Source organism: Hypanus sabinus, chromosome 10, assembly GCF_030144855.1.
Source record: "Hypanus sabinus isolate sHypSab1 chromosome 10, sHypSab1.hap1, whole genome shotgun sequence".
NCBI classification, from domain to species: Eukaryota; Metazoa; Chordata; class Chondrichthyes; order Myliobatiformes; family Dasyatidae; genus Hypanus; species Hypanus sabinus.
Window position 1 is genome coordinate 49,368,512 of NC_082715.1, and position 113,648 is coordinate 49,482,159.

The 113,648-nt window shown below is 41.6% G+C and overlaps 1 protein-coding gene across 1 annotated transcript; it reads left to right on the plus strand.

The window, feature by feature from the left end:
- Positions 1–212: 212 nt before the first annotated feature.
- On the plus strand, positions 213–111,293 carry mfsd2b (MFSD2 lysolipid transporter B, sphingolipid). The gene is made up of 14 exons (XM_059981824.1): positions 213–343; positions 12,949–13,074; positions 17,437–17,561; positions 32,696–32,819; positions 42,177–42,255; positions 50,607–50,800; positions 80,568–80,658; positions 90,947–91,068; positions 92,914–92,997; positions 94,871–94,954; positions 97,941–98,053; positions 101,724–101,867; positions 102,576–102,752; positions 110,916–111,293. Exons 1-14 carry the CDS (start codon positions 242–244, stop codon positions 110,968–110,970), a joined length of 1,620 nt encoding a protein of 539 aa, XP_059837807.1. The 5' UTR covers positions 213–241; the 3' UTR covers positions 110,971–111,293.
- Positions 111,294–113,648: the final 2,355 nt, after the last annotated feature.

The window sequence follows — 113,648 nt, forward strand, 5'->3', positions numbered from 1 at the left end:
ACGATGTGTGTTATAGGAATCGTGCAGCGGCCGACATTGATTATCGCAAATGATCATTGTGTACCACAGACGAACAGTGTATGTAATAGGCAGCGTTTATAAAAGGTGGCAAGTGTGTGTTTACCTGTCATGTTGCCGGATGCCTGCGGGCCGGAGTTGACCGGACCGGCTGAAGTGTAGCCGCGAGTACGGTGCAGAGGGGGGCAGGGCGCTGTCCCGCTGGTCGACAGCCTCCGAATTGATGGCTAGCGGAATGATTCACGGAGAGGGAGACGCATCCGACAGTTCCAAACAATCATTTGTAAAATATATCAACTGCGAGGGCAGCCCGCAATCGGATAAGGTAAATATTTTATTTTATTCTTCCGAAGGATTAGCCCCGGAGAGTTTACTCAGTAAGACTGTCAGCCGGGGCTGACATCAAGCACTTCAGTAATTGATTAGGATATGTCTGTTCTGTTCTCCGTAAGAAACTATTCTATAACTTTTCTGAATTCGGACTTTGTTGTGGTGGCTTGACTTTGATGACATAAAGCTCCATATAGTCAAACCTGAGAAAACAACCATCCACGGACAAAACAAAATGTTGATTTTCCTGGATGTCAAACACTGGGGAAAACTCCAAGAAAGCATAATTAGATCAACTCCTTTCTTAAAAGCAGAAGCGGCCTCTAATGCAGAAGGGAGGGGTGAACTATTTCCTTTGAGAGCAGTTGGTGGAGAAGGAGCGGCAGGAAATGTTCCGTGATTGTCCAGACTTAACTCTGGCAACACTCAGTGAGTCATACCGCGTCTGTGGAGGGAGAATTGAATGTTTCAGTGATATTCCAGCGAAGCCTGGCCCAGACTTTCGGAGATTGTGATTGTAAATTGGAACCAGGGCGAGGTGCAGTAATTGTACAAGGGGAACGGAGTCAGGCTGAGACGCAGCGGTACACGACGAGGATGTTCAATGAGTCGCAGCTGGGGCGGGGGAGAGAAAAAAAACAAATGGAAATCTGTTGTGAATAATACCTTAGTCATTGCCTACATTTTCATCCCAGCCAACATTTCTGATGCTGCAGCTCAGAGATCTAATTCAGCTCACGCTAAGTCGCCTCATCTGGCACCATCATGTCAGCTTCCCGGTTGTAAAATTCCTAGTCTTGTTTTCAAATCTCTCCATGTTCCCATTTCTGTACTCCTGTGGAAATTCCTCCTGTCAGTGATGCCCGCCCTCCTTCAGCCCTGGACACTCATCTACCACAGGTGGCCAGGCTCCAGAGCCCCTCTTGCAGCTCATATTTTTCCCCTGGAGAAACTGACAGTATGCTTAAGGGGCACTAGGCAGTAAGTCACAGTCGGAGTTAGCAAAAATAGCTGAAACTAGCCTTGCATTTGCCCCAGTTTGCAACAATATGGTGAGTCCTACTTCCTGGGATCCGCCTTTGAAACTTCAGCGAGTTTCAGACTTCAAGGTAGGAGAGGAGAACATAAAGTCTGAGGCCTGCTTTGTGACGGATGGCACTGAATTAGTCACTGCACTTGGTCACTGGACTGCAGAAAATGTGGAACCCTTTCGATGGGGATTCCATAGCATTGCTTTGAGAAATTGTGACAGGGATCCTGCATCTGCACAGATCACATAGGGCCAGAGCTCCATTGACTTCAATGGGAATTTCAAGGACGTAGGTTAGGAGACAAAATGGAGTATCATATTTGGATTGACAGTCAATAATGAATGGGATGCGACTGGAATCGTGCTGGGGCCCCAATTATCTATATAAAAACAGGTTTAGATAAAGTGACCAAGTGTACTGCATAAATATGTTGATGATAAAAGGAAACACGAGGAAATCTGCAGATGCTGCAAATTCAAGCAACACACACAAAATACTGGTGGAACGCAGCAGGCCAGGCAGCATCTATAGGGAGAAGCACTGTTGATGTTTTGGACCAAGACCCTTCATCAGGTCTAACTGAAAGGAATGATAGTAAGAGATTTGAAAGTAGGAGGGGGAGGGGAAAGTGTGAAATGATCAGAGAAGACTGGAGAGGGTGGGGTAAAGCTGAGAGCTGGAAGGTGATTGGCAAAAGTGATACAGAGCTGGAGAAGGGAAAGGATCATGGGATGGGAGGCCTCAGGAGAAAGAAAGGGGGAGGGGAGCACCAGAGTGAGATGGAGAACAGGCAGAGTGATGGGCAAAGAGAGAGAAAAATAAGTAAGGGGGGGGGGAAAAAACCTAAATATATCAGGGATGGGGTAAGAAGGGGAGGAGGGGCATTAACGGAAGTTAGAGAAGTCAATGTTCATGCCATCAGGTTGGAGGCTACCCAGCCAGTATATAAAGTGTTGTTCCTCCAACCTGAGTTTGGATTCATTTTGACAATAGAAGAGGCCATGGATAGACATATCAGAATGGGAATGGGATGTGGAATTAAAATGTGTGGCCACTGGGAGATCCTGTTTTTTCTGGCGGACCGAGTGTAGGTATTCAGCGAAACGGTCTCCCAGTCTGCGTCGGGTCTCACCAATATATAAAAGGCCACTCCAGGAGCACCAGACGCAGTATACCACACCAGCCGACTCACAGGTGAAGTGTCGCCTCACCTGGAAGGACTGTCTGGGGCCCTGAATGGTGGTGAGGGAGGAAGTGTAAGGGCAGGTGTAGCACTTGTCCTGAATGGTGGTCAGGATGATGGGTTAGCACACAGTGAGGACTATACAACATCTGTAAGCCAGAGGTTCCCATCCTGGGGTCCATGGATCCCTCAGTTAATGGTAGGGGTCCATGGCATAAAAAAGGTTGGGAACCTCAGCTGTAAAGGGATGTACATAGATTAAAAGAGTGGCTAAGAAAGTAAAATACGAGCAAGTGAGAGGTTATTTACTTTGCTAAGAAAGAATTAGAAGGAAATTGGAGTATTCTGATTTACAGGGACTATAGCGGACTATTAATGAATTGGGTGGCAGTTTGGAGATACATCTCTACCAAATGCACTCCTTCCCTCCGTTAGCCTGCAGGTCACCCCTGGGAAAGGCGTAGCACCTGCTTAGCACCCTTCCCATGACCCCCCCCCCCCCACCGCGATCAAGGTCATGTGAAGCAATGGGAGCAGGTGGCGGATGGTGATATGAGCAGCTGTTGTATATCTCATCCTAGTTTCCTAGTTATGTGATCACCGAGGCCACACAGTCAACCCCTAAAGCTTAGTGATAATGGCTAGAGTCACCCATTTCGCAATGGCACTGCCCAGAAGAAAGCAATGGCAAACTACTTCTGTGGAAAAGTTTGCCAAGAGCAATCATGGCCGTGGAAACACCATGATCGTCTACATCATATGACTCAGCACATAATGATGATTAATGAATATATTCATGTTCAAAATAGTGCAGAGAAGGTTCACAAGTTTGATTCCTGGAAAGAAGGTGTCAGATATGAAGAGAGGATAAACAAATTGGGCATTTACCCACTGGAGTCTAGAGGAATGAGAAGTAATCTTATTGAAATACATACAGGAGATTGTGAGGGTATTGACAGGGTAAATGTGGCAAGCTCTCCATCCCCCAGCACCCATCTCCCCCCCAGTGGGGCTACCTTTGAACTAGAGAGCATAATTTCAGAATAAGCTGTCATCCATTTAAAATAGAGATAGGGAAGAACTCTTTGGTACTCATTACAGAAAGAGCTTTGGAGTCAGAATCATGAAATACATTCAAGGCAGAAATTTGTAACCAAGCATAACTAAATAGATAAAACATAACATAACATTTGAATGTACAAAAAGTAGTGCAGATATTGGTGATTGGAAAGAATAGAACAACAAAAGTATTACCAAGACAATTAATAAGAGGCATGAATAAAAATTTTGGAAACAAACTCAAATTCAATAGAAAACACTTAATGATTTTATTGGAGAAAATGATTATGGTTATATTAAATAATGATTTTATGGCAGTACTTATAATAGAGGAAACGGATGACATGCTGGATAGCCTAAGGCATGCAATTATAAACAGGGGACATGGAGATCAAATTAAATGTAAAGAACAAAATAATGGTAATGAAAAAAAAATAATGACAATAAAGAGCTACAAAACCCCTGGACTAGATGGCTTCAATTCATGGATCTTTAAGAAAGCAATAGGGAACACTACAGACGTCCAATATTTAACTTTACATTACGGTCTCTGTCAAAAGCCTTTCCTTTGTTTTCGTAAATGCTTGCCATTCTTTGAAGAAGATGAGAGAGAAAAACAGAATATAGACATTAGCCAAGGATACCTGTAGGAGTCCCATGGAGTCCAATAAATGGATGCAGATCTCCCTGATTTCCAAAGCTTTTTCACCAAAATTCGTTGGATTTCCACTTAATCATGTGCAAGCCTTGCAGCCTTAGTGAATAAAAAGAAATAGTTATAGACAAAAGGAATGTTTAGTTTAAGTTCCTTTTAAATTTACTTTTATATAATTGTTGTTGTGTTTTCAATCATTTTATTTAAAAATGTATTTTTCATTTTTAATAGGCTTGAGTCTTTGTCACAAGCAAATTCTCAGTGACAGCTTTGACAGCCAGTAAGCCTAGAATCAGGGCCTTATTGATTGGCAAGGCAGTCGTAGAGGCAGAACCTGTCAGAAATCTATTGGAAAAAAGTCGATGGAAAATACAGCCTATTAAAAGATTACATGATTGGGCAAATTGGGTAAACAGATCTCAGTATAGGCAAATATGAGTTCATCCATTTTGGAAATAAGTATGTTAGAACAGAGTACTTTCAAAATGGCTTCAAAAATAAAAACAACAGAATTGCATAGGTCTTTAGAGTGTCATGGTCAAGTAGACAAGGTATTCAAAAAATAATAAAAGGAAAGTTGACTCTTAAGCTAGGTGGAAGTTAAGTTCCAACTATTCAACGCCTTGATTAAATGACAGTTATGGAAGGATACATTGGGCTTAGGGGGTACAGCATATGTAGATTTACCAGATTTATAGTAGGACTCCAAGTGTTAAATTAATGGAAGAAATTAAACATTTTTGGGTTATATTTGCTCAAATATTCTGAAAATGTTAAGGGCACAGTTTAGATAAACAAAGGAGAAATTAATTCTGCCATAATAAATAGGTGTTCAAAATGCTCAGTGGGTTAAGCAGTATTTGTAAAGTCAAATATAGAATTAGCTTTCAGGATGATTCTGCTTGTGCTCAGGTTCATTTCTGACTTCTAGTGTTGAATGTGTGGAATTTTCACAATTTCACTGTGACAGTGTGGGGATTGTTTCAGCACACACAATTCCTCCTATATTCCTAAAACATGCAGGATAATAGGTTAATTAGTCACTATAACTTAACCCCAGTATGTGGATAAGTAGAAACTGGGTTGGGAAGGTGTGTGATTAAGGGAGAAAGTTGCAGGAATGCAGGGAGAAAAAAACTGACTTGTATATAGATGGTTGTAGTTGGAAGGTTAATTGGTATAAACTTGGTGGTCTGAGTTGTTGTATTTCTCTAAGTCTCCAGCTCCAGGTAGAAGGAGGTGAATGAGAATGGATGGGAGAGCAAAGTAGTGTTGGAATAGGGGGATATTATACACATCAGTCATTCAAAATCTGAAATACAAGAGAATATTAGAATTACTCAGCAGATCAGGTAGCATCTGAGGTGTCAGAATAACCTAGTTGCAATTCAGGTCAATTTTATCAGAAATGGTCAGTTCTGATGCAAGTAGATAACCTGATTATCTGAAACTGTTGTAGCCTCTGTTAAGTGTTGGGTTGTAACTTGCCTGGTCAGGAGATCTCTTCCTTGAGTTCATATTTGAATTCAAGTTTAACTATTATTCAATTATACATGAATATAACCAAAAGAAACAGTGTACTTCCAGGACCAAGATGCAAAACACATTACTTACAGCACACAGCACATAACACAAATAGCACATATGGTTACAATTTCAGAAAAACATACAGTCACAAACAAAACTAAAATAATATAGCCCAAGTCCTGAGTGGTATGACTGTCGATTGATGGTAGGTTGTCCTGGTCCAACTTGTTTTCCACCAAGAGAACACCAAAGGGCAAGTAGCAAGTGAATACTGGAGTTCATTATTGGAGTAATGTAAAAAACTAAGCTTGTCAATTTTGGAGTGAGATGGAGAGTTAAAGTGACAGGCAGCTGGAAACTCAGAATCATCTTTGACGGCTGCTGTTTCAGAATCAGAATCAGATTTATTATCACTGACTTGTATGATGTGGTTTGTTACTTATGAACTCTTCTCAGGCTTCCAGCCAGGTACAGGTGTCGATTTTAACTGACTTTTCGATGACAAACTCCTCCATCTTTATAAGGGATGATGCCAAGGCATGACTAGTCCGGTGCTATATATACTCAACTTCCATCATCCGCCCCTCCTGATTGGTTAGTCCTCAACCAATCAAGTTTCCGCTGTCCCACCACGTTTAAAAATGTATTCCACTTCTTACTGGGAGCAAGACCTTCATCCTTTGTTAAACTTCTTATTCCCTATTGTCTTATTCAATGGCTTCCTTCACCAGGCGGTCCCAAAAGCCATTGGCGCGGCACAGTAGTTTTGTGTGTCAAAGTCAATCCTGTGGTCATCGCATATGCCGTGTTCTGCTACCGCTGATTTCTTCGGGTAAGCTAAATGGATACATCTCCTATGCTCCTTGTTGCGATTTCTGGCCACACGAGGCCAGTACTACTGTTTCGTGCCAATGGCTTTTGAGACTACTTGGTGAAATAAGACTAGAGAATAAGAATATTAACAAAGTCAAAGGCCTCAGACCACATAAAAACTGGAATACGATTTTAAACAAGGTGGGACAGCAGAAATCTGATTGATTGAAAACTAATCAATCAGAGGAATGGACAACAGGAGATGTGTGTATATATGCCACTGAACTAGATGTGCCTAGGCATCATTCTTGATGAAGGTGGCAGAGATGATCTTTGAAACATCGGTTAAAATCACACCTGTACCCAGCAGGAAGCCCGAGAAGAGTTTATGCGTCATATAAGCTGGGAAAGCACCAGAACCTTTTTCATGAAATTAGCTATTATACGACAACCACTATGATGAGTTGTGATGAAAGTCATCGAACTGAAATGTTAACTGATTTTTCTCTCCACTGATATTACCTGGCCTGTTAGTACTTACAGAATTTCCTTTTATCAGTCCAGATTTCCAGCACATCAGTTTTGTCTTTCATTAACTAGTTCTGTTGTTTGGAGAGTCTAGATCTGGGAAGATGTGGGATAGTAGGGTTAGGTTAGACTCAGGTTTTTCAGTGATGAATTTGGAAACACTCCCTCATATTGCAGATGGCAGAACTTTTGCACTCACACACAAATGGAAGTTGATGCTGGGCCAGTTGTTAATTTTGAAGAAGGGCATACATTCAAGCAGGAGTTGCCCATTTAGTCCCTTTCATTTATTCCACTGTTCAATCTCAAGACCATGAGATACAAGAGCAGAATTAGGCCATTTTGCTCTGCCATTTCATCATGGCTGATACAATTTTCCTTTCAGCCGCATTCTCCTGCCCTCTCCTCATATCCCTTCATGCCCTGACCAATCAAGAATCTGCCTTAAATACACATAAAGACAGCCTCCACAGCTGCCTGTGGCAAAGAATTGCACAGATACACCACCCTTTGGCTAATGAAATTCCTCATCATCTCTGTAGTAAAAGGATGCCCCTCTATTCTGAGGCCTCTGATCTTGGACTCTCCCAGCACAGGAAACATCCTCTTCACATCCACTCTATCAAGGCCTTTCACCATTCGGTAGGTCATCAGTTCATCAAATCATCATTGGCCTTTTACCTTAGCACCACTTATCCATATTCCATGTTTGCCTTAATATCCAGAACTCTGTTGAGCCTTGGAGATGCTGGAGGTCTGGAGCAACATACGTAAAATGTTGGATCCTGATGAAGGGTCTTGGCCAAAATGTAGCCTGTTCATTTCCTTCCATTAATGATCCCTTCCTTGCTGATTTCCTCCAGCATTTTGTGGTGTGTTATGTCTGTTGAGCTCTGCCCTTCTGGGTGTAGAGAATTCTTAAGACCATAAGATATAGGAGCAGAAGTCTGCTCCACTATTCAATTATAGTTGATCCTTTTTTCTCCTCCTCAGCCCCATTTCCCGACCTACTCCCTGTGACTTTTGATGCCATGCCCAATCAAGAACCTGTCAAGCTCTGCTGTAAATACACCCAATGACCTGGTCTCCACCACTACCTGTGGTAATACCTTCCACAAATTCACCACCCTCTGGCTAAAGAATTTTCTCTGCATCACTGTTTCAAATGGACACCCCTCTATCCTGAGGCTGTGCTCTCTTGTCTTAGACTCCCCTAGCATGGGAAACATCCTTTCCACGTCTACTCTGTATAGACCTTTCAACTATCCACCTGGATGATAAAGTCTCTTCTTATCTGAGTCCTGATTGGTGTACTTATTTTAAGGTTTTGACCGATGATTCTAGATATCCAAGTCAACACATATATTGTCCTTCTACTTACCCTGTCAATCGCTGTATGTTTCAGTGTGAGCACCTCTTATTCTTCTAAATTCTAGAGAGTCTTGGTGCTGTCTGCTTAATCTCTCAACTTTGGACAATTTCCCGAAACTGCTCTGGTGAATCTGATGGGTGTGTGGAGTACACTGCCAGCAACAGTGGTAGAGCTGGATACAATAGGGTCTTTTAAGAGACTCTTAGATAGGTACATGGAGCTTAGAAAAATAGAGGCTATACGGTAGTGAAATTCTAGGCAATTCTAGAGTAGGTTACATGGTCGGCACCACATTGTGGGCCGAAGAACCTGTAAAGTGCTGTAGATTTTCTATGTTTCTTAATCTTTGCTGCACTCATTCTAAGATAAGAAAATTCTTGAGGAAGACACTACCAATACACAATATTCTTGGAAGACACGTTTATTCTTCTTTTCTTCAAATGCCCTTGGAAAGAAGGCCACCATACTCTTTGTTTCCCTCTCCTCCTGTTATACCTCCATTTTAACTTTAAGTAATTCATGATGCTTTTAAAATTTCTTCCATGAAGGTACATGATTGCACATTTTTCCCCATATGTTTCATCCACCAAGTCCTGGTCTGAAATTGAAAAATTACTGTTAATCAAAATAATTGGAAGAAACAGGAAGCATGGTATATGGAGTTTTGACAGGGATTAGCTCATTGACTAGTGGAGTAGGATTGAGGGCCCACTCTCATTCCTATCATTTTCATCCACATTCAGACTTGGGCATAAATTCTACATCCATAAAGGCCAAGGGCCAATAAATTTTTTAAGTCATTCAATTTTCTTTCCTGTGTCTGAAACTCGTGTATGATTTCTAAAGGTACTAATATGTTCTAATGTTGAAAAGGATCTTGATCGGGATGAGGTCGAAGTAGAGCGGGCCTGTGTGCTGGACAATGTGGAGATTAAGGAAGAAGTACTGGATCTTCTTAAAAACTTTAAGATTGATAAATCCCCAGGGCCGGATATGATACACCCCAGGTTGTTGTGGGAATTGAGAGAAGAGATCGCAGGAGCATTAGCCATGATCTTTGAATCCTCTTTGGCTGCAGGGGAAGTGCAGGAGGACTGAAGAATGGCAAATGTAGTTCCCTTGTTTAAAAAAGGTAATAGGGAGAAACCTGGGGACTATAGACCGGTGAGTCTTACGTCAGTGGTCCGCAAACTACTGGAAAGGATTCTTAAGGATAGGATCTACGAGCATTTGGAGAAGTACAGACTATTCATGGATAGTCAACATGGCTTTGTGAAGGGAAGATCATGCCTCATGAGCCTGATTGAGTTTTTTGAAAAGGTAACAAAAGAAATTGATGAGGGTAGGGCAGTGGATGTGGTCTACATGGACTTTAGCAAGGCATTTGACAAGGTCCCTCACGGGAGACTCATCCAGAAAGTCATGAGGCATGGGATAAGTGGAACCTTGGCTGTTTGGATAAAAAATTGGCTTAAAGGAAGAAAGCAGAGGGTAGTTGTGGAAGGAAAGTATTCTGCCTGGAGGTCGGTAACTAGTGGAGTGCCGCAGGGATCTGTTCTGCTATTTATGATTTTTATAAATGACCTGGATGTAGAGGCAGAAGGATAGGTGTGTAAGTTTGCGGATGACACGAAGATTGGAGGAGTGTGGATGGAGTTGTAGGTTGTCGAAGGTTACAAGAGGATATAGACAGGCTGCAGAGTTGGGCAGAAAAATGGCAGATGGAGTTCAATCCGGACAAGTGTGAGGTGATACATTTTGGAAGGACAAACCAGAATGAGTACAGGATTAATGGTCAGCTACTTACGAGTGTGGGTGAACAAAGAGATCTTGGGGTTCAAATCCATATATCCCTCAAGGTCACTGCGCAGGTTGATTGGGTAGTTAAGAAGGCCTATGGGATGCTAGGCTTCATTAACGGGGGATTGAGTTCAAGAGTAGAGAGGTCATGTTGCAACTCTACAAATCTCTGGTGAGACCTCACTTAGAGTATTGTGTTCAGTTCTGGTCACCTCATTATAGGAAGGATGTGGAAGCTATAGAGAGGGTGCAGAGGAGATTTACCAGGATGTTGCCTGGTTTGGAGAACAAGTCATATGAAGCAAGATTAGCAGAGCTGGGATTTTTCTCTTTGTAGCGTAGAAGAATGAGAGGGGACTTGATAGAGGTCTACAAGATTATGAGAGGCATAGATAGGGTGGATAGTCAGTACCTGTTTCCCAGGGCACCAATAGCAAACACCAGAGGGCATATGTACAAAATTAAGGGAGGAAGGTTTAGGGGAGACATCAGGGGTAAGTTTTTTTACACAGAGGGTTGTGAGTGCCTGGAATGACTTGCCAGGGATGGTGGTGGAGGCTAAAACATTAGGGGTATTTAAGAGGCTCTTGGACGCACATGGATGAAAGAAAAATGGAGGGTTATGGGGTAGTGAGGGTTTAGTACTTTTTTTAAAGGATTATATGGGTCAGCACAACATGGAGGGCTGAAGGGCCTGTACTGTGCTGTAGTGTTCTATGGTTGTACGGAAACTTCATCTTTAATAAAGACCATAATAGAGTAAGGATTCCCAAACTGGGGTCCATGACATAAACAAGGTTGGGATCCCTTGTCATGGAGTCAAGTTATACAATAGAGACTTTATCCATTGCCAAGTTTTTGTTTATCCACCCTAATCCCATTTCCCCTCATGAGGATGCTACTCTTCTATGTCTTGCCTATTAGAGTGTCTGTCAAAATTCCTCTTAAACATAGTAATTTTACATGATTTCCTATCTCTTCTGCTGGTGCGTTCCAGATATCAAATATTCTGTGTAATAAAGAAACTCCTTACTGCTCAGATCCTCTTTAAAACCCCTTTCACTCACCTGAAACCTACACCACTTGTTTTTGTTATCCTTACATGGGAAAGAAGATTTAGGATGTTTACCCTTTCAGGTCACCTCCCAACCTCCTTCTCTCAGAGAGATGAAGCCCAGCTTAGCAAAACTCTGCACATTAACTAAGGTCTTTCAGATCAGACAACATCCTGGTGAATTTCCTCTGCTTTCACTCTAACACAAGCACACACTTGAATTAGAATCATAATCTAATTCAGATAGATTTATATGGTGAGATATGATTTTAATTCCTAATGACAATTTTTAGAAAAATTGTGTTGTTTCCAGTATTTGCTCCTCAAGGATGTGACAGCTCAAAAACGCTTTTTGCCGACTGAATGACTGAGCTCAGCTGCAGTGCTACAGGAATTGTTTATAACAGACTAACTAAGGGAAGACCATATATATTGACTGTATTTTTCTAGCCTACAGTCACGGAATGGAACCATATCTTATCGAATAACTTTTCTTTTCTCTTGTCATTCCTTTCATTCTATTACCCTTTAACCGCAACTGAAGAAAAAAAGCTCATGTGATCATTTTTATTCCTGTAGTTGACAATGTATACATTCAGAATGTCTCCAAATGCTTTAGACCCAATAAATTATTTTTGATCGTAAGTCACTTTTGAAATAGCAGTGACTAAATGTGGCATACCTACAAACAGAAATGGAGAAATGACTCTGTTTATATAATGATAATTGCTAATTTTTATATAAAAATAAATATTATTCATAACAAATACTCATTTTCAGGAACGAACTATGCAATGCCTTTTTATTCTTCATAGACATTGTGTTCTTTTACCTTTCTTAAAACTCTTGCCACTCAAGTGGCCTACTGAAGTGGTATATTGCTACAATAATTGAGGGCTTCTATACCCAAGCCTGCCTCTCCCTGTCAAGCAGAAGAAGAAGCCTATACCATGGTCCTTCCCCACCTTGCCCTTGTGGTGGCGGCACCAGGCTTCAGTGTGTCCCTCAGCATGTGCTCCATTGCCTGCTCCATGCCAGTCAGCAGCATTAATCTACAGGCATCTCTCTGTGCTGACAAACCAACAAGTTCTTGGTGGACCAGGATTATGAACCAAATATTGGTGAGCACATAATGTATACATCCTTGGTAGTCTTTGAAGAATAGCTGTAGGTCCTTTTGATTCTACCTTACGGTGCAAGCAGGTACTGACTCAATGATACAGCACTAGTCTAGATTTTTATTTTCAAGATTTTACAACCCGCGCACATATATACAGAATGGTGCAGTCAATGAAAACTGAAATTAATTAGAATTGTATGAACCTGGCTGAGGTGAACTTTAGTTAGCCTAAGTCGGGTGATGAATTCTGACAATGCAACAGTGAGAAAAAAAGAAAATGACACATTCTTTGTCCTTTTTAGGATGGTTTTATAGTATTTTGATGGTTTCAGAGTATGTTGAAATAAACGATGCATTTTAAGCAATGCATTTACTTTGAATTGTTTATCATTTACGTAAAGGTGTTTGATCAGTTTCCAAATTGTGGATATCATAATAATGATATGTGTCTGCTTTAGGCCAAAACTTCGAGAAGATTGTCTATATGCAGCAAGATATGTTTTGCAATTGGAGGCACTCCGTATGAGGTGGCTGGAACCACAATAGGCTTCTTCCTGCAAATCTATCTACTTGATGTAGCTCAGGTGAGTATATTTAGAGAAGGATAGACGCATAAAATAATTATTGAAAATAACTGCATTTTATCCTTTTAGGAACAAGTAACTGATATTACTAATGGAAGTTGCCAGCAGTCACAGTGGGGTTATATTTAGTTCAAAAGTTGAACCAGAGAGTTCATTCACTGTCTCTAAATCAGTGTGACATAAATTGACAAAGGTTCACATTGTGACTGAAACCATGGCCACAAAACCCTAGTTCTAATGTACAAATTGATTGAAAATGCATTCTTTACAGAGTCAGCAGTATACTATTCAATCCAATGAACTGTTTGTCATCCTTTTGGAAAGAATATATTTATTGAGCCAAACAAGTAGCAATACAATTGGATGATTCTAATTCAGTTGAAACAAATGCAGCTGCTGTAGTGGAAACAAATGAAACAACACAGATCCTTCCATTAAAACAAAGACCTAACAGTTGGGCACTTCAGCCAATTGAGAAGTACAGTTCTATATTTATTTTATAATCAAATTGACAGTGAGTGATTTAAAATATATTAAAGACCTTGAAGTCCATGAACTCACTGGAGGTGCAGAAGTTGTAATCAATAGTAAATCAATGGGACTGCATTCTATTCAGACTTGGTATGTGTTATATTAACAACAGTCTTGGATTGAGAACCCGTCTGATCAGCAATTTGCTAAAAGGATTTATAATATTCTTTGCTCCACAGTAGAAAAGCAGCTCTTATATTTGTATGCCTCATGTCTCTTCAAACAACTCCATCATATTTGCTCATTCCGACCATTTATGTAACCATAAAGATGGTCATAGCAACGTTGCAAGGCAAAATAAAAAGCTGATTTCCCCCTTCCCTCTCTCAAGTCCACCACTTGGAGGAGTTCTTTATTTACTGAGCATGCATCAGAATGCCCTATATTCTCTCCGTGTATTGCAAGCTGTGCTTTAGGTGACAAATATCATTGAATTTAGCTTTTAGCCTTCTCACAAGATGTTGCTATTTTACAAAATGCAAGTCTAAAACCAGATTTTATCATTAAGGACAGAGGAACATGTGAGTAAGGATGTAAGAATTAGGAGAAGTCGGCTCAGCCCCTTATGCTAGCTCCGTCAGCCAAAAAATCAGGGCTGATTAAATTTTGGTCTTAGCACCAGTTGCCCATGCTCTCCCCGTACCTACTGGTTCCATTCTTGCTTCAGTGATGTTATCTTGATATCTCCCTGGCGCAGAGAATTCCAGAGATTCACAACCCTCAAAGGGAACTTATTCCTCTTCACTTCCATCTGAAATGTTTGATAGACTAATTTTGAAATGACACTTCATAATGTTTGATACCTCACTGGCGGAAATATTCTCTCCGCACTCTCCTTCAGAATCTTACACATCTCATTGAGGTCACCGCTTATCTTCTAAGCACAAGTGTGCATGGATTCAATCTGTTCACCCTCTCTTCTACATCAATGATGTCATTCCAGGACTCAGACTAGCGAGTATTCTCTGCACTGGCTCCAGACAGGTATGTGCTTCCATAGAGTTAGGAACTAGGTTTCTATTCCAGATTTCCAGCATGTGCAGGTTTTGCTTTGCAACAGGGAGCAATGCGATCGCAGCAGGACTTAAATTCGAAGAATGGGCAAAAAAGTGGCAGATGGAATACAGCATTGAGAAATGTATGATAATACATTTTGGTAAAAGGAACAATTGTGTGGACTATTATGTAAATAGGGAGAAGGTTCAAACATCAGAGGTGCAAAGGGACTTAGGAGTCCTCATGCAAGACTCCCAGAAGGTTAATTTACAGGTTGAGTCTGTGGTAAAGAAGGCAAATGCAACGTTAGCATTTTTTTCAAAGGGAATAGAATATAACAGCAAGGAGATAATGCTGAGCCTTTATAAGACACTAGTCAGGCCACACGGAGTATTGTCAACAGTTTTAGGCCACATATCTCAAAAACGATGTGTTGTCAATGGAGAGAGTCGAGAAGAGGTTCATGAAGATGAAGAGGTTAACATATGAGGAGTGTTTAGCAGCTATAGGCCTGTACTCACTGGAATTTAGAGGAATGCAGGGCATCTCTGAAATCTACTGAATTTTGAAAGGACTAGATAGGGTGGATGTGGAGAGGATGTTTCCTCTTGTGGGGGTATCCAGAAGTACAGAACACAGCCTCAAAACTGAGGGGTGACCTTTTAGAACAGAGGTACGGAGGAAATTTTGTACCCAGAGAGTGGTGAATCTGTGGAATGCTCTGCTACAGACTGTGGTGGAGGCAGAGTCCGTGGGTATGTTTAAGGCTGTTCCCTGATCAGTCAGGGCCTCAAAGGATATGGCAAGATGGCAAGTGTATGGGGTTGATTGGGAACCACAATCAGCCATGATGGAATGGTGGAGCAGACTTGATGGGCTGAATGGCTTAATTCTGCTCCTATGACTTATGGTCTTAAAATGAAATGTGCCAGACAAAAGCAAAATACTGCACATGCTTGAAATCTGAAATAGAAACAAAAAATGCTACAGGAACTGTGGATGGAAAAAAAGCGTTCTTAGTCTTCTAGAGCTCTATCCACACAGGTTGAATGTTTCCAACATTTCTTACTTCTCTTCTAATATTTATATTTTTGTGTATCTGTGCACTTGTAATGCTGCTGTGGCATTGAAATTTCCTTTGGGAATATAGATAGACAGATACTTCATTGATCCCAAAGGAAGATACAGTGTCAATGTACAAGTGTGCAGACGTTCAAATATTAGAAGAGAAGAAAGAAAGAATAAAAAAAGTAGCCTCAAACAGTCTAACGGGGGGGGGGGGGGGGGATAATCTCTTCCCCGGCTATAGTTTGACTCATTAGGTTGACAATAAGAATGACCTCATATCGTGCTCTAGTCTTAGTCTATTACAGAAAGTGCTCCTCTATTCAACCAAGGTGGCACACAGAGGATGAGAGACATTGCCTATAATTGTCAGGATTTTCCCATTGGGTCCTTTGTTCTGCCACAACCTCCAGTGTGACCAGTTCGATTCTTGCAACAGAGCCAGCTTTTCTAATCAGTTTTATTGGTCCTGTTGGCATCACCCATGATGACGCCATTGCCCCAGCACATCACCTCATAGGAGATTATACTGGCGACAACAGACTGGTAGAGCATGTGTAGGAGAGGCCTGCATACTCCAAAGACCATCACTCTCCTCAGGAAGACTTTTGCACAGTGTTGTAATAATTTTATGTGTTGCACTGTACTGCTGTTGCAAAAAAAAAACAAATTTCATAACAGATACATGTGTGTGATGAAAACCCTGATCTCGATATGAGCCGAGAGTGGGAAGGGGGCAGGGGGAAGGGAATCATGTTTGGAAAAAAGAAAAGGGAGACGGCAGGGAATGGAAGCACCAGAGAGACATTGTGTAAAGATCAATAAACCAATTGTTTGGAATCAAATGTGCATGCCAGGTGTTGGTCTGGCTGTGTTTACAGCTGCGCCAACCCCAACCCTGGCACTTCTCTGTCACCTGTCCCACACCCTTCCTGTGGCGTTCCACCCTCGTCATTTCCAACGTCCTTTGCTCCCGCCAGATTTACAAACTCGCTCTGCCCTCCACCTTGACAAATACAGTACTGTGCAAAGTCTTGGACACTTCCAAACTTTGAGTCACTGCAAGCATGAAGGACAATCACATGAACACCTTCGCCTTCAGTTCTTCACCTTAGTTACTTTCACTGCACCATTTATGCAAACTCTGCAAAACCTTTGTTGATCTAAATGTGTTCTTTCATGTAAAAATTGTGTAAAACTCATGATTAGTTGATGTTTTTTCTCATATGATTCTCATCTGATGTCACGTGCTTGTGATGGTGCTGCAGTTAACACTTTCATTACACCTGTGCATGTACGTACTTGTGCATATAAAAATGAACTTGACTTTGACTTTGTTAATAAAGAGTCAAAAACATCAACAGATAGGAACCTCAGATAGAAAATTAACAGGAGAAAGCTGAAGTCACCCACGTTAGCAAGAATAAATTTTGTCTGAGAGGGGATATATTACGTCAAAAACATTACTGGACCCAAAAACTTTGAGTCCATTTAAGCCTTATCTAAAAAAAGTGTTATTTTTCCAATTTCCCTTGTGGCCTGAGTGAGTGCTGAGCTTCTGTGATGTACCAGTGCTCACTGTAATAACATTGAAGTCACTACCATTTAGGATCCCTGGGGACATCAGAAAAGGAAGTTATTAGTCTTCTCACTCTAATTTGAAAGCACAGAAGTGAATAGGAAGACACTTGCTCAGTCAGACTCCTTTCTTATGTTACATTAGTTGTAAGAATGCTTTCTTCTCATTCCTTTTCTCATTTTTGATTTCAGATAGCTCCATTTCAGGCTTCCTTAGTACTGTTCGTTGGAAGAGCCTGCGATGCCATTACAGACCCAGCCATTGGATATTTAATCAGTAAAAGCAAGTGGACAAAGATCGGAAGATTAATGCCTTGGTCAGTAAGCTTTATAGATATTTTAAAAGGCGTGTATGCAAGGGATTTGCGATGTTTTGGGATCAAACCCCAGGCGTCACTACCATTGTGATGATCACTGAATCAAAGATGCAACTAACAGGCCAATTTTACCTCACACCTGGTGGGAACTCGATGGATGAGAATACCCAAAGTTAGTAAATGTTATTAAAAAAGGCTATATTGATCTTTCAACAAGTTCTAAGCAGACTTGCTATCATTATCTAGAGTATCAAAAGTTAAGAATGATTAATCTTAACTTTTGAAAGGAATTTATAGATTAGACTGAAAAGTACTTTAGTCTTCTGATGAGAGTGTCTGGAACATCAAATCATAACCTTGAAATCAGAGCCAGTTTCAGAAATGAAATTAGGGAATAATTATTGTCCCAAAAGTGTATATAGAACTCTCGCCAATAAAACACAACAAATCTGAGGTAGGAAGATTTTTCCCAGACATGAGAAATGCAGCACATAGGTCAAGTTATGGTACAGACCATGGTGGCAGAATAGGTTAAGGAGCAGAAAGGACTGATCAAGTATCTACGCTCCCATGTTCAGAGAAGCTGAATCTGAAAAATGTTCCCCAAACCATTTGTGAGATTTGAAAAATGAAGCACCTGTTCAAGTAGGTAAAAGGTCTAAAATAAGTGAAAACTAGATTATAGATAAGACTATAATTCAGGCCTCACTGCAGACTTACTTTTATACTTCATGATCACTGCATTTCAGTGTAACTGTGAAGTTTCTTTAAGATTAATCCAGAGTATCTAATTTCTCCTAGTAGAATTTAAAATTGAAGTGTAAAAAAAGAATGATTTCTATGGAACACTATATTATGCATGTTTGCAGCCTGCCATGGGCAGGAGTTGCACATCGTGAAGAAGAAAACAACATTGTGCAAATCTGGTCTGTTGAACTGGGAGCTTCATTTTCTCGAGGTGATACAGTTTGCAAACCCTTGCACAGCTATTACAATTAGAACAGGGGTTTCTTTTGGTGTTTTATATAAACAACAATTTTAATGAGGTTTTGATAGCAACATAACTCTTCTCCATTATTATGAAACAAAACAGAAATTGCCCATAGAATGCATAGCATGGTAATGCAATGAATTTATTTTCTGGCTTGGAATGCCCCAAACCACATTCATTGATAACAATCTTTTGCACTGGAATGCAACAAACATCCACCAATTGTATAAACTTCAGCACAAGTTCACCATTGGACCTGAAACCTCATTTGAATTATTTCAATGTGCCACGGTGCTTTTTGTTTTGGGTGGGAGGCGTAGAGTTATTGAGACAACATCTCTGCATTTGTTTAGCCCATGTGGTAGCATGGGGAAGTCCTGAGAGGCTGGAGAAGTAAATGGTGACTATGGGATGCAGTGGCGCAGCATGAAAGAGGAATCACACAGAAGTAAATTAAAGAGAAACCCTTGCGACTCATCCTTGGTGAATAATAGAGCAGCTGAGTTTGTCCAGAACACAGGCAAGTTACTGCATGAGCATGCTCAGCATAGTGAACAGGTCAACAAGTCAGAGCTTACCCACTCACATTGTACCAATTGTACAGCTGATTTGTTAAGCCATTTGTACCACAGTGTGTTGTCTTCTTTTTCACATTATGCTTAATGTGGCATATTCAAATGAACTTTCCCAGTGAATTTTAAAGTGTAAACATACAGTTTAGAAAAAGGTTTAATTTGTGGCATAAGTTCCAACATGAGGAAATATAGAGCCAGTTGATCAAATATAATGACGAGTACATGTTTCTCCTATGAGAATGTTATCTCATCAACTCCCCCATCAACCTTCCTCACTACAAGATGAGGACGACACACAATAAAAATAACACTGAAATTGTATAAGTAGCTAAATGCTAAATCAAGCTATGAAGTGTTAGGTTAGGAATAGATCATTCCTCCATACCATCAGCTTTACATTAGGGTAAAGTAAACAAGCTTAAATAATGGCAGGGCAGAAGACAAACATAGCATAGTCATTAGATATCATTTTTTCCACAACATCATATCTGCTCTGTAGGATTTGCTATAGCTGAGGGATTGCTTCAGTTAGAAAAAAAAACAATATAAAATATTCAAGAACCTGGAGGAACTCAGCAAGTCAGGCAGCACCTATAGAGGAAAATGGATAGTCGATGTTTTGAGTTAAGACTTTTCACTAAATATTCATTTCCCATCCTGATTTCAGATTCCAGCATCTGTAATAAAAAATATTGTTCATTTACTTTTTTCTCAAAAGGAGTCACACATATATGATTGACTTCTTCTAAAAGGAGTTTTTTTAGAGATGGTTTGTCAGTAACACTTGAATTACCGTCAAAGTGCTTTGTAGCGACATTCTTAAATAGTGAGATAACTTAATAGTGGGATAATTTGAGACTAGCATGACAGAAGAAAGGACTCTGGCCTAGCATATTCTGGCTGAGTGAGCTACCTGCTGTTGCTGCTTGACTGCAAAATTCATGATTTCCTGGCGCAGGTCTTCCAGCATCAGCTTTTCAAAGGTAGTCTGTTCAAACCTAGCAGCTGAACAATGCCATTCCCATTGAACTGATATCATGTGGTTGGTCCTGAATAAGCACTGTCCATAGAAATGCTTTAATAGTTTGCCAGGATAACCCATACCCCAAGTTAGAACTGGCTATTAAATAGATTGAACATTTGTGAATCTGTGATATTGAAAATAATTCAAAATTAAATACATTAACAATTTTACAAAATAAATACTGAAAACAATTAAATACATGGCATTTAAGACAATAAAAATGCAAATTACATGAAAATTGTCTCCTTCCCTCATTGCCTTCCCAATCCATTGAAAGGAAGAGAGTCATTGATTTCTCATTAGATTGAACCTCACAAGAAGCTTGGAGTTTCCACAATTACGGATAGACCCAATCTCTCTGACAGTTAAAGACAGAAAAGTTGGTACTGCTCAGGAAAAAATAAAATGAATGGAATAAAAGTAAGTATTTAACATTTGCAAGAAATATTACGTTTGGAAATAATAAGATGAAAGGGTAATGAAATGTGCACAAATGGAAGTAGAAGTGGATATCAATGTCATTTTTTCATCCACTAGTAGTTTAATTGGTCAGTTTCAAATGCAGAGGAATTGCCAGCTGGGGCCCAAGGGAGGCTGATTAATCTACATGATGATAGCTTTACATAGCAATCACAAAGGATTAATGGAAACCGCATGACATGCAATCGCTTCTTCATCAACTTTCAATGCATCTGTTCACTCCACTGCATTTTAATTATGAATGATTGACAGATTGGACGACAGAGCTCTTGGCTGAAATGATTTTTGATTGGAGGTTGATGGGTAGATGTTGACTGTAACATTTTTAATAAACAGCGGCACAATAACAGTGCACACTCCTACTTTGCAGACACAATCCTGACTCAAAATTACTATTTGCTTTCCAAGGTATAAATTGGCTCTGCTTCTCCCTGTGCTACAGCAATGATCCCTGAAATTAAAATAAACCGCATCTAGAAATTTAATTGCTTGGAGCAAACATTTAATTCTAGAAGTCCCAAATGTGTCTATCTATTGAGCATTTATGTTGATCATTCCTGGATACTGTCTGGGTTTCTTCGTGCTTTATGATGTGTATGTAGGAGATTCTCCAGCAAAATAGCCAACCATTTTCAACTTTTTCCTCAAGTACCTTACTTCCATCAAAATATCAAATATAAGAAAGTTCATGATTATTTTGGTGTTCAGCTCCAGCGTCAATTTCTCGGACCTTGACAAATTCCTACTTTTGCTGTTTGACTGCAGAATTCATGATCTCTTGGCAAAATGCTGGAGGAGCTCAGCAGGCCAGGCAGCATCTGTGGAAAAGAGTAACCTGTTGACGTTTTGTGCCGAGACCCTTCATCAGGACTGGGGAACAATACGAGAAGTCAGAGCAAGAAGGTGGGGGAGGAGTGGAAGTATGAGGTGGTAGGTGATAGGTGAAACAAGGAGGGGGACGGGTGAATTAAAGAGCTGGGAAAGCGATAAAGGGCTGGAGAAGTAGGTATCTGCTGGAGACTCCATGGAAGAATGGAAAGAGGAAGGAGCACCAAAGGGCGCTGATGGGCAAGTAAGAAGATAAGGTGATAGAGGGAAATGGGAATGGGGAATGAAGGGGGGGGGGGGCAATTACTAGAAGTTCAGGAATTTCAATGTACATGCCATCAGGTTGGAGGGTAGCCAGATTTTGAAATGGCCTGTGACTGCAAGCAACAAGAACCCTGTAACATTCAAGGAAAGGATATTCACTTCATAGGACTGTTAGACAACAACTGTCTGGAACTAGAGGCAGCTGTTGCCTAATCCTGCATTCAGTGGAATCACCACCCCTACCACATTAACATCCGCCTGTCACCATTGAGCAAAAACAATTGGGCCAGCCTTTTTAATAGTGTGGCTACAAGAATAGTCAGAGGCTGAGTATTCAGCAGCGAGTGACATATCTCCCTCCCTAATGCCTCCTCACTGTCTATAGATCACTCCTCAGGAGACTGATGGAATACGCTCCAACAACATTCCAGAAGCTTGACACTTTCCCTCAACAAGCTCTGACCTGAAGGCAAGCCTCCAAAGATTCATTTGTTTCACCACTGGTACAAGGTGGTGGCAGTGTGTCCCTTCAATAAAATTCACTGTATGGATTTGCCCGAGCATCTTTGGCAATAACATGTAAACCCTCAGCCTCTGCCACGAAAACAATAAAGGCAACAGGTGCATGGGAACACCAATATTGGCAAGCTCTCTCCAACATCCTTATACCATCTTTGCTGTTTATTAATGGTTGCCAGCTCTAGGCCCTGGTCCTCCCTACTTAACAGCAAATGGAAGTGCCTTTACCAGAAGGACTATAGATAGCTCATAGTCCTTTTCTCAATGGTAACCAGGGATGGGCAATAAATACCAGTCTTGACAGCAACATTCGCATTTAGTAAATGAAAACAGCAAGAATGAAACTATGACATTGTGATAGCCTAACCACATTAGTTCATCAAATTTATTGCGGAGATATCAGGCTTGATGTATGGTGAGAAGTCGTGGACACGAGGCCTATATTTATTATTTTGATTGAGATACAATGCAGAAGAGCCCCGTCCAGCCCTTTGAGCCACGCCACTCAGCAATCCCCTGATTTAATTGGGGCCTAACCACAGGACTGTTGACGACGACCAATTAACCTACCAACTGCGACATCTTTGGGCTGTGGGAGGAAACCAGAGCATTTGGAGGAAACCCACACAGTCACAGGGAGAACTTATAAACTCCTCACAGGCAGCAGTGGGAAATGAACTTGTGTCACCTGTACTGTAAAGCATTGTGCTAACCACTACGCAACCACACTACCCAGTCCTCTGAAGGTTGGAAGAATCAGAGATGATCTTAATGAAATATGGAAAACTCTTACTGGGATTAAGAAAGGAGATGCAGAGTTGATGTTTCCCTTGGCTGGGATGTCAAAATCAAAGGTCAGTCAGCATCTCAGACCATTTCACCATTCATGCCAGAGTGAGAAGATATTTCTTACCCAGAGTGCCGTGAATCCTTTGAAGTCTCTAGCTAAGATAGCTGTGGAGATTCAGTTGCTGAATACATTAAGTATAAAGGGAAGCAAGGTATATTCTGCAGATTACAGTAGTCAAGTGGTGCTGAAATAAAAAAGAGCATAATCATTGACTGGTTGAGTAGGCGCAAGCTTCTGTTCTCATGGTCACCATTATTCGTAAGCACGTTATTTTGATAAACTGAATTTAAATTTCCCAACTGATTAGTTGGGATGTGAATTCACATCACAGTTATGAGGCAAAGTTTTTGATTACCTGTCCATTTAAAACAGCAGGGCAAAGCTTTTCCATATTTCTTGATTCAGCACTCTTTTCTGCTCAGACAGATCTTGCTTTATGTATGAAAAGACCTCAAGTGAACAAAGCAAGTTGAGGTACTTAGGGAAAAAACCAGGAATTTAGAATTCTTCCTCCGTTGAACATGGATTACAAAAGCAAGGAACTAATGTTAAACTTCAATAAAGCACTAAATTGGCCCCACCTGGGTAATTATATTCAAAATGATGCAGAGATATATCCTAGGATATGCTGGGCCACATCACCAGTAATGTCACCTGGGGTCATCAAGTGTTTTCGGTTTCTCAACATCAGACATACTTGTCCAGGTGATACAGCCAGGGTTGGTCAGGCCCTGGCTTGTGTCCGAGCAGCACTGGTCCATGGGTCACACCTCTTGCTCCATAGCCATCTGGAGGCTCGTTCTGCAGCTAACATGACAGTCCTTATGGCTCTTTTCTTTGCAACTCCCATAATGCCAAGGAGAGAATAGGTTCTGCACAGCAAGCAGCTAGCTAAACCTCTGCATACCACCTCCATAGGCTGGCATTATGCCCTTTGCCCATTTCTGGTACTGCTGTACCAGCTCCAGGTACTTGGCTCTCTTACACTCAAAAGCCTCCTCAATCTCGTCTTCTCCAAGGAACTGTCAGTTCTACCATGACCACCTGTTTCGATGTTTCTGACAGAATGACCATGTCAGGCCTCAGGGATGATGTAATGATCTTTAATTGCTTGCCAAGATTAGCACTGTCTTCTGTTGTTTATTGCAAAAATATACAGACCTTCCTTGCATCATTACCAGTTTATAAGGAAGATTCTTGTTCACCCAGCCTCCTCTCAATCTCCATACAAAATCAGGGCATCAAATATCAAACATCCTGAGGTGAATTGTATTAAAAAGAGCTACAGATACAATGCCAATCCTATTTCATAAAAATTCCAGAGCACTGATGCCAAAGTTTCAGGAGAAGGAAATGCTCCACACAAATCAGCCCACAAGTACCTACCTTATGTTATATTTTAGCTGTGATATTTTTGCAAGGCACAGACAAAATGTTCAGTTTGTTTTTCCAGTGATTTTTCCCAATTCATCATTCACACATCTGTGTACTAGCGCATTCATTCACACTTGTGTTTTATGTCTCGCTCTTTTAAAAAGATGTAAACGGATTCAACTGACATATACAATAAAAGTAGGAATTATAGCAACAGGAGTTGGCACCTACTTTGAGCCTGCCCCTCCATTAACATCATCGTGGATGATCTGCCCTCATTTCAACTCCTCTTCTGTATCTGTTTCTAGTAACTCTCATTCTCTGAGCTTTCAAAAATGTTTCCTCCTCAAACATCTGTATTTATCTAGCCTTCATAACTCTAAAACTCTAGAATATTGCAGAAGTTCAGCAATTCATGATCCCTTGTGCAAGAATTTACCTCCAATTGAAACATCTCAAAATCTAACCTATCCTCTCTTGGGATCTTGTGCGGTTCAATAGGTCATCCCTCATTCTTCTAAATTCCAAAAGAATACAAGTGTTGTGGGGGATGTCAAGTGGGTTAAAGCAATTCATTGCCAATAAAGTTGCACACGAATTGTCTCACGGAAGATTGACTATCGGACCTATCACTGTGGACCAAATGCCAACATCATTTTTCCATCAAAATATTTTCTCATTGTGAGATCATGTTGCCTTTCATTCCATCATAAAATGTATCAGATTTAAGTGAGGATTTGCCAAAGTGGAAGGTTAGAGAGGATTTTTAACTTAAGAACAAAATTAGTTCAGTGAGTTTGAGTTCTGTGTCGTGACTACAAACTCCTGTCCAATGATGGTGTTGAAAAGGATGGACATTTTCAAAAAAAAAGAGAAAAAGAATGAATTTATCTTTCTTCCCCACTTGGCTTGAGGCAACCTGACTGGAAGCATTGGCTGTGATGCAGAGAATCATCCTGACGATCAACCAACAAGCTGGTCAGCTAGCTGCAAGCCACGGGGTTCTGTAATGGTGAATTATTGCCCAACAAAAGAATGATTGCAGTGTCTTGAGCATCAGGCATTGATTTGCAAGACATGGGAATAAGCATTGCACATTAGTGGGATATTACTAGGACGAAAATCTGCTTTTCTCGTAAATTTACTGTCACAAGGATTTCATCTATTGCTCGTCTTGGGAATAGCATAGTTTTTTCTCTTTTTGCTTGTAAGGTAAGACGAGAAGTTGTTCAACCCTTCTGAAAGGAGTGTTGGGAATAGGAGTGTTTGATACAAAACACCTAACACTGCCAGAAAGCTCCATAGCACAAAGAAACTGAAGGCAGTTCTCTTCTCAATGCCAGCATCACAGAGAAGGTACAGAAGTGTGAAAACACACACACACAGCATTTTAACAACAGCTTCTTCCCCTCTACCATCAAATTTCTGAATGGACAATGAACCCATGTACACTATCTCAGTATTTTTGCACTACTTATTTAATTTAATTCTTATATATATTTCCTATTGCAAGTTATCACTTTTTTAATGTATTGCACTGTCCTGCTGCAGCAAAAGAAATTTCATGACATGCTGTATGCCAATGATATTAAGCCCGATTCTGATTCTGATGGATGATATAAGAGTAGGTCTCCATGAAGCCTCTCTCCAGGGATGCCAATATAACTCCTTTCATGTCCTCATAGTCTTTCTCTACAAAGTATAAAAATGGAAATATTCCCTTTGGGAAATACATATTCTCTTACATTGCAGCACTTTGAGGAGAGATGAATTAAAAAATGTAAACAGAAATTTTGACAAACCAGGAGAGGTAAGGGAATTATGTAGTCATTGCAGGGTCCCCTGTGGCCATTCCCCTCAGCAACAAGTATACCCCTTTGGATACTGCTCGGGGGGAGGGGGGCATCAAATTATGAGTGACTGCCAGGTTGGCTGCACTGTGGCTAACACTGAACCTCGACAGGGAGGAGTTAAGTCAGGTAGTGCAGTAGTTATAGGGGACTGGGTAAGGAGATTCTGTGGCCCCAAAGAGACACCAGGATGGTTTACTGCGTCCTGGGTGCTAGGGTTCATGCTGTATCGGAGTGGTTGTAGGATATTCTCAATGGGGGGGGTGGTCGAAGTGGGACAGCCAAAGGTCCAAAGACAGAGAAAGGGAAAAGGTCTTACGCCGTGTATATAGAGTTAGGAAAGAGGCTGAAGAGAAGGACCTCCAAGGTTGCAATCTCTGGATTACTCCCTGTGCCGCAGGCTAGTGCAGGTAGGAAAGGGGTGATAGTATGGATGAATGAGTGGGTGCAGAGGTGGGACAGGGTATCAATTCCCTAGATCATTGAACCTTTTGTGGGGAAGGGAGTGACCTGTTCAACAGGAACGGGTTGCACCTGAACTGGAGGGGGACCTATATCCTGACAGGGAGCTTTGCTGATGCTGCCTGGCAGAATTTAAACTAGTTGTGCAGGGGTCTGGGAAGCAGAACTCCAGGTCAGTAAGGGAAGGATCAGGCTGGAAGATAGATGTCAGGAAACATTGAAAGGCAAAATTACAATAACAGTATGATGGGTCAGATAGCTTGAAGTGCTAGGAGTCTTTTGGATAAGGGTGATGAAACTAGGGCAGGGATTAGTACATGGAACTATGGTGTTGTGGCCATTACCGAAACTTGGTTGAGAGAGGGGCAGGAATGGGTGATTAATGTACCACGTTTTTAAAGTTTTAGAAAAGATAGAGAAGGATGTAAAAAAAGAGGGAGAAGTTGCACAACTAACTCCCAGGAGACCATTTGGGTAAAACTCAGGAATAAGGGTGCAATCACAGTGATGGGATTGTACCACATGTCCCCAATAGCCACCAGGACACGGAGGAACAAATATGTAATCAGATTAAGAAAATATGTTAAAATATTAGGTTTGTTGTCATAGGTGATTTCAACTTCCCTAATGTAGACTGGAACCTTCTGAGGGTTAGGGCTCAGATGGGGATGAATTTGTTAAGTGTATCCAGTTTTCTTAAATCAGTATGTGGATGATCCAGCAAGAGGAGTGGCCATACTGGACCTGGTGTCGGGTAATGAGTTTGACCAGGTAGCTGACCGTTCAGTGCATGAGCAGTTCGGGAAGTGACCACAACCGGCCCCTCTATAGGAAGGACGTTGAGGCTTTGGAGAGGATGGAGAAGAGGTTTACCAGGATGCTGCCTGGTTTAGAGGGCATGTGCTGTCACAAGAGGCTGGATAAACTTGTCTTGTTGCGTCAGAGACTGAGGTAAGATCTGATAGAGGTTTATAAGATTATGAGAGGCACAGATAGAGTTTCCAGAGAGTATCTGTTTGCCAAGGCTGAAATATCCAAAACCAGAGTCCTTGCATTGAGGGTGAGAGGGGGCAGGTTCAAGGTGGATGTGAGGGGTAAGATTTTTTTTGGATGCCTGGTATGGTGATAGAGGCAAAAACATTGGAGGCTTTATGAGATGTTTCGATAGGCATATGGATGCAAGGAGGATGGAGGGATATGGATTTGGCATAGGTAGGAGCGATTACTTTTTGGGTGTTTTTGATTTGCTTTTTAGCAGCATTGTGGGCTGAATGGCCTGTGTCTGTGCTGAACCCTTCCATGTTCTAAAATGAAGAGAAGTAACAAAGTAATTCTTTTATTCCTCTGCCGTTTTCTGTTCCTCTTATAACTTCTGTTTGTCTGCCAGAGAGAGATATTTCCCCCCTTTAGTCCTTTCCTTTTGAAATATCTATGAAACCTCTAAGTCGGGTTTATCTTTCTGGTTATATTCTATACTACGTTTCTTTACCAATTTCTTGGTGCTTATTTGCTGAGATTCTAATGTGGTCTCAGCTTCTCTTCCTATGGTACAGTATGTTTCCAATCATCAAGCTTACCTCCATTTCTAGGAACATTATGATATTAAACTAAGGCTACATCCACACTAAACGGGATAATTTTGAAAACACTGGTTTTGCGTAAAAACGATAGGCGTCCACACTATTCGTTTTAAAATATATCTCTATCCACTTTGAAACGGATATTTTGGCAAATCTCCTCCTCCTGCGCATGCGCAGGACACATCAACCGAAAACAAGCAACATGTTTGGTGTCGAATCTTGCTGTAAAAGTGTGTGTTTGTGTAGTTACAGACTAGAAAAAAAACTTAAAACAGACAACTGTTGGCTTTTGCACAGGAGAACTTAAAAAATAAAAAAACAAATACTGGAGCATACGGAGGCAACCGACAGGGAGTTCACGGACAGATTGACCCGGCTGACGATGAACATTGAAAAACTGACTAACTCTGTTGCATTAATAAAGCACCTTGTTAAATGTATAAAACATGTCTGCATCAGTGTTGTCTTGTGTTTCCATACAATGTTACATTAGGCTGTTACACATCTATTGTCAGAGAAGTACTTGCATAAATAGGTAAACCACCTTCATACGAGCAAGGACAGAAAACAGGGCAAAGTGAGTATACTTATTTATTCAGTAAGTTATGGGTCAAAGTATTTGGTGAGTACATTTCCAACTCTTCTGGCGTCAGTTTCGTTGCCGTCTGTTCTGAAATAGGTTGCGTTCAAGAAAACAATGCAATAGCGCACTGCCGTCTGACAGTATTTTCAGAAGTCTCCGGTTACCCAATCCACACTTATCCAGTGTTTTCAAAAATACACACTTTGGAGAGTGTTTCTGAAAAGCTCCGGTTTCGGGGGACAAAAATGCCATTTTAGTGTGGACGGAGGGTAAAAACGAATAGAAAAAGCTTTGGTTATAGATTTATCCGGTGTAGTGTGGATGTAGCCTAAATGAAGAATGTATTTTCTTTAGCAAACCTCAAACTAAGTGGATCCTCAGATGTCTAATGTCTTGTGAAGGAGGTGATAATGTATTGCAGATTTCAATACAATCTTTACCTGGCAGATGATTTTCAACCACCAGATCAGGGTTTAGGTTATAAATCAACAGACCACTTTATGTGACACTAAACAGGATGAAAGATGAAATTAACAAGCTATTTATGACTTTAACCAATGGTGTCAAAAATGGTACAGATGCTTTCCTACCTTTCAATTTTAAACTAAAAAAATGCAACTATCTGTTTTATCTCACATTATCTGTTTCTTTCAGAGTGGCTACTTTTAAATGGTCTAAACACCCAACTGGAAACTCCTCACCAGGGAAGTATTTAGTTAGGGGGTTAGAAATAATCACCAACTTCATTCGTCTAGGACAGGGGTGGGCAAACTTTTTGACTCGAGGGCCACAAAGGGTTCTAAAATTTGACAGGGGGGCCGGACCAGGAGCAGATAGACGGAGTGTTTTGGTAATACACCTCATAAGAAAAAATAAAATATGGGATATGTAGAAAACATGTGCTTTAATTTCAATTGAAAATGAACAAATGCATTACAACAAAATATCTGTCTTTGAAGTCCCATGGTATTTAGCTATTTATTGAAATGACTTTTAAAACACTGAAAATTAAATGAATAAAATACAGCTTTTTTAATAGTAACAGTTATTATTTTAAAGCACTGAAAATTCTGTTATCCTTCAAGATATTATCATCATCACTCTCCTCCTGACTGTCTTTATTTCAAAAACGGTAGGATATGCAGGTCTACTTGTCCTGCCCCTTCTTATTCAATTGTCCCCTGTGCCAAAACTGTGAGAGCGCGCCAGTATGCGGAGCTCTGTGCTCGCAAATCCCCGCAGGCTATCTCCCTTAGTCGGAACGCTGGCTAATTGTGAGCCGGTTCGGATGTGCCAGGAAATGGGTTGCCACAAGGTCACAAAGTAAAGCACAAATGTGGAGTAATACGTTGCACCTCAACAAAGGTCAATGTATATAGAGTGCGTCATCTACTGGGAAAACGCCAGAATTGCGGGGAAAAAACGTTAACAAGGTTTATTAATATAATTTCATCAAGTTCTGTGGGCCGGATTAAAAAGCTTAACGGGTCGCATATGGCCCGCGGGCCGCAGTTTGCCCATGTCTGGTCTAGGATCTAGCTTCACCTAATCTCCAGATCCAATCACTAAATTGATAGTGTTATGTATTTGAGTAGGATACCTTAATCAATCCATTAAAAACATTTTAAAAGACTAGTTTTATTAAAAAAATCCAGAAATTGAAAAATATATGTACAACTAGATAACAGAAGCTGTCATTTAAAATTACTGTCATGAAAGAAATGATCTTACAATATGGTGATCTCTTCATTTGAATCAGATTGGATTAACTAATGTTCAAAGTGCTTGTAATTATAAATATTTAAGATTTAAATAGACTCAGTAAAGATTAACCAACTACAGATTAGATCAGATGATAATATTCTCTTTAATAAAAAAAACTTCGAAACATGCCATCAGTAGAATATCATAATTATATTTGGCATCACTAACCTTACAATGAGACATGCACAGACATGCATTGAATAGAAATACTGGCCAGTATTCTTGTGTAATAAATAGGCGATTCTGTGCTGACTTTCTCAAAATTAGTGCATCAAGTCATAACTTCAAAGATAAGCTGCAACACAAAAGGCTATTTAGCCCATCTTGTTGCTTCCTGCGTCATCCCACTTTCCTAGCACTTAGGTCCGTACCCTAGCAGCCCATGCACAATTCTCCAGATACACATCCACAGATTTTTCAAGGGTAATCAGATTTTGCCTTTGTTGTTCGTCACTTCAGGCAGCAAGTTTCAGACCCTTCAATATGTCAAAGTGATAAACAATCTTTCCTCATCCTGTCTCTAATCCTTCTGATTTCATCTATTCCACCCAGTTTTTTTTAAAATCCCTTAGCTAGACAAAATTACCCTTCCTGTTTACTCTATTAAGATCCTCTTAATTTTGCACATCCCATTAAAACTTCTCAGCATCCTCTGTTTCAAAGAAAACAACCAAGTAAATGATATGTAACTATCTGCCAAGTCTTGATACACTTAATCTGCTATCGGAGAATAAAAACAAGCAGGGATTTTTTTTTAAATTTGAATCACAAGATTAGAACTTTTTTTATTTAGGAAAGCTGTTCTTTAACAGTTGTTAGCAAGAGTGCTGTCACTGTGTCTCTAAATGGAACACTTAATTAATATTACCAACAAATGAAATTTCAGATACGTCAGATGTGCAAATATAAATGTTACCATTTACAGTATTTCACCAGATGAATTTATTTAAGAATTTGTACTGAAAGTGTCACTGCAGTAACTGCTGTGGCTGTCGTTTGTTGTTGTTTTTTTTGGGGGAGGGGGGATGCGAGCATCAGGAACAAGCCTGGCCAGTTCTTTGCAAAGGTTCTGCGCAGGTACTTATTTGAATTACTACATTCCATCAGTGAAAACACTCAGACAGGGAGAGAGTTTCAGGAATTAGGCCCAGGGTCAATTTCTGAGCCGGGGTGGTGTGTTTGACTTTTTTATTTGATAATTTTTAAGAGATAAAGTATAGTTTCAGACCCTCCTGCCCCAACAGGCCTGTGCCACAGACTTACAGCCATGTGACCATTTAACCTACTTACACATACATCTTTGGCTTGTGGGAGGAAAGTGGAGCACCTGGAAAAAACCTACACAGTCATGGGGGAGATCAGTGGCAGAATTGAACCAGGGTTGTTGGCGCTATAATCGCACTATGCTAACTGCTACGTTGTCTTGCCGCCTTCCAGAGGACATTGTAGGTAGTGATCTATGCTTGTTGGCCGTTGTTCTTGATGACAGAGTTGTGGGTCTGCAAGGTGCTGCCACAGTAGTCTCAGCAACTAACTGCAGTGGTTTTTGTACATGCCTTGATGACGGAGAGATTGAATGTCATTTGGTGAACAGAGTTAAAGTTAAATAAATTGCCACCATCCATGACAGAGCCATCTTCTTGAAGTGGTGCAGATTATTTGGCATGTACAGTTACACCAAACGGCATGCAACAATAGAGTCTTACTGTGCAATTGAGGCCTGTAAAACAAGGTGGGCACTGAGTAAAGGTGGGTATTGTGCCATGACGCATTCCCACTTGATCAAAGCTGAACACCTCCCCACTTCTAGATCCCTCCCCACATTCCAACCATCGGAGATATATCACAAACAAGAAAAACCCTGCGGATGCTGAAAATTTATTGTGCCTTTACAAGTGAGCTATGCAGAAGAAAAAGTTTGATGGTAGCTCGAGTTTCTTTCCTTAGAACATTTCTTTAATGAAATGCTATTCATTCTTCACTTTTCCAGGATTATTGGCTCCACACCTTTTGCAGTAATTTCCTACATTTTCCTGTGGTATGTACCACCACTGAAAACAGGGAGGTTCCTCTGGTATGTAGTCTTCTATTGTCTGTTCCAGACTCTACTCACAGTAAGTACCTAAAATAGTGACTCAACAGAGTCTGATTTATTAAAGTGTCATGCAAACGATTATTATAATGTGCAGAATTGGATCATACAACATTTAAAGTAGACACGAGAAAATTGTACTTCATCTAAACATACAAGAAATGTGTTTGGAGTATTTCTGGGGCAGATATTTTGAAATAATTTGCTAATAAGGCCAAAATTTAGAGCAGGTTGAATAAATGGGGCATGCAGATATTATTCAAAAGGAACCTGGATGTATCAAGTGGCTCACCAAAATGTATTTCAACATCGATAAATGGACTAAATAACAGAAAATGTAACAACATGCTTGATAAATTGCTAACTTCAAATATTCTATACATGGCTGTACTTGACGTGCATGAACATTTTTTTAGCTGCACCACAGTTCCAAACTGTCAGGAAATAATTGACAATCACTTCTGGGAGATTGCATTTACCTCAGAGGGGATTGACGGAAAGGCCATGCAGGCCCCTTTCCAGGTGATGGAGCGAGATAGTGAGAGCAGAGTAAATACTGTGAACAGATCTGACCTGGAAAAGGTACAAAAATACCTTACTTGAGTGAACCAGATCTGATTAAGACAAAAGGAAAGAATGAATTGGCAGAACAGGGGAAGATCAAGGAGCAACTTGATAGAGATAAAACAAACATCCTTGGCGTAGAGGTGTTTGCAGTTACAAGGGACATCAGTTCTGGGGGCCATGAACATGAGCTAGCTAGTAATAAATCCCACAGGAGATTCAGGGGAATATTTCCTATTGGAAAGTTCTTTGGAATGTAGATCTCATTAACACAAGATATAATTGATATAGGCCTCATAAATGTTGCAAATAAGAAAACCAGATTATCACATGAGAGAGAAAAGGTTATATGAATATGAGGAGGCTGTGCCAAACACAAATACTAATACAAACTGAAAAAAAGATCTAGTGCTTTCCTGTTGTCTATGACAAATAGACTCATCTTGGGCTTCCAGCCGGGTACAGGTATCGATTTTAACCAACATTTCGATGACCAACTGCCATCTCCATTAGGGATGATGCCTGGGTATGTTTAGTCTAGTGGTATTTATACCCCCATCGTCTGTCCGTTCTGAATGGTTAGTTCTCATCCAATCAGGTTTCCGGTGACCCACCTTGTTTACAGTTGAATTCCAATTCTGATTAGAGCAAGACCTTCATCTTTGTTAAAATTCCTTTCCTCTGGTTTTATTTCAATGGCTTATTTCACCAGGCAGTTCCAAAAGCCATTGGCACAGCACAGTAGTTTTGTGCCATTGAAGTCAATCCTCTGGCCATTGCAAATGCAATGTTCTGTTAATGACCTAGGACTCAGGACAGCTGGTGTTTACAGGATTCCCTATGAATGTAGAGCAGCATAGCAGCCAGAGGGGACATACAGTAGAAAGCTGCATCAAGGAGCACAGAGATGTATCCATTTGGGTTACCCGGAGAAATCAGCGTTTGCAGAACATTGCATTCATAATGCTCAATGTAGCCAATTATTTCATTGAGGGAGATTTTTAAAAAAACTTAAAACAAACCACTGAATGATTCTCTTAGGTCTGCTGAGAACATTCCTCGGAGATCTAATGTTCAGGTTAGAGACATTGCCAAATAAGTTTTTAAATGCTGATCCAATGTGTCCCAGGAGAAATTAATATAGCTATTAAATGATTTGATATTGGACATAAGCTTATATCCACTTGTAAATCTTACTTCAGAGAGAAGTCTATTTGATTTTTTTCTTCTGTGTTCTTCCTGGAATATCGTCCTTTCCACAGTACATCAGGTTGTACCGTGTTTACAGTATGTGTTTACATTTACAGTAGCGTAACATCCAGTGCAAACTCATAGGCTTCTATAGTTCCTACTTCTTCACCAAAAGAGATAGGGAAGAATTGGGCCATTTGGCCCATTATGTCTGTTCAGCCATTTCATCATGGCTGATCTATTTTCCTTCTCAAACCCATTCTCCTGCCTTCTCCATGTAACCTTTCACGTTCTGACTAATTGAGAACTTATCAACCTTCACCTTAAATACACCCAGTGACCTGACCTCCGTCGCTGCCTGTGGCAATGAATTCCACAGGTTCGCCACCCTCTGGCTAAAGAAACACCACCCTCTTCTCCATTCCACATGGACGTCCCTCTATTGTGAGGCTGTGCCCTCTTGTTTGAGACTCCCCACTATAGGAAACATCCTCTCCATCAAGGCCTTTCAACATTCAATGGTCTCAATGAGATTCCCCCCACCCCTTCTTCTAAAGTCCAGCAAGTTTAGGCCCATTGTTAAATGTTCCCCATATGATAACCCTTTCATTCACTGAAGCATTCTCGTAAATCTCCTCTGAACCTTTTCCAATGTCAGCACATCCCTTCTTAAGTAAGGGGCCCCAAAACTGCTCACAATACTCTGAGTGAGTCCTCAAACTTGGCCACAAAGCCATCAATTCCATCATATAAATCATTGATATGTAATGTAAAATAAGCAGTCCCAACACCGATCCCTACAGAACACCACTAATCACCAGCAGCCAACCAGAAAAGGCTCCCTTTATTCCCACTCTTTGCCTCCTGCCAATCAGCCAATGCTCTATCCAAGCTAGTATCTTTTCAGTAATACCTCATGTATGGCACCTTGTCAGAGGCCTTCTAAAAAATCCACATATACAACATCCTTCAATTATCCTTCATCTATCCTGCCTCAAAGAATTTCAATAGATCTGTTAGGCAAGATTTTCCCTTAAGGAAACCAGGCTGACTTTGGCCGATTTTATCATGTGCCTGCAACTACCCCGAGACCTCATCATTAACTATTGACTCTAACACCTTTGTAACTACTGAGGTCAGACCAACTGGCCAAAATTTTCTTTCCTCTTCCTCCCTCCCTTCTTGAAAGGTGGAGTGACACTTGTAATTTTCCAGTCCTCCGGAACCATGTGGAATCTAGCGATTTTTGAAAGATCATTACCAACGTCTCCACAATTTCGCCAGCCACTTCTGAAAGAGGTGACGGGAAAATTGTGGAGACATTGATAATGATGTATACAATCTGGTCCAGGTGACTTATCCACCTTCAGATGTTTCAGCTTCCTGAGCACTTTTTCCTTATTAATAGTAATTGCACTCACTTCTGCCTCCTAACACACTCGAACTTCCATCTGGTGTTTTCCATATTGAAGATGGATGCAAAATACTTATTTAGCTCATTCACCATTCCTCTGCCCTCCATTACTACCTCTGCAGCATCATTTTCTAGCAGTCTGATATCTATTCTTGCCTTTCTTTTACTCTTTATACATCTGAAAAAACATTTGGTTCCATTTATATCATTGGCTAGCTTACCTTCATATTTCATCTTTTCCCTCCTTAATACTTTTTAAGTAGCCTTCTCTTAGTTTTTAAAAAGCTTCCCAATCCTTTAACCTTCCACTAAGTTTTGCTCTATTATATGCCTTCTCTTGCTTTTTTGTTTTTGACTTCCTTTGTCAGCCAAGGTTGCACTATCCTGCCTGTATAAAAATTCTTTTGGATGTGTCTATGCTGTGCCTTCTGAAGTGTTCACAGAAACTCCAGCCATTGCTGTTTAGCCATCATCCCTGCGAATAACCCCTTCCAATCAACTCATCTCTCATGCCTCTAGTTCCCTTTACTACACTGTAATACCGATACAGCTGACTTCAGCTTCTTCCTCTTAAATTGCCGATTGAAGTTCATCACCTTATGATCATTGTCTCCTTTACCTTAAGCTCCCTAATCAAATCCAGTTCATTACACAACACAGGATGGCCTTTCTCCTAATGGGTTCAACCATAAGCTGCTCCAAAAGCCATCTCAGAGGTATTACGCTCTGAAACTTAAAAGCATCAAACAAATTCAAAGGAATACACTGGATTCCGAAATGCAGGTATAATGTTGATTGTTTCCTGATTGTTCAGGGCATCAAATGTTATGGCGAGCAGGCAGGTGTATGGGGTTGAGTGGGATCTGGGATCAGCCACGATGGAATGGCAGAACAGACTCGATGGGATGAATTGCCTAATTCTTCTCCCCTTACTTCAGTGAGGCGTGCATGTATCATGATGTGTGCAATTCAAGTATTTATATATATATATATAAAACCCACAATGAATTATTGAATTGAACAAGAATGCTGAATCAAACAATATACACAAGACATTCAATTATTGAAATATTAAATACACAACACTCCTCCCTGCTTAACTACAAATTCCATCTCAATATAGACTGCACCTCAACCATCTACATATTATCTTGTATAATAACTACAATGTACAGGCATCCACACCATAGTAATTTTAAATTGTTTGAATCAGACTGCAAGATTACATTGCTGTGGAGGATTTCTTACTCTTGTGGGATAATGTCTTTCCTGACAAAGGGGGAGGGGATCATTATGCTTGGAAGGTGAGACTTGAGGCTGTGAAACAATCTCAGCTTCTGGGCTTCCTCCGTGGTGGCTGTTGGAGATAACTCTGAAACTGCAGGAAGTGGGTCTGACAATGGTGGCCACCTTTCTACTTCCTTTTCTCTCTCTGGATCTACTTTGAGCCCTCTCTTTCTTTCTCAAGTTCCTTCTTTTTCTCTTTAACATTTTCTTTCTCCATCTCTTTCATCCTTCTTCTACTTTGTGCACGATCCTGGGAATGCCCATTTGGTTCATTGGCGCAATCTCTTATTAATCCTTTACAATCTGATTGCTCCTTGTGGCTGCCTCATCCACAGCATTATCTGATGAATCCTCTGTTTTCATATCTCCATTGACTCCTTTCTTTTTGACCTTCCATTCATCCAGCTGGGCTTTGGACTTTGCATTTACTTTTACAAGTACTTTTACTTTTTACTTTTCTTGTCTCCCACTCGAAGTTCATGCAATAACCTTAATGCATGCAGGGTAGATTCTGGTTCTTTATGCTCACAAAAGCTGAATGCTTGCAACTTTCCTGAAGCTCCTTGAACTCTCTGCTAGCTTAAAACATAGCCATATTGTACAGGTAACTGCCTGATTAACATATCAACAGCTTTCTTATATACTGTACATTACCTACAAAAACTATTATATTTAGACCACTGCTTTCGACACTTTCATGCTTCCTCTGAGTAGCATGGTCCTTCCTTGGTCCAATACACTTTATAACCAGAGACACAGAGGCTGGCATTAATGCCTGCATGTCTCCTGCTGGCCAACGCTTCATGATTGTTTGCATGACAACTATTGTGACATTATCCAGTATCTTTCTTAATTCACTTGTTGGCTTCATTGCAGGGAATGTGGCATGCAAATGGTGGATGGACCTTCAATCAAGTTGTAGTTGTCACAGCCACTCACGTCCTGACAAAGCTGGTCCTTCTGTTCTTACCACATACAAGTTGAATGTGGGGTGTAGGTTGTTGTATTTCGCTGTTACTAATGTCATTCTCACAGGAGTCATCTGTTCTCCAGTACAACTTAGTTGGATATCTGCAGGCTTTGGTTTAGCATCTTTGAAATGCTATTCAAAGTGATTTTGAGGAATGACTGCAACAGTTGAAGCAGTGTACAATTCCATTTTAATTAATTTGCCATTCACTTCTGCTGTAAGCCATATTGCTTGTCTATTGTTAAATTTCACACTGTAGATCTCAAGGCTACACAATCCTTTCCACTGTCATTGTCAAATTTTTCATCAACGGCATACAGATTTCAGTGCTGTTTCTGAAACTGCGACTCGACTTGTTAGCATTTTCTCTTCCCTGTGCAATCTGTTTACTTTTGTCTGCCCGACATGCTCTTTGTATGTGTCCTGCTTGTTGTATTTTCTGCAAGTTTCACTTTTAAGCCTGCATTAGTACGTGAGCTCCTGCCACAACAGCATCACAACTGGCCAGTTTCTGTTAGACGATTCAATTTTGTTTCCACTTGCTTTCATTCCTGACCAGCTGAATTGTGTGTTTGTTTGCTGTTCCATTGATATAGTGATTTCAATCACTCTTTTAAATGCATGTTGTATTTTTGAATGTTTTCTTTTAAGATCCCACAAACTATACAATCTCAGTGCATCACTAAGCCAACTACTGAGCTGACAACGCTCAGGCAATCTCTCCAATTCAGCCACATACTCCGAAATGAACAAGTGTTCTGCAATCAACAATGGCTTTGGTTCTGAGTGTTCCTGCATTACTCTGACAATATTACCAAAGCTCACTTCTGCTGCTTTAGTTGGGGCAGTCAAGGCAAAGTATGCTTTTAGACCTATGGCACTTAGCAAAAATTGGCTATTTTATTTGCTTCAAATTACTGTTCCAATAGAGTATACATGAGCCAATTGTGTAATCAAACACGCTAATCTTTCAAATGTAGCCAGCCATTTCGAAATGGCTTCTATCATCCGGTACTCACTCTATAAACCAGTGAATTCTTCTGTTTTCTTATTCATTTTTAATAAAAACCTTCATGATGTCCTCCCTTCTGAAGAAGACAATTTCATAACTCTACCATCCCAGCTGTGGTTTTGTTTAGTTCAAAGTCTTGCTTTACTTTAGCAGGTTGGTGGCAGTCTCAGATTTGAGTTAAAAATACCTCCTCACTAATGTTATGTTTTGTAACTTCAAAACAGTAAGCTAATTAAAGGGAAGAGATGGAAACCTGGGAATGCAGGTCCAGTTCGAGTTTACTTTAAGCAAGATTTACATGTATCATGTGGTAGCAAGATGTCATGTCTTGTATGTATTGTTTATACATACAACTCATAATTAAAAAACACAAATGCTTAATCAACAAGCTCACTCAAATATTGTTGAAATATTAAATACACAACAGTAAGCATTCTATAAATTCTCTCTTTTAATATGATGCACATCTTTGAAAGATCCAGCACTGCTTTTCTTCCAGCCTCAGTTCCGTGATGACAATATCATAACTGCCAATTTTAACTGCACTATCAGCTCATGTACTTTGTTTTGTATATTGTGTGCATTCAAAATAACACCTTCAGTTCTGTGTTTAGCATACCTCTTCTCAAATTTGTATCCATGCTGCCTGAAGTCAAGTACTTAACACTTTCTAAACTAAGTTTTATATTTAGAATTCAGTAATATTTCCCGTACTCTTCTTCCCTTATACTTTATACATACTTTTCTGATCATTTGAACCCATCTCTCCTATTACTTAGTTCAAAGCTATCTATAAACTAGTTACGTAATTTACCAGGACCCGAGTCCCAGCATAGCTCAAGAGGATCCCATCCGATTGGAACAGCTCCCTCCTCTGATACTGTTGCACAAGTCCCATAAATTTAAACCCACTTCACCTCACCAATCGTTGATCCATGCATTTAACTCTAATCTTATTGACCCTGTGCCAATTTGCATATGGTTCAGGTAGTAAGCCAGAAATTATTACGTTTTTTGGTTCTGCATTTTAATTTAGACCCTAGCTTCTCAAATTTCATGAGAAGAAGCTTTTTTCTTGTTTTTCCTCTGTCGTTAGTACCCACATGGAATACAACAACAGGATTTTTTCCCTTCCACTGCAAATTCCACTGCAGGTCAGATGAAATGGCATGAACCTGGGAATGAGTTGGGTAATATAGACTTCATTCTTGTGACAGAATTGTGTCTATTCTCCCAATTATACTATTCCCAATAACAGCCATATTTCTCTTTTCTCCTGCCTCTCGAATGGCTCTCTGAACCACAGTTAGGTTGCTGATCCTTCCTAGAGCACACCACCACCACCCCCACCCACACAGAATCTCAGACCACTTGGGCAGACTCAAGGGCTGAGGCTCTTCCAGCACTATCTCTTGGATCCCACAACCCGCCTCACTCACAGTCACACCCTCTTATCCATGAGCACAGAGCAGGTTTGAAGTAGTTAATCTACACTCTGAAACACAGCGTCCAGGTAACTCTCCACTGATGCACCGGGGGCTTGAAACTCAGGTTCCACGTCATCAATTCTGAGTTTCATTCTTAAAGCCGCAGTCACCAGGACTCACAGTGGGATCCATCTCCCACATCACCTGATCCGAGAGATAGAGTGCTGAACAGGCCCTTTCAGTCCAATAGGCCACACCACCTAGCAACCCACTATTTAATCTCGGCCTAATCACAGGACAATTTACAATGCCAAATTAATGTACTAACCTGTACATCCTTGGAGCATGGGAGGAAACCAGAGCACCCAGAGGAAACCCACACATTCACAGGGAGGAGGTATAATCTCCTTATGCACAACATCAGAATTGAACTCTGAACTCCAATGTCCCAAGTTGTAATAGCATTATGCTAACTGCTAAATTTCTTTATTTAATTACTATGCTGTTAGTAACCTCATTTAAGTTGCAACCACAAGCAATGAGTCTGTTCAAGTAGTGTTAAGGCAAAAGGTCTTAATTGATCTTACCTGGCCTACTCCAAAATTTTTCTCTCTCTCCCCCCCCCCACAATGGCTGCTGTACTTGAACTTCTTTCGTTTTATTGGCAGCTGTTGCCCAATTAGCCATCAAGCCAGCTGATGTGACTTGCTGTTTTAACCATTTCCTCTCTTGTTCTTGCTTCTGTAGAGTGAAACTAAACTCACCAGCAATGAGCCTTGCTATTGCAACCACTTCCCATTTTCACTTCTGTTGAGTGTATCTTACTGGCAATGGGACTTGCTGTTTTAAATCCATCCACCTGCCTTTAAAGGATGTCAAGGTTTGGACGACTAAATTATTCATTGGTCCAATCCCATCATCAGCCCCAACATTATTACAAAATATGTATTTGATACATTCCATCCTTCAATTAAATTCTTCATTCCCAAATCCCATTCAAAAATCCCAGTATTTTGAATTTAAATTATATGTTTAATGTTTTTGTTTCTTCTCTATTCATTCTAAAACTGCATACCCCATCGCTATTAAATTAAGCTTTTTAGAACTAAATGCCTCATTCTTGATTCTTGCGTATGTGTGATTTCTTGAGCAATATTTAGTAATAAGTTCAAATATTACACTCCACTAAAGAACAACCATCTTCTTTCCTTTCCTGAATATGATTTGACAAGGAATGAAGTTCAAATACATGAATGAAAATATGTAAACTATCAGCAGATTAGAGTCAAAAATGGTCAGAATAATGATAATCAGTACAAATATTTGAATAATAGTAATTTGTGGAAACATTTGATTCCAAGTCGGTATTTGTAATTTGAAACTACATACTGATCAAACCATGATCTAGAACATATCTGCCAAGTGATATTCTGTTGAGAGTCACTCTTGATTAACCAATGGGGACATTCCAAAGCAGCCCTGCTTTACATCAGCACCTGTACCATCTTTTCCAGTGTTTCCACGTGCCGTACTCAGCCCTCATCATGTTTCTGAGCAGCGACCAGAAGGAGAGAGACACAGCAACTGCTTACCGTGAGTAGAATTTCTTCCAAAAAAAGTTTCAGTAAAATCAACGACTTGTTTTACGGATATTCACTTTGAACTTGTCTGAGGCCATCTGCTGATAATAGTAAGAGTAGACGTGTTCTGTCATTTAATGGATATGTTATAAATTGGAACATTACAACATAAATAGAAGCAGGCATTAGCCACTCAAACCCTCATGGTTGCACTGCCATTTTGTGAAATTAAGGTTGATCTTTTAATTCGATGTCACTTTCCTCCACTGACAATATATATCATTTATTAATATATAATTATGTATTGATCTATGTTTCGATATTCTGATCAATCGGCCCTCCAAAGCCCTAGTGTAGAGAGAATTCCAAAGACTTAGAAATATCTGAGTGAAGAAAAGTTCTCATCCCTGGCATAATTTTAAAATTCTGACCACCAGTGCCTGAGAAGAATGTGGTAACCCGCCTCAATGAGTATTGTCTGATAAAACTTACATCCACTGTGATGAAGTGTTTTGAGATATTGGTGATGAAACATATCAACCCCTGCCTGAGAAGTGACTCAGATCCATTTCAATTTGCCAACCATCACAATGGATCCACAGCAGAAGATACTTCAATGGCTCTTCACTCAACCCTGGAATATCTGGACAGTATAGGTGCATACATCAGGATGCTCTTAATTGACTAGAGTGTGGCATTCAGTACTATAATCCCCTCAAAACTACTCAATAAGCTTCAAGACCTTGGCCTTACTATCTCCTTGTGCAATTGGATTCTCAATTTCCTCACTTGCAGATGCAAATTAGTTTGGATTGGTAACAGCATCTCCTCCACTATCTCCATCAGCACAGGTGCATCACAAGGCCCTTGTTCTACTGGCTTTACACTTATGACTATGAGGCAAAGCACAATGCCAATGCCATATTTAAGCTTGTGATGACACCACTGACATTGGCTGAATCAAAGGTGGTGATGAATCAGCATATAGGAGGGAGACTGAAAATCTGGCTGAGTTGTGCCATGAAAAAAATCGTTTTCTCAATAATCGCAGGACCAATGAGCTGATTATTGACCTCAGGAGGAGGAAACCAGAGGTCCATTAGCCATTCCTCATCAGGGGATCAGAGGTTGACTGGGTCAGCAACTTCAAAGTGTTATAATTTCAGAAGACCTGTTCTGGCTCCAGTACGTAAGTGAAATTGTGAAGAAAGCACAGCAGTGCCTCTACTTCCTTAGAAACTTGCGAAGATTCACTATGATATCTAAAAATTTGATGAACTTCTATAGATGTGTGGTGGAGAGTATATTGACCAGTTTCATCACAGCTTGGTATGAAAACACCAATGCTCTGGTATGGAAAATCTTACAAAAATTTGAATATAGCTTGATCCATCAAGAGTAAAGGCCTCTCCACCATTGAGCATACCTACACTAAGCATTGACACAGGAACCATCATCAGGGACCCTGACAACCCAGGTCATGCTCACTTCCCAATGCTGCCATCAGGAAGTAGGTCAGGAGCCTCAGGGCTCACTCCCCCAGGTTCAGGAGCAGCTATTGCCCTCAACCATCAGGCTCTTGAACCAGTGGGGATAACTTTACTCAACTTCATTTGCTCTGTTACTGAACTGTTCCCACAATTATGGACTCACTTTCAAGAATTCTTCATCTCATGTTTATTGCTTGCTTATTTATTTATTGATTGATTGATTATTTCCTGTTTCTTTTGTATTTGCACAGTTTGTTGTCTTTTGCACGTTGTATGTTTGTCTGTCCCATTGGGTGCAGTCTTTCATTGATTCTATTATGGTTCTTGGACTTATGGAGTACCCTCACAAGAAAACAAATCCCATGGTTGTATACTTTGACATATATGTACTTTGGCAATAAATTTTCTTTGAACCTTGAACTTTAGAAGCCTGAGCCAGGGAAGGTATCGTCCCTGCAACTATCCTGTCCAGCATCATAGAGTCATTTCAATGATGTAATCTCTCAATCTTATTAACTGAGGGGAGCCCGCCATGCCTATATTTCTCTGCGTATGAAAAATCACCCCCATCCCAAGAATCATTTGTTTAAACTTTGTGGCTCTCCATCTATTGCTATTATATCCTTTCTGAGCACCAGTATATTTGCACAATATTCCAGAATAAATCTCACCAAAGCCCTGCATTGTTGGAGTAACAGGTCTCTTCTATTCAATCCTCTTGAAATAAATCTGACTTATCACTTGCCTTCCTAATTGATTTCTGGACCTGCGTGTTAACTTTCTGTAATTCCTGGACGAGGATACCCAGGTCCCAATGAACAACCAATAGCTTTTGATTTCTCATCATGTAAAACCATGGAGATTTTCTATCAAATAAATGAGCTCTCATTTCTAATGTTTCTGATGTTCTTATGTCCCAGAAATAAGAGCTGGACATTTGTCCTCTGCCCTGCTCTGCCATTAAATAAGAATGAGACATGTTGTGTCCTCGTCCATTCACCAAGCCTGTCCTTATATCCCTCAGACCTTCATTCTCACACTGCCACCCGGCTTAGTATCACCAACAAACTTGCCATTTCACTCAATGGCTAGATGTTGAGGTGGATTGAGGGTTTTGAATGGTGGTAATGGCCCACTTGTCACAGCTTCCCAAAATGAAAATGACAGGTTTATTCCAACTTGGCATTCTGTCTGTTAATCAATTCTCATTCCATGTCAGTATATTACCTCCAATACAGTGTGTTGGATTTTATTAAACATATTCTTGCTTGGCACCTTATTGAAGTCCTTCTGGATATCCCAAATACATCATATCAACTGGTGCATCCTATTTATACAAATCGATAGAAATTCAAAATGTTCTAACAGATTTTACTTCCATAAATTCATATTGATTCCATTGTTCCTGCTATTATTTTCCAAGTGCTCTGTTTCCACTTCCTTAATAACAGATTCCAGCATTTCCCCGATTCATGTCAGCATATCTGATCTATAGTTCCTTGTTCTCTCTGTCTCTACTTTGATAAATCGACTCTAAAGAATTCTAGAAGGTGCCAGACATTCTCTACAAACTTTTTCACCAGTGAAATATTTGCCACTTCCTATTTCTCCAATTTAAACTGTAAACTTAGCTATTTTTTCCTTTTTTCACATATCTGTACAAAACTTAGTCTGAAAAAGGATCTAGTGCTTTCCCAGTGTATATGACGAATAAACACTTCTCAGGCTTCCAGTAGTGAGAGTAAGCATTCGGCACAGACTAGAAAGGCCGAGATGGCCTGTTTCCATGCTGTAATTGTTATATGGTTATATCGAGTACAGGTATCGATTATAACCAATGTTTTGATGACAAACTCTGCCATCTTCATCAGGGATGATGCCTGAACGTGACTAGTTCGGTGGTATTTATACTCCCGTCATCCATCCCTCCTGATTGGTTAGATGGGTGGCATACACAGGATTCTCTGTGAATGTGAGGTTGCTTATATATCAACCAGACGGGATGCATGGTGGAAACCTGCATCAAGGAGCACGGGAGATGTATCTGTTTTTTGGTAGCGGAACATTATATTCACAATGGCTATAGGACTGACTTTGATGGCACAAACTACTGTGCTATGCCAGTGGCTTTTGGGATCACCTGGTGAAGGAAGCCATTGAAATAAGACTGGAGGAAAAGAATGTTAACAAAGATGAATTTCTTTCTCTAAGTAAGACCTGGAATTTGATTGTAAACAAGGTGGGACATTGGAAACCTGATTGGGTGAGGGCTAACCAGTCAAGAGGGATGGACGAAGTGTATTTAAATACCACCAGACTAGACATGCCCAGGCATCATCCCTAATGAAGTTGGCAGAGTTTATCATCGAAACAGTTAAAGTCAATACCTGCATCCAGCTGGAAACTTTTAGTCTGTTTTCATGTTCCTTACTAAACTCCTTACTAGTACTCCCAAGAATATTATCTCCTTCCACATCAAAACATTTATCCTTTATTGGGGTATTATGCAATTTTCCCAATCCTCAAGCATTGCTTTTATGCGATAAGTTGTCAACCTATCTTTTGATCTGATATTGTCTTCTCTAGATAGCCACATATAGCTTAATCTTTCTGTTGTTTGACCTTATAATATGTATTTTTAAAATTAGACCTTGCTCATATACTGTCATAATTTTAATGTACTTTCCTTATACTATAACCAACTTTTGCTTCATGCCTTTGCAGACACTATATGAGTGATCCTTGATTAGTGTGTTTGTATGAACCATCAGCACTTTGTTGCCAACCCCCGTGGAAGATACCTCAAGCTAAATTAATAATTTACAATATAAAATCAATAGTGATGGACAAAAACTGTAAATTAACTTTGGAGCTTTACATTATATTTGCCAGAGGTTACATCCATTAAATTCTTTTGCAATTTTATTGCATTATAGATACATGATGTTAGTTGTCTCTACATTGTCTTTGGGTTCCTTGATTCATATTTGGAGTACTGTTTCGAAGCATATAATTGCAGAAGAAAAATAAACAGTTCAAGAGAGAACTGCTTGCATCATTAAAATATTAGGATGACCAATTTTCTATCCCACAGTAGGATGAGTAATCCATCCCTTATATAAGGATATGGTTGATAGTCTATTTTAGACTTTTAACTTGTTCAAACTCCCATCTAAACCACACCCACTAATTTTTAGGAATTATCTTTCCTTGTGTGGACTCTTCTCACTTCAAACAGACACTGCCTAATATCCTGAGCCGTTCCCAGCATTTTCTGTTTTTAGTTCAGTATTTCATCATCTGCAGGATTTTTAATTTTGTCACAGAGATCTAACTTTATTTTAATGTACTGATGTCTTGCTGAAAGGTTACTTAAATTAATCATGATGAAATGTCATCAGTATTGAGATATTCTAAAGAACTATATGACATTCAAATTTTAGCCAAATTGAACGAGAAACCAAGGTTCTGATGGTTTCAGATATCAACAGGTAATATTGTAAAAGCAAAAAAATCATAATGGTTTCTCAGAGTAGGCTCATACAGAAAGTTAGGAGCACTTTCTTCGTGGTTTCAAAATTGGGTGTCCACAGAAGGCAAAGGGTAGTGGAAGAAGGAATGTATTCTGGCTAGAAGTTGGTGGCTAGTGGTGTTCTGCAGGGATGTGTTCTGGTACACCAGCCCTTTGTGGTTTTTATAAATAACCTGGATGAGGAAATGAGGAGGTGAGTTAGTAACTTTGCAGTTGACTTGAAGGTTGGAGGTGTTGTGGATAGTGTAGAATGTTGTTGTAGGTTACAATAGGATATAGACAGGATGCAAAGTTGGATGGAGAAGTGGGAGATGGAGTTAAATCTGAAAAAGTGTGAAATTATACATAATTTGACAGATCGTACTTGAAATTAGAGTACAAACTTAATGGCAAGATTCTTACCTGTGTGGAGGAACAGAGGGACCTTGAAGTGCAAGACCATATGTCCTCAAAGTTGCTGCCACGTCATTAGTCAGGGGATTGAGTTTAAGAGCCATGAGATAATATTGTAGCTCTATAAAACTCTGGTTAGATCATACCTGAAGTATGTGTTAAGTTCTGGTTGTTTCCTTATAGGAAGGATATGGAAGCTTTAGAGAGGATGCAGCAGAGATTTAGCGGGATGCTGCCTAGACTAGAGAATGTGCGTATGGTCGAGCAAGCTTTCTCTTTGGAGTGACATAATGAGTTGTACCTTGATAGAAGTGTATAAGTTGATAAGAGGTATGGATAGAGTGGATAGCCAATGTCTGTTTTTCCAGTGTGACAAGGGCAGAGGACATTCACTTAAGGTGAGTGGAGGAAAGCTTAGATGAGTTGACAGAAATAGTTTTTTTAAAAAAAATGCATGGAGTGGTGGGTGCCAGGACCATACTGCCGGGGATGGTAGTAAAGGTTGATACAATAGGAAAATTTAAAATAATCTTAGATTGGTACATGGATGTAACAAAACTGAGGGTTTTGGGCTGTGTAGGAGGGAAGGGTTAGGTGGATCAGATGGAAGGGTTAGATTGGTCAGCCCAACATCATGGGCCGAAGGGCCTATACTGAGCTCTTCTACGCTTCTATCTTTCTTTAACAGCTTTCAAAAATAAAGCTGATCAGTGGGATAAAGTTTGCAGAATAGAATTCTTTAAAAATCTGGCACTGCAAATTCCTAAATGGATGCTAACCTTTGCATCAGTTTGACAATATACCTGCACATCAAGTTGTCTGTGTGCTTTTGCTCTCAACAGAGCCATATGGTGATTTCCAGAATCATTCCTAGGCATATAGAAGTACCAATTACCCTCAGTGCATAAAGACTTTGTGCCATGCAATGAAACCTATTCCAGGTTTGAAGAATAGTTAAACATGCTCTGCCAGTTTTTCTTGGAGAGAACTACTCATTGTTCAGAGGGAAGAAAGACCAAAGTTTATTACTGCAATAGGTTAAGATATCAAGGGGTACACATTAAATTTAGAAAGTCTTGAACAATCAGGTTTGTCTGGTAAGCATCATTCACTCAGAAGGTAACAGAATTGTTAAATAAATTAGCAGAGAAGCAGAGAAGATAAAAGGGTTCAAGGAAAAAAATTAAAGCAAAATGTTTTTAAAGAATATGGAGAGAATGTGAAACGCAAGAGATTCTGTAGATGCTGGAAATCCAGAACAACACACACAAAATGGAGGAAATGTGGTTTTTGCAAATTGGATAGGCTCATTTCAACTGGAAAGCAACACATGGGTAGCATGCAAAGTTTTGCCCCATTGAGCTCTTTAGCACTTGGATCATTACTTTAAAACAGTTTACTTAAATGTTTATTTTCAGTGTTTCTAGTGTCCTGATTTCGAGCTACATCACTCATGCCAAGAATTTTCAATACTGCTTCATCCCTATATGATTTGCATATTTCCTGTTAAAAGCAAAACAAAAATGAAGTGGTACATCATATCTTTCCACATTAAAGATGTTGATTTTAAAAGCAAGATGAGAAAAAAGAAATGAGGCTTACTTTTGTCACAATAATATTATGGGTACATGATGATGAGAAATGTCTTGTTTCCTAGCACTAACATCCCACGCCTTGGTAAAGCACAAAATGTACAAGCAGGTGATGAGAAAAGCATTAGTGAGCGTTGCAATGTTTCTTCAGCAAGGAAAATAAAGTGTGACTTCTCTAGTTCCTGTGGAAATGCAAAACCTAAAGGGACAAAGGTGATAAAGAAATAGAGAAATTTTTCAATAATTACTTGTGTTAAAAGTGGAATGTGGTAATAGATGCAGATTGAGTCCATTTGGTTTCATTGAAACATTTAATGCTAATGACTATAGATGAATGTATGCCTCTTTGTAACACACTTTTTATTTTTCTATAACTAAGCAGTATGAAAATCACTAGATATGGTGATCGAAAGGAAACCAGCATTTTTTTTACCCTGTACACCTCAGACTTTAGATACAACACTGAGTCATGTCTTTTGCAGAAACTCTCTGGTGACTCAGCAATAACTGGGTGTATAAAGGGAGGAAGGGACAATGAATACAGGGAGGACTTTGTCAAAGGATGCAAGCAAAATCATCTGCAGCTCAACATCAGTAAGACAAAGAAGATGGTGAGGGAGTTTAGGAAAACTAAGCTTGCATTTCCCCCTGTTACTATTGATGATGAAGATGTGGATGTGGTGAGGATCTACAGGTACCTGGGGTTGCACCTGGATGACAGTCTGGATGACAGATGCACAGAGGCTGTGCACAAGAAGAGCCAGAGTCACCTCTACTTCCTGAGGAGACTGAGGTCCACTGGACTATGCAAACCTTTCCTTCACATGTTCTACCAGTCTGTTGTCACCAGTACAATCTTCAATGTGGTGGTATCTGGGGCAATGGCATCAACACAGATGATGCCAGCAGGCTCAATGAACTGATTAGAGAGGCTGGCCCTGTTATAGGAGTCAAACCGGACACACTGTGGAGGCTGTGGTAGAACAAAGAGGCCCTACGGAAAATTCCGGCAATTCGGGACAATGTTTCTCACCCTCTGCATGCCACCTGGGCTGAACAGAGGAGCACTTTCAGAGATAGACTAAGACAACTGTGCTGCTTCAAAGAGCAGTAAATGAGGTCATTCTTACCCTCGGCCATTAGACTCTATAATGAGTCAACCTATAGCTGGGGAAGTGATGACCCCCCCCCCCTCCTTTTAGACTGTTTGAGGTAACTGATTTTTTATTCATTCTTACTCCTCTTTTAATCATTTATATATATGTATATCTGTGCACGTGTAATGTTCCTGTGGCACTGTGATTTCCTTTGGGATCAATAAAGTATCTATCGATCTATTTTTCTCATTTTTCTACAGGTATGACAATGGAAGCATTTGGAACAGTGATTGGAGCTGCTGTCCAGGGGCAAATTGTTGCACAGGGCCATACCTTCAATCACTGCCTTCTACAGAATATGTCAGAGGATACCAGTACCAACTCCACTATGATAATTAGTCAGCTTGATGGCAACATCAGCGTTTTGCAGCCAAAAGACTTGCTCTCTCAGTCGGTAAGTGATTTAGCTAGATACCCCAAAATTGGATAGGTAAAGGAATTTGAACAAACTCTTTTCAGATCTTTCAGATTTTCCTCAGATCCTGATCCCTACTGAAATTCTGGATGAAGAGCACAAAGTTCCTTAGTGTGAACATAACAGATGATCTAACGTGGACCCACAACACCTGCTCACTAGTCAAGCAGCATGTACCTTTTTGAGTAGATTGAAACATGCAAGGGTCCCCATCCCCATTCTAGCAACTGCCTATAAAAGTACCATCGAGAGTGCCCTGTCCGGTTGCAGAAACTGCAAGGTGCTACAGAGGATAGTAAAAACTGATGAGAGGATCACTGGGGTCTCCCTCCCCACTATTGTGACATTTACCAGGAGCATTGCTGACGAAGGTCCCGAAGCACTGTTACTGATCCCTACCAGCCATCTCACAATCTCTTTGATCCATTACCATCATGGAGGTACAGAGGCATCAGGACTAGGACTTCCAGACTGTGTAAAAGCTTCTTCTCTCACACTGTAAGTCCAATGAACTCCCTGTCACCACTGAAGACTTGTCACTAGGACCATGAGCTATTTTCTGTTTACCTGTACTGTGCACTATGTGCATCTTTGAATGGTATTTTACAACTTATATTTTGGTTTATGTGCTATGTGTGAAATATGTTTTGTGAGTGCACAATGGTCCAGAGGAACATTGTTTCAATTGGTTCTATATATGTGCAGCCAGATGACAAAGAGCTTGAACTTGAAGAGGTGGGCTTGGAGGAGAGGTATTAGATCATAAGACCATTAGGCAGAAGAGCAGAATTAGACCATTGAGTCTGGTCTGCTATTTCATCATGGCGGATCCATTTCCCTCTCAATCCCATTCTCCTGACTTCTCCCCATAACCTTTCATGCCCTAATTAATCAAGAACTTATCAACCTCCATCTTAAATACACCCAATGACCTGGCCTTCATTGCTGCCTCAGGCATTTAAATGGACCCACACCTACATCTCCTCATCTACGTATAAATGGATGTCCTGCTATTCTGAGGCTGTGTCCTCTGGTCCTAGACTTTCCCCTCCACAGAAAACAACTTCTCTACATCCACTCTAACTAGGCCTTTCAACATTTGATAGGTTTCAGTGAGATCCCTTCTCATTCTTCTAAACTCCAGCAAGTAAAGACCCAGAGCCAACAATCAATCGCTCCTCATTCGATAGGCCTTTCATTCCCTGAATCATTGCCGTGAACCTCCTCTGAACCCTCCCCAATGACAGCACACCCTTTCTTAAATAAAAGGCCCAGAACTGCTCACAATACTCTGTCAGGCTTCACCAGTGCCTTATAAAGCCTCGGCATTGCTTTTGTACTCTAGTCCTCTTGAAATGAATGATAACATCGCATTTGCCTTCATACCATTCCCTTTGCACCTTGAATGTTTGAATTTTCTCCCCGTTTAGAAAATAGTCTATCACTTTATTCCTTCTACCAAAGTCATGACCATACACTTCCTGACACTGTATTCTATTGGCCACTTCTTTGCCCAATCTCCTAATCTGTCCAAGTCTTTCCACAGCCTCCTTGCTTCCTCAACAACACCTGCCCCTCCATCTATCTTCATATCATCCGCAAGCTTGACCACAAAGCCACCATTCCACCACTGACGCAGAATGTAAAAAGCAGCGGTTCCAACACCGCCCCCTGCTGAACACCACTAGTCAATGGCAGCCAATCAGAAAAGGGTCCTTTTATTCCCACTCATTGCCTCTTGTCAATCAGCCACTGCTCTATCCATGCTAGTGTGGATATTGGTGTGGAATTAGTGGTGATTCTTCTGCTACATCCACTGTAATTACATATGACCTCTTGACTACATTTAGTGACAGTGATTTCAGCAAATCTGGCTAATTCCGCCCAAGTACTGTGAATATTAAATGCTGTTACAAGAGGAGGGCACTCTTGTCTTGCAGTGGTGTTAACTTCTGTTCACAATCCTGTGCCCCAGTGGTAACTCCTGTCAGAAGAATCTCTTGGTAAAGTGGCGTATCTTTAATGGAGCAGATAACACTGAAACTCTCCATTCAGTCAAGTCAGCCTGCAGACCCGTTATTCTAAGTAGAATATTAATATGCAGCTGTGGAACACTGTCACCTGTAGAATGTCCTCTCTGTTAAATGGACTATCATGCATACTTGTCTCTCAGGCTTTCTCCCACTCCATCTTCTCACTCAAAGTGCTCAATGAATCATCAGTTTGCAAGTTTCTTACTTTTTTACACTTGCTTCTTCAGAGGCAATTTCTTCAACATCAGAGAGCAGTCTTGCAGAATCCTTTCACGGTCATAATAAACTTGACCAGCGCCTATTCTTTACATTTATCCATGGAAAAGGTCCTGATTTATGCTTTGCACAGCAATCACTGATGTGAATGAGTCAGTGAAATCATTCATCTTTTAAAAATTTCTCTTCAGTAACTTGTAGTGCACTGATCTTTACCTGTTCTTTACCTATCTAAACAGCTATAACGTACTTCCTTATTTACTTCTAACACTAAATTTCTTTACAATTTGAAGTGGTCTGCCTGAGGTTGTTTATTTAGTCAATAGTGAACGTGCACCAATCATATGGGATTGCCTAGTGAGTTTTGTTTTCAATAACTTCAGTGAATGAAGAGGGCATGCTAAGTTTCTGCAGCCTTCTGATGAAGTTTTCCAAATCTGCTCTGCATCCATTCTTAAGAATTCATGATCCTAGATCAGAAACATCAGTTCTGTTTGTCTCCTTCAGGGACTGATTGATTACGTGAACATATTTTATTTTATTTTATTTACCTTTTTGATTTTGTTTATATAGATAGCATCTCAATTTTCCTTTGCCATACCAACTGCTGGATATTAGGGGTTACTAATTTTGCATATGTTGCTTTTGGGACATTGTGATTGTAATTCCATGGTTTATGGCAAAACACATAACTGTCAGTCACTTCATTTGAAATAAAGCTTAACATTAGGCTGTTGATGATGGAAGCTGGCTTTTGTAACTGTGCACAATAATTCTCTGAAGAAAGCACTTTTTAAAATTTATTTTCTGCTCTATGAGACACGTGACATTAGTGAAATGTAGGGGAATACTTTCTCATTTCACTTGTCTAGTGTAACATCAAATACCCTCAGGTTAAAACATCCCAGGAAATCTTCAAAGGAATATGAACAACACTCACACACTATGTCGATGCTGTCTCATAACACAAAGCTAATTATATAAATGCTTTTGTAACGTGTAGCACTATTCTCACTGTAGCTCATTGCTGATAGTTCTCTCAGTGATGCAGATTTGTATAATTTGCTGTGCCTATTTTCCCTTAATGGAAACTCACTTCTGTTCAAGGCCAGATTGGTGAGCTACATTTAAAGGAAGTGTGTGTTGAGGAAATGGAAAACAAAGTTCTGTGCCTTTCAATTACTTGTATTCCTGCAAAACAGGGGCACAAAATATACCCAATTTTTTTTTTAAATAGGTAGGACTATGAGAAGTCCATTTAGCCCCCAAATCACTAGAGACTGAGCATGTAAGGGTCCTAAATATCAGTTCTAAGGGTGTAGTGATATCTCCAATCTTGGGACCACAGAGGGGCTGGCCTAAAACAATTGACCAATCAGAACAAGGTCAATTCAAACTAACCAATCAGGAATAGGCAATTCAGATCCAGCTATTCAGGATCGAGCTTTAAGCCCTGTTCATGCCGTTCTCACTTGAGAGTGTATGTAAGGAGGTGTCTTGGAGTGGGTTTGTCATTTGACTAACTTGTGCCTGAGGAAGATGCTCGGGTTTATTGTTGAAATGTCGCAATCAGTATCTGTAATTATGTGACTGTTAAAGCCAAAGGATAATATGGATACATTTGCTAACCGGTCCCAAAGCTTCCATAGTTAGATATTTAGTATCCTACCTCACTTAATTGCCTTGATTCCACATGCAATAACATCTTTGGTTAGAAAAGGACCCGCTGATTGAACATTAGAAAATTATCAATTGTACATGTAGTTTTGGTTACAAAAAGGTGAAATTCCGAACACTATTTGGATGAACAACTGTTTCTTAGTTTCTCTCTTAAATACTTTGACTATGAATTTAAAATATAATTCACTGAGGATTCTCCCACAAGTTAAAAGGAGAATCGCTCCATCTACTCAGTCAATCCCTTCCCAGAACAGAGAGACCTAAACTTTCTAAAAATGCTTTTAAGCTTCTCAGGTTACCATAAAATGTTTTATATTCCAGGGAATAATAGCCTACTTTATGCAACTTCACATAATCTAATCTTTCGAACATTGTTGATGAGCTTACATCATTTTCCAGAATTTTATTTTGCTTCCAAGATGCAATATCCAAAGGAAAAACTGGTCCCCCAGACGTAGACTAAAAATGCTTTTGTATAGTTGCAGTAAATTATTTTCCCATTTTCAGCTCTTTACTGAAAAAGATTAACATTCCATTAACCATTCTAATTATCTTTTCATCTGATTACCAGTTTTCAGTGATTGCAGTATTTCAAATTCTATGTCATCAGATCTCCACTTTCTGGCTCTTTGTTAAAAAGGTACTTGTACCTAACTTCCATCAGTCCAAAATCATTATCAAAAGTCCCAGAAATGAAATCAATCAGAAACACTCAACTGATCAGGCAGTATCTGTGGAAGTAGAAGCAGTTAAAGTTTTCAGTCAACTGCCCTTCATCAGAACTCTCTGACCGGCTGAGTATTTCCAGTATTTTACTATTTCAGATTTCTAGCATCTGCAGCTCTTCTTATGATTTTTATTTACCAAAAATTAAATCCAACTGCCAGAGTTTTCCCCTGTGTAATTTTATGCTCCTTCCTTCTTTACAATACCTTCCATTATTGGAAGATTGGGATGTACTGAGCTATCAATGTCACCGATAAACATGGTGAGTAATTGAGGCCTAACACAAGTCCCTGTGTCGCTTCTTCCCAATTCATGGACAAACTCATTAACCCTGCTTCCTGATTTATTTAATCTCCAAACCAATTTAATAATTTGACTTCAATTCCATTGACAGTTTCCATGTGGAACTTGAAATGCTGAAATAATGTAGATGATCCCCTGTGTATTACTTTAGTTTTCCCTCAAAGGAAGTCAATTAGGTTCATCAAACATGACCTACCACTTTTAAATCAATATTGAGACTCATTAATCAGTTTCAATTTCTTCAAGTGCTTCCATCATAAGTGCCTTATTTATATATTCCAATGTTTACAACAATATATGTTAAACGAATGGGTAAATTCTTTATTGACTTCCCTTGCCTTTAATTAAATGATTATGTTTTTAATTTCCCAGCCAAAATGAAAGTTTGCTTTGAAGCATCATTGCTTAAGCTTTTGTAATTTATGCCACTACCTTACTGGAAACCGAGGGGGTGGAAGCTTTCCAGAAGCAGAGTCACTCTTTAGCACTAATTTATGCCTGTGCTGATCTTATGAGGACCCAAGAGAGTGCAGATGCGGGAAATCTGGAGCAACACACAAAAGAGGTGGAGAAACTCTGTAGGTCAGGCAGCATTTGTGAAGGAAAATGACAGTTAATGTTTCAACTTGGGACCACCCTTCAGCAGAATTTCCCCAGTCACAGCCTGTAATGTTGACTAATCTTATGAATAAGAATCAGCGTTAATATCACCGGCATATGCCATGAAATTTGTCTTTGCGGCAGCAGAACAATGCAATACATAATAAAGGAAAACAGACTAAGTATCTATATTAAATGGTTAAATTAAATAAGTAGTGCAAAAATAAAAATGTAGTGAGGTAGCGGTCATGGGTTCAACGTTTATTCAGAAATCAGATGGTAAAGGGGAAGAAGCTGTTCCTGAATTGTTGACTGAGTGCCTTCAGGCTCCTGTACCTCCTACCTGATGAGGAGAGGTCATGTCTTGGTGATGAGGGTCCTTAATGATGGACGGCACCTTTCTGAGGCATCGCTCCTTGAAGTTGACCTGGGTACTATGGAAGTCAATGGTCATGATCGCGCTGACTATGTTTACAACTCTCTCCAGCTTATTTTGATCCTGTGCAGTAATCCTCCCACCCCCCCCCCCCCCACTATATCAGATGGTGAAGCAGCCAGTTAGAATGCACTCTATGGTACATCTGTAGAAATTTGTGAGTGCCTTTGGTGACATACCAAATCTCCTAAAGCTCCTAATGAAATAGAGCTGGTTGTGACTTCTTTGCAGTTGCATTGATATGTTGGGCCCAGAATAGATCCTCAGAGATGTTGACAGCCAGGAGCTTGAAAGTGCTCACTCTCTCCTCTTCTGAAGACTGCTGTGTGTTTCCTCATCTTACCTTTTCTGAAATCCACAATCAGTTCTCTGGACTTGAAATGTCAATGTTGAGTTCAAGGCTGTTGCTGCATCACCACTCAACTAGCAGATATATCTTGCTCCTGCACACCCTCTCACCACCATCTGAAATTCTGACAGTAGTTATATTGTCAGCAAATTTATGAGCAATGTGCATTCAGTCATCTTGTGCTTCCTGATCCCATGCAAACACAATCAAATGTCGGGTGCCTGGCCTGGCCTAGTATTCAAGGTCATATTATAGGTGGGTCCGTAGTTTGAGACCTGGTGTTCTGCAGGCCCTGTGGTAGACTGAGACCCAAAGGTCGAGTCAGAAGTCTGGAAGTCAAAGTCGGATAACTAGAGCCCCAGGTATGCTAATCTCTGAGGAATTCTAAGGCATAATGTGCACAGCGTTGATTGTGTTTATTGTATATACAAATGACACATTTTCACTCTTTGTTTTGATATACAATGAATCTTGAATCTTAGCATACTGGTGAAGCCCTGACCCTAAAGCACTCTGATAGCCTTTGACCACAGGCAAAGGCTGCCTGGCGGGGGATCTGCCCTCTCCACCTATTGCTCCCTAAGGGTGGTGCCCGGCACCTGCCCAGATGTCCACGACTGGCCCAGGCCTCCGTGTTTTCCGTCTGGGAGGCGGCTCCCTCACACTGACACTCTCTCTCTCACACTGACTCTCTCTCTCACTGACACTCCCTCACACTGACTCTCTCTCTCTCACACTGACACTCTCTCTCACTGACACTCTCTCCACTGACACTCTCCCTCTCACACTGACACTCTCTCTCACACACTGACACTCTCTCTCACACACTGACACTCTCTCTCACACACTGACACTCTCTCTCTCACACTGACTCTCTCTCACTGACTCTCTCTCTCACACTGACACTCTCTACCTCACACTGACTCTCTCTCTCACACTGACACTCTCTCTCACACTGACACTCTCTCTCTCACACTGACACTCTCTCCCTCACACTGACACTCTCTCCCTCACACTGACTCTCTCTCTCACACTGACACTCTCTCTCACACTGACACTCTCTCTCACACTGACACTCTCTCTCTCCCTCACACTGACACTCTCTCTCTCTCACACTGACACTCTCTCTCACACTGACACTCTCTCTCTCACACTGACTCTCTCTCACACTGACACACTCTCTCTCACACTGACACTCTCTCACTCACACTGACACTCTCTCCCTCACACTGACTCTCTCTCTTTCACACTGACACTCTCTCTCTCACACTGACTCTCTCTCTCACTGACTCATCTCTCACACTGACACTCTCTCACTCACACTGATACTCTCTCTCTCACACTGACACTCTGTCTCACACTGACACTCTCTCTCTCTCACACTGACACTCTCTCTCTCACACTGACTCTCTCACACTGACACTCTCTCTCTCTCTCACACTGACTCTCTCTCACACTGACACTCTCTCTCTCACACTGACACTCTCTCTGTCTCACACACTGACTCTCTCTCACACTGACACTCTCTCACTCACACTGACACTCCCTCTTTCACACTGACACTCTCTCTCACACTGACACTCTCTCTCACACTGACACTCTCTCTCTCTCACACACTGACTCTCTCTCACACTGACACTCTCTCACTCACACTGACACTCTCTCACACTGACACTCTCTCACTCTCACACACTGACTCTCTCTCACACTGACACTCTCTCACTCACACTGACACTCTCTCCCTCTCACACTGACTCTCTCTCTCACACTGACACTCTCTCACTCACACTGACTCTCTCTCACACTGACACTCTCTCACTCACACTGACACTCTCTCTCACACTGACACTCTCTCTCTCTCACACACTGACTCTCTCTCTCACTGACTCATCTCTCACACTGACACTCTCTCACACTGACACTCTCTCACTCACACTGACACTCCCTCTTTCACACTGACTCTCTCTCTCACACTGACACTCTCTCTCTCTCACACTGACTCTCTCTCACACTGACAATCTCTCTCACACTGACACTCTCTCACTCACACTGACTCTCCCTCTTTCACACTGACTCTCTCTCTCACACTGACACTCTCTCTCTCTCACACTGACTCTCTCTCACACTGACAATCTCTCACTCACACTGACACTCTCTCTCACACTGACACTCTCTCTCACACTGACACTCTCTCACTCACACTGACACTCTCTCTCACACTGACACTCTCTCTCTCTCACACACTGACTCTCTCTCACACTGACAATCTCTCACTCACACTGACACTCTCTCTCACACTGACACTCTCTCACTCACACTGACACTCTCTCTCTCTCTCTCTCACACTGACACTCTCTCTCTCTCTCACTGTCTCTCACACTGACTCTCTCTCTCTCACACTGACACTCCCTCTCACACTGACACTCTCTCTCTCTCACACTGACACTCTCTCACTCACACTGACTCTCTCTCTTTCACACTGACACTCTCTCTCTCTCACACTGACTCTCTCTCACACTGACACTCTCTCTCTCTCACACACTGACTCTCTCTCACACTGACACTCTCTCACTCACACTGACACTCTCTCTCTCACATAGACACTCTCTCTCTCTCACACACTGACTCTCTCTCACACTGACACTCTCTCACTCACACTGACACTCCCTCTTTCACACTGACACTCTCTCTCACACTGACACTCTCTCTCACACTGACACTCTCTCTCACACTGACACTCTCTCTCTCTCACACACTGACTCTCACACTGACACTCTCTCACACTGACACTCTCTCACTCTCACACACTGACTCTCTCTCACACTGACACTCTCTCACTCACACTGACACTCTCTCCCTCTCACACTGACTCTCTCTCTCACACTGACACTCTCTCACTCACACTGACTCTCTCTCACACTGACACTCTCTCACTCACACTGACACTCTCTCTCTCTCACACACTGACTCTCTCTCTCACTGACTCATCTCTCACACTGACACTCTCTCTCACACACTGACTCTCTCTCACACTGACACTCTCTCACTCACACTGACACTCCCTCTTTCACACTGACTCTCTCTCTCACACTGACACTCTCTCTCTCTCACACTGACTCTCTCTCACACTGACAATCTCTCTCACACTGACACTCTCTCACTCACACTGACTCTCCCTCTTTCACACTGACTCTCTCTCTCAAACTGACACTCTCTCTCTCTCACACTGACTCTCTCTCACACTGACAATCTCTCACTCACACTGACACTCTCTCTCACACTGACACTCTCTCTCACACTGACACTCTCTCACTCACACTGACACTCTCTCTCACACTGACACTCTCTCTCTCTCACACACTGACTCTCTCTCACACTGACAATCTCTCTCTCACACTGACAATCTCTCACTCACACTGACACTCTCTCTCACACTGACACTCTCTCACTCACACTGACACTCTCTCTCTCTCTCTCTCACACTGACACTCTCTCTCTCTCTCACACTGTCTCTCACACTGACTCTCTCTCTCTCTCACACTGACACTCTCTCACTCACACTGACACTCTCTCTCTCACACTGACACTCCCTCTCACACTGACACTCTCTCTCTCTCACACTGACACTCTCTCACTCACACTGACTCTCTCTCTTTCACACTGACACTCTCTCTCTCTCACACTGACTCTCTCTCACACTGACACTCTCTCTCTCTCACACACTGACTCTCTCTCACACTGACACTCTCTCACTCACACTGACACTCTCTCACTCTCACACACTGACTCTCTCTCACACTGACACTCTCTCACTCACACTGACGCTCTCTCTCACACTGACACTCTCTCACTCACACTGACACTCTCTCCCTCTCACACTGACTCTCTCTCTCACACTGACACTCTCTCACTCTCACACACTGACTCTCTCTCACACTGACACTCTCTCACTCACACTGACAATCTCTCCCTCTCACACTGACTCTCTCTCACACTGACACTCTCTCACTCACACTGACACTCTCTCACTCTCTCACACTGACACTCTCTCACTCACACTGACACTCTCTCTCTCTCACACACTGACTCTCTCTCACACTGACACTCTCTCACTCACACTGACACTCTCTCTCACACTGACTCTCTCTCTCACACACACTGACTCTCTCACTCACACTAACACTCTCTCTCTCACACTGACACTCTCTCTCTCACACTGACACTCTCTCTCTCTCTCACACTGACTCTCTCTCACACTGACAATCTCTCTCACACTGACACTCTCTCTCTCACACTGACTCTCTCTCTCTCACACTGACACTCTCTCTCACACTGACACTCTCTCACTCACATTGACACTCTCTCTCACACTGACACTCTCTCTCTCTCTCACTGACTCTCTCTCTCACACTGACACTCTCTCTCTCACACTGACAATCTCTCTCACACTGACACTCTCTCTCTCACACTGACAATCTCTCTCTCACACTGACACTCTCTCTCTCACACTGACAATCTCTCTCACACTGACACTCTCTCTCTCACACTGACAATCTCTCTCTCACACTGACACTCTCTCTCTCACACTGACAATCTCTCTCTCACACTGACACTCTCTCACTCACACACTGACTCTCTCTCACTCACACTGACACTCTCTCTCTCACACTGACACTCTCTCTCACACTGACACTCTCTCACTCACACTGACACTCTCTCTCTCACACTGACACTCTGTCTCACACTGACACTCTCTCTCACACTGACACTCTCTCTCTCACACTGACAATCTCTCTCTCACACTGACACTCTCTCTCTCACACTGACAATCTCTCTCACACTGACTCTCCTTCTCACACTGACACTCTCTCTCACACTGACACTCTCTCACTCACACACTGACTCTCTCTCTCTCACACTGACACTCCCTCTCTCACACTGACACTCTCTCTCTCACACTGACTCTCTCTCTCACACTGACACTCTCTCACTCACATTGACACTCTCTCACTCACACTGACACTCTCTCACTCACACTGACACTCTCTCTCTCACACTGACTCTCTCTCTCACACTGACACTCTCTCACTCACACACTGACTCTCTCTCACTCACACACTGACTCTCTCTCTCTCACACTGACACTCCCTCTCTCACACTGACACTCTCTCTCACACTGACACTCTGTCTCACACTGACTCTCTCTCTCACACTGACACTCTGTCTCACACTGACACTCTCTCTCACACTGACTCTCTCTCTCTCACACTGACACTCTCTCTCTCTCTCTCTCTCACACTGACTCTCTCTCACACTGACAATCTCTCTCACACTGACACTCTCTCTCTCACACTGACTCTCCTTCTCACACTGACACTCTCTCTCACACTGACACTCTCTCACTCACACTGACACTCTCTCTCTCACACTGACTCTCTCTCTCTCACACTGACTCTCTCTCTCTCACACTGACACTCTCTCTCTCTCACACACTGACACTCTCTCACTCACACTGACACTCTCTCTCTCACACTGACTCTCTCTCTCTCACACTGACACTCTCTCTCTCACACTGACACTCTCTCTCACACTGACACTCTCTCTCACACTGACACTCTCTCTCTCTCACACTGACTCTCTCTCACACTGACACTTTCTCTCTCACACTGACTCTCCCTCTCACACTGACACTCTCTCTCTCACTGACACTCTCTCACTCACACTGACACTCTCTCTCTCACACTGACTCTCTCTCACACACTGACTCTCTCTCTCTCACACTGACACTCTCTCTCACACACTGACTCTCTCTCACACTGACACACTCTCTCTCTCACACTGACACTCTCTCACACTGACACTCTCTCTCACACTGACTCTCTCTCTCACACTGACACTCTCTCACTCACACTGACTCTCTCTCACACTGACACTCTCTCTCACTCACACTGACACTCTCTCACACTGACACTCTCTCTCACTCACACTGACACTCTCTCTCACACACTGACTCTCTCTCACACTGACACACTCTCTCTCACACACTGACTCTCTCTCACACTGACACTCTCTCACTCACACTGACTCTCTCTCACACTGACACTCTCTCTCACACTGACACTCTCTCTCACACTGACACTCTCTCTCTCCCTCACACTGACACTCTCTCTCTCTCACACTGACACTCTCTCTCACACTGACACTCTCTCACTCACACTGACACTCTCTCCCTCACACTGACTCTCTCTCTCACACTGACACTCTCTCTCTCTCACTGACTCATCTCTCACACTGACACTCTCTCTCACACTGACACTCTCTCACTCACACTGATACTCTCTCTCTCACACTGACACTCTGTCTCACACTGACACTCTCTCTCTCTCACACTGACACTCTCTCTCTCACACTGACTCTCTCACACTGACACTCTCTCTCTCTCTCACACTGACTCTCTCTCACACTGACACTCTCTCTCTCACACTGACACTCTCTCTGTCTCACACACTGACTCTCTCTCACACTGACACTCTCTCACTCACACTGACACTCCCTCTTTCACACTGACACTCTCTCTCACACTGACACTCTCTCTCACACTGACACTCTCTCTCTCTCACACACTGACTCTCTCTCACACTGACACTCTCTCACTCACACTGACACTCTCTCACACTGACACTCTCTCACTCTCACACACTGACTCTCTCTCACACTGACACTCTCTCACTCACACTGACACTGACTCTCTCTCACACTGACACTCTCTCACTCACACTGACACTCTCTCCCTCTCACACTGACTCTCTCTCTCACACTGACACTCTCTCACTCACACTGACTCTCTCTCACACTGACACTCTCTCACTCACACTGACACTCTCTCTCACACTGACACTCTCTCTCTCTCACACACTGACTCTCTCTCTCACTGACTCATCTCTCACACTGACACTCTCTCACACTGACACTCTCTCACTCACACTGACTCTCTCTCACACTGACAATCTCTCTCACACTGACACTCTCTCACTCACACTGACTCTCCCTCTTTCACACTGACTCTCTCTCTCACACTGACTCTCTCTCACACTGACAATCTCTCACTCACACTGACACTCTCTCTCACACTGACACTCTCTCTCACACTGACACTCTCTCACTCACACTGACACTCTCTCTCACACTGACACTCTCTCTCTCTCACACACTGACTCTCTCTCACACTGACAATCTCTCACTCACACTGACACTCTCTCTCACACTGACACTCTCTCACTCACACTGACACTCTCTCTCTCTCTCTCTCACACTGACACTCTCTCTCTCTCTCACTGTCTCTCACACTGACTCTCTCTCTCTCACACTGACACTCCCTCTCACACTGACACTCTCTCTCTCTCACACTGACACTCTCTCACTCACACTGACTCTCTCTCTCTCACACACTGACTCTCTCTCACTCACACACTGACTCTCTCTCTCTCACACTGACACTCCCTCTCTCACACTGACACTCTCTCTCACACTGACACTCTCTCACTCACACTGACACTCTCTCTCACACTGACACTCTCTCTCTCTCACACACTGACTCTCTCTCACACTGACAATCTCTCACTCACACTGACACTCTCTCTCACACTGACACTCTCTCACTCACACTGACACTCTCTCTCTCTCTCTCTCACACTGACACTCTCTCTCTCTCTCACACTGTCTCTCACACTGACTCTCTCTCTCTCACACTGACACCCTCTCACACTGACACTCTCTCTCTCTCACACTGACACTCTCTCACTCACACTGACTCTCTCTCTCTCACACTGACACTCCCTCTCACACTGACACTCTCTCTCTCTCACACTGACACTCTCTCACTCACACTGACTCTCTCTCTTTCACACTGACACTCTCTCTCTCTCACACTGACTCTCTCTCACACTGACACTCTCTCTCTCTCACACACTGACTCTCTCTCACACTGACACTCTCTCACTCACACTGACACTCTCTCACTCTCACACACTGACTCTCTCTCACACTGACACTCTCTCACTCACACTGACGCTCTCTCTCACACTGACACTCTCTCACTCTCTCACACTGACACTCTCTCACTCACACTGACACTCTCTCCCTCTCACACTGACTCTCTCTCACACTGACACTCTCTCACTCACACTGACACTCTCTCACACTGACACTCTCTCACTCACACTGACACTCTCTCACACTGACACTCTCTCACTCACACTGACTCTCTCTCACACTGACACTCTCTCACTCACACTGACACTCTCTCACACTGACACTCTCTCACTCTCACACACTGACTCTCTCTCACACTGACACTCTCTCACTCACACTGACACTCTCTCACACTGACACTCTCTCACTCACACTGACAATCTCTCCCTCTCACACTGACTCTCTCTCACACTGACACTCTCTCACTCACACTGACACTCTCTCTCACATAGACACTCTCTCTCTCTCACACACTGACTCTCTCTCACACTGACACTCTCTCACTCACACTGACACTCTCTCTCACACTGACTCTCTCTCTCACACACACTGACTCTCTCACTCACACTAACACTCTCTCTCTCACACTGACACTCTCTCTCTCACACTGACACTCTCTCTCTCTCTCACACTGACTCTCTCTCACACTGACAATCTCTCTCACACTGACAATCTCTCTCACACTGACACTCTCTCTCTCACACTGACTCTCTCTCTCTCACACTGACACTCTCTCTCACACTGACACTCTCTCACTCACATTGACACTCTCTCTCACACTGACACTCTCTCTCTCTCTCACTGACTCTCTCTCTCACACTGACAATCTCTCTCACACTGACACTCTCTCTCTCACACTGACAATCTCTCTCACACTGACTCTCCTTCTCACACTGACACTCTCTCTCACACTGACACTCTCTCACTCACACTGACTCTCTCTCACTCACACACTGACTCTCTCTCACTCACACACTGACTCTCTCTCTCTCACACTGACACTCCCTCTCTCACACTGACACTCTCTCACTCACACTGACACTCTCTCTCTCACACTGACTCTCTCTCTCACACTGACACTCTGTCTCACACTGACACTCTCTCTCACACTGACTCTCTCTCTCTCACACTGACACTCTCTCTCTCTCTCTCTCTCACACTGACTCTCTCTCACACTGACAATCTCTCTCACACTGACACTCCCTCTCTCACACTGACACTCTCTCTCTCACACTGACACTCCCTCTCTCACACTGACTCTCTCTCACACTGACAATCTCTCTCACACTGACACTCTCTCTCTCACACTGACTCTCCTTCTCACACTGACACTCTCTCTCACACTGACACTCTCTCACTCACACTGACACTCTCTCTCTCACACTGACTCTCTCTCTCTCACACTGACACTCTCTCTCTCACACTGACACTCTCTCTCACACTGACACTCTCTCTCACACTGACACTCTCTCTCTCTCACACTGACTCTCTCTCACACTGACACTTTCTCTCTCACACTGACTCTCCCTCTCACACTGACACTCTCTCTCTCACTGACACTCTCTCACTCACACTGACACTCTCTCTCTCACACTGACTCTCCCTCTCACACTGACTCTCTCTCACACACTGACACTCTCTCTCTCACACTGACACTTTCTCTCTCACACTGACTCTCTCTCTCTCACACTGACACTCTCTCTCTCACACTGACTCTCTCTCTCTCACACTGACACTCTCTCTCACACACTGACTCTCTCTCACACTGACACACTCTCTCTCTCACACTGACACTCTCTCACACTGACACTCTCTCTCACACTGACTCTCTCTCTCACACTGACACTCTCTCACTCACACTGACTCTCTCTCACACTGACACTCTCTCTCACTCACACTGACACTCTCTCACACTGACACTCTCTCTCACTCACACTGACACTCTCTCTCACACACTGACTCTCTCTCACACTGACACACTCTCTCTCACACACTGACTCTCTCTCACACTGACACTCTCTCACTCACACTGACTCTCTCTCACACTGACACTCTCTCACTCACACTGACTCTCTCTCACACTGACACTCTCTCTCACACTGACACTCTCTCTCACACTGACACTCTCTCTCTCCCTCACACTGACACTCTCTCTCTCTCACACTGACACTCTCTCTCACACTGACACTCTCTCACTCACACTGACACTCTCTCCCTCACACTGACTCTCTCTCTCACACTGACACTCTCTCTCTCACACTGACTCTCTCTCTCACTGACTCATCTCTCACACTGACACTCTCTCTCACACTGACACTCTCTCACTCACACTGATACTCTCTCTCTCACACTGACACTCTGTCTCACACTGACACTCTCTCTCTCTCACACTGACACTCTCTCTCTCACACTGACTCTCTCACACTGACACTCTCTCTCTCTCTCACACTGACTCTCTCTCACACTGACACTCTCTCTCTCACACTGACACTCTCTCTGTCTCACACACTGACTCTCTCTCACACTGACACTCTCTCACTCACACTGACACTCCCTCTTTCACACTGACACTCTCTCTCACACTGACACTCTCTCTCACACTGACACTCTCTCTCTCTCACACACTGACTCTCTCTCACACTGACACTCTCTCACTCACACTGACACTCTCTCACACTGACACTCTCTCACTCTCACACACTGACTCTCTCTCACACTGACACTCTCTCACTCACACTGACACTCTCTCCCTCTCACACTGACTCTGTCTCTCACACTGACACTCTCTCACTCACACTGACTCTCTCTCACACTGACACTCTCTCACTCACACTGACACTCTCTCTCACACTGACACTCTCTCTCTCTCACACACTGACTCTCTCTCTCACTGACTCATCTCTCACACTGACACTCTCTCTCACACACTGACTCTCTCTCACACTGACACTCTCTCACTCACACTGACACTCCCTCTTTCACACTGACTCTCTCTCTCACACTGACACTCTCTCTCTCTCACACTGACTCTCTCTCACACTGACAATCTCTCTCACACTGACACTCTCTCACTCACACTGACTCTCCCTCTTTCACACTGACTCTCTCTCTCACACTGACACTCTCTCTCTCTCACACTGACTCTCTCTCACACTGACAATCTCTCACTCACACTGACACTCTCTCTCACACTGACACTCTCTCTCACACTGACACTCTCTCACTCACACTGACACTCTCTCTCACACTGACACTCTCTCTCTCTCACACACTGACTCTCTCTCACACTGACAATCTCTCACTCACACTGACACTCTCTCTCACACTGACACTCTCTCACTCACACTGACACTCTCTCTCTCTCTCTCTCACACTGACACTCTCTCTCTCTCACACTGACACTCTCTCTCTCTCTCACTGTCTCTCACACTGACTCTCTCTCTCTCACACTGACACTCCCTCTCACACTGACACTCTCTCTCTCTCACACTGACACTCTCTCACTCACACTGACTCTCTCTCTCTCACACTGACACTCCCTCTCACACTGACACTCTCTCTCTCTCACACTGACACTCTCTCACTCACACTGACTCTCTCTCTTTCACACTGACACTCTCTCTCTCTCACACTGACTCTCTCTCACACTGACACTCTCTCTCTCTCACACACTGACTCTCTCTCACACTGACACTCTCTCACTCACACTGACACTCTCTCACTCTCACACACTGACTCTCTCTCACACTGACACTCTCTCACTCACACTGACACTCTCTCTCTCACATAGACACTCTCTCTCTCTCACACACTGACTCTCTCTCACACTGACACTCTCTCACTCACACTGACACTCCCTCTTTCACACTGACACTCTCTCTCACACTGACACTCTCTCTCACACTGACACTCTCTCTCACACTGACACTCTCTCACTCTCACACACTGACTCTCTCTCACACTGACACTCTCTCACTCTCACACACTGACTCTCACTCACACTGACACTCTCTCCCTCTCACACTGACTCTCTCACACTGACACTCTCTCACTCACACTGACTCTCTCTCACACTGACACTCTCTCACTCACACTGACACTCTCTCTCACACTGACACTCTCTCTCTCTCACACACTGACTCTCTCTCACACTGACACTCTCTCACTCACACTGACACTCCCTCTTTCACACTGACTCTCTCTCTCACACACTGACTCTCTCTCACACTGACACTCTCTCACTCACACTGACACTCCCTCTTTCACACTGACTCTCTCTCTCACACTGACACTCTCTCTCTCTCACACTGACTCTCTCTCACACTGACAATCTCTCTCACACTGACTCTCCCTCTTTCACACTGACTCTCTCTCTCACACTGACTCTCTCTCACACTGACAATCTCTCACTCACACTGACACTCTCTCTCACACTGACACTCTCTCTCACACTGACACTCTCTCACTCACACTGACACTCTCTCTCACACTGACACTCTCTCTCTCTCACACACTGACTCTCTCTCACACTGACAATCTCTCACTCACACTGACACTCTCTCTCTCTCTCTCACACACTGACTCTCTCTCTCTCACACTGACACCCTCTCACACTGACACTCTCTCTCTCTCACACTGACACTCTCTCACTCACACTGACTCTCTCTCTCTCACACTGACACTCCCTCTCACACTGACACTCTCTCTCTCTCACACTGACACTCTCTCACTCACACTGACTCTCTCTCTTTCACACTGACACTCTCTCTCTCTCACACTGACTCTCTCTCACACTGACACTCTCTCTCACTCACACTGACACTCTCTCACTCTCACACACTGACTCTCTCTCACACTGACACTCTCTCACTCACACTGACGCTCTCTCTCACACTGACACTCTCTCACTCTCTCACACTGACACTCTCTCTCACACTGACACTCTCTCACTCACACTGACGCTCTCTCTCACACTGACACTCTCTCACTCACACTGACACTCTCTCCCTCTCACACTGACTCTCTCTCACACTGACACTCTCTCTCACACTGACACTCTCTCACACTGACACTCTCTCTCACACTGACACTCTCTCTCTCTCACACACTGACTCTCTCTCACACTGACTCTCTCACACACACTGACTCTCTCACTCACACTAACACTCTCTCTCTCACACTGACACTCTCTCTCTCACACTGACACTCTCTCTCTCACACTGACTCTCTCTCTCTCACACTGACACTCTCTCACTCACACTAACACTCTCTCTCTCACACTGACTCTCTCTCACACTGACAATCTCTCTCACACTGACACTCTCTCACTCACACTGACACTCTCTCACTCACACTGACACTTTCTCTCTCACACTGACTCTCTCTCTCTCACACTGACTCTCTCTCTCTCACACTGACACTCTCTCACTCACACTGACACTTTCTCTCTCACACTGACTCTCTCTCTCTCACACTGACTCTCTCTCTCTCACACTGACTCTCTCTCTCTCACACTGACACTCTCTCTCACACTGACACTCTCTCACTCACATTGACACTCTCTCTCACACTGACACTCTCTCTCTCTCTCACTGACTCTCTCTCTCACACTGACAATCTCTCTCACACTGACACTCTCTCTCTCACACTGACACTCTCTCACTCACACACTGACTCTCTCTCTCTCACACTGACACTCCCTCTCTCACACTGACTCTCTCTCACTCACACACTGACTCTCTCTCTCTCACACTGACACTCCCTCTCTCACACTGACACTCTCTCTCTCTCACACTGACACTCTCTCTCTCACACTGACTCTCTCTCTCACACTGACACTCTCTCTCTCACACTGACTCTCTCTCTCACACTGACACTCTCTCTCTCACACTGACTCTCTCTCTCACACTGACACTCTGTCTCACACTGACACTCTCTCTCACACTGACTCTCTCTCTCTCACACTGACAATCTCTCTCACACTGACACTCCCTCTCTCACACTGACTCTCTCTCACACTGACACTCTCTCTCTCACACTGACTCTCCTTCTCACACTGACACTCTCTCTCACACTGACACTCTCTCACTCACACTGACACTCTCTCACTCACACTGACACTTTCTCTCTCACACTGACTCTCTCTCTCTCACACTGACTCTCTCTCTCTCACACTGACACTCTCTCACTCACACTGACACTTTCTCTCTCACACTGACTCTCTCTCTCTCACACTGACACTCTCTCTCTCTCACACACTGACACTCTCTCACTCACACTGACACTCTCTCTCTCACACTGACTCTCTCTCTCTCACACTGACACTCTCTCTCTCACACTGACACTCTCTCTCACACTGACACTCTCTCTCACACTGACACTCTCTCTCTCTCACACTGACTCTCTCTCACACTGACACTTTCTCTCTCACACTGACTCTCCCTCTCACACTGACACTCTCTCTCTCACTGACACTCTCTCACTCACACTGACACTCTCTCTCTCACACTGACTCTCCCTCTCACACTGACTCTCTCTCTCACACACTGACACTCTCTCACTCACACTGACACTTTCTCTCTCACACTGACTCTCTCTCTCTCACACTGACTCTCTCTCTCACTGACTCATCTCTCACACTGACACTCTCTCTCTCTCTCACACTGACACTCTCTCTCTCACACTGACTCTCTCTCTCTCACACTGACACTCTCTCTCTCACACTGACTCTCCCTCTCACACTGACTCTCTCTCACACACTGACACTCTCTCACTCACACTGACACTTTCTCTCTCACACTGACACTCTCTCACTCACACTGACTCTCTCTCACACTGACTCTCTCTCTCTCACACTGACACTCTCTCTCACACACTGACTCTCTCTCACACTGACACACTCTCTCTCTCACACTGACACTCTCTCACACTGACACTCTCTCTCACACTGACTCTCTCTCTCACACTGACACTCTCTCTCACACTGACTCTCTCTCACACTGACACTCTCTCTCACTCACACTGACACTCTCTCACACTGACACTCTCTCTCACTCACACTGACACTCTCTCTCACACACTGACTCTCTCTCACACTGACACACTCTCTCTCACACACTGACTCTCTCTCACACTGACACTCTCTCACTCACACTGACTCTCTCTCACACTGACACTCTCCCTCTCGCACTGACACTCTCTCTCTTGCACTGATACTCTCTCTCTCGCACTGACACACTCTTTCACACTGACTTTCTCTCACACTGACACTCCCTCTCACACTGAGTCCCTCTCTCACACTGACACTCTGTCTCACACTGACACTCTCTCTCACACTGACTCTCTCTCTCTCACACTGACACTCTCTCTCTCTCTCTCTCTCACACTGACTCTCTCTCACACTGACAATCTCTCTCACACTGACACTCCCTCTCTCACACTGACTCTCTCTCACACTGACAATCTCTCTCACACTGACACTCTCTCTCTCACACTGACTCTCCTTCTCACACTGACACTCTCTCTCACACTGACACTCTCTCTCACACTGACACTCTCTCACTCACACTGACACTCTCTCTCTCACACTGACTCTCTCTCTCTCTCACTGACTCTCTCTCTCTCACACTGACACTCTCTCTCTCTCACACACTGACACTCTCTCACTCACACTGACACTCTCTCTCTCACACTGACTCTCTCTCTCTCACACTGACACTCTCTCTCACACTGACACTCTCTCTCACACTGACACTCTCTCTCTCTCACACTGACTCTCTCTCACACTGACACTTTCTCTCTCACACTGACTCTCCCTCTCACACTGACACTCTCTCTCTCACTGACACTCTCTCACTCACACTGACACTCTCTCTCTCACACTGACTCTCCCTCTCACACTGACTCTCTCTCACACACTGACACTCTCTCACTCACACTGACACTTTCTCTCTCACACTGACTCTCTCTCTCTCACACTGACACTCTCTCTCTCACACTGACTCTCTCTCTCTCACACTGACACTCTCTCTCACACACTGACTCTCTCTCACACTGACACACTCTCTCTCTCACACTGACACTCTCTCACACTGACACTCTCTCTCACACTGACTCTCTCTCTCACACTGACACTCTCTCACTCACACTGACTCTCTCTCACACTGACACTCTCTCTCACTCACACTGACACTCTCTCACACTGACACTCTCTCTCACTCACACTGACACTCTCTCTCACACACTGACTCTCTCTCACACTGACACACTCTCTCTCACACACTGACTCTCTCTCACACTGACACTCTCTCACTCACACTGACTCTCTCTCACACTGACACTCTCCCTCTCGCACTGACACTCTCTCTCTTGCACTGATACTCTCTCTCTCGCACTGACACACTCTTTCACACTGACTTTCTCTCACACTGACACTCCCTCTCACACTGACACTCTCTCACTCACACTGACACTCCCTCTCGCACTGAGTCCCTCTCTCACACTGACACTCTCTCACTCACTCTGACACTCTCTCTCTCACTCTGACACTCTCTCTCTCTCACACTGACTCTCTCTCTCTCTCACACTGACACTCTCTCTCTCACACTGATACTCACTCACCCACACTGACACTCTCTCTCTTGCACTGACACTCTCTCACTCACTCTGACTCTCTCTCTCTCACACTGACACTCTCTCTCTCTCACACTGACTCTCCCTCTCACACTGACACTCTCTCTCACACTGACACTCTCTCACTCACACTGACACTCTCCCTCTCACACTGACACTCTCTCACTCACACTGACACTCTCCCTCTCACACTGACAGTCTCTCTCTCTCACACTGACACTCTCTCTGTCGCACTGACTCCCTCTCACACTGACACTCTCTCTCTCGCACTGACACTCTCTCTCGCACTGACACACTCTTTCACACTGACTCTCTCTCTCACACTGACTTTCTCTCACACTGACAATCTCTCACTCACACTGACACTCTCTCTCTCTCACACACTGACTCTCTCTCACACTGACACTCTCTCACTCACACTGACACTCTCTCTCTCACATAGACACTCTCTCTCTCTCACACACTGACTCTCTCTCACACTGACACTCTCTCACTCACACTGACACTCCCTCTTTCACACTGACTCTCTCTCTCACACTGACACTCTCTCTCTCTCACACTGACTCTCTCTCACACTGACAATCTCTCTCACACTGACACTCTGTCTCACACTGACACTCTCTCTCTCACACTGACACTCTCTCTCTCACACTGACACTCTCTCTCTCACACTGACTCTCTCTCACTGACTCATCTCTCACACTGACACTCTCTCACTCACATTGACACTCTCTCTCACACTGACACTCTCTCTCACTCACACTGACACTCTCTCTCTCACACTGACACTCTCTCTCTCACACTGACACTCTCTCTCTCTCACACTGACTCTCTCTCACACTGACAATCTCTCTCACACTGACACTCTCTCACTCACATTGACACTCTCTCTCACACTGACACTCTCTCTCTCTCTCACACTGACTCTCTCTCTCACACTGACACTCCTTCTCTCACACTGACTCTCTCTCACTCACACTGACACTCTCTCTCTCTCACACTGACTCTCTCTCACACTGACACTTTCTCTCTCACACTGACTCTCTCTCTCTCACACACTGACACTCTCTCACTCACACTGACACTCTCTCACACTGACTCTCTCTCTCTCACACTGACACTCTCTCTCACTGACACTCTCTCTCACACTGACACTCTCTCTCTCACTCACACTGACACTCTCTCACACTGACTCTCTCTCTCTCACACTGACACTCTCTCTCTCTCACACACTGACTCTCTCTCACACTGACACTCTCTCACTCACACTGACACTCCCTCTTTCACACTGACACTCTCTCTCACACTGACACTCTCTCTCTCTCACACACTGACTCTCTCTCACACTGACACTCTCTCACTCACACTGACACTCTCTCTCTCTCACACTGACACTCTCTCTCACACTGACACTCTCTCTCTCACACACACTGACTCTCTCTCACACTGACACTCTCTCACTCACACTGACACTCTCTCTCACACTGACACTCTCTCTCTCTCTCACACTGACTCTCTCTCACACTGACAATCTCTCTCACACTGACACTCTCTCACTCACATTGACACTCTCTCTCACACTGACACACTCTCTCTCTCTCACTGACTCTCTCTCACACTGACAATCTCTCTCACACTGACACTCTCTCTCTCACACTGACAATCTCTCTCACACTGACACTCTCTCTCAGACTGACTCTCCTTCTCACACTGACACTCTCTCTCACACTGACACTCTCTCACTCACACTGACACTCTCTCTCACACTGACACTCTCTCTCTCTCACTGACTCTCTCTCACACTGACAATCTCTCTCACACTGACACTCTCTCTCTCACACTGACAATCTCTCTCACACTGACACTCTCTCTCACACTGACTCTCCTTCTCACACTGACTCTCTCTCTCTCACACTGACACTCCCTCTCTCACACTGACTCTCTCTCACTCACACTGACACTCTCTCTCTCTCACTGACTCTCTCTCTCTCACACACTGACACTCTCTCACTCACACTGACACTCTCTCTCTCACACTGACTCTCTCTCTCACACTGACACTCTGTCTCACACTGACACTCTCTCACTCACACTGACACTCTCTCTCACACTGACTCTCTCTCTCTCACACTGACACTCTCTCTCTCTCTCACACACACTGACTCTCTCTCACACTGACAATCTCTCTCACACTGACACTCCCTCTCTCACACTGACACTCTCTCACACTGACACTCTCTCTCACACTGACACTCTCTCTCTCTCACACACTGACTTTCTCTCTCACACTGACTCTCTCTCTCTCTCACACTGACACTCTCTCTCTCACACTGACTCTCTCTCTCTCACACTGACACTCTCTCTCACACACTGACTCTCTCTCACACTGACACACTCTCTCTCTCACACTGACACTCTCTCACACTGACACTCTCTCTCTCACACTGACTCTCTCTCTCACACTGACACTCTCTCACTCACACTGACTCTCTCTCACACTGACACTCTCTCTCACTCACACTGACACTCTCTCTCTCTCACACTGACACTCTCCCTCTCGCACTGACACTCTCTCTCTTGCACTGACACTCTCTCTCTCGCACTGACACACTCTTTCACACTGACTTTCTCTCACACTGACACTCTCTCACTCACACTGACACTCCCTCTCGCACTGAGTCTCTCTCTCACACTGACACTCTCTCTCTCACTCTGACACTCTCTCTCTCTCACACTGACTCTCTGTCTCTCTCACACTGACACTCTCTCTCTCACACTGATACTCTCTCTCTCGCACTGACACTCACTCACCCACACTGACACTCTCTCTCTTGCACTGACACTCTCTCACTCACACTGACACTCTCTCACTCACTCTGACTCTCTCTCTCTCACACTGACACTCTCTCTCTCTCACACTGACTCTCCCTCTCACACTGACACTCTCTCTCACACTGACAGTCTCTCTCTCTCACACACTGACACTCTCTCACTCTTGCACTGACACTCTCTCTCTCGCACTGACTCCCTCTCACACTGACACTCTCTCTCTCGCACTGACACTCTCTCTCGCACTGACACACTCTTTCACACTGACTCTCTCTCTCACACTGACACTCTCTCTCTCACACTGACACTCTCTCTCACACTGACACTCTCTCCCTCTCACACTGACACTCCCTCTCACACTGACACTCTCTCACTCACACTGACTCTCTCTCCATCTCGCACTGTCAGTTTCTCTCTCACACTCAGACTTTGTCTCTTGCACTGACATTCTCCCTCCCTAACTGACAATCTTTCTCTCGCACTGAAACCCTCTCTCACACCGACACTCTCTCTCTTGCACTGACATTCTCATTCTCACATTGTCACTCTTTCACTCACACTGAATCTCTCTCTCACAAGTACTTTGTCCTTTGTTCAGGACAAAGTCTTATCTGTTCTTGAACATTGTGGGGTTTTGGAGGAGATTGGTGGGTCCTGACGGAAATTTTTGAATCTTTGCTAGTCATTGGTGAGGTGCCAGATGATTTGAGGACAGCAAATTTGAAACCTTTATTCAAGAAGATAAGCAGGTAATTAGAGGCCAGTGGGCCTAATGTCAGTGCTAAGAAAGTTGTTGGAAAACTTCTGAGGAACATGATTAATCTATACTGGGTACTCGGAAAGGCGGTGTTCGACCAGGAACAGTCAACATAACTTTGTTGGTGACAGGTCTTGTTTGCCAAACTTGAGTTTTTTTGAAGAAGCGACAAAATGTATTGATGAAGACAGTGTGGTTGATATACTAAAGAACTTCAGAAACACCTTTGATAAAGGTCTGAAGGTAGATAAGTCACCTGGACCAGATGGTTTACACCTCAGCGTTCTGAAAGAGGTGGCTGCAGAGACTGTGGAGCCATTAGTAATGATCCTTCAGGAATCACTAGATTCTGGAATGGTTCCAGAAGACTGGAAAATTGTAAATGTCATTCCACTCTTCAAGAAGGGAGAGAGGCAGAAGAAAAGGAAATTATTGGCCTGTTTGTCTGACCTCAGTAGTTGGGAAGATGTTGGAGTCAATTGTTAAGGATGTGGTTAAGGATGTACTTGGAGGCACATGATAAAATAGGCCATACTCAGTGCCACACATGTGCCCGCTTAACAAGCTACAAGCCCATGGTATTACAGAGAAGATACTAACATGGATAAAATAGTGGCTGAATGACAGGAGGCAAAGAGTGGAAATAAAGGGAGCCTTTTCTGATTGGCTGCCGGAGACTAGTGATATTTCACAGGGGTCTGTATTGGGACCAATTCTTTTTAAGCTATATATTAATGATCAGGATGATGGAATTGATGGCCATGTTGCAAGGTTTGCAGAAGATAGGTGAAGGGGCTGGTAGTTTTGAGGAAGTAGAGGGGCTACAGAACGAACTTGACAGATTTGGAGAATGAACAAAGAGTGCAGTGTGGGGATGTCTACGGTCATGCACTTTTGTAGAAGAAATGAAAGGAGTGTCTATTTTCTAAATAGAAACTAGAAAAACTGAGGCACAAAGGGACTTGGGGGTCCTTGTGCATCATTCTTGAAAGGTTAATTTGCAGGTTGAGTCTGTGGTGAGGAAGGCAAATGCAATGTTAGCATTCATTTCAAGAGGACTGGAATATAAAAGCAAGGATGTAACTTTGAGACTTTATAAAGCACTGGTGAGGCTTCACTTGGAGTATTGTGAATAGGTTTGGACTCTTTATTTTAGAAATCATGAGCTAAAACTGGAGAGGATTCAAAGGAGGTTCACAAAAATGATTCCAGGATTCAATGGCTTGTCATATGAAGCATTTTTGATGACTCTGGGGCTATATTCACTAGAATTCAGAAGAATGAGGAATGAACTCCTTGAAACCTATCAAATGGTGAAAAGCCTTGTGGAGAAGATATTTCCTATGGTGGGAGAGTCTAAGACCAGAGGACACAGCCTCAGAATAGAGAGGCATCCTTTTAGAATGGAGATGAAATGGAATTTCTTTAGCCAGAGGGTGTGAATCTGGGGAATTCTCTGCCACAGGCAGCTATGGAGGCCAGGTCTTTATGTACAATATAATTAAGGCAGAGATTATTGATCGGTCAGGCAGGAAGGGGTGCGGGGAGAAGGCAGAAGACTGAGGCTGAGAGGAAAAATGGATCTACGTTGATGAACTGGCAGAGCAAATTCGATGGGCCGAATGGCCTAAATCTGCTCCTATGTCTTATGGTCTTGTATCAAAATGGATAGAAATCATGGGATTCAAGAAACGGTGGAAAACTGGGTCCAAAGTTGGTAATAGGAGAAGGGGGTGGTGGTGAAGGATTGCTTTTGTGATTGCAGCCAGTGTTCAGTGGTGTATCAATGGGATAGTTACTGGGACCTCTGTAGTTTGTCTCATGCATTAATATTTTGGATATGTGGGAGTAGTAGCTAGTAAGTGTGTAGATGGCATTCACATTGGTGGCATTATTGATAGTGAAGAGGAGGATCTCAGAATAAAATAGATAACCCAGTCAATTGACCAGTGCAATGGCACATAGAATTTAATTGACATTAAATTCACAATAAGTGCAAGTAATGCATTTTTGTAGGCCTAATTAGGGTAGGATATATACCATAGAATTCTAAGGAGTACTAAGGAACGTAGAGACATTGATATATGAGTACACAGGTAGAAGATATACAGGATGCTGGATTTTATTAGCTGGGGCAAAGGTTATCAGGATAAGGCAACATAGAGCAACTTCATAAAACTTTGGTTAAACCTCAGATAGAGTATTGATTGCATTTCTGCTGATCCCAACATGTAACTGCACTGGAGATGTGCAAAAGAGATTTACTGGGACATTGACTGGGATGAAGTGTTCAGTCATGAGGAGTGAATGAATAAGCTGGGTTTGTTTTTCTTAGTATAGAGGAGACTAAGGAGTATCTTGAGAGAGATGTATAAACTTTTAAGAGACATAGGTGTGGTGGACAGCGAAGAACTTTTCACCATAATGGAGACATCTAAATCCAGAGGGCACAGGTTATTGGTGAGGATTGCAGGAGATCTGAGGATTTTGTTTTTCATCCAGAGGGTTATTGCCTTCTGGGATGCATTACTTGAGAAGACAGTGGAGGTAAGAACTCTCACAAGATTTAAAAAGTATCTGGACAAGCACTTGAATTCCCAAGACACAGAAGGCTATGGGCCAAATGCTGGTAAACGCAATTAGTATAGGCGGGGTACATGATGACCAGTGTGCACAAGGTGGACTAAATGACCTATTGTGTATAAATAATTGTTGAATAGGTATTTCAGTTCCTTAACTTCTTTTGTTGTGTCATTCATGTCTATTTTTAAAAGACACATCAATGGTGAGAAGATGTCTCCCTTTGTGGGAAAATCTAAAATTAGGGGGCATGGTTTCAGAGCAAGTGATTCATCATTTAATGTAGAGATGAGAAGTTCTTTTGTCAGGGGGTTATGATCCTTTGGTATTGGTATCCTTAACCCAAAAGAACTCTGGAAGTAGAGAATGAATATATTCAATGTTGAGAAAGACAGTTTTATGAAGGTAATTTTACATGATAACAATTGTGAGAGATGGGTGTCTGATCTGCTGCTCCCCTAAGGATTACACAGGTGAAATATTCTCCATTTCTTTTGGAATGCTTAAATAAGACTTCCTTATCTGTGCACCCTTAATTGAACAGTTTTAACTTTATTGTCTCTGCTCTTTTATAGAAAGATTCGTACATGATTGCTGCTGGTGTTGTTGGAGGCATTTACATTTTTTGTTCAATTGTTCTGTTCTTTGGTGTGAAAGAGACAAATGGTAAGTATCTCCATGGAGATGTAAATCTGTTCTTGCACCAAGTTGTTTCTGAAACACACAAGTAATTTGTTGTTTTTTTAAACTAAGATTACTATTGTATATGCATTCCCCCATATGTATTTTATTCACAAAATAGTAACTATACAATCTGAGTTATTCCTTTGTCAGCATTGACAGTATTTTCTCTATTATGTTCACTTTATATACAGTATTTAAATAATAGTTCAGCATGGCATTTCTATTTCTATTTCTAACATGCCATTAGTGTTATGCTTGAGGGACTATTACAAAAGGCCTATTCCAAGCAGCAAGTGTATCTCTGCAAATGAGCTGCTCAGAGAAAAGCTCCTGCATTCCTTCGCAGGTATCTTGGCAAGCACTCAGTCCAGAAGCAGATGGATGAAGGTGTCATCTCCACTGCAGATGCCGCAAGGAGAGGGCATGGCTTGAGGGATCTGACATGTAGGGCCCTTTTCATCACCAGCCAAACAAGGTCTTGGTGCTTATTTCAATGTATTGGTGATGGGGAATTCTGATAAATTATGAGAACAGTCCTCCCTGGGAACCATCCAACAGATCCCATTGTGTCCTTTTCCTATCGACCCTCAAGAATATGCTGTGCAAACTATTGACTGATCGATTTGCAATCACTAACATCTCGCTGAGGTACAGGTGGTTTGGCGCGTTCAGACTGAAGGGAGTGTTCTACAGAAGCATGCAGTGGGGCAGGCAGGACCTCAGCACACGGTGGAACTTGGTGTTGGTGCTTGGCGCAGCCACGTGCAAGTGCACAGGTCAGGGTGAGGACCATGTGAGGCCAGCTATGATCAACAATTATATACATTCTGCAGTGCTACAATATTAAAAAAAAACATGGAATGGTCTTGTTTAAGAAGGTAGAGTACAAATAAATTCCAAAATGTAGGGCTTCAGTAATTTGCATAATTTCTTAAATTAGAAATATGAGCTTTGCTGAAGTTGTTTCTTCCCACTGAGATTGAATAATGGAAGTAAACAATGGATACAAACAGAAAATGCTGGAATTACGCAAGTGCAAAGACTAAGGACCTATATCTGAAATCCTGATTTGTTGTTTCAACCTACACAGGCTTATTTATTAGTCATTTCACTTCACATTTGCTGCCACGTTTTTCCTCTTAACTTGACAAGCAAGTGCGTGCTTGGAGAAACATTAACTGACAGGGAGTGAGCAGGATACTTTCATGTCTTGCTTCTGCCTCAGGATTCAGAAGAGCTCACAAGCTGTGCAAGATTTACTTGTTTTCTTGTTTTATCAGGACTTTTGCGGTGTATTATACTGAACTGCCAACCAGGGGTATAGAAACTGTGGTGGAGTGATTATTGGTGTGTTAGAAAGGTTGAGAAACATACAGGCTATATGTGATTAGAGTCATAATAATAAACAATTTGTACTGCAAATTTATAAAATTAGGGATACTCAGAGCTTAAATAATTTATGGGCCATCCAATAAAGTAATATTACTGAAATAATTTGATTATTTTTGGCTACTAAAGAGACTATTATATTTATGAGTGAAATAATCTATGAGGTTATTGTAACTGCAGAAAGCTGTTACAAAAAGAACACCCACAGGGATCAATATAAAGGAAGAAAATAAATATTCAGTGGGTTGTGGGAAAAAGCAGAACGAAGTTAACTGGATCCGTATTATCCTAGAATAAGAATTAAGTACAGCAAAGAAAAGATACCCCTGTAATTTGAAAAGATTACCTATTAAGGACCATAAGGGCAGGGTAGTGAAATGCTCTTGACTACAACTGTGAGAAGTGCTTCCAGTTGCAGCTTCTAATAAACCATGTTAAGGAGTTGGTGCTGGATCTGGATGAAGTCCAGATCATTCTGGAGGCTGAAAGAGTGATTGATAGGACATATAGAGAGGTAGTTACACTAAAGGTGTAGGACACAGGAAACTGGGTGACAGTCAGGAAAGGGAAAGTGGTTAAGGAGCCAGTGCAGATCCCCCTCACCGACAGGTATATTGCCTTGGATACTGCTGGGGAGAGGGGAATTGACCTAACAGAGGAAAGTCACAGTAATCGGGTCTCTGGCACTGAGTCTGCCTCTGTGACTCAGAAGGGAAGAGGGGAGAGAAGGCGTGCTGTGATGATAGGGGATTCGTTCATTAGGGGAATGGACAGGAGGTTCTGTGGGCAAGAACGAGATTGCTGGATGGTATGTAGCCTCCTGGGTTCCGGGGTCCAGGATATCTCAGATCGAGTCCTCAGCATTCTTAGGTGGGAGGGTGAACAGCCAAAAGTTGTGGTCCATGTAGGTACCAATGGCATGGGCAGGATGAGTAACAAGGTTCTGCACAAGGAGTTCAGGGAGTTAGGTGCTAAGTTAAAGGGCAGGACCTCCAGAGGTGTGATCTCAGGATTGCTACCCATGTCACGAGCTAGTGAGGCCAGAAGCAGGAAGATTATACAGTTTAATATGTGGTTAAGGAGTTGTTGTAGAGGGAGGGTATAAGATATTGGGATAATTGGGCTTTCTTCCAGGGAAGATGGGACCTGTACCGAAGGGGCATTTGCAGCTTAACTGGAGAAGGTTTGTTAATGCTGCACGTTAGGGTTGAAACTAGAATTGCAGGGGGATGGGAACCAGAGTGCCAGAAGCGTTCGTGGAGAGGTTGTGGAGGCAGATGTTGGTGAGACCTCAGATAAAGTTGGGAAGCAAAAGGTTGAGCATGATGCGACTAGTGTCCTGAGCTGCATATATTTAAATACAAGTTGTAGGAAAGGTGGATAATACTGCTGAAGAAGAGATAACTGGTGTAAAAGCAGAGGTATTGTGCAGTGAGGACAGGCTGTTGATAAGGGGAAATTGTAGTCAGCAAGATAAGGTGCTATGTAAAAGGTGGACAAAATTGAAAAGTGTGAATATAGGACTGAAGGAGTCATATCTGAATACGCACAGCATACAGAATAAGTTAGATGAACTTGCAGCAGAATTGCAGATTAGCATGTGTGATGTTGTAGGTGTCACTGAATCATGACAGAAAGATTGTAGCTGGGAGCTTAATGCCCAAGGATACACATTGTATTGAAAGGATAGTCAGGAAGGCAGAGGAAGTGGCGATGCCCTATTGGTAAAAAAATGAAATCAAATCATTGGAAAGAGGTGACATAAGGTTGGAAGCTGTTGAATCATTGTGGATAGAGCTAAGGAACTGCAAGGGTAAAAGGACCCTAATGGGAGTTGTATACAAACCCCCAAACAGTATTAAGGATGTGACCTACAAATAACAACGGGAGGTAGAAAATGCGTGCCAAAAGGGCAATAGTCATGGGGGATTTAATATGTAGGCAGATAGGGAAAAATCAGGTTGGTGCTGAATTTCAGGAGACGTAATTTCTAGAGTGCCTATGAGATGGCTTTTTCGAGCAGCTTATGGTTTAGCCCACTAGTGGATCAGCTATTCTGGATTGGGTGTTGTGCAATGAACCGGACTTGATTAGAGAGTTTAAGGTAAAAGAACCCTTAGGGGTAAGTGCTCATAATACGATCAAATTCACCCTGAAACTTGAGTAAGAGAAGCTAAAGTCAGGTGTATCAGTATTACAGTGGAGTTAAGGGCTTTACAGAAGCATGAGAGAGGAGTTGGCCCAGAATTGATTAGAAAGCAATACTTGCAGGGATGACAGTAGATCAGCAATGGCTGGAATTTCGGGAAGCAATTCAGAAGCTACACGATTTATACATCCCAAAGAGGAAGAAGTATTCTAAAGGAAAGAAGACACAACTGTGACTAACAAGAGAAGTCAAAGCCAACATAAAAGCCAAAGCGGGCATATAGAAACATAGAAACATAGAAAATAGGTGCAAGAGTAGGCCATTTGGCCCTTCGAGCCTGCACCGCCATTCAGTATGATCATGGCTGATCATCCAACTCAGAACCCTGTACCTGCTTTCTCTCCATACCCCCTGATCCCTTTAGCCACAAGGGCCATATCTAACTCCCTCTTAAATATAGCCAATGAACCGGCCTCAACTGTTTCCTGTGGCAGAGAATTCCACAGGTTCACCATTCTCTGTGTGAAAAAGTTTTTCCTCATCTCGGTCCTAAAAGGCTTCCCCATTGTCCAAAAACTGTGACCCCTCATTCTGGACAGAGCAAAAATATAACAGAGCAAAAATGAATGGGAATATATAGGATTGGGAAGCTTTTAAAAACAAACAAAAAAACTAAAAACTAAAAAAAGTCATTATGAAGATAAAGATGGAATATGAAAGTAAACTAATCAATAATATTAAAGATAATACCAACAGTTTCTTCAGGTACATAAAGTGTTTCATCTTTATCTTCTTAATGACTTTGTTAGTTGCCTACTGTTGTTTTTTTTAAAAGCTTCCCAATCCTCTAACTTCCCACTAATTTTTGCTGTGTTATATGCCCTCTCTTTGGCTTTTATTTTGGCTTTGACTTGTCTTGTTAACTATAGTTGTGTCTTCTTTCCTTTAAAATACTCTTCCTCTTTGGGATGAGTATATCCCAGAGGAATGACGAATAAATTGTTTACCTCCCACTTTCGAATTATGGTTTCTGACTCAGAAGATGATAGGTTCAGACCTCACGACTATAGTGTTTAACTGTGGCTGATAACCAAAATATAAGCAATCAGTAAATCCTTATATAAGACATTAAGCTAATTCCTATGTATCCAGGTGTCCCAACTCACTATTTGAAGATTGACTTGTTTTATTGTTGTGCTTCTTTCCAGCAAATCCACAGGACCAGCTAAACTATTGTCCATTCCACTGTTTTTTTATGCAATCCTGCTCGCTTTATTCATGCAGTGTGTTCCACAAAACAGTAGTGCCCATGCACTATGCACTGTGAGATACCAAAGATGCTATGTCACTGCAAGTTCCTTCTTTAAAAGATGTACTGAAGGATATTGGAAATACTTATGGCTTGATAATAGAACTGGGACAGATTACTGGGGGCATGATTCTCAAGCCCTAGGGCAGTCAACTCCGGTCACCAAAGTCAAATAATTCTTTTAAATTAGTTGGCTCATGAAATGCAAACATAGCTGGCAGTGGCAGCATTCATTACCATGACTAATTGTCCTGACTAGGAGTCAATCTCATTGGCGCCTCTGGGTTCACAGTTCAGTTAAGACTGAATAAGAATGTCCTTGAAAGGCATTAGTGAACCAGACAGGTTTTTAACTGGAAAAAGGTGGTAAACTCAGCAACTTTTACTGGTTAAGTTTTAATCTCAGTTCTGCCAGTTTGCACCAGTGTTTCCAGATTTAGATAAATAGGACTCGTCCTGACATAAATGCATTAAGTAAATGGCCCGATATGGATTTCTCAATAGCCTAACCTGGCAATGACGCAGCAGTTCCAGACAATGAGCTGACCAGGACAAGTGTATGCAAGATTATGTAAATGTAGGATTTAACACAGCAAACCCTTAAATTAAGTGCTTTTTGAGCTTTTGGCTGTGGGTAGTGGGATCAATGCTATAGTCCTGGCTGTTCCAAATCTATTTTAATAATTTCAAGTTCAAGTTTCTAGTTTAATTATCATTCAACCATACATGAATATAGACAAACATAACACCATTCCTCTGAGGCCAAGGTGAAAAATGCATTACCAACAGTACACAGTAAACTGCACACAGCACAAATTGTTATGATTTCAGAAAAACATAGTCACAAAGAGAGAAAAAATATCGAGCCCCGGTCCCTGATTTGTCCTGATCCAGCTTGTTCTTCCACTGAGTGACGCCGGAGGGCAGCACTGAGCAAATACTGGAGACCAGCACTGAGCAAACACTGGAGAGCAGCATTGAGTGAGCAGCCAGTGAGCTCCCAGTGTAATAAATCCAAGTTTGTTGAAGATACTAAGCTGGGTGGTAGTGTATGTTGTGATGAGCTCACAAGTTTCAAAGAGTTATAAGCAGGCTAATATGAACAGTATACTGTTAATAGCAAGATCATTAAGTGCTGATATACAGAGGAATCTTGGGGTCCAAGTCCATAGCTCTCTGAGAGTGGCTATATCGGTTGATGGGGTGGTAAAGATGGTGCAACTTCAACAGAGATAACTGGGGCAAGTTTCTAACACAGTGGTGGGTGCCTAAAATCGCTGTCAGAATTGAGGTGTAGGCAAAAATGATAGATGTGTTCCAGAGGCTCTTAAATAGGCATGTAAATATACAGAGAACAGAGGAAAATAGGCATAGTGTAGGCAGAAGAGTTTAGTATAGTTAGGCATTTAATTACTAGTTTAATTAGTTCAGTACAACACCATGAGCTGAAGGGCCATTTCCTGTTCTATGTTCTATTATGTGCAGATCTATTCTCTGTGTATATGAATGGATACCATTGGGTTAGAGGGACAGCAGTTTTAGCTTAATTCCTGAGATGGAGGGAGGGGTGGAAGTGTAGAAGGGTTTATCCCAGGGGAGGGATTAAGCAGAGTGGACATATATTCCTTTGAATTTAAAATAATAACAGCTAATTTTGCACACACAACACAAACACAGACATGTATTTCCTATAGGGCTTGACCAGACAGGCATAGGAATGACGGGTGTCTAGACTGACAGGCACAGAATAAGTGTTATGTTATTCAGGTCTGAGATGAGATAACATTCCTTCACTGATATGGGTACTGATTCCATGGAATTCATTAAACATGAGGGATGTGGAGGTATGCATATTTAAGACAGAGATACATAGATTTTTGGATTTTAAGGGAATCATGAGAAATGGGATGATATAGGAAAATAGTTTTGTTGAGCTGAAAGATCAGCCATCATGTTGTTGAATGGCAGAGTAGAATTAGGGGCCGCAAGAGGTCCACTGCTGCTCTTTTGTTTAGACTTGTGGAGAGGAAATATCAGATAGGGTGTGTAATAAACTGCTGAAACATCAATGTCCGTTTTTTACTTCCACCAAAGCTGAATTTCATCTCCACTTTGAACAGGAGTTCCGGAAAAAAAATGAATGGACTCTTAATTAATATTTGGTCAAAAAATTATGACACTTAATGAACAATTAATCCATCACAACTATAATGCTCAGAATAAGCTTAGAATGTCCCAATCTTACACAACATTTGATTATTTAAAACCACATTTCTTCTAGATCATTTTTATAGAACTTAACTCCTCTTGGAATTGATGTAACTCTGGCTCTTTCTTATTATCTTAATGGGAAAAAATCTCTGAATTTTTAATGCATTTACTGACATTAAATACCAAACTTCGTTGTCCATCCATTATTCCCCTGAGGAAGCATTGAAGAATCAATTACATCAGTGCTGGGCTGTCTTGATGAGAATAGCAAATTTCCTTCCTGAAGTGTACCGGTGAACCTTTTCAGGTGTGTTTTTAACACCAGTTCTCTAGTTTCATTACTACCATGACTGATTAGTTTCTTTTTCATTCCCCAGCTACCATTCTGAGAGTTTTTAATAATTAGGTCTTTTTCAGGCCGAAACAAGATTCTTGGCCCTCAGTACTTACATTTTATAATATCAGTGATCTGGTGGAGGAGGTAGAGCAGAGCATAGGGTATCCAAGTTGGCTGATGACACAAAAATATGTGGGAGGGCATATTGCAATGAGGGTATTAGAGTTGCTACAGGATAGAGCTAGGTTGCGTGAGTGGGGAGAACCTTGGGAAATGGAGTTTAATTTGGGAATGTGTGATGTTATGTATTTCAACAAAAAGGGAGAAAGAAAGCAGATGAGTGAAATACAGAGGGATGGATCACAGAAACCTTAGCAGGCAGCTACAGCAAGTATTCACAGGTGTGTAATTTGATGGCCTTTATTGTGAGGGGGTTACAGTTTAGCAAAAGGCAAGTATTGTGGCATTTGTATAGGACCCTGGTGAAGCCACACCTGGAATTCCACGCAGTTTGTTCTCTTAGCCAAGAAAGGATAGATTGGTAATTCAAAGGAGATTAAACAGGTGCATTCCTCGTTGAGAGAGTTGTCAATGTTCAAATTAAGTTTATTATCAAAGTACATATCTGTCTCCATATACAACCCTGCGGTTCATTTTTTGCAGGCATACAGAGTAAATCCAAGAAATACAATAGTCAATGGAAGACCGCACCCAACACAAAAGACAAACAACCAATGTGCAAAAAGCAACAAACTGTGCAAAGAGGAAAGAGAAAAATCAAATAAACAATAAATATCGAGAACATGACAAATGGAAAATAAATAAACAAACAAACAAACAAATAAATAAACAAACAAACAAATAAATAAATAAATAAATAGACAGTAAGCATGAGATGAAGAGTCTTTGAAAGGGAGAACAGTTCAGGTTGTGGGAATCCATTGAGAAAATAGGTTGTGGAAACAGTTCATGGGGCAAATGAAGCTGAGTGAAGTTAACCCTCTGGTTTAACAGCCTGCTGGTTGAGGGGTAATAACTGCTCCTAAACCTGGTAGTGTGGATCTTGGTGCTCTGATATCTTCTTTCTAATGACAGCAGCGAGAGGAGAGCATGGGCTGGACGGTAGGGGTCCTTGATGTTGGGTGCTGGTTTACTGTGACATCATTCTGTGTCAGACATGGGAGCAGAATGTGGCCATTCAGCCCATTGAGTCTGCTTTGAAGCTGCCAAATGCTCCTCATGTGTTAACCCCTTCATTCCTGCAATCATCTTTGTGAACCTCCTCTAGACTCTTCCCAATCACAACACATCCTTTCTGGGATATTGGGCCCAAACGATGTGCTCAGTGGTGGACTGAGTAATATCCAGTACTTTTTGTAGGATTTTCCATTCAAGGGCATTGGTGTTTCCATACCAAGCCATGATGCAACCAGTCCAATCACCATCATCTGAAGAAATTAGGTTTATACTCTTTGGCATTTAAAAGAATAAGGGGTGGTCTTATTGAAACAGCTGAAGATCTTTATCAGTATGACAGGGTAAATGTTGAGATATTTCAACTCATGGGAGAATCTAAAATCAATAAGTGTAGTAACATTTAAAACAGAAGTGTGTAGGAAATTCTTTTTGCAGAGGGTGGTGCATTTCTGGAATTTTCTACTCAGAATTGTGTGGAAACTAAATTAATGGAGTTATTTAATGAGGAAGCAGATCATTATTTGAATTGATAAATAGTGTTGAAGGTTATAGAGTACTGGCAGAGAAAAGGAGTTGAGGCCTGGATCAAATTAGTCCTGATCTTATTGAGTGGTGGAGTAGGCTTGGTGAGCTGATAGGCCTATTCCTACTGCTGTCTTCTTTGGTTCGCTTTCCCCTAGATTAGTGATCCAGTACATTAGTCACTAATGCAAATATTTAACCAAACTGGTGCTGTATTTTTAATCAAGACAAAGATCAAGAACATACTTAAAATTTCAGCATGAAAGAACGTTGAAAAAATGAAGAGGGCCATTTCAACCTAACATATCCAGTGGGAAACTGTCAGATCAGACAGAATGGCAATTTCGGTGTGGATGACTCAGGTTTAAATAATCCTGTGGATTTGCATTTATATAGTTTTATTTTCACAATTTTTAAAAGGGTTTTAAAATACATTCCTTGTATGAATCACTTTGAACTCCAAGCAAACCTCACATGTACAGACACATTTAGAGGGCATGAGAATATTTACAATACTTTTAAAAGCGTGTTTGCTTAATTAATTTCAACTGCGTACAACCTCTGTTCTTGCAATTCATTCCAAAAGTCCTCCAATCTGACATCCAGTCAGCCAGTTCAGTCCAGGTTTTTTTAAAATTAGATTCATTTATATTTATATTTATATTCCACTCACTGGAATTTAGAAGATTGAGGGGGGATCTTATTGAAACGTATAAAATTCTAAAGGAATTGGACAGGCTAGATGCAGGAAGATTGTTTCCGATGTTGGGGAAGTCCAGAACAAGGGGGTCACAGTTTAAGGATAAAGGGGAAGCCTTTTAGCATCGAGATGAGGAAAAACTTCTTCACACAGAGAGTGGTGAATCTGTGGAATTCTCTGCCACAGGAAACAGTTGAGGCCGGTTCATTGGCTATATTTAAGAGGAAGTTAGATATGGCCCTTGTGACTAAAGGGATCAGGGGGTATGGAGAGAAAGCAGGTACAGGGTTCCGAGTTGGATGATCAGCCATGATCATACTGAATGGCGGGGCAGGCTTGTAGGGCCAAATGACCTACTGCTGCACCTATTTTCTATGTTTCTATTTATTAATATTGCATGACTTGTTTAATAAAATGTGAAGGGCAATTAGTTTGATGTTCCATTTTCTTGGTTAGATCCCTACACTGTGAAGTCAGGCAAACCAATTCCTTTCCTAAAAGGAATGAAACTTGTGATGAGGCATGGTCCCTACGTGAAGCTGACTACATCTTTTCTCTTCATATCTTTGGCCCTTCAGGTAATCCTCCTGAATGTTTAAATCTGGACCATAATATTCCACTACATTGAAAATGTAAGGAGTACATGAACGTTACAGATGTATTTTTTCCAGTTTGTAATCATTCTAAGCAGCATGCTAATCTTGCATTATTCTGGGTGATTTTTCCAAGTTAAAGATTCCATAAAATGTAAATTGTTTTCATCCTGTCATATATTTGCCAAGAAAAAAATTAATATTGCATCGTTGCACAAATATTCTATTTGTTTAGGTAAAATTATTTATTAATGTAAAACTTATGGGCATTCTCCTTAGTTTGGGTTTGAAGGAGAATCGCATAATATAATTTGACTATGATAAAATGAGTGAAGTTTATATTGAACCACTGTTCATAAATTGTGACAGTTACAATGTAGAAATAGCTAGTTCTCAGTGATGAATTTGAGAAAGACTGCTGCAATTTCTGAAGTCCACACAGGCACAGGTCCTCCCCAGGTTACAACATAGTTCCAATCCCAAGAACTGATGATTACCCAAACAGTCTGCAAGTCAAAAACGTGGCCATCTGGCAATGTATTTAAATAAAAACATAAACCAACCAAGGGCAGTGGGTTGTTGAACCAAGGTGCTTAACTCAACCATACAGAGTTTTCTGCAAGTTCCAGCGGTATTGCTCCCAATGGCGAAGGTCCTGCAGCCTCATTGTAAAAGGAAAATCCATCTTTCCAAACTCCCAAATGTTTCTTTGTTTATACAGAGTATCCACAAGCTGGGTGTTCATAACCTGGGGAAAACCTGAATGCTTGAGCTTGGACATCACAAAATTGCCAACCTACACTTTCACAGGGTGTGATATTGAAGTTTTCACTAATGCAATCAACATGGAAATCACTGTCAAGCCCCGAACTCAAACTATTACACATTTATGAATGATCAAAGCTTAAGCTTTTACAGATTTAGTCTCATCATTCCTGCCTAACATTCTTGGTTCGCTATTATAAGGAACAAATCAGACATAGTAATTTTATATATGCAGCTAAATGCAGAAATTGCCAAGTTGCTACCTGAACAAAAACAGAAATTGCCTGAAAAACTGAGTAGGTCAGAGAACATTTATAGAGGGGAGAAAAAGTACTGTCTGAGTTTCAAGTTCATGATCATTTGTATTTACTGTTTTTGTTGCAGGTTCCAGCATCAGCAATGGTTTTGCATCAAGTTTCTACTATAGTTGCTCTGAACTTCCAGAACTTACACTAAAACCAAATTTTGAATAACTTGCAATACATAAATTTCTTATTTATGTAATAGGCATTTAATAGTCATTCCTGAAAGTTGTCATGACAGATCGTAAACATTCGGATGATTCATAGTTATTATATGGAAAGCTTCATTCACAATCCAAATTATAGGATAAAATCTTATTCCTTTAGATAAGTATTGCTAGTTTAAGAAAGCATAAAATGTCTTTCCCTCTTTATTTTGCTTTCTGTACAATGATTTGTACTTACTCTTCCTATTTCCGAATGCACGAGTCATAAACCATTCTCCAACTGGATTAGTTAAAGTCACTAAAGGAATTTGGAATTTTAAAGTCACTGAAGTCCCAGATCCTAGAGAATGCTATAATATATTTATTTCTAAACGTAAACCAACAGGAAAGTTGTGGGCTAGTCTACCCATAATGCTCACGTGATGCTTTGTTATTCAGCCCTGGTATTAAAATTCAGCTAATTTTTCATCAGTTTATGATTTTCCCTTTAAGTATTGTTCTGAAGTTTCATTGCCAAAATGGTAGCTTGAGAAGCACATGAACCACATTGAGCACATATTGTGTATATTATAATTAATTTACCTTCTCATTCACAGCTCGTAGAGGGGAATTTTGCTCTCTTTTGCACCTATGCTGTAGATCTTCGACATCATTTTCAAAATATCGTCCTTACAATTCTGGTATGTTTAATTTTAGCTTTTGTCTTGGCGTATACACTTACACTTAGAGTTTATGTGAAGATGGTTCTGCTTCATGAAGCAAAGACAAAAGAAAATATTAATTCAAATCCAAAAGTACTTTAGAAACTAAATGCTGGTGTTTAACAGGTACTAAAGCTAGAACTAAAAATCCTGTTTACTCTTCTCTTCATAATCCTGCTGCAAATGATTATTGTTCTTAACACAAGCAGACACTGATGTCAGTGCTGCTTATATCAAAACATTCTATATAACACAATGGATGTTTATGTGATATAGGAAATAATCTTAAAGATATGCACACAATATGATTAAACTGGAAACTACTTTTAAACCTCAGTGAGTTGGAGACAATGCATCCACTAGCCTATGAAATAGGTGATGAAATTCTAATTTGCAACATGTTTAAAAACAAGAACGCTTACTGATAAAGTTATACAGGTCGTGTTTGCGTGAGTTAGAGGTAAAGGGATCTTGTAGCAGAGAGAAAATATTGATCATCCTGAAATTTGACAGGACTGGAAGAAGGATCCTCGGTTTTGACAGGAATGTTTGTCAGTACTATAGTGAAGGCATGGAGATAAAAAGAACTGCAGCAGGAATTTTGGAAAGAATGCAAAGGGATTCAGGAGTTTGAGGGATCATCACAAATGTGCTGGTGGTTGATGGCGCTTTAATGAGCATTGCAGAGTATAATGGGATTCCAGAGAGGATCCAGCCCTGTGTTTGACATTAAATAAGGATTCAAGCTTTTCAGGGAACTGCAGTGAGGATCTCGGAACTCAATGGGACGGTAATGCTGAGCCTGAATTTTCGGCGAACTGCTGATAGAATTTTGGTGTTGAAAAGTACAAAAAGGCTCTTGAATTTTTAGAGGAATATCATGATGACCTAGAGTTTGTTAGGCTGGTAGAAAGATTCGAAAGCTTCACAGGAATTTAGATAGAATCCTGGATTTGTTAAGACTCTGGCAAAGATCCTGGTGATTGAGAGAATTTTAGCGAGGATTGAGAGGCTTGGCAGGACTATTGTGAGAATCCGAGGATTAACAAGAATGTAGAAGATCTTGAATATTCCAAAGAGAGGAGCATGGATCATTCAGTTTGCCTGCAAAATCTTAAGAGGATCCAAAGAATGATTGGATAATCCTGGATTATCAGAAAACTGTAGTGAGGATTATAATGTTTGCCGAGCGTCAATCACCAAGCTGTTGAACCAGTGGGAATAGCTTCATTCAACTTCACTGAACTGTTCTCGCAACTGAAGGACTCCCTTTCAAGGACTCGTCTCATGTTCTCGATATTTATTTCTTTTCTTTAATATTTGCACAGTTCATTCTTTTGTACTTTGGTTGTTTGCCCATCCTGTTGGGTGCAGTTCTTCATTGATTCTGTTGTGTTTCTTGGATTACTATATGTGCCCACAAGAAAATGAATTGAAGGGTTGTATATGGTGACATATATGCACTTTGATAATAAATTTCCTTTGAACTTTGAAGACTACAATTAGGATGCAGGATTCAGCCAGTGCTGCAGTGGTAATCCTTGAGCTTCATGGAGTTTTAGGTAGAATCCTGAATTTTTACAGAAATTGGATAGGACAGTGAAATTCAACAAGACTGTAGTGAGGATCCTAGAGTTTGATGAGAATTACTTTAATCCCCAATATTTAAAATAAGTTGAATATTTACATCTACGTTAGGGAAAATGCAGAAAATTCCTGATTGGGTGGTGAATTGCCAGCTTAACTTAGTTTCTGGAAACAGTATTTTTGTTTCAATAGTGCTTTACTCATTGTTATCAATTGTACACCATCATTACTGCCCATGTAGACTGATTGAATTATCAATTTACAGGTATCTACTGCTGTAACCATCCCATTCTGGCAGTGGTTCCTACAGAGATTTGGGAAGAAAACTGCAGTCTACTGTGGCATTACTGTATGTATTGAAATACTTTTATTTTTAGTTTTTGTTTTATAGATCTCTTTTATTTTGCTGCCATGACTCCTTACAAAAGGCAGTTATATATCCGGGGGATTAAATTTGTCCTTTTTCCATTCTGCAATGTCAGATTAGAAAGAGAAAAGTTGTTACATTTGACTGAGAAGTGCTGCATCTATATTGGTTCCATTGTACAAAAAGGAAGTTCAGTAGTTATGTCATCCTTTTGCAAGTGAAGAGGAAGGGACAGGCATATCATTCTTTCCCTGCGGTATGCTCCTGTCCTGCCATGAAAGTTATAGATTTGGGCTGCTTGATCGACTGCCATGTCATTTAGAAGAGAGTCTAGCAATGTTTCCTCTAACTTGTAAATACTAGTATGTGCAAAAATCTTGCGCTGTGGAATGTTTTGCCCAATGACAACAACGTCTGTGCACTGAACTTTTAAGTGGAGGTAAACTTGAAGCTCTTCTAAGGATAAAAAGCTACGAAGTCCAGTGTGTTGCTCATTGGTTAAAAGAAATAAAATTAACTGCAAATAAGAACTTTCATCTCCTCAGAGTGATTGTTTTCACTTTCATTCATCTGCACTCTCTCAAAACATATGCAGCAGGCCTGTAGCGGGAAATGAAGGATTTTTCACAGGAGCTTTTGCACACCGTCCATATGTGATTTACTTGCTAAATGACTTTTTCAAAAGTTAAGTTTCCAGACATTACAAACAAGAGAAAAGCTGCAGATGCTGGAACTCTGAGCAACACACATAAAATGCTGGAGGAGCAAACACGAGGAAATCTGCAGATGCTGGAAATTCAAACAATACACACAAAATGCTGGTGGAACACAGCAGGACAGGCAGCATCTATGGAAAAGTGTACAGTTGACGTTACGGGCCAAAACTGTTCGGCAGGATGCTTCCAAATATTACTCCACTTCTTCCCAGTTGCAAATTCTCCAGCAACTTTAGCATCATGATGATACTCACAGTAATGCCAGCTTCTGTATTGTACATAAATATTTCTCATAGCTGCATGTTCCTGACCTCATGAGCTTTCAGTGTAGTAATTTCTTCTGTTTCATTAAGCCGTTCTGCATTAAATGAACTGGCAGTTCTTTTGTGCTTCACACTCTTTGTTTCTTTGGAATTCGACATAGTGAATCAATAATTTATTTGATGAAAACAGTACAAATAATCCAGTTCTAAAATCTGCAGACAAATCATCACAAGCACCACATTGTCAACACCGTCTGTATCAGAAACCAGAAAAGGAAATGTGATAGTGTGCGATTGTGATATATAATTAACATGCCAAGTTTAAAGTTTGTGTGCAGTTTAAATTCCTGTGAGCACTCAGTTCTGGTCACCTCACCACCACAGGAAACATGTGGATACTATAGAAAGAATGCAGAGGAGATTTACAAGGATGTTGTCCAGATTGGAGGGGGTACCTTATGAGAATAGGTTGAGTGAACTTGGCCTTTTCTCCTTGGAGCAATGGAGGATGAGAGGTGACCTGATAAAGGTTTATAAGATGATGAGGGGCATTGATTTCTGAGCTTGTTATTTGAAGTTCTGCAAACTATTTTATCTCTAACCGGTGAGTCTCTAAGATCTCCAAACTTTCAGGACTTACTGGGTGTGTGAAGCCCAACTAACACCTTGTTTTTGGTCACAAGAAAATAACTTGTATCTTTCAAACATGATGTTTTTACTTGGGGCAAAATACTCTTCAGATGTTTTCATCGGAGTGTCCAATGTAAAGTCTGTGTCATCAATTTGAAAGCTGTTGTAGATGTCCAAAGCATTTTCTCCAATTACTTGGAGAAAGATATTTTCAAGTTTTCATCCGCGCTTCATGGCTAAATATATACTGAATAGCTGTTTGAAGAGTTTCCAGATACGTTAGATTTCTGGTAAACTGCATAGGTGCGGGAAGATTTGGGTTACCCATTATGGGGATTTTCAGTGTTCTCACCTTAATCTCTTGATGAACTTCTGGACACAATGTGCTCTGTTGCATCACTGGCTGCCGACCTCACTTGCTTCAGTGCAGTATTTTTTTTCTGACTGAACTAGCATCTCTCTCTTCGGTGCTGGTGGAATTCATTTACACTCCATTTTCAGACCTCTCACCAACTTCTGCCACTGTGTTATGTTTGTTCTTAATAAAGACAAACAACGTGGGTAAAGATGTTAACACATATTTATTTGAGACACTCCAGGAATGGCTTTTCCTCGGCCTGAACACAACCCAGCCAACATCCAACATCACTTCCTGTTGCAGGTAAACCACCCACATTGCACAGTGGGAACTAAAATTCTTTATGATTATATATACACATAATAACACGAGAAGGAAGGGGGAAGGTATCAGAATGAAAAACTGGGAGGTGATAAGCTAAGTAGGCAAGTACATTTCCCTGCACTCACACAACCCTCCAGCAGAGGTCAGCAGCAGCAATATCCCTGCCAGACGCATTTTCCATCTTGGCCCATCCATTATATTCAGCTCAACCCCAATGAGGTTTGAATAATTCAGCAGAAACAAGAACTAAATCTGGCTTTGTTATAATCTAATTGTTGAAGGGTTGGTTAAACCTTTAAGGGCTGAGACAAATGTGGGTGACTTTAACTACAGGGCTGGAATTTGGACCTGCTGGATTTCTGTTCTGAGTAAGATCTGGCTCAAAGTCTCACTGGGAAAGGCAATAAATGTGTGTCACTGAAGGGACGTGGATGCAGAAAATTCAGATGTTCAGTACCAGAGAAATTCTCTATTCATTTAAGTAACACTGAATAACGATGTCCTATGCAAACTTTCTATTTGCCTACCTTCATGTGCTTAGCAAAGAAAATCAATGATGGATAGAAAATAGTTCAGCACTTTGCAGTAAATGTCACAGGGGAACATCAATGTAAGCCTATTGTCCTGAGATCACATAGCAGACTTGCTCATTTTGTTGTATTCTCTCCTGTTTACAGTGGATTATTCCATTTTTAATCATGATGGTTTCCATTACAAACAATCTGATTGTTTCCTATATGGTAGCAGTCTCCTCAGGTCTGAGTGTGGCTTCATATTTCCTTTTGCTTTGGTAAGTACCTGGGATTTATTTACCTGACATGGGACTTGTGCATCCAGTGGTCAACCTGATAACTGTTCCTCACATGTAAACACGCTCATTGACCTAATACACTTTTTCTTACCGATAATTTCACACTGCAAAACTTGCTTTTCCACAAAATAGTCTCTCTTAACCTTATTTTTACAATCTCGCTTAAAATCAGAATATCCAATAGAGAATAATCAATCCGTTTTCTAACTTGTATCTGAAAAGTTTCTTTTCATGAGTTTGCAATAGAAGTTCTAATTCATCATATCACATATTCCCAAATTTACGTTGGAGACAGAGGTGAAGTCCAAGCTGGCTCTGCCTCAGACTTTGCATTTCATCATTTTTCCAGGATTCAATGACAGAACTCACTCTTTACCACATCAAACTGCTATATTTGGGGACGTTCACAGGATATGGCTAAATTAAATCATTTAAAACCTTTGTAGGGCTTGATGGTAATCAATGAATGATGCAAATGCCTTCGGTGACCACAAAAATAATTAGGTAACTTGTTTCATAAAAATGACATAGTTTCATAAGCGATCTTCAACTTCCTCTCTCAAAACTCTGTTAAGCTACCTTTTCTGTCACAAGGGGAACATTCCCAGTTTCCACTCTGTCATGTGACCTTCACTCCTCATCTCCCCAGTATCCTTCCTAAGGCCTTAGTGAAGTTTAGTACTCAGAATTATGCACATTAATCTAACAGATCTAATCAGTAGATTGTAAAGGTTTATCATTAGTTACTTGTTTTCGTTCCAAAGGACCCTTTTTGTAAAGCTTGGTATTCCTTACACTTTCTTAAGCCTCATCAACTTGCCCTGTCATCTTTGTGAATCAGTGAATATCAGGGCCCTCTGCTTTTCCTGCTGTCCCTCCTCCAGCCTCAAAAGCAAAGTTCAAAGTAGATTGTTGAATCAGTTCAGAGTGGAGGTGATTAAAGTTATCCATGCCGGTTGAGGAATCTGATGGGTTTTAGGGCAATATATGTTCCTGATCCTGGTGGTGTGTGATGCACCATCAATAACTGTCCGAGACGTGAGGCAAGATATTGGCTTTTATTGACTGGAAGAAAGAACAAGCAGTAATTGACCACCATACTACATCCTGGAGACCTCAGGCCTCAATCGCCTTTATACAGGGGTCTGTGGGAGGAGCCACAGGAGCAGTCAGCAGGGGGTCGTGTCCAGACAGGTATATGTAGTTCACCACAGTGTGGAACTTAAGGCTTCTGTACCTCCTGCCCAAAGGTAATAGTAAGAAGAGGGCCTGTCCTGGATGGTGAGGGTTTTAGATGATGATGTTGTTTTCTTGTGGCAACAATCCTTGTAAATGTATTCAATGGTGGGGACCAATGGACCAATTTTATCTGTATATACAAAGTACCTGGGATACTTTCATACTTCTCATAATATTTGTATATCTGTGCACTTGTGATGCTACATTGACACTACACTTTCCTTTGGGATCAATAAAGTATTTATCTATTTATAATATTGTCCCAGGTAAGATAATCCATTAATCTATAAGAAAACTGTGTAACAGAAACCTTTCATATTTCTTATATTACCTTATGACACAAAAGGCAAACATTTGGCTTCTCACGTTTTCAGGAATCAAGACTATAGGAAACTATTAATTCAAATCCAAACTGGTTTAAGATCTAGATGTGGCTATTTGATGGCGCTGAACCTGGAACTGAAAATCCTGCTTATTTGTTTCTTCTATGTTGCTGCAAATACTCATTGTTCTTATGAACAGTGTTACTTATCATGTTAAAACATTCTGCATGTCAGTATGAGTGCTCATATGATACAAGAAATAATCTCAGGGCTACCCGTGCATAATGATTCAACAGAGAACCACAGCTGGACCTGAGTATCTTAGAGGCTAAATTACAGAATTGGTACTACCCTCTTAAAAGCCTGTATATAGGTTGGCACTTTACCAATAAGTAAAGTTTTTGATCTTGCAACATTTTAAAAACCAACATATTTCACAAGAGGCAAAGATTGGAAGTTTGACTCATCAAGTCTACCTCAGCTCTTAGAATATTTCCATCAATCCCATACTGCCACCTATTCGTGTTAGGAGAGTTCCAGGAATTTGGCCGAGCAATGAATGATGAAGTAAAGACAAACTATTTCTAAGTCAGAATGCTGTATGGCCAGGAGAGCACCTTCAAGGTAATTGAGCCAAACAGCATTGTGGGTATATCCACACCTCAAGGGCTAAAGTGGGTTCAAGAAGGCAGCTTACCGTCACCTTTGATGTGGCTTAGATGGCAAAACCCACATTTTATGAATAAATAAAAAGAATGGATTAAAAATCATGCAGCATCTAGGGGTGGTGTAGGTCAGTGAGGCGGTTCAGAAACTTATGGACTGTTAACCCTTCGTTTCAATTGACCTTCTAGCTGGAGGTGGTAGTGGGTTTGGAAAGTCTTGCCTATGGAGTCTTGAGTTGCTGCAGTGCAGTGCATGGACAGGAGAAATTGCTGCCACTATGCATTGGTGGTGGAGTGAGTGAATGTCTATGGATGGGATGCCTATCAAGTAGGTGACCACATCTTGCATGCCGTTGAGTTTTTTGAGGGTTGTTGAAGCTGCACTCATCCAGGCTGGTGCATGTGGTACCGATGCATTTAGAAGTCATGAAAAGGCCTCCAACAGCACGTGCTGTCAGACAGCTATGTGGGTGATCCAGGGTATGGCACTTTAATTCTGCTGTCTGCAGTCTACACATCACTTGTCGCCCACTGACAGATCCTGTGGAACAAGATGGGGTGATAGTTTAGTGCAACTGTAGGGCTAAGGTGGGGGCAGAACATTACCTTTTCAAAAAAGGTAACGTAAAACAGAAGTAAGAATAAATCAGCAAATTTAAAATTCCTGTCATCAATTCAAAATGTTACATAAAATCTATTTTTTCTTGAATTAAAATACTACAAAATTTTAAGATGGTTTTGCATAAAAGACAAGACGTACCACTTATCACTCAAGTAGTCTCAAAGCTCTTTCCAACTTATTGATATCAATCAAAAAGATAAATACTCATTTGAAGAATGCTTGGCTATTTTATAAATGGTATATTTATACATGTTTTATTGGAAAAATATTCAATTTTGAATATTTAAGTAATGGAAAAGCATTAGAATTTCTACTCACAGCAGTAACCTTGCACGCATCATAATCTTGACAGGTCTAACAAACCAGTTTGGTGCGATGATGGATGATGGTTGCTGATAAAAATGTTTAAAAAGTGCGGAAGAATGACAGATTATCTCCTCACCTCAGTGTCAATCTCAGATGATTTGTGTGTACAGACCTTCACAAAGAATGTTCCTTGTCAGAAAGAAACCACAAAAGCTGTTTTTAACTTGTTATGTTGGTGGGCACTGTGGGATAGTCTCATGAGCTATAACAGGACAGACCCTCAAGCTTGTCACACACAATGGAATACTATTTTTCGAAGTAGCATCTAGTCAGCATTACCACCCTCTTCACTCATGGTAAATGAAAACTTCTGCACCACAGATGACAGATGCACCATCATGTAAAGAACTTGTTGGCATTCTACTACTGTGCATTTATAGAATACCATTGTTTGCAAGTACCTTATATAAAGATCTATTTGTTTCTCATTTCAGGTCTTTGCTTCCTGATGTGGTGGATGATTTTAGACTTCAAAACCCATTCATAAAAGGATTAGAACCTATATTTTGTTCATTTTATGTTTTCTTCACCAAGCTTGCTGCTGGAGTTTCTCTCGGGTTCTCTACACTTAGCCTTGAGTAAGTGTTTCTGATACATCTTTCAAGAATCAGATTTATTATCATCCACTTGAATTATATGCTGTGAAATCTGTCTAGCAGCAGTAGTAAGGAAAATAATTTTTCTTTTAAAACACACATCCTCTTTAATTCTCCGACTCACTATTTAGAATGAGAACACAGTAAAGGCGAGTACTTCTTAAACTTTGTGAAATATGGATAAGAATATCTTGTGTATGCAGGTAAAGAATTCACACTCATGAGCAAGGTGCAGAGCGAAGATCTATGTGAGCTCTCCCATCCTAGTCCTACCCTGCATCAATACGATATCTGCTACCCTAGATAACAGCTTCTTTTTCTGTCCATTCACACTGATACAGCACAATTCAGAAGAAAGGCAGTAAGATGATACATTAAAGGCGCCTTCAGAAATTAACTGTGACACTGAGCATTCCGCTTCTGATTCTCGCTCGAGCTTAGTAATTTGGGCAAACTCAAAGGACGTTATATTAGGATTCTGATAATTTCATTGCATCTACAATTAGCTGACACAAAGCCTGCACAGCATTCTGATTTGATATTTAATAGCAGTTTTGCTTTGATATCAATGATCTACCTCATGTGAGAAAGTTAATATTACATTTCCAATCAGAACTCTTTAATGTGAAAAATGTGTATGGAAGAATAGATGTCCTGAAGGCTTGACAGTGAGCACTGTTTGTATCTTAGATTTGCAGGCTACGAAACGGGAGCTTGCTCTCAACCGGCCCCTGTGGCTTTCGCCCTAAAGCTGCTGGTGGGGGCAGCACCCACTGGACTGATAATCATTGGATTATTGATATTCCAGTTCTACCCAATAACAGAAGAAGTCCGAATGAGAAACAAACTGGCACTCCAAGAGCTAAGGTACATATTTATTATGGAATTGTTTGATCAAAGCAAAGAGGCAGTGGGGGAAACAAGGGCTGATTGTCCCATGTTTGTTCCAGAAATAAAAATCCCACCTAAGTGATAGCATGGAGTGAGTGGTGCCACATCCACAATTCAATGTACTCCCTACTCGATATTCATTTTGTTAAAGTAAGCAAAACCAAAGGGTGGGAGGTTAGTGGGGTACAGGTGATTATTAGACCTAGATCCATGATAAAAGTGCATCACATGCAAAATACAAGGGATGCTCAGCAAGGTCGGGTAGTGTCTTTGGAGGAGGATAACAGTCAATGCATAGGAGATGTTTAAATTGTTAAACATTGCATGGTCTGTATGTAGAACTGCTTCAGAAACTGAAATGGAGTTAATTTAATACATTAATTTTGACTATATATAGGAGTCATTGAACATTTTTCTAAAAAAAAGGCCTTCTTTCGATGATAATGCAAGTACAATACTTTTATTTGGTGTAATAAGTGTAATTGGTTTCATCAATGGATGTCTTACCACAGCTCAATACAGGAATCAAATTAAGAGAAAATAGGTGTATGATCTGACTCTGAAACATCAAAGAGTCTCGGATTTATGGTTGCCTAGTAACAGATGGCAGCCAAGGTGGCAATAATGGACTTTCTGATTGGTGCCTTACTGCTGGCTAAAATCATTCTTGTGCACGGCTTTTTTCCTGCAATTACAGTTCTCCTTTATGAAAACCATTATGAATTCCTGTCATTAAGCAGAACCATTTGTCACTAGCTCAAGAACTCTGGGGCCAGAGAGTGCTTAATGTATGCCTATATTTAATTACCATTTCAGTTTCTGATCATAATACAAGGCGGGGAGAAATCTACTTCTGCAGGCTGTGTTGGTGTGACCACACCTTCACTCTGCATCACACAGCTTTAATCTTTGATCACGACACCAATATAGCGCTGAGCGAGAACATCTTATGTGTAGTATTGGAGGCAGGTTCACTACTTTTTGGAATATTGACTGGAAGTCCTCCCTGTGATGAGAGGTGTTTGGGCAGTGGCTGGATGCTGCTGGTTCAATTTTGCTGTCTGTGAGGCAATTTTGTGCTATTTGTACCATTCGTGAAAAGAGCACATAGGAAGACAAACAAAAACAGGACCAGGCTAACGCCTGCTCTAGCTTCAATCAGATTGCAGATGATTTTTTTTTAATCTCAGCAACACTTTCCTATGGAACATCCATAGCTCTTAATTCCCTTAGTATCTAAAAATCTACAAATCTTTATCCTGAACATATTCAGTCGCTGAACTTCCATAGCTCTCCAAATGAAGAAATTCACTATCTTCCAAATGAAAAAATTCTGCCTCAGTCCTGAATGGTTTATCCCTTAACCTAAGATTGCACAGTTTTCCCAACACAGGAGAAACATCAACTCTACATTTATGTGCCAAGCCCAGTGAGAATTTGAATGAGAACACATCTCATTTTACGAATGTCACAAGGGTGTAGTACTACTCTGCTTAATTGTTCTTCACTTGATAAGCCACCATCCCAGGAACCTTTGTTGTACTCTCTCTATTGCAAGTAATAAGGGTTCATGTAAAGAATATTCGTGATTCAGGCATCTAATTATTACATTCAGATTTCTAAATATACCATTAAAATCAATATGTGATTAATGCTCGAAGATACTGAAAGTTAATTGGTACAAAACTGCAAACAGGTGCTAAACAGTGGATGTGCTAATCAGATCTGCTTGCAAACCTGCAGGCAGCATGCAAATTTAGGTCTATTTGCTTAATATGATAATTTTAAATTGCCTGAATGTGTGAAAAACATTTGGGTTTGTTATTTAAATGCTGAAAGAATTCATAGGGCAGTACCAGGCCTACACACTTCCGCAGAATGACACATGGCAACGGCGGTGGTACGGTCACTCAAGTTGAGTATGATGTTCTCCTGAGTGATTAGCTATTGGCGGGTCTTCAGGTGACTGTAGAGGCTGATCCGGGATCCACATATTCTGGTCAGTCTGGACAGGTGTAAGTGGTGGCTGTGGTTCATTGTTAGGTCCTTTGACTATTCAGTCTCTCCTTCTGCAGCTGCTGTTTGTTCTCTGTGGCACAGCGGAGGTCGCTCTCATGTAGCGCAGCTCCCTCTTGAACAGATTTCCTCCAGATCTATCTACTGAGTGCAGTGCCATCCCGGATTTTGGATGTAAATGTTGAATTTCTTCAGGATAATTTTGATATTATCTTTGAAGCATTTTCTTTGTCAACCAGGGCTTGCCGACCTTCCTTCAGTCGGCAGTAAGGAATCTGATTGAGGAGACGAGTTAGGTATTGCGTGGAGTTGGTGTTGGTTTATGTGATGGAGGTACTGTTCATATTGGCTTCCTCCAGTATACTGGTGTTAGTGTGCCTGTCCTTCCAGCTGATCCTCAAAATATTCCGGTAATTATTTTTGGTGATATTGTTCCAGGGCTTTCAGGTGCCTATTGTAGGTGATCCTTGATTCAGCTCCATATTATAAAGTAGGAAGAGTGTGTGTGCCCTTAACTCCTGGTGGAGTCGTCAGAGCACTGTCATGACAAACTTTTTGCACCGATCGTTTTGGTGATTGCTCATCGTACGGAGTGTCTTGGGCATCTAAAACCTGGCAGAGCCCATCCCTGTCCAGGAATGTAGGAAGTTCGACTGCTTTAAAGACCAAAAGTTTTGTTTGGACCTGAACATCATGGCCTTCAAAACTCTTTTCCTTAATCATAAATAGATGTCTGCTTTTGAGAGAATGCTGCCAAAGTAGGGAGAGTGGTCTACATGTTTAAGGGTGATATTGTCAAGTTTTATGGAGGGTGGGCTAAATAGCTGGTTGAGTGGTAGCTGATATAGGACCTGTGTTTTTTTATATTCTAAACAAGACCAGGGTCCTATATGCCTTGGCAAAGGCTTTCAGGATATATTGGAGATCTTCTTCAGAGGTGCTGGCGATGGCATTGTCGTCCCCATGCTGAAGCTCCATGATAGTTCAGGTGCTGACCTTGTTCTTGGCCTTGAACCAGTTGGGGTTGAAAAGCTTGTTGTCCATTCTAGGCATGATAGAGATTCCCTGTGACTGGTCTTGGCCATTGAGGTGAAGAATAGCAGCAATAAAAGCGGCAAATAGGGTGGGTGCAATGATGCAGCTCTGTCTGACTCCTGTGTTGACAGTGAAGGGTTCTGACTCTGTAGAGGCCTCAGCATTCATAAGTATTTGTCAGGGCAGCCATGTCTTGATGGTATGATGCACTATCAATAACTCCAAATGACTGGAAGTCGAGGAAATACTGAAAGGCTTTTATTTGCAGTAAAATGGACCACGTCCATGCCAGATGACTGCCCTGGACTGTGGGAGGAGCAGTGACTCAATCACCTTAACCTTATATAACCATATAACAATCACAGCACGGAAACAGGCCATCTCGGCCTTCCTAGTCCGTGCCGAACTCTTAATCTCACCTAGTCCCGCGCACTCAGCCCATAACCCTCCACTCCTTTCCTGTCCATATACCTATCCAATTTTACCTTAAGTGACACAACTGAACTGACCTCTACTACTTCTACAGGAAGCTCATTCCACACAGCTATCACTCTTTGAGTAAAGAAATACCCCCTCGTGTTTCCCTTAAACTTCTGCCCCCTAACTCTCAAATCATGTCCTCTCGTTTGAATCTCCCCTGCTCTCAATGGAAACAGCCTATTCACATCAACTCTATCTATCCCTCTCAAAATTTTAAATACCTCGATCAAATCCCCCCTCAACCTTCTACGCTCCAATGAATAGAGACCTAACTTGTTCAACCTTTCTCTGTAACTTAAGTGCTGAAACCCAGGTAACATCCTAGTAAATCGTCTCTGCACTCTCTCTAATTTATTGATATCTTTCCTATAATTCGGTGACCAGAACTGTACACAATATTCCAAATTTGGCCTTACCAATGCCTTGTATAATTTTAACATTACATCCCAACTTCTGTACTCAGTGCTTTGATTTATAAAGGCCAGCGTTCCAAAAGCCTTCTTCACCACCCTATCTACATGAGACTCCACCTTCAGGGAACTATGCACTGTTATTCCTAGATCTCTCTGTTCCACTGCATTCCTCAATGCCCTACCATTTACCCTGTATGTTCTATTTGGATTATTCCTGCCAAAATGTAGAACCTCACACTTCTCAGCATTAAACTCCATCTGGCAACGTTCGGTTCAGCCCATTCTTCTAACTGGCATAAATCTCCCTGCAAGCTTTGAAAACCCACCTCATTATCCACAACACCTCCTACCTTAGTATCACCGGCATACTTACTAATCCAATTTACCACCTCATCATCCAGATCATTTATGTATATTACAAACAACATTGGGCCCAAAACAGATCCCTGAGGCACCCCGCTAGTCACCGGCCTCCATCCCGATAAACAATTATCCACCACTACTATCTGGCATCTCCCATCTAGCCACTGTTGAATCCATTTTATTACTCCAGCATTAATACCTAACGACTGAACCTTCTTAACTAACCCTCCATGTGGAAGGTTATCCAGGGGTCTGTGGGAGCAGCCACAGGAGCAGTCAGCAGAGGGGCGTGTCCAGACAGATATACATGGTCTACCACATGGTATATGCCAGAGAACTTGGTGGTCTACTGTACCAAATGCCTCTGTCAAATCTATGAAAACCAAGCAGAAAGCCTTTGTACTTTTTCATGGTGTTTTCATGCAGTTGGCATGCCTGCGGTACCTCTAGATGGATGGAAGCCTCACTGTGATGCATTGAGTACTACGTCAGATAGCGGATGGAGTCAGTTGATAATGATACATGCATGTCGACAGGAGGGAGCTGCCTCTGTAATTGCCACAGGCTGCCTTACCTCCCACTATTAGAGCATCCCTGAGCACTAAGGACAGTTATCCTTTTCCCAGACCTGTAGGAGCAGGGTATGTATGTGGTATAGGAGTCCACCTTCCCTGAGGATCACTGCTAGGACCAATGACTTTATTATTTTTCAGGTTCCTGATAGCATCTTGGACCTCTTGCATACAAGAGGTTCCCCAATGTCATCCCTCACAGGCCTCAGCAGGATTTGGTTAATAACTTTTGGTTCAGCAGTGCTCTTGTGCTTAAAAATTTCTTGAAAAAGTTCTCATTGTCAGTACATTTAGCAAGTTCTTCCCATCCTTTGAGTGCATAGGGTTTAATTCACAGTAACATGGACCATAGATTACTTTGGTGGCACTGAAGAAGCTTCTTGTGTCACCAGGGTCTGCCAGTCTCTGGATTTCCAGAGCTTTCTCAGTCCACCGAGAATTCTTTAGCTCCCTCACACTACTTTAGCTCTGGAGTAAGCTTCCCTTTTGGCCTTGCTGCTAAAGTCTTTTTGCCAGGCACAAATGACTTTCCCTTTCTTGGAGATAAGTTGATCTACCTCCATGTCAAACTAGTCCTGATAATTTCTGGACTTGTACCCAAGAATGTGTTTGCAGGTTTGAGGATGGTAGATTTCAGCAGATTCTTTGCTATCCTTTGGATGTTCCTGTTGGAGGTTTACCCCAAACAAGGCTTGGGTGACAGTGTCAAACAGTCTCTCAAACTTTAGCCTTGGCCTGGTCTGCTTCTTATGAACATTCCTCTTTTTCATGAGTCTGATGGATGTGGTGGTTGTCCAGCAGTCATCTGTGCCAAACATAACCCTTGTGGTATCGATAACAGGGTGGTCCCTAGCTCAGGCAATGACATCGTCAATGAGATTCCATTGTTGAGATCAGAGGTACTGCCAAGATGCACTGAATTTATTTTTCTGGCTTAAGAGTATGTTCTTGATTATAAGATTTTGCTCAGCCTATGGTGAGAAGCAGTACTCCATTTGAGTAGATGTTGCCAATGCCTTCCTTTCCAATGGTGCCCTTCCAGTAGATAGAATGGATGGCTCAGAGACCACGTGAAAGGTTTGACTAGTGAAGGAGATCCTGAGTAGGAGTGATATCATGAACCAACAGGGAGGGTAGAAGTACAAGAGTCACCCCCACTTCCTGTCCCATTTTCCTTTAAATGCTGATCATGTTTGCCTCCTGAGAGTCTCCTGTCAAGGTGCCCCTGACCAAGCACCACTTACCCCTGATAAGTTGGCATAGAAAGCGAGGCATTGGATGCATTTATTTCAGATGGCATTCAGGTAATTCCCAGGCGAAATGTTAACAGTTATTGGTAGACTTGATAATCCACCCCAGAAACTCACAAAAGATGCATTTCAAGAAACCTCCTCAAGTACTCAGCAGAAGTAATATTAAAGGAAAAACTATACTTAGCAGGGTGTAAGCAACACACACAAAAAGCTGGAGGAATTGGCCCTGGTCTTGGCCTGAAACGCCAACTGTACTTTTTTCCCCATAGATGCTGCCTGTCCTGCTGAGTTCCTCCAGCATTTTGTCTGTGTTGTTTTGGATTTCCAGCATCTGCAGATTTTCTCTTGTCTGTGCTTAAGTAGGTTGTGAAATCTTTAGCAGGAACTTGTTTATTTCTTTACCTTCTATTGCCATTAGCAGAGGACATTGGATCCGGCACAAAAGCTAAAGTGCCATGCAGCCTCGTTAATATCAGAAGGCACTGTAAATAGGAATCAGCCCAACATCTTTCTCCATACAGTAGAATAATGCAAGCTTCAACTCTTGTACAAATGTAGTAGATTGCTCTTAAAGCTGATTAAAATCGTATCTCAACCTAAGAGTTCACTTCAGTCACCTTGATGGCACCTGAACATTTAAAGTACCCAGGATAAAGTGTCGTGCTGAATTTGAATCCTAAGGAGACATTACAGAGTAGACCGCAGGATGCTTTCACCAATGAGAGTTTCGAATGAGGGCACATAGTTTCAAGATAAGGAGCGAGTCAATTAAAACTGAGCTTCATAGAAACTTCTTCTCTCGAAGGGTGGTGAATCTCTGGTATTATCTGCTCCTGACAGTTGTGGAAGCTAGATCATGAGAAAGACTTTAACGTGGAAGTAGATTCATTTTTGAGAGGTGAGGGGATTAAGGACATTGGACATCTGGCACAGTGAAGGTATAGGCCTGGGGTAGAGCTGCCACGATCATATTGAAAGGAGGGATAAGTGACTTACTCCTGGTACAATTTGCTTATATTCTTGTGCTTATGTTTAATGATTTCTTAAAAATTGGCACTTCCATGGAATTGGAAAAATTGAAAAGAGAACTAATATTTTTATGAACATCATTTTTAAAAACTGCAAGTCTGAATTAAAAACAGAAAATGCCACAAAAACTCAGTAGGTCTGGCATTACCAAAGGAAAAGGAAACAAGGTTAGTGCTTTGGGTCTGAGATCCTTCATCAGAATATGTCTAGTTTTTTTGTAATATAGACACAAAGCATTCTATATTTTACTTTAAAGAAATAAGAAGTACAGAATTCTCAAGTGAGGCACCATGATGTGCGCTGGATTGAGGGAAAGACTATGCTGGACTTTTAGTTGTGAACTGGTTCTGCCATGTCTCTGCCCTTCTCTGTACAAAACTAAAGTTGGAATTTTTGCAACTGTCTCCAAGCCCATTCTGACAACAGATAGAGGATTTCCAGAAATGTTGTCTCTTTCATCTTTCTTACAGTCAAACCTGAAAATACCCAAGCATGAAGTAATCTCAGTTTGGCTGTAGATAGGGCAAAATAGTATCACCGTTGATCACAGTGACCATTGTGACAGAAGAGCATTTAGAATCGATTTCCTTTCATCTTTGCCCAGGCTTTCCAAACAGAGAAGAGCCACATCACTGCCCCATTGAAGCAACCACCAGCATCACATCTGCTAGCTCCTCTAACAGACCTATAATGACAGACTGGCAGAGATGCCCAGCAGAAAGAGACTACTGAAATGACATCTGCTGATTGTGAATGCTCCTTCAGAACCACAGGAGCAGGTCAGCCAAACCTGCTCGCCTGATTCTCAGGGTTGAAGTCCACTTAAATCACTTTGTTTAATGGAGCATTTGGAAAAGATATAATCATATCTTAACACCTGGAAACAAAATTAAATCCAGAGAAACTGTTATTCTCGTAAAAAAAAGAATGAAATACAATTGCTCATTTAAATACTTAATGTACTCTTCTGCTTTACAGGAACAATAGGCAGAACTGTGATCATCAACTGAATGACATGCAGAGAATATTGTGACAAATATCAGGACTGAATATGACAATCATTTACAAGCCATAGATTCTAAAGTCTGCAGGAATTGTTACTGCTGCAGTATCTGTGTATATTACATAAGCTGCAGAAGGATGCAAAGACTATTGCAACAATTTATATTTTAATACACCTTATGCAAATATTTTTTAAACCTAAAACAATGAATTTATTCATATAAAGAGAGAAGCTGAAAAAGTGTAGAAATGTAACATTGAGTAAAGGAATGTATAGTATTCACACATTCCCTCTTATTTAATGTTTTTCAAATTTTAATTTATTACTGAGTAACCACTAACATACTATTTATTATAAATTACTATAAGTTGCACATTGCACATTTAGACGGAGATGTAACATAAAGATTGTTACTCCTCGTGTATGTGAAGGATGTAAGAAATAAAGTCAATTCAATTCAAAATTCAATTCAATTGAGATTTTCAGAGATTTTTCTTTTGAGAAGCATTGCTTTTCAATAATAATAATTATACTTTTTAATAAATTATCCATGCTTTTAGAAGATTGTAAATACTTGGAGAATAAAATGGAGGATTCAAATTCTTAAGTAAGGAAATACTACAAGAAATATTTATGATGAATGTCAAATTATTGAAGTTAGGTATTTCAATTTTCTCATGAAATAAAACATTTAAAATCAACAACACTGGCACTATCAACAACAATAGTTAAACATCAAACTTTTAAAAGATTGGTGCACCACAAATGTTTATGCAAGGGACACAAAAATGCTTTTAAGTATCCATAATCTGATCATTTGCTTTGAATGTTTTGAAGTGTGTATACTTACAGGCATGCTGTAGACAATTACTGTAATCTTCCAAATTGAAAGAGGTAAAGAAGAATATTGGCCAGAGCCAAGTTATTATGAGGTTTCCACAGTGTTGAATGTTGAAGATTCCCTGGAATTTGAGAAGGCATGAAATTACAATGCAAGTGACTAAATGGTGTTGTGAATTAGCACATGTATGTTTCACCTTTAACACTGAATGCAAGTTTACTAAATCTGTATGATAATCAAAGGATCTATTGTGAAGTGATGGACTCAGGAAGTCTTGATATAGTGCTTGAGAGCATAAGCTCCAAGCAATCATCAGCACAATGTTTGAAGTTAATCTTAGGGTTGGAGAGCATTGGTTGTCCACTGCAAGGTAAAGAAACTAAACCACAGATCAGGATATGAATTGAGGGATTTAAGAATCATTCTGTAGTTACCACACAGAGCTTGATACTGACATTACATTGCCAAGATTTTCAATCAATTCCGTTAACATTCACCATGACATATTTTAGAGATTGTCAAGACACAACTATATATAAAAGAAAGCCAGATGAAGTGATTGAAACTACTTTTTTTTTTGCTTCATGGAGAAGAGCTTAGATAGTTACTTTGAAACCATGATCCAATTTAGAAATTTTGCACTTTCTGTTAAATTTGGATTGCTGGTCTAATAGCATTTTTCAAAGGTCGTAGAAAATTGAAATTGATAGAAAGGATCATGAGTAAGTGAGTATTATAGGAAGGCAATTAATTAGTTCATGTCCCAGAAACTACCTTGACTTAAAAGGCAGTCTTTATACATCTGACAGAGACATATAAGTGATAGGTTATATATTAGATATAAAGAAAAAGTGATGGATATAATCAGTATCCTGAATAGACATAGGTTATAATTCATTGTAAAAATGTTATTTTAACATGCTGCTGTTGGTTATGATTTACCTCTGTGAGACATTTGAGGTTATGTAAACAGCTCTGATTTCTTAGAAGCAATGCATTGTACATATGTGAACACAGCCTTGTCCTCCTTAGCTTATTAATTTGGGCAGTATCCACAATCTGGCTCCTAAACTAGGGGTACAAAACCGACAGATATTTTCAAAAACAATATACAATTGTGCCAGTATACCTTTGCAGAGTAAAGTTCCTTTCAAACTTGCTTTAGCAGCCATGTCCAGGTGAACTCTCTAAAAGAAGAGACCAGGTACAACTGATTCCAAAACTTTCTCCTTCACTCCTCTTGGAATGGGAGAGATTAATCACTTTCTCCCCATGCTGACAGAAAACAAGCAATGTCTCAATAAAGGAAAAAAATTATTAAACTGTTATACCTTGTTATGCGTTTGAATGTTTTGCTGATCAAAGCCACTGAGTTCTCAGAATTTATCTGGCAAATGCTATGGATTGTATGCCTTATGTTGGAGAATAGTCAAGACAATGGTTTAAGTATAATGCATCTGACATTCATCAAGTGTTAGAACAAAATCTAAAATAATGATTAAAATTCTTAATATAATGTTATTATAATATTATAATTACTGTTAGAATGTCCATGAGATTAATTTACAGTCCATAGGATGCGATCTTCTGTATACTCTCATATGAGTGTTTGTGTGTTAACAGGCTGAAAATACAGAGATCTAGCTGTTTGTGACTCACACATTTACCAATACAAGGGCCTGGACGTGAGAGAAGAAACAATAATGTTTGTGGGATGGCAGGATATTAACTGAATGCTAAGCAGCAGCTTTTCCAGAGGTGGCGGATGTACAAAGTGGGTGTTGAGGCCTGGGAGACGCCCCCACATCTGAGTCAGAGCCTGTTCTGAGATCAGCTGAACAGGAGAGGAGTAATGAACGTCACTCAA

What these genes read in the sequence shown, in the direction of transcription:
- mfsd2b (XM_059981824.1), top strand. Translation starts at nt 242, where the DNA reads ATGGCTAGCGGAATGATTCACGGAGAGGGAGACGCATCCGACAGTTCC. An exon ending in GCAGCCCGCAATCGGATAAG is followed by an intron (nt 344 to 12,948) that starts GTAAATATTTTA and finishes TGTCTGCTTTAG; the next exon opens with GCCAAAACTTCGAGAAGATT. An exon ending in TTCTCTACACTTAGCCTTGA is followed by an intron (nt 101,868 to 102,575) that starts GTAAGTGTTTCT and finishes TTTGTATCTTAG; the next exon opens with ATTTGCAGGCTACGAAACGG.